Source organism: Leguminivora glycinivorella, chromosome 24, assembly GCF_023078275.1.
Source record: "Leguminivora glycinivorella isolate SPB_JAAS2020 chromosome 24, LegGlyc_1.1, whole genome shotgun sequence".
NCBI lineage: Eukaryota > Metazoa > Arthropoda > Insecta > Lepidoptera > Tortricidae > Leguminivora > Leguminivora glycinivorella.
Genome location: NC_062994.1, coordinates 7,586,938 through 7,695,094, shown reverse-complemented (window position 1 = coordinate 7,695,094; position 108,157 = coordinate 7,586,938). Strand labels below are relative to the sequence as shown.

At 37.6% G+C, this 108,157-nt stretch overlaps 25 protein-coding genes across 25 annotated transcripts; 10 read left to right on the top strand and 15 right to left on the bottom strand.

Annotated features, from left to right (window-relative positions):
* Window positions 1-1,863: 1,863 nt before the first annotated feature.
* LOC125238933 (chorion class CA protein ERA.1-like) lies at window positions 1,864-4,017 on the bottom strand. Its single transcript, XM_048146425.1, has 2 exons — window positions 3,936-4,017; window positions 1,864-2,186 (listed from the first exon to the last, which is right to left on the bottom strand). The coding sequence occupies exons 1-2, from the start codon at window positions 3,984-3,986 to the stop codon at window positions 1,920-1,922; spliced, it is 318 nt and encodes a 105-aa protein (XP_048002382.1). The 5' UTR covers window positions 3,987-4,017; the 3' UTR covers window positions 1,864-1,919.
* A 290-nt stretch (window positions 4,018-4,307) lies between these two features.
* On the top strand, window positions 4,308-5,353 carry LOC125238989 (chorion class CB protein M5H4-like). Its single transcript, XM_048146490.1, has 2 exons — window positions 4,308-4,352; window positions 5,003-5,353. Exons 1-2 carry the CDS (start codon window positions 4,308-4,310, stop codon window positions 5,351-5,353), a joined length of 396 nt encoding a protein of 131 aa, XP_048002447.1.
* A 2,574-nt stretch (window positions 5,354-7,927) lies between these two features.
* On the bottom strand, window positions 7,928-9,701 carry LOC125238920 (chorion class A protein L12-like). Its single transcript, XM_048146411.1, has 2 exons — window positions 9,575-9,701; window positions 7,928-8,296 (listed from the first exon to the last, which is right to left on the bottom strand). Exons 1-2 carry the CDS (start codon window positions 9,698-9,700, stop codon window positions 7,985-7,987), a joined length of 438 nt encoding a protein of 145 aa, XP_048002368.1. The 5' UTR covers window position 9,701; the 3' UTR covers window positions 7,928-7,984.
* A 119-nt stretch (window positions 9,702-9,820) lies between these two features.
* On the top strand, window positions 9,821-11,559 carry LOC125238988 (chorion class B protein PC10-like). The gene is made up of 2 exons (XM_048146489.1): window positions 9,821-9,958; window positions 11,158-11,559. The coding sequence occupies exons 1-2, from the start codon at window positions 9,821-9,823 to the stop codon at window positions 11,557-11,559; spliced, it is 540 nt and encodes a 179-aa protein (XP_048002446.1).
* Window positions 11,560-13,080: 1,521 nt separating this feature from the next.
* LOC125238919 (chorion class B protein M3A5-like) lies at window positions 13,081-14,019 on the bottom strand. Its single transcript, XM_048146410.1, has 2 exons — window positions 13,891-14,019; window positions 13,081-13,742 (listed from the first exon to the last, which is right to left on the bottom strand). The coding sequence occupies exons 1-2, from the start codon at window positions 13,936-13,938 to the stop codon at window positions 13,347-13,349; spliced, it is 444 nt and encodes a 147-aa protein (XP_048002367.1). The 5' UTR covers window positions 13,939-14,019; the 3' UTR covers window positions 13,081-13,346.
* A 3,013-nt stretch (window positions 14,020-17,032) lies between these two features.
* Window positions 17,033-17,862, bottom strand: LOC125238918 (chorion class CB protein M5H4-like). The gene is made up of 2 exons (XM_048146409.1): window positions 17,805-17,862; window positions 17,033-17,478 (listed from the first exon to the last, which is right to left on the bottom strand). Exons 1-2 carry the CDS (start codon window positions 17,850-17,852, stop codon window positions 17,077-17,079), a joined length of 450 nt encoding a protein of 149 aa, XP_048002366.1. The 5' UTR covers window positions 17,853-17,862; the 3' UTR covers window positions 17,033-17,076.
* Window positions 17,863-18,130: 268 nt separating this feature from the next.
* On the top strand, window positions 18,131-19,125 carry LOC125238931 (chorion class high-cysteine HCA protein 12-like). The gene is made up of 2 exons (XM_048146422.1): window positions 18,131-18,181; window positions 18,721-19,125. The coding sequence occupies exons 1-2, from the start codon at window positions 18,137-18,139 to the stop codon at window positions 19,021-19,023; spliced, it is 348 nt and encodes a 115-aa protein (XP_048002379.1). The 5' UTR covers window positions 18,131-18,136; the 3' UTR covers window positions 19,024-19,125.
* A 2,544-nt stretch (window positions 19,126-21,669) lies between these two features.
* Window positions 21,670-22,520, bottom strand: LOC125238915 (chorion class CB protein M5H4-like). Its single transcript, XM_048146407.1, has 2 exons — window positions 22,461-22,520; window positions 21,670-22,138 (listed from the first exon to the last, which is right to left on the bottom strand). Exons 1-2 carry the CDS (start codon window positions 22,506-22,508, stop codon window positions 21,731-21,733), a joined length of 456 nt encoding a protein of 151 aa, XP_048002364.1. The 5' UTR covers window positions 22,509-22,520; the 3' UTR covers window positions 21,670-21,730.
* Window positions 22,521-22,732: 212 nt separating this feature from the next.
* LOC125238930 (chorion class high-cysteine HCA protein 12-like) lies at window positions 22,733-23,696 on the top strand. Its single transcript, XM_048146421.1, has 2 exons — window positions 22,733-22,843; window positions 23,325-23,696. Exons 1-2 carry the CDS (start codon window positions 22,793-22,795, stop codon window positions 23,625-23,627), a joined length of 354 nt encoding a protein of 117 aa, XP_048002378.1. The 5' UTR covers window positions 22,733-22,792; the 3' UTR covers window positions 23,628-23,696.
* A 2,787-nt stretch (window positions 23,697-26,483) lies between these two features.
* Window positions 26,484-27,331, bottom strand: LOC125238916 (chorion class CB protein M5H4-like). The gene is made up of 2 exons (XM_048146408.1): window positions 27,278-27,331; window positions 26,484-26,952 (listed from the first exon to the last, which is right to left on the bottom strand). The coding sequence occupies exons 1-2, from the start codon at window positions 27,323-27,325 to the stop codon at window positions 26,545-26,547; spliced, it is 456 nt and encodes a 151-aa protein (XP_048002365.1). The 5' UTR covers window positions 27,326-27,331; the 3' UTR covers window positions 26,484-26,544.
* Window positions 27,332-27,581: 250 nt separating this feature from the next.
* LOC125238932 (chorion class high-cysteine HCA protein 12-like) lies at window positions 27,582-28,600 on the top strand. Its single transcript, XM_048146424.1, has 2 exons — window positions 27,582-27,654; window positions 28,187-28,600. Exons 1-2 carry the CDS (start codon window positions 27,610-27,612, stop codon window positions 28,487-28,489), a joined length of 348 nt encoding a protein of 115 aa, XP_048002381.1. The 5' UTR covers window positions 27,582-27,609; the 3' UTR covers window positions 28,490-28,600.
* Window positions 28,601-30,519: 1,919 nt separating this feature from the next.
* Window positions 30,520-31,482, bottom strand: LOC125238987 (chorion class A protein Ld5-like). The gene is made up of 3 exons (XM_048146488.1): window positions 31,417-31,482; window positions 31,283-31,322; window positions 30,520-30,849 (listed from the first exon to the last, which is right to left on the bottom strand). Exons 1-3 carry the CDS (start codon window positions 31,465-31,467, stop codon window positions 30,569-30,571), a joined length of 372 nt encoding a protein of 123 aa, XP_048002445.1. The 5' UTR covers window positions 31,468-31,482; the 3' UTR covers window positions 30,520-30,568.
* Window positions 31,483-32,127: 645 nt separating this feature from the next.
* Window positions 32,128-32,645, top strand: LOC125238986 (chorion class CB protein M5H4-like). Its single transcript, XM_048146487.1, has 2 exons — window positions 32,128-32,136; window positions 32,259-32,645. Exons 1-2 carry the CDS (start codon window positions 32,128-32,130, stop codon window positions 32,583-32,585), a joined length of 336 nt encoding a protein of 111 aa, XP_048002444.1. The 3' UTR covers window positions 32,586-32,645.
* Window positions 32,646-33,859: 1,214 nt separating this feature from the next.
* On the bottom strand, window positions 33,860-37,599 carry LOC125238927 (chorion class CA protein ERA.1-like). The gene is made up of 2 exons (XM_048146419.1): window positions 37,544-37,599; window positions 33,860-34,226 (listed from the first exon to the last, which is right to left on the bottom strand). Exons 1-2 carry the CDS (start codon window positions 37,592-37,594, stop codon window positions 33,897-33,899), a joined length of 381 nt encoding a protein of 126 aa, XP_048002376.1. The 5' UTR covers window positions 37,595-37,599; the 3' UTR covers window positions 33,860-33,896.
* A 6,486-nt stretch (window positions 37,600-44,085) lies between these two features.
* LOC125238914 (chorion class CB protein M5H4-like) lies at window positions 44,086-44,933 on the bottom strand. Its single transcript, XM_048146406.1, has 2 exons — window positions 44,878-44,933; window positions 44,086-44,572 (listed from the first exon to the last, which is right to left on the bottom strand). Exons 1-2 carry the CDS (start codon window positions 44,926-44,928, stop codon window positions 44,135-44,137), a joined length of 489 nt encoding a protein of 162 aa, XP_048002363.1. The 5' UTR covers window positions 44,929-44,933; the 3' UTR covers window positions 44,086-44,134.
* A 271-nt stretch (window positions 44,934-45,204) lies between these two features.
* LOC125238926 (chorion class CA protein ERA.1-like) lies at window positions 45,205-47,808 on the top strand. Its single transcript, XM_048146418.1, has 2 exons — window positions 45,205-45,268; window positions 47,466-47,808. The coding sequence occupies exons 1-2, from the start codon at window positions 45,221-45,223 to the stop codon at window positions 47,802-47,804; spliced, it is 387 nt and encodes a 128-aa protein (XP_048002375.1). The 5' UTR covers window positions 45,205-45,220; the 3' UTR covers window positions 47,805-47,808.
* Window positions 47,809-50,171: 2,363 nt separating this feature from the next.
* On the bottom strand, window positions 50,172-50,947 carry LOC125238937 (chorion class CB protein M5H4-like). The gene is made up of 2 exons (XM_048146429.1): window positions 50,903-50,947; window positions 50,172-50,670 (listed from the first exon to the last, which is right to left on the bottom strand). The coding sequence occupies exon 2, from the start codon at window positions 50,498-50,500 to the stop codon at window positions 50,225-50,227; it is 276 nt and encodes a 91-aa protein (XP_048002386.1). The 5' UTR covers window positions 50,501-50,670; window positions 50,903-50,947; the 3' UTR covers window positions 50,172-50,224.
* A 288-nt stretch (window positions 50,948-51,235) lies between these two features.
* On the top strand, window positions 51,236-52,291 carry LOC125238985 (chorion class CA protein ERA.1-like). Its single transcript, XM_048146486.1, has 2 exons — window positions 51,236-51,283; window positions 51,952-52,291. Exons 1-2 carry the CDS (start codon window positions 51,236-51,238, stop codon window positions 52,288-52,290), a joined length of 387 nt encoding a protein of 128 aa, XP_048002443.1. The 3' UTR covers window position 52,291.
* Window positions 52,292-61,678: 9,387 nt separating this feature from the next.
* LOC125238913 lies at window positions 61,679-66,449 on the bottom strand. The gene is made up of 4 exons (XM_048146405.1): window positions 66,399-66,449; window positions 65,262-65,454; window positions 62,649-62,737; window positions 61,679-61,986 (listed from the first exon to the last, which is right to left on the bottom strand). The coding sequence occupies exons 1-4, from the start codon at window positions 66,447-66,449 to the stop codon at window positions 61,699-61,701; spliced, it is 621 nt and encodes a 206-aa protein (XP_048002362.1). The 3' UTR covers window positions 61,679-61,698.
* A 14,239-nt stretch (window positions 66,450-80,688) lies between these two features.
* On the bottom strand, window positions 80,689-81,525 carry LOC125238921 (chorion class CB protein PC404-like). Its single transcript, XM_048146413.1, has 2 exons — window positions 81,458-81,525; window positions 80,689-81,109 (listed from the first exon to the last, which is right to left on the bottom strand). The coding sequence occupies exons 1-2, from the start codon at window positions 81,506-81,508 to the stop codon at window positions 80,741-80,743; spliced, it is 420 nt and encodes a 139-aa protein (XP_048002370.1). The 5' UTR covers window positions 81,509-81,525; the 3' UTR covers window positions 80,689-80,740.
* Window positions 81,526-87,296: 5,771 nt separating this feature from the next.
* LOC125238929 (chorion class CB protein M5H4-like) lies at window positions 87,297-88,243 on the bottom strand. The gene is made up of 2 exons (XM_048146420.1): window positions 88,182-88,243; window positions 87,297-87,655 (listed from the first exon to the last, which is right to left on the bottom strand). The coding sequence occupies exons 1-2, from the start codon at window positions 88,227-88,229 to the stop codon at window positions 87,347-87,349; spliced, it is 357 nt and encodes a 118-aa protein (XP_048002377.1). The 5' UTR covers window positions 88,230-88,243; the 3' UTR covers window positions 87,297-87,346.
* A 241-nt stretch (window positions 88,244-88,484) lies between these two features.
* LOC125238935 (chorion class CA protein ERA.1-like) lies at window positions 88,485-90,329 on the top strand. Its single transcript, XM_048146427.1, has 2 exons — window positions 88,485-88,590; window positions 90,046-90,329. The coding sequence occupies exons 1-2, from the start codon at window positions 88,540-88,542 to the stop codon at window positions 90,286-90,288; spliced, it is 294 nt and encodes a 97-aa protein (XP_048002384.1). The 5' UTR covers window positions 88,485-88,539; the 3' UTR covers window positions 90,289-90,329.
* Window positions 90,330-92,906: 2,577 nt separating this feature from the next.
* LOC125238984 (chorion class CB protein PC404-like) lies at window positions 92,907-93,726 on the bottom strand. The gene is made up of 2 exons (XM_048146485.1): window positions 93,679-93,726; window positions 92,907-93,260 (listed from the first exon to the last, which is right to left on the bottom strand). The coding sequence occupies exons 1-2, from the start codon at window positions 93,724-93,726 to the stop codon at window positions 92,958-92,960; spliced, it is 351 nt and encodes a 116-aa protein (XP_048002442.1). The 3' UTR covers window positions 92,907-92,957.
* Window positions 93,727-93,962: 236 nt separating this feature from the next.
* On the top strand, window positions 93,963-94,583 carry LOC125238936 (chorion class CA protein ERA.1-like). Its single transcript, XM_048146428.1, has 2 exons — window positions 93,963-94,079; window positions 94,297-94,583. Exons 1-2 carry the CDS (start codon window positions 94,029-94,031, stop codon window positions 94,537-94,539), a joined length of 294 nt encoding a protein of 97 aa, XP_048002385.1. The 5' UTR covers window positions 93,963-94,028; the 3' UTR covers window positions 94,540-94,583.
* A 4,647-nt stretch (window positions 94,584-99,230) lies between these two features.
* On the bottom strand, window positions 99,231-107,863 carry LOC125238983. The gene is made up of 5 exons (XM_048146484.1): window positions 107,813-107,863; window positions 106,860-107,301; window positions 105,191-105,345; window positions 104,105-104,164; window positions 99,231-99,473 (listed from the first exon to the last, which is right to left on the bottom strand). Exons 1-5 carry the CDS (start codon window positions 107,861-107,863, stop codon window positions 99,231-99,233), a joined length of 951 nt encoding a protein of 316 aa, XP_048002441.1.
* Window positions 107,864-108,157: the final 294 nt, after the last annotated feature.

The window sequence follows — 108,157 nt, the reverse complement described above, 5'->3', positions numbered from 1 at the left end:
ATCTTAAGTAAGTATAACTTGATAATCTAAGATCATTGTTACCATGTGGATATAGAAAATCATAGTAACATGTGCCTGGTCTTTCATAAGTCCTAGTCATTTCACTCGGCATAAAGATGTATATTTGTACACACCTAACATTTTGGGACTGCCAGAGAAAACTCTTGACATTTACTCGTAAGTATATTCGGATTGACTAATGAGTGCATTACAAGTGCGAAAAAAAGGAAGTTCGAAACGAGTGGCGATAAATTAAAACAATTGCAGGGAACGTTTTATTTCCTTTTCGCACGTGTACTGTGTGTTTTGTGTGTAGGTAGGTGTGAGAATTGAGGGAAGGCATGTATAAATTCGCACACATCCAGCAGGCCTCCGTGGCTCAGTTGGTGAGAGGGACGGCTCTGGCAAAGCCGTTGGTCGCAGGTTCCATTCCTGCCGGAGGTGAGAATTTTTCCATTGTCCCTTTAATAGAACAATATGTATGTATCGCTTGCAAGTCGCAGACGTTTCTAAATGATAAAACACAATTTGAGGATAAAATTAGTTTAACCCAGGGCGCATAGCCAAAGTGCTAATAGCCGCCTTTACACAGACGCTCTATCGCGCGTGATACAGCAATCGCGTGTGAAAGAATGCGCGTATAAAGATGGCGGGAGGGGAAGGGAAAGACCGCGCGTGCGCGCAATCGCGTGGTTGAGGTTGTCTTTACACGTACGTTCATTCGCGCGCATTTCCGTTCTCAAAAACTTCGACGCGCAATCACGCGCGAAAGAACGTGTACCTTAAAAACTAACAACACGCAATCGCGCACAGGCTTAACCGCGCGCTATCCTGTACGCTCCGGGAACGCGCGATAGAGCGACTGTGTAAAGGCTCAATCATCTAAGCTCTGTACAGAACGATAAGTACCTAGACAAGATTCACTTTCGTACTTTTTATTCTGAAAGAGAAATACAAACAATTTCATTATCGTTGTACAAGTCATCGTGACCTTGGTTAGGTTAGCTGGTTATTTCACTTTCGCTAGAAAATAAATGATCAGATAATTAATAATAAGTCAAAAAAGAACATAGAATACATATTTGTAAAAAATATTACATAAACCTGAAGCCTACTAGGCCTAGGCAGGATAACGTACTAAAGTTTTGTTTACCTACTCTACTATTCAAAATGTATAAATGTATGTTGTAAACGAATGTATGACTTGTGTTGTATTTTGTCAAAGTGTGCGATAAAGCCTATTTGTTATATTGTGTTGTATTTTTATTTATTTACGACATTCATGGCACCTTACATTTATTTTATTAATGACAAACAACAAAATAAAATGTCACTGGAACTTTTCAGCGGTCATCGCCACCCATGGAAATAAGCAACATCATAAGATCTACTTACGCGTCTCTTGAGAAACCTAAATACCGACTTCTTGAAGAAACCGTATGCTTGTTTGCCACCGACGTAGTATAAAAAAAACCATGTCGAAGTGCAAAAGAAATACCTCAGGAATATCTACGACCACAACACGTCACTGGTTATTGGAAACGCCAGGTTGACCTAATCCGTACTAATAGTATAAATGGGAAAGTGTGTGTGTCTGTTTGTTTGTCCGTCTTTCACGGCAAAACGGAGCGACGAATTGACGTGATTTCTTATGTGGAGATAGTTGAAGGGATGGAAAGTGCCATAGGCTTCTTTTTGTCTCTTTAGACCCCCTACTTACCTAAAATGGGGGGTGGAAGTTTGTATGGAGGATTTCGCAATTTTCGAATTTAATGCGAGCGAAGCTGCGGGAAAAAGCTAGTATATAATATGCCTGGGTTTTTAGATGTGTAAAAAAATAGATGACAAAAAATACAACAAGAGTTAATTATATCATTTTATTATAAAAAATAGTAAAAATATCTCTTCTTCTTTATCACTTAAGCCTGGCATCCGCATCCGCACTGTCCGGAGATGGACACGGATCCGGCGGCGGCGACCTTGCCGCCGAAGTCGACGGCGCCGAGCACGGGCACGGATCCGACGACGGCGGTCTGACCGCTCGCGCCGATGTCGCCCGACACGCCGACTTGTCCGGTGCCGGACCCGCCGTACGAGGATGCGTAGCTGATGGCGGAGGGTGCGCTCACGGGGACGCTGTACTGGGCGTAGTTTTGAATGCAGCCACACTGCTGGCTGAAGGCAGCCTGTAAAAGAAAAAAAAATGTTACAGAAGACCGCAGCCAAATAGAATAGAATAGAATATTTTTCTCTTTTGTGTGTGTGCGAATAAAATTATTATTCGCACACACACAAAAGAGAAAAATATTACAAAAAGGAACACACAAAAACGAGAAGACTAAGCACTAGACCCTACTCATAGTGTTGTGTTCCTGTCATAGTATGAGTAAGGCTGCCAGAGCTCAACGAAGGTGCGGTGTGCTGACGACGGGAGGACTTACGGAACTAATTTGTTCCGTCTATTGTCCTTTAAGTCGTCGGCAACCCGAACCCTCCTTGGAACCCCTTTTTGCCTTGTACTTAACTTGTACAAGTTTTGGGGTGCTGTGTACTTATACTTAACACAGCAAAAGGGAGTGTACAAGTTTCTAATGGGGTGGCAACGCGCACGTCACTTCAAACATTGTCTAAAATTATATTCTTTTAATTTTCTATATTTTCTGTTACATAAATTATGTTAAATAACGTTATATTTGATTTTGAGGTTACGAATGAGTATTTTGATTAATCGTTGTAAAGTTATTTTGCTGCGTATATCAATCGGCCTAGTCTTAGTGACAATCGTTCACGATACGTGGCGATTGAAATGTAGACTGGCTCTGTCGCACCTACAGAAGAGCGACAGGGATAGCTACGACACGAAGAGTAAGCGATTATAGCGTTGGCTAAGTACTCAGTATAAACAATGCAAGTTAGCACTTATTTAGTATTCAATAAAATCACGTTTAGCTGTTTACAGCATTTGCTTGCAATAATAAAATGCTAATAGGTAGTTATTTGTTATACAAGAGGGCAAAGTTGTATTTTAACGCCGAGTGTGGAATTGAAACACACGAGACGTAAAATACATTTGCACCCGAGTGTAACACACAACTTTTCCCTCACTATAGCGAGGAACCTACAACGCAAAAAATGCGTTTATCACTGCTTCCAGTAGTTCCACAGGTGGTAAATCATCTTTATTACTAGATTCACATTTTATCGATTTTACAGCAGTTAATTTGAATTTATTCAAGGTCAAATTACTCTACCCACTAGTGGATAAAATGCGTTTTTACCCGCTGGTATTAAAAGACAGAACACGTGTTTCCGAGCTAGTGAGAGGAAAATATCTTTCGCATGGCACTTACATTAAATATGAGGCCTTATTAACAGTTTACACTTGATTATTTTTAGGCTGAATTTTTAAAATTTTGATGAGAAAAGATTAAAAATACTGATGATTTAAGTCATTTATAATATTTGACTACACCAGCATTTTTTTTTTTAGTCGGTGGCACAAGCAGCATGTAAAGCGGTCACCGTAACCTATGGACGCCTGCAACTCAAACATTACGAGAGAGTTTTGATGATGATGATGTTTTCCGTGATCATGATGCATTCAACTGCGTCGAAATACCGGGAGCTCGACAAAAATCAAAAAGGTAATCACGGTATATAAGTCTAATGATTACCAGTACTATCTACCTTTATTTTAAATTACATTCATTTTTCAATTGAAATTTGGGTTTGATTTCTGATAAACACAATTTAAAGTAGTACCTATAAGGAAACACGCCGGATAGTCTTTAATACCTACATGTGATTAATGTGTCCAGCAGTGCAATGGGATATTATACTACTCCTAGAATTAATTCTCTGTTTATTTCTGTGAGTTAAGAATGTTTTAGAACAATCATTTTAAAATTAATTAAGTACCTAAATCTTGCACTTACTTGGATCAGGAAAGCCTCAACGCACAAAAGAAGAATAGCAAAGCGAGACATTTTGAATGTGATTTCTTCCGTTACAGAAGCTAGAATGATTATTCCAGTTTTTAGACTCACTTTTATATGTATAATATTGCAAAGACACTATGAAATTAGGTCATAGATAACGCTAAAGGTAGAAATACATCTTTCTAAATGGGTGAGCGACTTGCCCTATAAACAGTCACGTACGTAAAGCTATCGCTTTAAATGGTTTCGCCTAGTTATTGACAATCGATTGTTAAGCAAGAGATATAAACGATGTATAAAAGTTGATGCTGGTATGCTGAGTATTTATAGTTTTTTTACTGACTGTAAAATAACAGTATTGAAACAAAGATGGTTTCCAAGGCTGTGGTGATCTGCACCTTCGCTTTCATTCAGGTAAGTTGGAACGTCCATAGAACGTAAAGCCATAACCGTTTTAACGAACAATGTAGATAATATACCTACGGACTATTAGTTCGGCGGCTGTTACTTTTTGCAAATAACTAACAAGCCTATGTCGTCCGGCTAACTGAGAATCTGTGGGATAAACATTTGTTGTTTCTGTGATTGTGGCAGCGAATAGAAACTAAAATTATGATTTGAAATTGTTTGGACACATAGGTCAGATGGTAGTGAGGGTTAATAATGTGGAAGTGGAAGTAGTCCGGAGTAGTATTTATTTGAAAAAATGAAAATAGTAGGCTCCTTCGTTTTTGTTTCAATCATTATTATAATAACTATGAAAGGTAGTAAGTGTCGCTTAATAATATAATTAACTAACTAATATGGCTCTGCGATCCAAAGAGAATTTTGGCCTCCAAAACGAGAGCACGCCACTTATCATTTTTAAAATGTATCATAATATTAATTAAGTTAGTGAATAAGTAACATTATCCTATATTGTATGCCCTAGCAGGGTATTATGTACCTACTAAGACCTATGTAAGACCTTTGTGCTGATGAACATGATAACAATGGATTAAATGAATATGAATATGAATATCCCGATCCAGCACAAACATTTCGATATAATTTCAGGCTATCAGCGGCCAGACTTGCTACAGAGCTCTCGTTCCTCTAGCGACTGCAAGTCCATCGTGCTCTCCAACAGCGGCGGCGACCTGCTCATCACCGCACTCGGCCCTATCACTCCGTCCGGCATCGCCGTGGCCACGGAGCTCGGCCTGTCCGGCGACCTGGACCTTTCCGGCGCGCTGCCGTACCTGAGCGCCGTGGAGTTCCAGGGCCAGTTCGACACCAGCGGCTCCGCGCCGGTGGCGTACGGCTGCGGGGACTGCATCGCCATCACGAACGAGATCGGCAACCCGACCGGCGTCAACGCCAATGTCAACTCCAACAACAAAGTCGTCAGCGTTTGCGGTTGTGGCAGGAAATAAGATTTACGTATAATTCCTTTTTTACAAATAAAGATTTTGTATACAAACTATGAATTCCTTTCGTTTTTTAAATGGCGTTGTGTTACGCAATTTGATCAACCCAGGAAAAAATAGGTGTGTAATTGTGTATTCATCAGAGATTTTGTTGCTAATCGACATCAATAGGAAAGGATATAATTTTCGGTATGGCCTGTCTTTATTTTCGTATTTTTTATAATTCCAACGTTGGTTACTGTTAGACTCAACAAGTCATTCTTGTTTTTCTTACAGAGAAAGACGTATAGTCTATAATTCTGGGATGCAAGGGATAGTTTTCTCAATCAGAAATACTTAAAGCAATTTTTTTGACCTAACATCCACAGAAGAGATTAAATATCATATGTTTGACCTCTGAACAGATTCAAATTGTCTTAGTGTCACGCTTAATGTGAGTAATTTTATTTAAGATACTCGTAAGTACTTATATAATTATGTGTTTAGAGATAAATAGTATTTACCCAATCACTGGACATACCAAAATCTTTACATTAAGTGGAGCATTAAGACTGGAGCATTAAGACATTGTGCTGGGTGTATACCTCATAAGGCTCGACTACTTATATACAATTCGTTAGCAAAGTCTCATTTACAATACCTTATTAAAGTGTGGGGATGCGCAGCAAAGACCAACCTAAAATATTTACAGACGTCACAAAATAAATTAATAAAAACCCTTTTTCAATATCCTCAGCTAACTAGGACGAAGTCACTTTATTCGAAAACAAAACTATTTAATTTTAAACAACTATACACACACTGCACTTGTATGCTTGTCAACAAATTACTTACACAGAATGTACATTCACAGTTAATATTAACAAAACGGAAATTTAGACATAACTTAAGAAACACTAATAAAATAAAATTATTCAGGCATAGAACTAACTACGGAAAAAAAAAACTATCTTGGCCGAAGGTGCACAAATGTTTAATAACTTACCAGAAGATGTTAAGGAAACCCTTTCAGACACAATGTTTAAAACCAAGTTAAAAGAATATATATGTAATGAAGTATATTAAGATGTTTTGGAATATATTACACCCTTGGGCCTTGGGGCTCAGAGGCTCGCTCCTTTTTCAAAGAGTTAGGGCGTCGTTTGCGGGAGAGGGGCTGCGATTCTCGTTCTGGGTCGTATCTGGTCCAACAGGTCTCCATTGCCGTCCAGCGGGGTAATGCAGCGGGAATAATGGGGACTTTTGAGCCAAGTACGATCCAGGGAGGAATATTTTAGTTTTAGTGTAGGACCTACCTGATTTATTTTGTATTGATTTAATTTATGTTACATTTTATATCATTGACGCCAATAATATTATGTATTGTTAAACGTCTTGTCAGGTTAAATGTACATGGTGATTATTTAATTTTATAGATGAAAATTACAATATTTTTTGTTTTACTTAAAAAGTAGTTGTTTAACCACATATATTACATAATCTTACTGTAATCTCAATATTGAACCGCGTTCTTATGAGTAAATGTCTTTAAAAAAGTGGAATCTTGACTATTAGAGTCGTTTGACAAGGTTAAACAAACTTTGCCACCGAGTGTAACAAAAATTTTTTTGTCAGCTAGAACAATAATTTTAACTATAAAACATCAAATTCAATCAAATCCATCAATTTATTCAATTTTAGATTCAAAATCATCATTTATAGGTAAATTCACCATGGCAGTCTTAAGACATCAAGTTAAAACTAGTGTATGAAATTTTTGGATTAGTTGTCAAAGCAATTTCAGACTATCTGAGCCGTAGCAAATGCCGGGATACACGGTGGGGATAATGATTTTCACTCAAACTCATTCACTAAAATTTAGTAGGAAATAAAGCATGTTGAATATTTTAAAATATCAATGCAAAATGCAAATTAATGTAAAGAGGTACTGAATCTACTGACAAAAATTTGGTCTATAAATTTTAAAACAACATTAATTCATATAACAACAACAATAACAGCTAAGTTATTGATTAAACATTTTTTCACAATTTAAAGTAATTTTTTTTTTAGTCATTCCGTAAATTTTGTGTCTTTACTGCATTGGAATCTCAAATTAAGCGTTTTTAAGTTATTATCAGTCAGGTCACACTGTTAATGTTGGTTTGAATTTACCCAATTTTTATTACAGACTATCTGCATCCAATTGTAAATTATGCTTCGATGATTAAATATTAAGGCAAGTGCGAGTCCATCGTTCTCCAACAACCTATATAAAAGTGACTTGACTTGCGCTTTTTAACGGACTTCTTTTAACTTGCAGCTATGTGAAAAGGGCTACTTATTGGTCCTATGTATTTATTTCAACTTTATTGCACAATTTAAAAAAAAGTACAAATGGCGGACTTCATACCTTAGGGCTTACGTGTGTATGTATTAAATAAGTTATTACGAGTATTTATATCAGTAGCTCCTATTTGTGTTTTAACGGAATTCTATGATCTGTACAATGTCTGCCTAGGAGCATTTAAAACTTCAATATGGGCTAAATACGAGCAAAAAATGTAGGGGCCAATGTAACAAAAATCTAAAAAGAGGAAAGACATATAACTTCAAGCATTTATTATGAAAAAAAATCCTTTCGTTGCCTGTACAGTTTTAGTGAGAATTAGTTTTTGCAACCGCATCCGCACTGTCCGCAGATGGACACGGATCCGCACGCGGGCACGCATCCGCCGAAGCAGACCTCGCCGAGCACGGGCACGATCCCTCCACGCAGGTGTTGCCGCACGCGTCGATGTCGCCGATCACGCCGACGCGCCCGGTGCCCGCGCCGCCGTACGACCCGGAGGACGAGTAGCTCTTGCTTGAGATCGAGCCGCCTGAGATGCCGGATGACTTCAAGCTGATTCCGCCGAGAGAGATACCGGAGCTGCCGCAAGAGCAACCGCACTGCTGGCTAAGGACAGCCTGAAAAAATCAAAATATTGTACTTAATGTACCTACTAATGGAGTATTTCCCTCGTCTTCATTCCTGGTCCTGGGTTCGAATCCCGGTAAGGGCATTTATTTGAGTGATGAGCACACATATTTGTTCCTGAGTCATGGATGTTTTCTATGTATATAAGTATGTATTTATCTATTTAAGTATGTATATCGTCGCTTAGCACCCATAGTACAAGTTTTGCTTAGCTTAGGGCTAAGTTGGTCTGTGTAAGGTGTCCCCAATATTTATTTATTTTTTGTTTATTTATTTATTTATATTTATTCAACTTGTATAAGTAAGATTAATACGGATAAGTGTCGAGTACATTTGGCATTATTAATCAAATATCAGTTTTTATTGAGAGTTCGTATGTTTACCACTAGCTATGAACAACAATAGCAAAAGTATGCACTCAAAAACTGTCTGTCTGTCCGTCCGTCCGTCCGTCCGTCCGTCCGTCCGTCCGCGGATAATCTCAGTAACCGTTAGCACTAGAAAGAAATTTGGTACCAATATGTATATCAATCACGCCAACAAAGTGCAAAAATAAAAAATTGAAAAAAATGTTTTATTAGGGTACCCCCCCTACATGTAAAGTGGGGGCTGATATTTGTTTCATTCCAACCCCAACGTGTGGTATATTGTTGGATAGGTATTTAAAAATGAATAAGGGTTTCCTAAGATCGTTTTTTGGATAATATTAATATTTTCGGAAATAATCGCTCCTAAAGGAAAAAAAAGTGCGTCCCCCCCCTCTAACTTTTGAACCATATGTTTAAAAAATATGAAAAAAATCACAAATGTAGAACATAAAGACTTTCTAGGAAAATTGTTTTGAACTTGATAGGTTCAGTAGTTTTTGAGAAAAATACGGAAAACTACGGAACCCTACACTGAGCGTGGCCCGACACGCTCTTGGCCACATTATCGTTTTTAAATAAAAAAATCGTATTGTTTCTTAAAATCACCTTTGACAATGAGTAAAAAGCTCAGACACACATCCCTTTTTTTATACCACGTCGGTGGTAAACAGTTATACGGTCCGCCTGATGGAAACATTGCCAATTGCCAAAAGGTTCGAAATTCAATTATTAAGAAAGGTAAACTTTCATCAGTTTTTTTTAATGAAGGTATATGTATGATAAAAATGTATGGAAAGCATTTTTAGTTTTATTCATTAATTCCAATTTACGTGCTTAGTCAACCAATAAAATACATACATAGATGTTATTTCTTTACAAGAAATTGGTACAATCATTTACCTGGACCAGGAAAGCCATGGCGCACAACACAACAACAGCAAAACGGGACATCTTGAATGTTCTTTCTTCGGTAATGGAAGTCAGAATGCTTGTCCCACTTTCATTGACACATTTATACGTTTCCATTATCGCAGGAGAAATGTGGAAATGGGTCAAAGATAATGCACATGCAGTTCTAGTTTTGAAATACCTGGTTTACCCTAATCGGAGTCACGTACCTAATTTTGCCTAGTTATTTGCGTTATTATGAAGCAAGCTTTGGAGCTATATAAAAGCGGATGCCAGGTTTTCACATTTATTCTGTGTTTATTGAACAGACTAAGGAATAGATCAAAAATGGTTTCCAAGGCCATCATCATTTGCACCCTCGCCTTCATAGGACAGGTATAATATCTGTGTATATATCATATTACAATATTATGTCTTATACTTTATAATTTATTTTTTGCAATGTGTGCAAAACAAGGGTTCTTATAATAGGGACGAATAAAAAAAACTAATTACTCAGTATTTTTGGACGATCTAACTGACGGACTAAACAGAATGCCATTTTTTTATGTAGTTATCATCCCTATTCAAGGGTCTAGGTTACTACTACTTGTATATATTATGAGTTTTATAAAAAAACATGGCTGAGGATTTAAGAACTAATTATTGCACACAATTTTCACTGTGCACTTTTGTTTATGTTGTGTTTAGTATTACTGCCAGTAATATCCAAATTTAATTTAGGTATCTCCTCTTTTATCAGCCCTCTTATTTTGTCCACAAAATAAATTATTTGCAATAGGAAATATTTATTTGTTTTACAAGGGGCAAAGTAGTTGTTTAACCGCACGTGCCAATATTGATACCCGAGCAAGCGAAAGATTCCAATATTGAACAGCGAGCGTAGCGAGTGGTTCAAAAGTGGAATCTTGAGCATTGCGAGGGTTTCAAGGCACGAAGGTTAAACAGACTTTGCCACCGAATGAAACACAAAATTTTTCACCACACCAACACGAACAAAATACTAACTATAAAACATCAAATTCAATCAAATCCATCAATTTATTCAATATTTATGATTCAAAATCATCATTTATAGGTAAATTCTACCAGGCAGCTTAAGACATCAAGTTAAAATTTGTATGAAATTACTTTGCACTCTTGTGGATAAAATGCAATTTTGCTATCTGTTTTCGAATAGCAAGGTAAGCCTTTAACAGTTGGTGTGGTGAAAAATAATTCCTTCACTCAAACTCTTCACTAAAATTTTGTAGGAAATAAAGCATGTTGAATATTCTAAAATATCAATGCAAAATGCAAATTAATGTAAAGAGGTACTGAATCTACGGACAAAAATTTGGTCGGTACGGAAATAGATAAAACTAACATTAATTTAATATATCAGTATACAGGTAAGTAGGTATAACAGCTAAGCAGTTATTGATTAGCAAGTTATTTTTTCACAGTTTATTTAAAGTGGGTCATATATTTTTTTTGTCATTCCGTAAATTTTTTAAGTTATTATTGATCAGTCAGGTCACACTGTTAATGTTGGTTTGAATTTACCCAATTTTTATAACCAAATCTTATTACAGGCTATCTGCAATCCAACTTGCTGCAAAATTAGCTCCTCGAAGCTGATTAGCTCCCCGATGCTGATTAGCTCTGGCTACTCCTCCGGCAAGTGCGAGTCCATCGTGATCTCCAACAGCGGCGGCGACCTGCTCATCTCCAGCATCGGCCCCATCGCGCCATCCGGCATCGCCGTGGCCACCGAGCTGGGCCTGGCGGGAGACCTGGAGCTGTCCGGCGAGCTGCCGTACCTGAGCGCGGTTGAGTTCGAGGGCACTTTCCCCACCAACGGCTTGGCCGCGGTCTCTTACGGTTGTGGGGACTGCGTCGCCATCACTCAGGAGATCGGCAACCCGACCGGCGTCAACGCCAATATCAACTCTGGCTCCAAAGTCGTCAGCGTCTGTGGTTGTGGCAAATACTAAAGAAAAACACGCTCCTCCACAATCTACAGCTGTGGTTGCGGTTGTGCTTAATTTCAGTTAGATGGACAAACTGATATTTTTATATGAATAAACCATTTTCACGCAAAATTAAGTCTATTATTTGTTAAATATTAAGTAGTCAAAATTTATTCCGTTAGTAATCTCTCCTATATTTACAGTGACCTAATCAAATTATGACACAATATTAATTTCGTTAACAATTCTGCCACGATCTACTTGAAAGTGTAGGTAAATAAACACAAGACAGCTAGTTTGAAACGTACAAGTATTTAAAATATGGTTTGTTGAGTTGTTTTATATAATCACTTATGGTGTATCCATCCATACTCCATACTATACTATACTTACTATACTAATATTATAAATGCGAAAGTAACTCTGTCTGTCTGTCTGTCTGTCTGTCTGTCTGTCTGTCTGTCTGTTACGCTTTCCCGCTTAAACCACGCAGCCGATTTTGATGAAATTTGGAACAGACAATCTTTAGACCCTGAGACAAAACATAGGCTACTTTTTATTTCGAAAAAAAGGGATGAAGGGGTTGAAAAAGAGGTTGAAAGTTTGTATGGGATTTCTTAATTTTAAAAGATAAAACCATGAAACTTTATATTTTAGCACTTGATAAGAAATCATTAAACATATATTTAAAGTCACATACAGGTCGAACGCGATTAATTAACATTATTTTTACCTTTAAAATAAACATGGTGGGAAATAAACATTAACTAAAAGCGGGTAGATTATATTTATTTGTCTACCCCGAACATTTATATAAATTAATATCGGGTAGTTTTGTGTTGTTGTTGATAGCGATAGCGATAGCGATAGCGATAGCGATAGCGATAGCGATAGCGATAGGGATAGGGATACGGATACGGATAATATGGGTATCGTTAGAGGGATACGGATAATCGGTCGGCGGTCTCTTACAATTAATGTGCTCTAAGACGATCGTTGTTTGCTTGCTTGAAGATTGATTACGTTTGCGATAAGTATAAGCAAAATGTAAAAAATTGTAAGGGAGAATAGAAAAAAGTACTTTTTACCCACCGATCATAGTGTCGAAATACGGGCTATGTGGGATGTTTATAAAGGTTTCCCCAGCGTATATAGAATTACCTACGCTGTGGTCGATGTGTAATATTTCTACAATCATTGCAAGCAAAAGTATTATGTGCAATCGAAATAATCGCAGATAAATATACCTACAGAGAAACCTAAGGATCCAAATGAAAATCTTAATGAATACTTTTATTACGCGGGCGAAGCCGCGGGTAAAAGCTAGTTATTTATAACACAAATAAGTATCAATTGGATTATGGGATTTATTAGGAAACTTGATTTAATAAAAATATCAAAAAATTGCTAGGCGTTTATAAACCTTTAGATGAAATTGTCTTCGGTTACCGCGATAGTTACTCATGAAATAAAACTATGGAAACGGATTAAATATTTCTTGTATGTGGGTAGCTTTTGCACATTGTAATTTTTCCTCAGTCACCCGTTGACCACGAATGCTGTAAAGTGTTCGAAACGTCGGGATGAATTGTAAAGTCATTATACGCGATTTAATCCGTTTCCATAAGTAGTTTTATTTCCTTTAGATGAAGAAAAAACACATGTAATGACGGTAAAAAAATATAAACATTTATTATATACCACTATATACATAAGTAACTCATTGGGCTTAATTTGGCTAGAACAGCGCTTGTCTAGACATGTATCACGATGATCGCTCTATAGAATCTTATTACTAGTTACAGTAGTATTTAAGGCAATTTCTTTCTATTTCTAACATGAAGAAGTTCGCATCCACAGGTACCAAAATCGCCAATCTGCTCCATGGTGGCTTGGCGAATTTGGCCATACTTGATGTTACCGTTGGCGCCGCTCAGGTTACCGAGTTCCTGAGTTATAGCGACGCAGTTCCCACAGCCGTACGCCACCGGCGCGGAGCCGCTGGTGTCGAACTGGCCCTGGAACTCCACGGCGCTCAGGTACGGCAGCGCGCCGGACAGCTCAAGGTCACCGGACAGGCCGAGCTCTGTGGCCACGGCGATGCCGGACGGTGCGATAGGGCCTATAGCTTGTATGTTTAAGGCGCCACCATTGTTAGGTATACTTATTGAATTACAGTTACAGCCACAATTTTGTGCAGTGATACTCTGTAATTACAATTATAATAGGTATTTAAATAGGTAGTAAAATATTAATAAAATATATTTAGATTACTTTTAAAATGTTCGTAGTACTGTAAGTATGGACTCTAGTGTTTACTTCTTTGTACTTATTTTGTGTTTTTTTTTTACGTACCTGGAGCAGGGATGCAAAAGCGCTGAAAATAATTACTTTGAATCTCATTCTTACTAAGTACTAGTCTAAGTCTATTGAAATCTAGAAATGAACTATTACTAAGTACTAGTCTAAGTTTATTGAAATCTAGAAATGAACTATCAGGTCTACCTTCGTGTTTTTATACTCTTCTACAGATATCTTGCATCACTTTACGAGAACAGTTTAATAAATTGTATTTTATCGCATATATTTAAGTAACTATGTTTTGACACTCAAAACCTATGAAGTATATTTGATGTTATCACTTAAATATTTCTACATTTTAAATACCAAGTCATTATAAAAGAGTCTGTATAATACAAGTAGGAAAACCATAATTATAATGTTTTTTTTGTTCAATTTTTGCGATAAATTTAATAAATATGTCAATATGTGGTGACCTAAGACCATAACATTGTCTGTTCCTTGTCGTGTTCGACCCAGGCAATAAATAAAACTAATGTAAAACTAACATTCATAAAATCACTTTACCTTTTTAATGTGATGTGGTTTAATTGTAATAATAATTTTGACTTTGTTATTTAGATTATTTTAATCAATATTATTTTACCCTGATTTGATACGATATTGCCACTAAATTTTTAATCCGTTTTTCACGGATTAGACTATTAACGAAATATAGACTATTAAAAAAAAAACGGATCCGTGTCCATCTGCAGACGGTGCGGATGCGGGTGCAGTTAAAACGTCATTGTTAGTTACATACATACATGGATATAATCACGCCTGTATCCCATAGGGGTAGGTAGAGCACATGAAACTACTAAAGCTTCTGTGCCACTCTTGACAAAATAAGGAGTTGAAAGAAAACGAAACGTTGACATTGCAGTGACAGGTTACCAGCCTCTCGCCTATTACGCCACAAATTAACCCATATCCCATAGTCGACTTCTACGATACCCATGGGAAGAAAGGGGGTGGTGAAATGCTTAACCCGTCACCACACACAGGCAATTCATCATCGTCATTGTTTGTTATTTTATTTTAAACGATTTATGTGTAACTATTATTTTAATGAGATGGGACTTGATTGCTTATTTTTATCTAAGGACGTGGTTTTACCTACTTTAGCCGCTGAAGAAAAAAACACGTAGCCAAAGGAATACAACTTCTGTAACAAAAAATACTTCCAAGTATTTAGGCCTACCTAACTTACTATGATTACGTTAAAGATTTGATAGGTACACATTTTATCCATAATTCATTCAATTATTGTATGTCGTAGAAAATAAGTTCATCATTAAGAGAGCGATTTTTCAATCTCGCAACCGGGATTTTGTCACTAAAATACCGGTTGAAAACGGTAACTTGCTTATTATTTTCAGTGACAATTTTCTGAATTCGAACGCGTGAGACTCAAAAGTCGGCCTGTAAAACCTGTTATAATTTAAATAGTAACTGCAGGGTTAGCACATGATTGCCGCGAGAGTATGTCGCCGCGAGATAGACTACCCGTCCTTATGTCATTAATACAGTTAGAAGAAGACGTGTCATCTATCTCGCGGCGATATACTCTCGCGGCCATCATGTGCTAGGCCTACTGCTCACGGCTCTTTTCGTAATTCAGGTCATTTTATCAAACCTTCCCATAACCCTGAGCAAGTACTAAATACAAGGAGCTTTTCTTCAAAACCCATTTTAAACCGAACAAGTAAAGAATGATCATTAGGCTTAGGACTTTTTAGTGCATAGCGTGGTTTTAAAATCCGTGGAGTCGACATATGAATAATTCTCGAAGTCAAAGTCCAACAGTATGATGTTATATTAAATATAAATATTTATACATACTATCACAACGTTACCTAGTTCATTTTAATCGAACGTTACGAATAATGTTATTTATTAGTAAATTTTATCATAATCCTATATAATAATACCAAAAAAATACTATTAGGATAAAATCTACTACGTTCGATTAAAATGAACTCAGTGACGATGTGACAGTGTATATAAATATTTATATTTAATGTGACATCATACTGTTGGACTATGTCTTTGACTTTGAATTTTTTCATATGGCGACTCCACGGATTTTAGAACCACGGTATGCCATAAAAAGTCCTAAGCCTAATGATCATTTTATCTAGTTATATTAACATACAGACTTTCATATCTCCTTATGATATGTATTAGAAATTACGTCACTAACACGTAGTGACACAAATCTGACTAAGCGCGCGATTATTTTTTGTCATAACAATGTATTGTATTGTCATCAGAAAAAATCCAGTACCTAATTCGTACTTTAAGTAGGTAAGTATATTGTTTTACGTTTCACTGGTGCGCGTTTATTTATGTTATTAGCCATAAGGGATTTGGTTGCCACTTGGGAAAAATAGCCTACCTACTTAAATGTTACTTTATTATACTTGTATAGGTGATTTAGTAAGTTCGCGAAAATAATTTGCCTGTTTCATAACTCACTTCTATGGCAATGAAGCCTTACGAATAAATAAAAATTATGACCTCAAAAGTCACTATACAGTTTGATACTTAAAAAATAATCATGTATAAAAATATTAGGTAGGTACACTCAGATATGTACATATAATGATTTTTCAGAATTTTTACAAAACTACCAAGGGATTCAAAAAAGTATCAATGCTACTATTACACCTTACGGCGATACAGACAAAACCCAGATCTCTGGTTATTATTTACTTAAATCTGATCATGATTTCACTATAAAATACAGTGTGCAGCTGTTGTTAGTCAGAAAACAAATATATGTTTCTCCAACAATTTATTTTGAGGCATGAAAAATCTTTTAGTTGTGCTGTTGATCGACTTTGTACTAATACTATAGTACTTCGTACTTCTATTGAGACTGTGTAATATAAGCAGGCTGTAGGTATGATGTAAAAAATGTAAACAATTTTTTTGTATTTACTCCAAACGCAGCGTATGATTTAGTTGTCATTTTATATGGAATTTGACAGATGATCCCACTCCACTAACCCTGAGTTAAGTGTGGTTAAGTGGTTTGTGCAAGTGGGCCTTAGTATTCTAAAACGACTAAAACTCTAGTAAAAGCTAATCATTTAAATTTTTGTTGCTCGTTGTCCTTTGAAATACTAGTTTTACAAAATGATAGAATTCTTTATGCGTGCAAATATTTTATTTGAATCAACATTTATATGTAAATTAAGCACAACCGCACCCACAGCTGTAGATGTTGGAGGATCCAGACCCGAGGTTGCCGCTGTTCGAGTTTCCGATCACCTTCGTGATGGCGATGTTATCTCCGCAGCCACAGCCGTACGAGACCGCGGCCGAGCCTCTGGTGTCGAAGCTGCCATCGAACGCCACGGCGCTCAGGTACGGCAGCTCGCCGGAGAGCTCCAGGTCTCCCGCCAGGTCCAGCTCGGTGGCCACGGCGATGCCGGACGGCGCGATGGGGCCGATGCTGGTGACGAGCAGGTCGCCGCCGCTGTTGGAGATCACGATGGACTCGCACTTGCCGGAGGAGTAGCCAGAGCTAATCAGCTTCGGGGAGCTAATCAGCTTCGAGGAGCTAATTTTGCAGCATGTTGGATTGCAGATGGCCTGTAATTAGACTTAACATTGGAAAATCCTCACCAACTGAAAGCTAAAACTATGATATGAACACCCTTGCACTGAAAGAAAACATGAAAAAAAAACTACGTATGTTAACAATAAAATATTACTTGCGACTCGGTAACCTGCTAGGAAATAAGGGTTGACCCGTTATTATTTCTACATAATATAATATGCACGAGTTATTGTTATACTTTCTCGTAAACTCTGTATAAGCAGGCTTTTACATTTTCCTGGATGACTCGACATTTCATGCCCTATATTCGAAATGAATAATCGTTAAAAATGTTCAAACAAAAGTATAGTTAACATACCTGTCCTATGAAGGCGAGAGCGCAGATGATGACGACCTTAGAAACCATTTTTGATGTATTCCTTAGTATCTTCAACAAACACAGAATAAATGTCAGAACCTGCCATCTGCTTTTATATCCTTCCAAAGCTCTTGTTTCACAATAACGCAAATAACTAGGCAAAACTCATTTGAGCCGATAAAACTATGTACGTGACTCTGCTTGGGGTGCAGCAGGTGCACTATCTTTGACCCATTTCCACATTTTCTCCTGCGATAATGTAGACGTATAAATGTGTCAATGAAAGTGGAACAAGCATTCTGACTTCCATTACCGAAGAACGAACATTCAAAATGTCTCGCTTTGTTGTGTTGTGCGCCATGGCTTTCCTGGTCCAGGTAAATTATTGTATCTATTTCTTGTTTACTGAATATATTTATTGACGACTTTGCACGTAAATAGAAATATACCTATCAAAATATACACGTTCAATATTTTTAACTAAAGAACGGTACAAAAATAGTCAGTTGAATATTTTGAGATTTGTTTATTATGATAGTGACGCAAGATTTAACCTGAAAACTGTAATATATTGAGTACGTAACTTCTATTAGGAAAGTAATGTGAAAAATTTAACTTTCAAAAAATAAATTTCAAACCTTTTCACAGTGTGAAATGTGCCATATCTACGGGGATAAGTCTGACCTTTTTGATCATTGTCAGAGGTGATTTTATTGAGTGCATGCTTTTGCTATTTGCTGCTCAACGTTAATGGTACCTAAACGTACAAACTCTCAAACAGGCGAAATGTAAAGACCAGTACGCATCCGTATTGACCTTACAACTATACATGTTGAATGAAGACGAGGGAGTAGCTCAATTATTAGATTAATTATTTAAAGTATAGCTTATGTTTTTTTTTCTGTATTTTTGACAGGCTGTCCTTAGCCAGCAGTGCGGTTGCTCTTGCGGCAGCTCCGGTATCTCTCTTGGCGGAATCAGCTTGAAGTCATCCGGTATCTCAGGCGGCTCGATCTCAAGCAAGAGCTACTCGTCCTCCGGGTCGTACGGCGGCGCGGGCACCGGGCGCGTCGGCGTGGTCGGTGACATCGACGCGTGCGGCAACACCTGCGTGGAGGGATCCGTGCCCGTGCTCGGCGAAGTCTGCTTCGGTGGATGCGTGCCCGCGTGCGGCTCCGTCTCGATTTGCGGACAGTGCGGATGCGGATGCAAAAATTAATACTCGTTAAAACTACGAGAAATAATTGGAGCAAAAATTATATTTTTGTTCAATAAAAAATAAAATAAATGAATCATATAAATTATTCTTCTTTTTAAGATATTTATAACAATGTGGCTTCAAACCACAATACAAAATACCCTAACGCAGTAGGTATGAAAAAGAAGATCATATTGTAAAAATAAAATTGAAAACTTTTTGTTTCAGGCATATTGGCCAATATATCTACATAATGGATGATCAAAAAATTTTGAAGACATATTTTTCTTTTTTCTCGTAAACGAGAGATATCGACGGTACAGTGCGTTGAACTTTCGCGTGACGTTACATCTATTACTTATAGGTACAATTTTTATTTAAAGTGACGGCACCACCCCCACTAACCGCAACTTTGATGCTCTGTATCTTTTTTTTGTTTTCATTATTAGATAAAGCATAAATATGTGTTCAATGTTTTTGGACGATCTAACTGACGATGACGGACTAAACAGAATGCCATTTTTTTGATGTAGTCGTTATCCCTATTTCCTGCCTGCTAAGTCGCGGTCCCGGGTTCGAATCCCGGTAAGGGCATTTATTTGTGTGATGAGCACAGATATTTGTTCCTGAGTCAAGGATGTTTTCTATATATATAAGTAGTATATCGTCGCCTAGCACCCATAGTGCAAGCTTTGCTTAGTTTGGAGCTAGGTTGATCTGTGTAAGATGTCCCCCAATATATACTTTTTATATATTTTTTTATTTCGAAACCGCCAACTAAGGTGAGAATCGCTTACGTTGCGATTAAGAAAATGTTTTGTGTCTTTTTACATCACACTTCCAGAATAATGAGACAGCGATAGTTGCATTACGTAGGTACAAAACACATACACTGCAGATTCGTAAGCTATGCGCCCTGGGTGTATTAATACAAAAATTGCAATTCGTGTTCGCTCTTTATCCTTCTTCTATATTGGTATGACACAGACAGATAGTTTACGTAATAACCAGTGATCGGGGATTTGGATTGGATGCCACACGGGGTGAATGACCTCATACATTATGCTAGTATGGATATGCCAGGGATTCCAAGCTTCATGTGGTTAGAAAAAGGACAGTTTTTTTATCATAATTTATTTACCCACCTTTATATTATTAACAATTTATTGCTGTTACGGATCAATATTTGAAATAATAAATGCGACATCAAATCATCATTGTTATTACTGCTGAATTTATTTTTCTTGATGAGTTTAGCACAGGCCTATCACTGATAATAAAATATGTGATTTATACATACATTAAAGTGAGAATTCATTTAATTATCGATAAATAATTTAGTGCAAAATTTTCACATATTATTTTCTTAGTGACAAAGAAAGTTTGACTTTTTTATATTACAATTAAAATTATACCTACAGTTCTAATCATTTTTTAAATAAGCAACACTTGCTTGACTAGACTAGCTTTACCTCTATTTGACTAATCATTTGATATAAGCACTTCTTCTTCTTCATGTGCCATTGCCATCTCCGTCCAGGAGGTCGGCGACCATATGTCCATATATTATGTCTCTCTATTTTCAGTCATGCGAATTAGTTGGTCTAATATGCTCTTCACTTTTAACCAGTCTTTTATATTCTTACTCCATGATATGCGCCTTCTACCACGGCCACGTTTCCTTCAATCATCAATTGCATTAGGTTATATTTATTGTTTTTAATATATGTCCGAAATATGCTGCCTTTCTTTAAAGATATAAGCACACTCTAGACAAAAACCCAACCTCAGTGAACGAAAAATAGGAGGGTATAAAATACATAAAATAAACAAACTAATGAATCCAACTTAACTTGTCAGTTTCGTCAACAACGAAACAGTTTTATCTAGCACTTATTTTGTAAATATAGATTTTTACAATCATAAGTGACTATGTATAGGAACGATACAACAAATAAATTTTAGGTTTCAACTTTTTGAGAATATTGTCTTTATTTTTAGTATTAGACTTATGTTCGTTATTTTGCACTTCGCAAGTAGAAATCATTGCAACTACATACATAGCATATTGTAGTTGGTTCTCTCCCTCTAACGCTCTTCCGTATTATGCGACAGCGCCAGTTTTATAACATATTTATATTTATATTTATTTATTCAATTACAATCACATAAGCTTACAGTATGGTACCAAAGCGCCTATAATGTAATGTTATTATGAACATATCGTTCACGAAGAATTGTCTACGATTGTAAGCTTACTCTTTGCTAAATGGTCAAACAACATAATTCCTGACTGCAATTGCTTATTGTTATTTATGCAAAATTCTATACGTACCTCCAAAATCCAAAACCGTTTAGGGATCATCCACATATTACGTCACACCAAATTTCAGGTTTTCCCCTCCCCCCCCCCTATGTCACGCTTTTTTGTATCCCTTTAACAGGGCTTGTCACATTTAGTATGACCCCCCCCTCCCCCTTACACTGTGACGTAATATATGGATGACGCCTTAGCTACAAAACAACTTTTGAAATAATTTTGTGGATTTTCAGCCTGGTTGGTATTTATTTTTGTTTTGTTATAGGTAAAGTCGCTCTAACATACTATAATTGTAGGTAGGTATAGGTATTGTAGGTAAGTAATAGATGGATAGAATTACTACAAAATTCGTTTTACTTGCGATTTGTTTATTTGATTAAAGTTTATGTTTCCATAAATTGACTGAAGTTAAGCACAACCGCACCCGCAGCTGTAGATGTTGGAGGATCCAGACCTGAGGTTGGCGTTGCCGCTGTTCGAGTTGCCGATCACCTTCGTGATGGCGATGTTGTCTCCGCAGCCACAGCCGTACGAGACCGCGGCCGAGCCTCTGGTGTCGAAGCTGCCGTCGAACGCCACGGCGCTCAGGTACGGCAGCTCGCCGGAGAGCTCCAGGTCTCCCGCCAGGTCCAGCTCGGTGGCCACGGCGATGCCGGATGGCGAGATGGGGCCGATGCTGGTGACGAGCAGGTCGCCGCCGCTGTTGGAGATCACGATGGACTCGCACTTGCCAGAGGAGTAGCCAGAGCTAATCAGCTTCGGGGAGCTAATCAGCTTCGAGGAGCCAATTTTGCAGCATGTTGGATTGCAGATGGCCTGTAATTAGACTTTACATTGGAAAATCCTCACCAACTGAAAGCTAAAACTATGATATGAACACCCTTGCACTGAAAGCAAACATGTAAAAAAACTACGTATGTTAACAATAAAATATTACTTGCGACTCGGTAACCTGCTAGGAAATAAGGGTTGACCCGTTATTACTTCTATATAATATAATATGCACTAGTTATTGTTACATTTTCTCGTAAACTCTGTATAAGCAGGCTTTTACATTTTACTTGATGAGACATTGCATGCCCTATATTCGACATGAATAATCGTTAAAAATGTTCAAACAAAAATATAGTTAACATACCTGTCCTATGAAGGCGAGAGCGCAGATGATGACGACCTTAGAAAACATTTTTGATGTATTCCTTAGTATCTTCAACAAACACAGAATAAATGTCAGAACCTGCCATCTGCTTTTATATCCTTCCAAAGCTCTTGTTTCACAATAACGCAAATAACTAGGCAAAACTCATTTGAGTCGATAAAACTATGTACGTGACTCTGCTTGGGGTGGACCAGGTGCACTATCTTTGACCCATTTCCACATTTTCTCCTACGATAATGTAGACGTATAAATGTGTCAATGAAAGTGGAACAAGCATTCTGACTTCCATTACCGAAGAAAGAACATTCAAGATGTCCCGTTTTGCAGTTGTTGTGTTGTGCGCCATGGCTTTCCTGGTCCAGGTAAGTTATTGTTCTTGTTTACTAAATATATTTATTGACGATTTTGCACGTTAATCGAAATATGTATACCTATCGAAATATCAATGTTTTGAACTAAATAACAATACAAAATAACTATTTTGATATGTGTTTATTATATATTGAATACATAACTTCCATTAAGAAAGTAATGTGAAAAGTTTAACTCTCAAAAAACTAAATTTCAAACCTTTTTACAGTGAGAAATGTACCATATCTACGGGAATAAGTCTGACCTTTTTGATCATTGTCAGAGGTGATTTTATTGAGTGCATGCTTTTGCTATTTGCTGCTCAAAGTTAATGGTACCTAAACGTACAAACTCTTAAACAGGCGAAATGTAAAGACCAGTACGCATCCGTATTGATCTTACAATTAAACAAGTTGAATGAAGACGAGGGAGTTGCGCAATTATTAGATTAATTGAAAATATAGCTCATGTTTCTTTTTGTATATTTGACAGGCTGTCCTTAGCCAGCAGTGCGGTTGCTCTTGCGGCAGCTCCGGTATCTCTCTCGGCGGAATCAGCTTGAAGTCATCCGGTATCTCAGGCGGCTCGATCTCAAGCAAGAGCTACTCGTCCTCCGGGTCGTACGGCGGCGCGGGCACCGGGAGCGTCGGCGTGGTGGGCGACATCGACGCGTGCGGCAACACCTGCGTGGAGGGATCCGTGCCCGTAACCGGCTCCGTCTGCTTCGGCGGATGCGTGCCCGCCTGCGGATCCGTGTCCATCTGCGGACAGTGCGGATGCGGATGCAAAAATTGATACTCGTTGAAAGTGCGCAAATTAATGTAACGACACAATTTATTTTGTACAATAAAAGATAAAAAATAATGTATATTTTACTTCTCTTAAAGATCATTATAATTATTCGACTTCTAAATATACGTACCAAAATTTAAAATGCCCATACGCAGTGAGTTAAAGAAGATCAAATTTTAAAAATAAAATTGAAATAGGTACATTTTTTACAAACAAACTGACCAGTACCAAATTTGGCAATTTATCTATAAATAATGTAAAAAAATTGCGAGCGCTACATAATATCTCCTTTTTACATGACCTCAAGTTACTAACCATAGCCATGTCAGATAAAAGTGAGCAAAAATTCACAATTCGAAACCGGTGTTTGACAAAGTGCCTGCCTAAGGTGATAATCGCTTGCCTTGCGATAAGAAAATGTTTTGTGTCTTTTTACATCACTCTCCCAGAATAGTGAGACAGCGATAGTTGCATTACGTAGGTACAAAACACATACACGGCAGATTCGTAAGCTATGCGCCCTGGATGTATTGATACAAAAATTGCAATTCGTGTTCGCTCTTTATCTTTCTTCTATATTGGTATAACACAGACAGATAGTTTACGTAATAACGTATAAATCGTACGCCACGGAGTGTTGGCATGATGACTAGACTAGACTAGCTTTACCTCTATTTGACTAATCATTTGATATTAAGCACTTCTTCTTCTGTATGTGCCATTGCCATCTCCGCCCAGGAGGTCGGCGACCATCCATACTATCCATACTTCCATACTATACTAATATTATAAATGCGAAAGTAACTCTGTCTGTCTGTCTGTCTGTCTGTCTGTCTGTTACGCTTTCCCGCTTAAACCACGCAACCGATTTTGATGAAATTTGGAACAGACAATCTTTAGACCCTGAGACAGAACATAGGCTACTTTTTATTTCGAAAAAAAGGGATGAAGGGGTTGAAAAAGAGGTTGAAAGTTTGTATGGGATTTCTTAATTATAAAAGATAAAACCATGAAACTTTATATTTTAGCACTTGATAAGAAATCATTAAACATATATTTAAAGTCACATACAGGTCGAACGCGATTAATTAACATTATTTTTACCTTTAAAATAAACATGGTGGGAAATAAACATTAACTAAAAGCGGGTAGATTACATTTATTTGTCTACCCCGAACATTTATATAAATTAATATCGGGTAGTTTTGTGTTGTTTACATCTCCGGTGACATTTTGCTGGGACGTCAGTCTTCCGCGACCACGGCCAGTGCAACCTGGCCTAAACGTTGGGAAAAAAGGTAAAAATAATGTTAATTAATCGCGTTCGACCTGTATGTGACTTTAAATATGTGTACAAAGCGCGAGAACTTAAAGTGTTATATCATTAAACATCTTGATAAGGGATAGGGATAGGGATAGGGATAGCGATAGGGATAGCGATAGGGATAGCGATAGGGATAGCGATAGGGATAGCGATAGGGATAGCGATAGGGATAGCGATAGCGATAGCGTTAGCGTTAGCGATAGCGATAGCGATAGCGATAGCGATAGCGATAGCGATAGCGATAGCGATACGGATACGGATACGGATACGGATACGGATAATATGGGTATCGTTAGAGGGATACGGATAATCGGTCGGCGGTCTCTTACAATCAATGTGCTCTAAGACGATCGTTGTTTGCTTGCTTGAAGATTACGTTTGCGATAAGTATAAGCAAAATGTAAAAAATTGTAAGGGATAATTGAAAAAAGTACTTTTTACCCACTGATCATAGTGTCGAAATACGGGCTATGTGGGATGTTTATAAAGGTTTCCCCAGCGTATATAGAATTACCTACGCTGTGGTCTATCTGTAATATTTCTACAATCATTGCAAGCAAAAGTATTATGTGCAATCGAAATAATCGCAGATAAATATACCTACAGAGAAACCTCTAAGGATCCAAATGAAAATCTTAATGAATACTTTTATTACGCGGGCGAAGCCGCGGGTAAAAGCTAGTATGTCCATATGTCTCTCTATTTTCTGTCATGCGAATTAGTTTGTCTATGCTCTTCACTTTTAACCAGTCTTTTATATTCTTACTCCTTGATATGCGCCTTCTACCACGGCCACGTTTCCCTTCAATTATCAATTTCAATAGGTTGTATTTATTATTTTATTATATGTCCGAAATATGCTGCCTTTCTTTTAAGATATAAGCACACTCTAGACAAAAACCTAACCTCAGTGAACGAAAAATAGGAGGGTATACAATACATAAAATAAACAAACTAATAAATCCACCTTAACGTGTCTGTTTCGTCAACAACGAAACAGTTTCCTCTAGAACTTATTTTGTAAATATAGATTTCTACAAATACAAGTGACTATGTATAGGAACGATATAACAAATAAATTTTAGGTTTCAACTTTTTGAGAATATTGTCTTTATTTTTAGTATTAGACCTATGTTCGTTATTTTGCAAGTTGAAATCATTGCAACTGCATACATGGCCTTAATTCGTAGTTGGTTCTCTCCCTCTAACACTCTTCCGTATTATGCGACAGCGCCAGTTTTATAACATACCGTTCACGAAGAATTGTCTACGATTGTAAGCTTACTCTTGGCTAAATGGTCAAACAACATAATTCCTGACTGCAATTGCTTATTGTTATTTATGCAAAATTCTATACGTAGGTACCTCCAAAATCCAAAACCGTTTACCTACAAAACAACTTTTGAAATAATTTTGTGGACTTTCAGCCTGGTTGGTATGTATTTTTGTTTTGTTATAGGTAAAGTCGCTCTAACATACTATAATTGTAGGTAGCTATTGTAGGTAAGTAATAGATGGATAGAATTACTACAAAATTCGTTTTACTTGCGATTTGTTTATTTGATTAAAGTTTATGTTTCCATAAATTGACTGAAGTTAAGCACAACCGCACCCGCAGCTGTAGATGTTGGAGGATCCAGACCTGAGGTTGGCGTTGCCGCTGTTCGAGTTGCCGATCACCTTCGTGATGGCGATGTTGTCTCCGCAGCCACAGCCGTACGAGACCGCGGCCGAGCCTCTGGTGTCGAAGCTGCCGTCGAACGCCACGGCGCTCAGGTACGGCAGCTCGCCGGAGAGCTCCAGGTCTCCCGCCAGGTCCAGCTCGGTGGCCACGGCGATGCCGGACGGCGAGATGGGGCCGATGCTGGTGACGAGCAGGTCGCCGCCGCTGTTGGAGATCACGATGGACTCGCACTTGCCGGAGGAGTAGCCAGAGCTAATCAGCTTCGGGGAGCTAATCAGCTTCGAGGAGCCAATTTTGCAGCATGTTGGATTGCAGATGGCCTGTAATTAGACTTAACATTGGAAAATCCTCACCAACTGAAAGCTAAAACTATGATATGAACACCCTTGCACTGAAAGAAAACATGAAAAAAAACTACGTATGTTAACAATAAAATATTACTTGCGACTCGGTAACCTGCTAGGAAATAAGGGTTGACCCGTTATTATTTCTACATAATATAATATGCACGAGTTATTGTTATACTTTCTCGTAAACTCTGTATAAGCAGGCTTTTACATTTTCCTGGATGACTCGACATTTCATGCCCTATATTCGAAATGAATAATCGTTAAAAATGTTCAAACAAAAGTATAGTTAACATACCTGTCCTATGAAGGCGAGAGCGCAGATGATGACGACCTTAGAAACCATTTTTGATGTATTTCTTAGTATCTTCAACATACACAGAATAAATGTCAGAACCGGCCATCTGCTTTTATATCCTTCCAAAGCCCTTGTTTCACAATAACGCAAATAACTAGGCAAAACTCATTTGAGCCGATAAAACTATGTACGTGACTCTGCTTGGGGTGGACCAGGTGCACTATCTTTGACCCATTTCCACATTTTCTCCTGCGATAATGTAAACGTATAAATGTGTCAATGAAAGTGGAACAAGCATTCTGACTTCCATTACCGAAGAAAGAACATTCAAAATGTCTCGCTTTGTTGTGTTGTGCGCCATGGCTTTCCTGGTCCAGGTAAATTATTGTATCTATTTCTTGTTTACTAAATATATTTATTGACGACTTTGCACGTAATTAGAAATATACCTATCAAAATATACTCGTTCAATGTTTTTAACTTTAACGGTACAAAATAGTCAGTTGAATATTTATAGATTTGTTTATTATGATAATGACGCAAGATTTAACCTGAAAACTGTAATATATAATATTGAGTACGTAACTTCTATTAGGAAAGTAATGTGAAAAATTTAACTTTCAAAAAATAAATTTCAAACCTTTTCACAGTGTAAAATGTGCCATATCTACGGGGATAAGTCTGACCTTTTTGATCATTGAGGTGATTTTATTGAGTGCATGCTTTTGCTATTTGCTGCTCAAAGTTAATGGTACCTAAACGTACAAACTCTTAAACAGGCGAAATGTAAAGACCAGTACGCATCCGTATTGATCTTACAATTAAACAAGTTGAATGAAGACGAGGGAGTTGCGCAATTATTAGATTAATTGAAAATATAGCTCATGTTTCTTTTTGTATATTTGACAGGCTGTCCTTAGCCAGCAGTGCGGTTGCTCTTGCGGCAGCTCCGGTATCTCTCTCGGCGGAATCAGCTTGAAGTCATCTGGCATCTCTGGCGGCTCGATCTCAAGCAAGAGCTACTCGTCCTCCGGGTCGTACGGCGGCGCGGGCACCGGGCGCGTCGGCGTGGTCGGCGACATCGACGCGTGCGGCAACACCTGCGTCCAGGGATCCGTGCCCGTGACCGGCTCCGTCTGCTTTGACGGATGCGTGCCCGCCTGTGGCTCCGTCTCCATCTGCGGACAGTGCGGATGCGGTTGCAAAAATTAATACTCGTTGAAAGTACGCAAAATAATATTTTTGCTTAATAAAAGTTTGAACAACGAATATAACTACTTTATTCTTCTATTTTAAATATTTCTAATAAATTGACTAACCAAAGTATAAACTACTCAAGTACTCAAACACAGTAAGTTACAGGTGATAAAGTATTTTAGTCAAACAATATATTTAAGATAGATAAAAATTAAAAGCAAATGTCCTTTTTAGTATTCTAGATACTTATCTCAAGTTGTCAACTACGGCCATTGATACTGTGTCGGATAAAACTGATTTATTTAGCTGTTATGCCATTTTTATTTCTTCTAAAATCATTTCTCAATCAGTTAATTCAGCTACAGCTTGCGATATAATAATAATACCTAACTTATTGTTTGCCTGTTCAAACGCTAATTTTATTGATAATTGAAACTTTTTTTCACATATTTTAGCTCTATTTTATTTATTTATACAATCTGGCTAACGGAAGTATCTATCATATATCTCATAACTAAACGGTCAATTTGGGTACCGTTTAACATGCGTAGTGCCTACTTACAAAATTTTCCATAGGACCAATTAAAAAGGACACATCATGTATGGTTCCTATGATTAAATTGCTCCGTACACACATTTATGTATCAACCACTGCTGGATGCAGCCACAAGCTGCTACAGCCATTGACTCCTTGCGACGCGTACGTACGATATCATCCATGTACTTCTACGTATCCGAAAATGGTTTGTGATTATTTAGATTTTTCTATCAGAAATTAAATTTTTTGTAGTTATAAGAAGAAAGTGGCAACAAAGCCACATTGAAAATTGAAAAATCATCCAGTATCACGTAAAAAATCGGTTTAGACATTTGCATCGTAGTAAACATGATTTCCCTTTAATATTGGTTGGTAGGCGGATATCATCTCGCTCGAATCTAGAGCAGAGCCCAACTGGGGAAGTACCTCCGCCTTATAAAAGACCGCAGCCAAATAGCACTAGACCCTACTCATAGTGTTGTGTTTCTGCCGGTGAGTAAGGCTGCCAGAGCTCAAAGGGGGTGCGGTGTGCTGGTGACGGAAGGATCTACGAAACTAATTTGTTCCGTCTATTGTTCTTTGAGTCGTCGGAACCCGAACCCTCCTTGGAACTTGTACACTACTTTTTGCAGTGTACTTAACCCAGCAAAAAGGAGTGTACAAGTTTCTTAATGGGTTGGCAACGCAGGATTTTAGGGTCATGTAGTTCGATGGGATCGATCCAGATCGAACTACATGACCCTAAAATCCTTTCCACGGAACGCCATTTCTACAGTAGAAAAGTGCGTGAAGCCATTGAAATAAAAAAACATCGCAATTTCAATCGGGACGAAGGTTTTAGGATCTCATCCACATGGAATCCTGTCATTAATAAGTGTAAGCCGAAAATAATATCGACAGTCGTTAAATCAAATATATAAAAATATATTGTGTTGTATGTCGACAGAGTAACATCCCTAGTGCGCAAACAGTTCAAGTTGATAATCAAAACCAAGTGCGGGTAGTTCGAAAAACTCGCGCGGCTGTCAGAAGGTGTTGATGTCATTTCAAGCCAGTCTTCTCCGAGACCACGGGGACAACGCCGTCCTTGAAACGTTGGAGGTCAGTTTAATATGTAGTTATACGCGATTAAGTTCAAATGACACAACTTGAGTAGTAGGCGTTCATAAGTTACGGTGACCGCTTTCTATCAGGCGGACCGCATGCTTGTTTGCTACCGACGTAGTATAAAAAAGATCATGATCAATAATCACTTTTGCGGAAATTCACGTATAGTCGTATTGTAAAATATGCACACAATACATAAATAAGTAGGTATTATACTTTGATCGCATAGGTATCATCGGTACACGAGTGCACGTATTTATATCTAATACCTACAAGTAGGTATGTAGGTATTATTTTGTTACAGAATCTATATACCTTACAACAATATTTTTTCATGGGATTCAAAATGTATCTTGAATTCGATAAACGTGAACATGTAGGTATAAATGATTAACAAATCTTCGATAAAAAGTATTTTAATGCGAATTCCTTATTATTTAACAATCAAATTAATTGCATCCGCATCCGCACTGTCCGCAGATGGAGACGGATCCGCAGGCGGGCACGCATCCGCCGAAGTCGACAGCGCCGAGCACGGGCACGGATCCCTGCACGCAGGTGTTGCCGCACGCGTCGATGTTGCCGGACACGCCCACCTGTCCGGTGCCGGTGCCGCCGTACGAGCCGCAGCTCTGCGAGCTCAGGCCGGACGAGTATGAGTACTGGTTACAACCGCATATCTGGCTCAGAGCGGCCTGCAATAATAAAATACAAAAGATGTTATAGAATACTTACGTAAGCAGCACGATGCGGAAATGAGTGCGTGACTTTTTTTTAGCTAGGTATGTATAAAGGTAGTTCAGTTATAGGTCAGGAATTAAGTATTGTAGGTACTATCAGATGCAAAAGTGCATGGAGTAATTATATATAATTTTTTTGATAAATTCGCCATGCACTTTTGCAGCTAATAGTACAATCATATTGACGACTTATTACTCGGAGAAAGAATGAAACTTTGTAATGAGAAAAGTTGTTTGTTTTTAATACATACGTACATATTGTATTAAAAAGGAATAGATCTTCATTTTACATAAATTACAATCTCCTAGTAGAAAACATCACTTAGCTAAGGGTTCATATTCATTAAAACAGACTGACGGTTTCTTTATGAAAATTTTGGTACAGAATCCTAATAACACTTATTAAACTTTCACAATCATTACACATAGGTTCACATAGGTGAACCTTTTCAACGAGGCAACGCTGACCTTGAAACATCGGAGGTCAGTTTAAAAACGTAGTTGTAATACTATGCAATGAAGTCTTAACTCTGTTAATAAAATATATTTTTTCTTACCTGAATCAGGAGAGCCTGAATGCAGAGGACGAGGACTGCGAAACGAGACATTTTATGAATATTCTTGGGGTAAAGAAACCAGAATGCTTGAAAAAATCTTATTTTTCTCTTTTATACTGTTATAATGGGCATTTAGAAATAGGTTTGCGATGTGCAACACCCTAGTGTCTTTCAAAATATATAAATGATTTTATATATTGTTCGCCACGTCACGTTCGTCTAAATAATGCAATCATTGACTTACTTAAATGTATAATTAAATGTGTCCCTTATCTTCATTATTTGCTTCATGCAAGACCTGTTAAAGAGTGTATAAAATACGAGGGCTGGTGTTGATAGTTCATTCTCTGTTGAAAAACCAGTGGAATATACCAAAAATGGCATTCAAAGTTGTAGTACTTTGCGCATTCGCTATTTTGTCCAGGTAAATATTTTACAATAACTATTTTTGTAAAAATCGTAAAATAGGCTTAAGTCACAAATAAGTAAAATTGACAAGATTTTCAGTTTCCATAAAAGAGACACTGACTTAATTTTGTCCTGTGCTTTTGTATCATTAGTTGGTATGCCATATAGGCAAAAGAATGTTGGAGATGAAGGTTGATGGATAGAGCGGGAGGGGTAAACCCAAACAACGATGGATGAATTGTGTGAAAGAGGATATAAGAAAGAAAGATGTGAATGTGTTGAGATGACGAAAGATAGAGGAGAATGGAAGAGGTAGACGTGTATACCTACCGACCCCATATAAGGGTAGGAGGAAGAAGAAGAAGAAGAAGAGTTGGTATGTCAAAACTTCAAAATAGCATTGACTCGATCAGCATTGTTCTTTTGTTTTTTAGATCACCGCTGCTCAGAAATATGGCTGCAGCTGCACCTGCCAGTCCGTCGAGGTGTCCAATAATGGTGGAGCGCTGATTGTAAACAGCGCTGGCCCCATCGCGCCGTCCGGCATCGCCGTGGCCACAGACCTCGGCCTGTCCGGCACCCTGGATCTGTCCGGCACGCTGCCGTACTTGAGCGCTGTGGCGTTTGAGGGCAAATTCGACACCAGCGGTACCGCGCCTGTGTGCTACGGCTGTGGGGACAGCGTCGCCATCACACAGCAGATCGGTGGATCCAGCGGTTCCAGCTCTAACCTTTATGGTTGCGGTTGTGGAGGACGTTAATTTTTTCACCCTTTTGTACCTGTTCTACACTTTTATATATAAAAAAAATGTTGTATAAAATTGTCGGTTTATGATTCATATATTCCCCCCGTGGCAATGAGTTCAGAATATCATCACCCCCTTTCCCGTGGGTGTCGTAAAATCGACTAAGATACGTTCACAATCATGGTTTGGGTGATGGGCTTGCAACCTGTTACTGCAATATCACGATTTCGATTTCTATAAGGCTAGAGGCATTGAAATGGGAGCATTTTCATACGCCCTGGCTATCCCTTTTGGAGATACAGACGTGTATTTATGTATGGATGGTTAAATTAGCGATCAAAACTGTACCTTAACCTTGACCGGTCGCGTTTTATCGCATATCATGGCATGTGTTCAGTTTAGTATGTATATACCTACTCGTACACATATTTTGTAGGTAAGAACGTGACTTAGTAACAAGTGATAAAGAATAAGCAATCATCTTGGCCTTGATATGAGTGTAATAGTTTATAACATAAATAAATAAATATTATAGGACATTCTTACACAGAGTCCCACGGTACATAAGGTCAAGATGGCTTGTGTTGTGGGTACTCAGACAACGATAGGTATATAAAATATATATATTACATTACTTATATACATAGAAAACATCCATGACAGGAACAAATACACCCAAATATCTGTGCTCATCACACAAATAAATAGCTCTTACCGATTCGAACCCGGGACCGCGGCGTAGCCGGCAGGGTCACTACGCGCTCGGCCAGACCGGTCGTCAAATATGCATTGAAAATTAGCATCTGTAAGATCGAAGAGTGATATTTTCCTCCCTGTTTATGATATCTATTACAATCCATTTATTTATTTGAAGATGCAATTTTTTTAATGCTGATTTTGCTCTCTGCAGACAGATCAAAGCTTGTCGAGATCATTACAGCTCCCATGGCCACCACCTATTTTCATGGTTATAATTACTGCATCTTCAGATTGGTATGTGATATAGAGAGTAGGCCAATCCGCCAAGATTTGACTTAGGTACAATGATTTGCGAGTAGGTAGGTATAAATGGTATGGGGTATTGGTGCCTTACAACCATGTTCCCGAAACCCCCTCACAAAAGCGCGGTGGAACACCCCAGGGGGTTTAGTCCGTGAGAGTCGGACATACCCACTGGCTTTCTCCCGGGCCAGTGGGATCCATAATGGATTCCCCCTGAGTCAACAAAAAAAGGTATAATAGGTAGGGGTTAGGTAAACTGTGACTGAAATGATGATCTTAAAAAAATATTCAGCTTATTAATTTTATTTTGTTTAATATTAAACCTTAATTTTTGCATCCGCATCCGCACTGTCCGGAAATGGACACGGAGCCGGAGGCAGGCACGGTGCCGCAGAACTCGACCGTGCCGAGCACGGGCACGGAGCCGACGACGGCGGTCTGGCCGCTCGCGCCGATCTCGCCGGTCACGCCGACCGCGCCGGTGCCCGCGCCGCCGTACTGCGCGCCGTAGCTCTGACTGTAGCCGGGCGCGCTCACGCTGATGCTGGGTGAGCTGTAGCCGATGTTGACACTGGGGGCACTGAGGTTTATTTTCTCTACTTCGATGAGGCCGGGGGACCCGTAAGAGCAACCACACTGTTGGCTGAATACCGCCTGCAAAAAGGGAAAAGCTATTATTATTCCAATGTTCGAGTGGATTTCAGTAATTTTTTTAGTTTTAAAAAGCGACATAGGTATAAAAACGTTTTGTGAATCTCAAAATTTACATTAAAACATGCCTCTTTACGTAGAAATCTTTAGAAATTATATATTACTAGCTTTTACCCGTTTCTTCGCCCGCGTAATAAAAGTATTCATTAAGATTTTCATTTGGATCCGTAGGGACCGTAGGTTTCTCTGTAGGTATATTTATCTGCGATTATTTCGATTGCACGTAATACTTTTGCTTGTAATGATTGTAGAAATATTACACATCGACCACAGCGTAGGTAATTCTATATACGCTGGGGAAACCTTTATAAACATCCCACATAGCCCGTATTTCGACACTATGATCGGTAAAAAGTACTTTTTTCTATTATCCCTTACAATTTTTTACATTTTGCTTATACTTATCGCAAACGTAATCTTCAAGCAAGCAAACAACGATCGTCTTAGAGCACATTGATTGTAAGAGACCGCCGACCAATTATCCGTATCCCTCTAACGATACCCATATCCGTATCCGTATCCGTATCCCTATCGCTATCGCTATCGCTATCGCTAACGCTATCGCTATCGCTGTCGCTATCGCTATCCCTATAGCTATCCCTATCGCTATCCCTATAGCTTTCCCTATCGCTATCCCTATCGCTATCCCTATCGCTATCCCTATCGCTATCCTTATCCCTATCCCTATCCCTATCCCTATCCCTATCCCTATCCCTTATCAAGATGTTTAATGATATAACACTTTAAGTTCTCGCGCATTGTACACATATTTAAAGTCACAACATACAGGTCGAACGCGATTAATTAACATTATTTTTACCTTTTCTCCCAACGTTTCGATTTAAAGTCACATACAGGTCGAACGCGATTAATTAACATTATTTTTACCTTTTTTCCCAACGTTTCGGCCAGGTTGCACTGGCCGTGGTCGCGGAAGACTGACGTCCCAGCAAAATGTCACCGGAGATGTAAACAACACAAAACTACCCGATATTAATTTATATAAATGTTCGGGGTAGACAAATAAATATAATCTACCCGCTTTTAGTTAATGTTTATTTCCCACCATGTTTATTTTAAAGGTAATAATCACGTTCGACCTGTATGTGACTTTAAATATATGTTTAATGATTTCTTATCAAGTGCTAAAATATAAAGTTTCATGGTTTTATCTTTTAAAATTAAGAAATACCATACAAACTTTCAACCTATTTTTCAACCCCTTCATCCCTTTTTTTCGAAATAAAAAGTAGCCTATGTTCTGTCTCAGGGTCTAAAGATTGTCTGTTCCAAATTTCATCAAAATCGGTTGCGTGGTTTAAGCGGGAAAGCGTAACAGACAGACAGACAGAGTTACTTTCGCATTTATAATATTACTAGCTTTTACCCGCGGCTTCGCCCGCGTAATAAAAGTATTCATTAAGATTTTCATTTGGATCCGTAGGGACCGTAGGTTTCTCTGTAGGTATATTTATCTGCGATTATTTCGATTGCACATAATACTTTTGCTTGCAATGATTGTAGAAATATTACACATCGACCACAGCGTAGGTAATTCTATATACGCTGGGGAAACCTTTATAAACATCCCACATAGCCCGTATTTCGACACTATGATCGGTGGGTAAAAAGTACTTTTTTCTATTATCCCTTACAATTTTTTACATTTTGCTTATACTTACCTATCGCAAACGTAATCTTCAAGCAAGCAAACAACGATCGTCTTAGAGCACATTGATTGTAAGAGACCGCCGACCGATTATCCGTATCCCTCTAACGATACCCATATTATCCGTATCCGTATCCGTATCGCTATCGCTAACGCTATCGCTATCACTATCGCTACCGCTATCGCTATCGCTATCCCTATCGCTATCCCTATCGCTATCCCTATCCCTATCGCTATCCCTATCCCTATCCCTATCCCTTATCAAGATGTTTAATGATATAACACTTTAAGTTCTCGCGCTTTGTACACATATTTAAAGTCACATACAGGTCGAACGCGATTAATTAACATTATTTTTACCTTTTTCCCAACGTTTCGGCCAGGTTGCACTGGCCGTGGTCGCGGAAGACTGACGTCCCAGCAAAATGTCACCGGAGATGTAAACAACACAAAACTACCCGATATTAATTTATATAAATGTTCGGGGTAGACAAATAAATATAATCTACCCGCTTTTAGTTAATGTTTATTTCCCACCATGTTTATTTTAAAGGTAAAAATAATGTTAATTAATCGCGTTCGACCTGTTTGTGACTTTAAATATATGTTTAATGATTTCTTATCAAGTGCTAAAATATAAAGTTTCATGGTTTTATCATTTAAAATTAAGAAATCCCATACAAACTTTCAACCTCTTTTTCAACCCCTTCATCCCTTTTTTTCGAAATAAAAAGTAGCCTATGTTCTGTCTCAGGGTCTAAAGATTGTCTGTTCCAAATTTCATCAAAATAGGTTGCGTGGTTTAAGCGGGAAAGCGTAACAGACAGACAGACAGAGTTACTTTCGCATTTATAATATTAGTATGGATAAGTATGGATATAGTAATATAGTATATATAGTATATAGTATATATAGTATAATAGTATAATATAGTATATATAGTATAGTATAGTATAGTATGGGCATTTATAATATTAGTATGTAAAAAGTAGCCTATGTTCTGTCTCAGGGTCTAAAGATTGTCTGTTCCAAATTTCATCAAAATCGGTTGCGTGGTTTAAGCGGGAAAGCGTAACAGACAGACAGACAGAGTTACTTTCGCATTTATAATATTAATAATAGTATAATAGTATAGTAGTATAGTATGGATGGATAGTATGGATAGTATGGATTGCGTAAATATGTTATTTAATGCAACTCACAACTTGTGTATGGTTTTATAAGCTGCTTCTCTATGACCATCCCGATAGAATACGGAATAGTGCTTCTCGGAGATAGCTTATAGAAGGTAGGTTGTACATTTGGGATATAAGGCGGGTACGCAAAGTTCAGCTACACAGCTTCACCTCCGTAGGATTGCCTCGTGTCGTAAAAAAGGCATGCAAATAATTTGTGCAAAATCTACATGTGATTGTCAACAAACATGTGTCTGACGCTTTCTTATTTTATTGGTGTAGTTGTGTATTGACTATTTTTCTGCTCAACGGAGCCGGCAAGCGGTAACTTTGTTTAGCGCAGCGACTTAAAATTTGACGCTTTTCGGCCGGAGGAGAGAAAAATGTATTTGAAGATTTATTATTAACTTTCTTACCTGAATCAGGCAAGCCTGGGCACACAGGACGAGGACGGCAAAACGAGACATTCTGATGAGTTACTTTTCCTTGTCAAAAGAAATGTAATGTTTCAACCAAACTTTCTAGTACTTATATACTAGACATTTACATAACATAAAGAAATTGGGTCAGCGATAAGAAGTCCTATTTCTTACAGTGAAAGGCGATATGCACGTGACTAAATTACAAAAATATGGCAAATGAACATTTCACATTTCTTTAGTTAAGTAATAGATAACAAGGGCAAATAAAACTAGGTGGCAGAATTTAAAAGTCACAGTTACTTGCACTATTCTTTTACTTGTAATATCATTAAAAAGGTCACTTACAAGTACCTATTATTCAAAATGGCATTCAAGGCTGTAGTATTCTGTGTATTTGCAGTTTTGGCTCAGCAGGTATTAATTCCTTTTCAACCACAAAATATGTAAAAATAAACTACAACAGAGTGAAATTACGTGGGACGGTCGGCCAATAGTTTATTAATGCAAAATAATTTATACCTATAATTTATTGTTACAAGTTGTAAAAAAAATATACCTAATGTTTGGAAAACTATGTAAATTATAATTTCTGTATAATCTGTCTTACATTGTTTTGCTCTGGATACGTAGCTAGAAATTTTAGTAACTTTTCGTAACTTAACGACGTATTAACATCGTTTTTATTTTTAGCTTGGTTTGAATCTATTAAGAAAAACTAAGTTCTCGTACGTTAGGTATATCACGAACAAAAAATGCCTATATCATACATTTAAAACGCTCACGGCTACCAGTTCACATCCTAAATTATAATTTTTTATAGTAGGTAATCAATATTTTACTCGTAGTTCGTTTATTAATATGTTTTTTTTTGTTGACAGTCTCTTGCTAACTCTTATCTTTCAAAATCGAGCTGCGGCTGCAACTCCGGCAAAGTACTTGTCAAAGAAATCGACACAATCGAAGAGATATCTTCAAACCGATAGCTATTGCCCCGAAAAGCTATTCTAGCAGCTGCGTGTCCATTGATCTCCCTACCAGCGGGGGCGCTATGGCTATTACTAGCCTTGGTCCCATCGCGCCGTCCGGCATCGCCGTGGCCACGGAGCTGGGCCTGGCGGGAGACCTGGAGCTGTCCGGCGAGCTGCCGTACCTGAGCGCCGTGGAGTTCCAGGGCCAGTTCGACACCAGCGGCGCCGCGGGCGTGGCGTACGGCTGTGGGGACTGCATCGCCATCACGAACGAGATCGGCAACCCGACCGGCGTCAACGCCAATATCAACTCCAACAACAAAGTCGTCAGCGTCTGTGGATGTGGGAATTACTAAATCGTTTTAATAAAGTAATAGTTATACATACGAATTTCTTGTTGTTATTTTGTTATCAAGAACGCTAAACAATATTTCAGAATCTGAGCCGTGGTCCTGGGTTCGGTTTATTTGTGTGATGAGCACAGATATTTGTTCCTGATGTTTTCTATGTATATGTATGTATTTGTCTATTTATGTATGTATATATGGTCGCATAGCACTCATAGTACAAGCTTTGCTCCGTTTGAGCTAAGTTGATCTGTGTAAGGTGTCCCCAATATTTATTTTATTTATTTTATTTTATTTTATAGGTACATTAATTAAGTGCATTAAATACAGTCTGACTAAAAGGAGTAGAAATTAAAAAGTGGCATTGTAGTGGCATCCCATCAAATCAATACGTGTGAGTAAACGGGACGACACTGTGATTAGGGTTGCAAATAGATTTTTTCAGACTTGTGAAAAAAAACATGAAAAATAACCTACCATCCTGTTTTTTATTTCAGAATTGTGAAAAACAACATGAAAAATAACCTACCATCATTATGATTTTTTTTCTCGATATATATTTTTTTTAGATGAAAAAATAATACGACAATAACGGTTTTTCGTGAGTTGTAACATTTCAATAACAATAACGTACATTTTAATTTGATAAACATTCAGTATACAAACGTTAATTGGGGAATCCCCGATGCGGCGTGGAGCGCAACTAGGTATAGATTTCGTAAATAAAGTTAATAAATTTTTTAGTAGTAAGTAGTTTTATAAAACCAGAAATTAAAGTTAATAAATTAATTTCGCTTAATAGTTTCATAAAGTCTAAAAACCCTATAAAAGTATTAATTTCTTTGCAAATTTTGAGATTTAGGACTTTGTCAAAAAACATATTCAAAAAAATTGTTTTTTCACTTTTTTTTTCAGAAAAAAAACGTTTTTTGCAATCCTAACTACGATGTTGCCACATTTATTTCTACTCTTTTTGGTCAGAGGGTAAGGTCAGCAGACAAGAAAAAAATTCTCATAGTTATTTTCTTGTCCTATTCCATCACTTGGCGTCGGAGCAGCATGTCTTTTTCTTCCATACTTTTCTGTTGCCCGTCATCGTTCACTTGCAGTCGTTTCGTGTGATCAGTCCATTATTTCCCTTGGTTTTATTTTTAGGTGCCTTGAACATTACGAATGAAAATGAGAGACGTTAGGCGATTTGCTTTTACTTTTTTCTACCAACTATGAGTGCAACTTTTAAGCTTCCTCTTACACATAAACGAGTATGTAGATATACTCATTCCTTAAGCTATCCACTTTCGTCACATAAATTACGATAATATGTTGTCGCTTACCATCAGGCGACCTGTCTGCTCGTTTGCTTCCTATCCCATAAAAAAAAATGAAATGTGTCACGTTCATATAAGGATTAGGACAAGAGGTTCGTACTGAATAACAATAAGTTATTTTTTATATTTGGTGCTATGCGAAATCTCAAAGTTGTCTGGAAGAGATCGCTCTTTAGTGATACCTCTAAAACTGCAAGTACTATTTACTAAATTATACGTTATTAATTGTTGTACTGAATATGCATTGTGCATACTACATTAAGTACCAAAGTTATTTGATATTTAAATATAATAGGGTTATACCTAATGTAAACCTAACACTTATGATTCATCGACATTTCGTTTACCTAATATCGGTTCAACTTTATGAGGCGCTTCGTCATCAACACACCTACATAGTTATTTCGCACAAAATTTACTCATTATGCGGCATTTATGTATTATGATATTTTGATGGCATGGCCACATAAAATTAACATCGTGGAAAAGGTCGTTTGATTTATTTTCCTACTCCCACTGCTGGACAAAAGCCTCTCCAAAATTGACATAAGGTCAACCACAGGCAATCAATTATTAACTATTTAATTAAATTATGGAACATAGTGAATTGGATGCAAATGTTGATGAGACAACTCATGACTCGTGGAATGACTTTGTGTTAAGCATACCAGATAAACAAGAGGAACTAATTTTGCTTCATGTCAATATAAGATCTATGATTAAAAATAGCTCACACCTAGATTACTTAATTACCTGCTGTCCAGTTGTAATTCACTTGATAATTGTCACAGAAGCCAACCTAAATGATGAAATCTCATGTTTGTTTGAATTAAATGACTATGTAATGTCTACTAAATTGCGTGTTAATAGAAAAGGAGGAGGTATAATAGTTTATGCACATAAAAGCATTTCGTTTGTCAGTATACCTGTCAACACATTAATGTTTGAGTGTTTGTATGGAGAAATAATTACCCCAAATGGATACAAAACGCGTTTATATTCTATATATAGGCCCCCTAACTTAAATCCTGTGGGCTTTATAAATGAGTTGACAAATTTGTTATCAGCATACCCTGTATACTCTAACTTTATCATTGCGGGTGACATGAATATAGATATAGCCGACACTAGCAATATTGTTAACTATTACCTTGGTAGCCTGAATGAATTGGGTTTTGATTGCTGCATTTCTCAACACACTAGAGTGGAATCCACCAAAAAGGGCTTGTCCAGCTCTTGCATTGATCACATTTTTGTCCGGCAAGTGTTCCGGGGTGGCTCGACAGCACATTCTATCCGCTCTGCTGTGTGAGAGAGAGCTTTAGCTGATCATTATATAACAGGCCTTGCAATTATCAATGCTAACCACGCAGACTCTTTTAAAAAGTTATGTAAATTAGATAACGAAAAAGTTAAGGAACATTTAGTACAAATTGACTGGACCCCTGTGTTTCAATATAAAGACCCAAATGCAGTAACAGACTTTATTATTGACAAGTTTCATTCTGTTTACAATAAATGTACTTATATGGCAAAAAATAAATTAAACACTAAGTCAAATCACACAAACTGTACCTGGATATCAGACAACTTAATTCAAATGTGTAATAAGAAGAAAGAGTTACTGAACATCTACTTAAGTGATACTAGTAATAAGCATAATGAATACATTTATAAGCAGTACAGGAACAAGACAAATAAAATGATAAGTAAAGCCAAAAACATATCCACAAAAAAAGAAATTTGTGATAATTTTAAAAACCCTAAAAAAATGTGGGCTATTATTAACAGATTGACAGGTAGAATAATTAAAGCAGTTGATGAGCTACTCCTTAAGTCCTTCAGACTAAAGGCAAAGGAATTGTCGGACAAATTTGCTAGCGACTTTGAAAATAATGTTAAGAATGTATTTGTGACTTGTGACAGGCCATTACTTAGTGATCAAACTTACAATAACACCCCTAGGGTAACTTTACGTTTAAAAAAAATTAACGAAGATACACTTTATAAGATCATTTCAAAAATAGATGACAAAAAAAGCCCCGGATATGATAAAGTTAGAGCCAAAGACATTAAATTCATCTCTGAATATATGACTCCAGTACTAATGCACCTTATCAACCTATGCATTTCTCAGTCCAAATACCCAGATAAATTAAAAGTAGGTATTGTAAGACCCATACACAAAAAAGGGAGTTACTCTGATACTAACAATTATAGGCCGATTACCATCCTTTCATGTATAGACAAAATAATAGAAAGATATCTGGGTGACGTAATAAATACCTTTTTATCCAACAATAATATTATCCATGAAAAACAGTTTGGTTTTCAAAGGAATAAAAGTACCTCGATGCTGTTGTCTTCATTCACAGATGAAATTAATGAACACCTAAATAATAGGAAGCATGTTTTAGTGGTATTCATAGATTTCAGTAAAGCGTTTGATACTCTAAATTATGACACACTTTTCAAAAAAATGTGGCAGAATGGCATACAGGGCCCGGCTCTGGACTTACTCAAAAATTACCACAATAATAGATATAATGCAGTTAGTATAGCCGGTGAACTGAGCAATATGAATCCCACAATATATGGCACCGCCCAGGGATCGATACTCGGGCCGACTGAGTATCTGATATATGTCAACGACATGTGTAACATATTCAAGCAGGGCTCTGTGTACCAATTTGCTGATGATACTTGTCTAATAGTGGCCCATAGAGATATACTGACAGCACAAAACATGATGCAGCATAACTTTGACCTATTGTGTAAGTGGGCACATGATGTAGGGTTGTCGATTAACTACAAAAAGACTAAATTAATGCATATCCGATCACCTTACATAAAAACCCCTGTCATCCCAAGTGTAATTGCACACGACCATCATTGCATGCACACGAGTACTACCCATTGCAATTGTGTCTGTCTTGATATAGTAACTGATCACACTTATTTAGGACTTATAATTGATAACAAATTTAATTGGAGCCAACAGGTAAACCATGTAACTAACAAACTAAGATCACTTCTGTCAAAATTATCTATACTAAAGCCAAAGTTGCCCTATAGTACACTTAGAATGCTTTATATGTCGCTTGCAGACTCTATCATAAGTTATGGCCTGTCAAGTTATGGTAGGACATTTAAATCATACCTTGACAATATATATAAAATACAAATAAGATTGTTAAAAACCATTGTACCTTTAAAAATAAAATTCCAGTATAGAAATAAATATGAAAATCTATTCAAATATTGCAGAGTCTTACCTGTCTATGACAAGGTCAACCTAGCTATTGTAAATCAATATATTTGGAAACTTCCTGAATTAACAAAAAGAAGCAGACCAGAAAACCTGAGAAATTTAGCTAATATTCCAACTTTTGTATTACCAACCAGCACAAATGAGTATGGCAAAAGAGTATGGACAAGTGTCTTGCCACGCGCTTTGAATAGATTTCCATATGATTCAATCATAGAAAATAGAACAGATAAGCAAATAGTAAAGTCATATAAAAGTATGTTGCTGAACAATCTACCTAATCTCTGAATTGACATAAATGTAGTTAAAATGTAAGTATATTATTATAATACTAACTTTGAAACTGTAATGTAATGCATGATCTCAATTAGACCTAACTCAATTAGAATCTAAATAATAATAGATTAAGAGTTTTGTTTGTATAAATTCTATAAATGACTGAAATAAACAGTTTAAATTTTAAAATTTTTTTACTTTGCAAATAAAATAAAATAAAATATGCTATTATGTGCGGGTCTCCTATTCTTATAACATACTTATTCTACAATTTTTGACAACATTGCCAACGATCTTTTCAATAATGGTGACAAAATCGCGTCCTAGAAAATAAAATAAAAACAAGAAATTCGTATGTATATCTTTTAATTTAATAAGACTACCTACATAATTTGGCTTCAGTATTTGCCACAACCACAGACGCTGACGACTTTGGAGCCAGAGTTAATATTGGCATTGACGCCGGTCGGGTTGCCGATTTCCTGCGTGATGGCGATGCAGTCTCCGCAGCCGTACGCCACGCCCGCGGCGCCGCTGGTGTCGAACTGGCCCTGGAACTCCACGGCGCTCAGGTACGGCAGCTCGCCGGACAGCTCCAGGTCACCCGCCAGGCCCAGCTCGGTGGCCACGGCGATGCCGGACGGCGCGATGGGACCGAGACTGGTAATAGCCATAGCGCCTCCGCTGGTAGGGATTTCGATGGACACGCAGTTGCTCGAATAGCTATTTGAGGCTATACCTATCGGTTTGTAAGATATCTCTTCGATTTCTTTGACAAGTACTTTGCCGGAGTTGCAGCCGCAGTTCGATTTTGAGACATAAGAGTTAGCAAGAGACTGTGAACGAAAAACATGCAAACATTTTTAAATGAGCTGAATTTAAAACATGTAAAATATACTACTCATTGAGACATTGATCTACTAATTAGCTATAATATAACTTTTTTTTAAATATCTGAATGACTTATTAGAAGACTATTTTAGGTATGTTCATGCCAGATTTCAAAAACTCTTCAAGAATCTTTTTAAAAACAACATTGGAATAAGATTTTTTGTAAACAAATAAAAAAAAAACCTACTCGATCAAGAAAAAGTAGAACAACACATTTTTAACATTTTTTGTCAAAATGGATTCACCATACCTGCTGTACAAAAACTGCAAAAGCACAGAAGACAACAGCCTTGAACGCCATTTTAATGTTACTTTCGTTATAGATAAGTAAATGTGACTTAAGGGATTCTGCTGCCTACTTTTATAACCCTCCTTATCTATTAATGAACTACGCAAACGCTATTTTTTTGTAAAAAGTTGTTATCAATTTATGTTACGTGCATTATCACCTTTCACTAGAGAAAGGCAACATAGATTTCTTTATAATTAACCTAATTTCCTAATGCTTTATGAAATGTTTTTGTATAAATATGGTAAATAAGTTAGTAAAATCATTACATTTCTTTTGACAAGAAAAAGTAACACATTTCACGATGTCTCGCTTTGCTATCGTCGTTCTGGCTCAGGCTTGTCTCATTCAGGTAAAAACTTGCAATCATAAATACAACACATTATACCTTCTTTTAAGACATATTTTTCAATTCCATTCAAAAATTTTATTTCAGGCAAATGACCCATAGATATATACATTCCAATAAACATAAAATCACAGAATTCAAACATTAAAAGGTCGTCTATAAAAACATTAAAAATCCTATCTTTATTTATTTAAAATATAAATAAAGATAGGATTCAGACTAGGGTTGCCAACTTTTTTTTAGGAAAATATAGTATTTTAAAAAATTCCATCAAAAAAATATAGTACACCGAAATAAAATATAGTACGGTACACATAATCGATAACCAAGTCGTAGAGATCGTTCTTTCTGTCCACTCTAAGGGGCTCCATTCGGTTTTCATCGATTTTTGAGAAGTTTTGTGTTGCATTGGTTCTCTTATTTAAGTATCGTCGAAAGTTATATGGCCGAATATCACTTCCCAACTCACGTTTCGCGCAATTTTATTCCGCCGAATGTTCATTTCCCAACTTATTGTTTTATTTGCCAAGCTCACATTTACCAACTTAACATTTGGCCTTTTTTAAAAAAGCAAATTTTCATGTTGTCGCATGTTTTACTTAGCATAATATATAACTAGTTATTTATTGTATGTAATGTACCAAATGTTTTATTGAACACCAACAATATATATGGCGTATTTCGAAAAATATGCAATATTGAGTCTTCTATCACTTTCTAATTTTATTGACAGGTATGCAATTTTTACTTACGTACCTATTAATATTATTTTAATTTCAATAGTTACCTACTTACTTTTTTCACAAGACCCATATTTGAAAAAAATACCCATATTATGAGTACTTATATTTTTTATGAAATTTGACATTGTTTTAAAAACATTTTTACTTCAATGAAATCTAGACTTTTATAAAAATGCAAAAGCGAATTTAATTTTAAACTAATTAAGGCAAAAATTTTGACCAAAGAACCAGTTTCGGTCCTAAAATAGTTCAACTTTGATGCTAAATATCACAGAATCAATAAGCTGTGAAGTAGGTACCTAATCATGGGATGCTAGTTTGTTTAAAGACGATTCTGTAAATATGATAGGCTTTAGAAACTATCGTAATATTCATAATACCAATGGATTGAAATCGAAGCTCATCGTAGTAGAGAATCCCCTTAAGAAATGTCGTTATTTAATATATCATGGAAAAAATACAAATGTTTGCAAACAACGGTGGCTTTATACGTAACTGCAATATTTGCAGGTCAGAACGAAGTAATAAAATGTACAGTGAAGGTCAAATATGAATAAAAGCGCGAGCGGAGCGAGCGCGAAATTTTTTTCATTATCAAAACGCCGCTCCTGGCGGTTTGGCCCTAGTGTAAATTCGCCACTGGCATGGACCCCAAAAATATAGTACTTTTGCGTACTATATATGCTTCATATAGAATATAGTACGCTGGGCCAAAATATAGTACAGTACTATATTATATAGTACGAGTACGATTGGCAACCCTAATTCAGACATTAAATAACATAAGTAATAAAAGTCAAAAAACATAAAAATTTAAATTATTAAATCTATTTCGATATTTACATTAAATTAAACACCACGCCTATATAATAGAACCTATTATGTAAAGAGTTCCAGTGTCTCCCAAATGTACCGGCAGGATTTTTGCTTTACTTGCCTTAGTAATATTATAATGATGTTCAAGTCCCAGTTTTAGTAGATAGGATAAAGTAAGGAAATAATAACAATTTTCGTTGAAAATAAGTAACTGATCACTTTTTTATGTACAAATGATATCACCTATTTAAAAGTAATGGACAGAAGTGAAGTGAAATAATTAAAATGCAACAATAGCATAATTATGAAATGATGCCCTTCGTCCGTGTTAAACATGACATGCTGCTCTAATTTCAAAACGAAACATGTTATTTGTTAAAAAAAAACATGATATGTTTAAAATATTAACTTCTTGTGTGTCTTGAAGGAAATATTAACTAACAATTTTGGGTTTTAAAATAATTATTTATTGTAGAAGTATTACAAAAAAAACAAATCTTATTAGATAACTAAACCTAAAAGCACATTACGACACCAGTACGTAAAGTATGATAATTTTTAAATAATCTAGTGCTTGCTGGAGCGTAGGTATCATTTACGACGGGGTCCTTTCGGAGACTGAGAATTTAATTTTTTTGCAGATGGCTTTGAGCCAACAGTTTGGCTGCAACCAAATCTCCTACGGATCCCCCGGCCTCGTCGAAGTCGAGAAAGTATGTCTCAGTGCTCCCAGCGTCAGCATCGGCTACAGTTCACCCAGCATCAGCGTGAGCGCGCCCGGCTACAGTCAGAGCTACGGCGCGCAGTACGGCGGCGCGGGCACCGGCGCGGTCGGCGTGACCGGCGAGATCGGCGCGAGCGGCCAGACCGCCGTCGTCGGCTCCGTGCCCGTGCTCGGCACGGTCGAGTTCTGCGGCACCGTGCCCGCGTGTGGCTCCGTGTCCATTTCCGGACAGTGCGGATGCGGATGCAAAGCTTAATTTTGTAAAAATATTAAAGTAATAAATTATAACAGTGACATGTTTGTTTATTATTACTCTAATCGATTTTAGTAGATCTTGCCTAATGTGCGTAAAGTGAAGGTTAAGTGAATTTCGTCATTTTTATGAATGTTTGAGGTTTAAAATAATTTGCAAAGTCACTGCCAACTAGTACTATAAGCTTGGTATGACTTTAAAAAATAATTATATGAGAAATAAAAGTAAAATGAGTACAGATATTGCCAATTTGCCACACGCCTTACTTAAAGGCAGATCTTTGCTGGTACCTCTTAGTTTTAGAATGATTTATCTGTAGTTGTAATATGTAATATGTACTAGTAATAATAGTATATATATAGTAAGATAACAAATAAATTATACCTTTGAGTAGATAACCATAACTAAATTTAATTCAAAATTTTGGGTAAGGTAGTATTACGACTTGCAAAATAAGTATAAGAAGGTACTCGGGTTCGAGACCGCTATGGACATATATTTCTAAGCAAATCTTACAAAAATATATATGCAACTGAAAGTCATAAATATTTAGATATTTATTAGTACCTTAGGTACTCATATTAATCAAAATTATTTAACGAGATGAAAATAAAATATTTCAATTTTTATAAGCCTGTAAAAATAACATATCAATAACGTTTTACAATTTTATGTAAACACGTGGTAGGTGGAAGTTCAAAAACATGAAGTCTTTATTTTAGGTACGCGATTTGACAATTATCGAAAAGAGTAGTCTTGTCATCACATTCACCTATCTCACGTTTTTCTCTTCAACCATTTGACAATAGCCGCCTTTACACAGACGCTCTATCGCGCGTGATACAGCAATCGCGTGTGAAAGAATGCGCGTTCAAAGGTGGCGGGAGAGGAAGGGACAGAACGCGCGATTGCGTCTGCCACGCGGGCGCGCAATCGCGTGGCTGAAGTTGTCTTTACACGTACGACATTCGCGCGCGTAAGATGGCTCGTGGTCTAAAGAATTGGTGGTTGAATATTACCTACTTGCTCTTTATAAACCGATACTATTAATAACAATAATAACGCGGTCTATCGCGCACGATTAGACTCTACAGACACGCTCTTTCGATAGAGCGATTGTGTAAAGGCGGCTATTGATTGTAAATTTATGTAAACTGTTTATTTATGAACATAATCGTTGAAGTGTAGCTCGAACGAAGTTTATGTGTAGACTAATTTAGAACTACTTGTGTCTTTGAGGCATAAGTAAGGAAAGAGTTGTAACTCCATACATCAGTAAATACGGGTTATTTGTATAGGCATAGTAAAGTGACATCTAGCGACAATCACGCGTTAACTAGCGTAATTTATCAGTACTGCTACTTGTCAATAAATGTCACGACGAACGAAATTCTAATACTCACCATTTTTTATTAATCAGTACTCTATTTTCGCTGTCGCTATTTGATGCGTGATTGTCTCTAGATGTCACTTAACTATGCCTATATAAATAACCCGCATTTACTGATGTATGGAGTTACAACTCTTCCCTTACGCTTGTGTGTTAAGCCTGGTAAAGCTTCGGCCACAATCGTATGAACTTCAAGTCAGAGATCACGCGTTCAAAATATCGGTCACACACATACATACATAATATGATACATATTACTTACACCTTTATTTGTTTATTTGTACCTGTGACTTTTTTATTTATTGCTGTTTTTTTCAACTCTCATTAGAGCTTTCAAAACTATCAACATTTGAGCATAACATCTCTTTCACTGTTGCCATACGGTAAAAAGTTCAATACATTTATAATGTATCCCATAAACATTGTAGACATCTATAACCCGAACGATTTAGACCACGTATTTATGGGGATAGTACCAGTTAATAATGTTATATTAACAAAGGTCGAATTTTATGTGTCTCAATTAAACAATATGGGTTGTTTCACCGACAAAGTTTTGATCAACAATTCATCGAAAAGTTAATTTCCGAAATAAAATTATTGTATTGTATTGTATTTTAATTTTAGTAAAATGATTAAATTTTTTCAATTTCTCTTTCTTAGAACTAGTGCATAATTCAACGAATAACTATAATTACGTCATCTCTCATTCATATACTAGTAAAAGTACTTTAATTGACAGAATTACTAAACGCCATAATTTACTTCATCGAGGTAATTAACACAGCGAAACAAACAGCGAATGATCACAAAAAAACAAATGTCTTTCAAAATAGGTCAGGTTTGAACTGCGAGCCCGCACAGAATCGAATGGTGATTTTTTATTGTTTTGTCTTTGCACATCACCAAGACTATAGATGCCAGATACAAAAAGCCTTGCGAAGCAATGGAGTTCAAGAAAATAAAATAATAACAAGAAATTCGTATGTAGGTATAACTTTTAATTTAATAAGACTATCTACACAATTTTTCTTTAGTATTTGCCACAACCACAGACGCTGACGACTTTGGAGCCAGAGTTGATATTGGCGTTGACGCCGGTCGGGTTGCCGATCTCCTGCGTGATGGCGATGCAGTCCCCACAGCCGTACGCCACGCCCGCGGCGCCGCTGGTGTCGAACTGGCCCTGGAACTCCACAGCGCTCAGGTACGGCAGCTCGCCGGACAGCTCCAGGTCTCCCGCCAGGCCCAGCTCGGTGGCCACGGCGATGCCGGACGGCGCGATGGGACCGAGACTGGTAATAGCCATAGCGCCTCCGCTGGTAGGGATTTCGATGGACACGCAGTTGCTCGAATAGCTATTTGAGGCAATACCTATCGGTTTGTAAGATATCTCTTCGATTTTTTCGATTTCTTTGACAAGTACTTTGCCGGAGTTGCAGCCGCAGCTCGCTCTTGAGAGATAAGGGTTAGCAAAGACTGTCAACAAAAAACATGCAAAAAAATTAAAATGAGTTTGAATTTAAAAACACGTAAAATATATTACTCATTGACAGATTGATCTGCTAGTTAGCTATATTTTAATTTTAAAACTGAATGACTTCGAATATTTTTTTAAAAGACAACATCGGAATACGATTTTTTGTAAACAAACAAACGAAAACCTACCTACTCTGTCAAGAAAAACAAGACAAAATAGGATTTACCGTACCTGCTGAATAAAAACTGCAAAAGCACAGAAGACTACAGCCTTGAACGCCATTTTTTAATTCGGTAAAAGTAACTGTGACTAAATGATTCTGTTACCTACTTTTATTTAACCCTTCTTATCTATTGCTTAACTACGCAAACACTATTTTTTGTAAAAAGTTGTTAGCAAATTATAATACGTGCATTATCACCTTTCACTAGAGAAAGGCAACATAGTTTTCTTTATCATTAACCTAATTTCCTAATGTTGCATGAAAAGGTTTGTATAAATATGCTAAATAAGTTGGTTAAATCATTACATTTCTTTTGACAAGGATAAGTAACACATTACACGATGTCTCGCTTTGCTGTCGTCGTCTTCGCTCAGGCTTGCCTCATTCAGGTAAAGATTTAAAACTCAAAAGTCATACATACACGGTGAAATAAAAAGGACCCTTCAAATTTTGAATAGTGACTTTTGGGGTCAGAAAACCACTTTTACTCAGCTTTTACCAATGCTGAAATCCCAAAAACAAATTTGGCTGTTTCAATTTCATACATTTCGACTATCATGATGCGACTGCTCATTTATATGCAACAACCAGATTTTTTTTCGCGATTTCAGTATTGGCCCCATAATAAAAGTTGTTCATTATGCCTCAAAAGTAACTATGCAAAGTTTGAACGGTCCTTTTTATTTTATTTCACCCTGTACATACAACACGTTGTAATTCTTTGACAGAATATTTTTCTGCTGAATATTGTCCCTGATAAATGAATAGGTAAATCAAGAGTAATGAATACCTACTAAAAACTTTCGATAAAAATAAGTTAGACCTGAGTAAAGTACCCAACCTTTTCTTTGTAAAATATTATTTAAAAAAAAAAGTAAACTAAACGTAAAATACCGATGTAGGGAACAAATCAAATTATTTTATGAAACAAATTATTTTTATTTTTTTCAGTTTATAAACGTAAAATAGTCAGTGCTTGCTGAAACACATCATTTAGAACAGCCCTCTCTATTCATATTACAATTCAGAGTATGAGAATATTTTTTTTTTTTTGCAGATGGCTTTTAGCCAACAGTTTGGCTGCAACCAAATCTCCTATGGATCCCCCGGCCTCGTCGAAGTCGAGAAAGTAAGCCTGAATGCTCCCAGCGTTAGCATCGGCTACAGCTCTCCCAGCATCAGCGTGAGCGCGCCCGGCTACAGTCAGAGCTACGGCGCGCAGTACGGCGGCGCGGGCACCGGCGCGGTCGGCGTGACCGGCGAGATCGGCGCCAGCGGCCAGACCGCCGTCGTCGGCTCCGTGCCCGTGCTCGGCACGGTCGAGTTCTGCGGCACCGTGCCGGCCTCCGGATCCGTGTCCATTTCCGGACAGTGCGGATGCGGATGCAAAGCTTAATTTTATAATAATTAAAGTAAGATAACAGTGATATATGTTTATTCATTATTAGCTTGCCCTATGTTACAATCAGCTAAGTTGGTAGGTAAAAATTTTTATAACCCCCGACATTGAAAGGTCATAATTTACATTCTAAGTTGAGATGTAAAAAAATATTTTGCACCAGATAACCCTGAATGCAAAACTGCTACCCCCGAATTTTTCGGGATATTTTTCAGTTGTTATTAAATTTGTTATTTACCCACTATAAAATACTAAAAAAAGAATCGGGTTAAATGGGTTAATTTCAGGTGTAAAAAATATTTTGCACCGGTTACTTGACAATCGTCAGTCACTACACGTCACTGCTAAGTTTTCAGTTGTTTCTAAATTTGTTATTTTGGGTCAATACTCAATATAGAGTGAATTTGGGCCAAAATATAGGTTACATTCACCCACTCTTCGTTTGACTTTAAAAAATATGTATTTATAATGGATATCAATGGGGATGATCTGATGATGGAGCACGGAGGTAAGAAGTCGCCACGATTGGTTGATTGATATCAAACATTCATTTCAATTTTCAAACACGTGTATTCACTGTGTTTTTGGCACGCGTTATAAAAACCTTTTACAGTTATTTTAAACTTTAGATTCAGTTCTTAAGTTTGTATTTTTTTGCATACTAGTAAATAATCTTGGAAAATAGTGTGTTAATTCAAAACATATCGCAATACAGTATGTACCTCCACTGTTTATCATGAATTGCACTAATTCTACATTCTGATGACTCAATGCCTGTTGAAGTGTAAAAGTCACACATTACGTGTTTGTAGGTCATCGACGTCATGGTATTTATTGTGGTAAGCACGTTTTATGTGGACGCCTGATAATACTTTTGTCAATACAGGCGGTTACTAGGGGGTACTGTTTCAATATTTTGCCGACAGAGTGCAACACTGAGTTGAATCTTAAACCAAGGTGTGACTTTTGACATATGTTTTAAATGTTATTTGAGAAGATTCCACTATTTAAAATAATATAAGGCCCACTTGCACCAACCACTTAACTCAGGGTTAGTGGGCTGTCAACTGTCAAATTCCATATAAAGTGGAGGGTTAGCCCTCGGGTTAACTCTCCATTGTCATTAGTGCAAGTGGCCCTTAGTATATTAATTATCACATGGCATCATCATCATTGGTTGGCATGTTTATAAAATACCTCTAGATAATAGTGGCAGTAATAGAAAAGTTAAAATGGGGAATCAACCCGGGACAAAGTGATGCACTATCTGAATGTAGTGATATACAAATAACGCAACATTTATGATGCAATGTTCTCTTTGTCCAGCTAATAAAAAAAATAAAAAAAATAAAAGTAAAATAAAATAAAATTCGTTTATTTCAAGCTTCTTGGCTCATTAATATTGTCACATATCCAAAATAATATATATAATAACAATCACAAGCTAAGAGCACTGCAGGAGACCTTATAAAATCTACCCCTCGAGGGTTGGAGGTGACAAGATATTGGCAAAATATTATTTAGTTTAGAACTTATGATCCCTTCACACGATAAGAAGTAATATAGGGAAGCTTTCGTAGGAGGTTGTCTACAGCCCACTGATGATTGTACAAGCCTCTTGACTGTTTAATATCTCATGGAATAATTAAATGTATACAAAACAAACATTTAAGATGTGAACGTTTAATAAAAAATAAACACTATTCAATAGCATCCTTATCTAGTTGCATCCGCATCCGCACTGTCCGCAGATGGATACGGATCCGCAGGCGGGCACGCATCCGCCGAAGTCGACGGCGCCGAGCACGGGCACGGATCCCTGCACGCAGGTGTTGCCGCACGCGCCCGTGCCGTCCGGCGTGCCGCCGTACTGGTTACAGCTTTAGACCTGATTGCTGCCACACTTCTGGCTCATAGCCATCTTAAAAAAAAAAAGTTATTATTTTTTTATGCAAAATGTATAATGTCTAGACCCCGGATACATTATATAAGATAGGTAACTACTTACTATATTCCAAATATAAATTATTGGAATCTAATAATATTATTATTATAACTTATAACTTAACTTTTCGAACTTCCTTTTTTACGCACTTGTATCGTAATGTACTATTATTTTAAATTAAACAACCTACAACATATTATGTACATGGTCGTAGAAATAGTATTATATGGAATGGTTTTTACCTAATTTGAAAAATACTCGTAGCGTCTTTCTCACTCGCTTTTTTGACCTCTCTTATACACCGATTGCAATACCATAATCAGTCAAAATGATGAAATTATAATAAATTACGGAAAAAACACACTTAATAATATACTTTTTGCTTTAAATGTGTAATGTATAATGTATGTACGCTTATTAGATTCCGTCCTCGCTATTCATACTTATTGTTTATGTCATAGGTCATGGCACATTAGGTAAGTTTATTATAATGTATTCAATTATATAATGAATTTTAATACGACCATTTAATATATTTTCATATCTACCTTATCACAATATGCAATTTATTGTTAGTGCAATAATAAAATAATGTCAATAGCATTATTTTATTCTATGGTAGTTAGTAGCTATTCTAAGTAAATACATCATTGTAGAACGGAAATTAATGTTTATTTAGGTATTTTCAAACCATTGAAATACATTATACAGGGTGCAATTTTTTTAACAACGGCAATATTTGCAATAAAATAAAAAAAAAACAGAAAAAAGTGCGAAAAAAAGGATTTTCGAAGGAAGGAAGGAAGTTTAGACTTGACATATAATGAACCACTTCACGCACTAGTGCGTAAAAAAAACACCATGTCAGGTCGAAACTTCGGAAGGTCATCTGTACTGAAAAACGTCGTATGATACACGTGCGAAAAGGAAATTCGTAACTCGTGTCGATTTAAAACACTCCCTTCGGCCGTGTTTTAATTTACCGCCACTCGTTTCGAACTTCCTTTTTTTCGCACTAGTATCGTAATGTACTATTTCATTCAATGTTTTCCTAGTTCTTTAAAGCGCTGGTGGCCTAGCGGTAAGAGCGTGCGACTTTCGATCCGGAGATCGCGGGTTCGAACCCCGGCTCGTACCAATGAGTTTTTCGGAACTTATGTGCGAAATGTCATTTGATATTTACCAGTCGCTTTTCGGTGAAGGAAAACATCGTGAGGAAACCGGATTAATTCCAATAATGCCTAGTTACCCTTCGGGTTGGAAGGTCAGATGGCAGTCGCTTTCGTGAAACTGGTGCCTACGCCAAATCTTGGAATTAGTTGTCAGAGCGGACCCCGGGCTCCCATAATCCGTGGATAATGCCGGGATAACGCAAGGAGGATGATGTTTTCCTAGTTCTTTCATTCAGTCTCAAAAATCGTCCAACGCAAACACCTTCGCTCAGTCAGGCGGCTTTTTCATGGGCAAGGGCGAGTAGACCACGCAATTGGGACGATGTTTAGACGACGACAGGGTGTTATAAATTGGACGTGTCTGTCTGTTTGTCTGTTTGTCTGCATGTCTGTGTGTGTGTCTGTCTGTGGAATCGTAGCTCCCGAACGGATGAACCGATTTAGATTTAGTTTTTTTTGTCTGAAAGCTGAGTTAGTCGGGAGTGTTCTTAGCCATGTTTCAACAAAATCGGTCTACTATGTCGCGGTCGGGGGTTTTTACAAAATTTTAATTTTGTGGTTAGGTTATTAACTTTGATAAACCGCCGCTCGCTTGCTCGTAATAATGGAAATTTTGAAAAATATTACCGTTTATCTGTACCGGAACGGTAGGACGCAAATTAGCCTGGGCAGAGGACGACCAAAGAAGAGATGGCGGGACGACCTCGACGCATTTTGCAGCGACTGGCAAAAGCGGGCATCAAACCGTGAGGACTGGAGAAAGGAAGGGGAGGCCTTTGCCCAACATGGGACACTATTGGCTTGCGTGGGCGACGGTCGCGCGATGGTCGCGCGACGGCGATGTGATGCATATGTCGCAGTAAGATAGATAAAGCCGTTATATAGTTATAACCCTAGGAATATAATTATACGTCGTAACATAGTTAAACGAAAGCGATTAATTGCTATCTTACTAGGAATATAACTATAATACTAAACTAGTTTAGTCATATAGTTATATGACTGGATTCAGTTTAGTGAAATGATTGTAGGCAGGAGTGCGGCGGTGCGGCGGAGGTATAGTTATAACCCTAGGGATATAATTATATGCCGTAACATAGCTAAACGAAAGCGATTCCTTACCATCTTACTAGGAATATAATTATAATACGTTACTAGTTTAGTTATATAATTATATCACTGGATTAAACTTAGTCTAGGGATATAATTATAATACGTCTCTAGTTAAGTAATATAGTTATATAACTGGATTAAGTTCAGTAGTATAATTGTAGCAGTGTAGTGCGGCCACTGTTACGTTTTAACTAATATAGCTTGGATTCGTTTGTTTAGTAACCAAACCTCGTGTACTATGTTCGGATCGATACAAAATAAACTTTGTTCTAACGTCAGTGACGGTGTTGTTATTCCAAATCGTCCCGCTATACGTATTATAAAACACTGATTTAAACTTTCACGATTTTTACACATATTTAAAATTGCAAACGGGACTTAATACATAGTAATACGCGATTAAGTCTCGTTTGCAATTTTAAATACCGTATTATAATTATATTCCTAGTAAGATGGTTCTGAATCGCTCCCTTATATCCCTAGGGTTATAACTATACCTCCGCCGCACCGCTGCACTCCTGCCTACAATCATTTCACTAAACTGAATCCAGTCATATAACTATATAACTAAACTAGTAACGTATTATAGTTATATTCCTAGTAAGATAGCAATTAATCGCTTTCGTTTAACTATGTTACGACGTATAATTATATTCCTAGGGTTATAACTATATAACGGCTTTATCTATCTTACTGCGACACATACAAAATCAAACCTTATCGATATGGAAATAGACGATGCGATGAGACGCGACGGCAACGGTCGCGCGACCGTCGCCCACGCAAGACACGGCGTAATAAAAAAATGACCGTTTATTAAAATTATATCCTGTATACAACATGTCATCATTATACATATATGAGAATAATTTTAAAAATGAAATGAAATTGATATACTAGTACAGAGAACGGACTCATTATAAAATTGATGTTTGTTGATAATAGTGGTGTGTACGAAATATTCAACATATGGGAAACATGCCATACAAACGTTAAGGCGCGGTATCCCTTTGCTGTTTGCCACAATAATGTGCTTTGTAGTTGCTATCTTAGCTGCTAAAAACAGGTATTTTAAAGTGTTAATAATTAAACATCGCAATTTAGGTTTCTGTCAACCCCTTTATTGCTAATAGTGGCACTGAACGTTGAGCAGTTTCTTGTTCTTTAAGCACCCCTTTGCCCGTGACATTTTTCTTAACCCCCGACGCAAAACGACGTGTCTGTCTGTCTGTCTGTCTGTGTGTGTGTCTGTCTGTGGCATCGTAGCTCCCGAACGGATGAACCGATTTTGATTTAGTTTTTTTGTTTGAAAGCTGAGTTAGTCGGGAGTGTTCTCAGCCATGTTTTATGAAAATCGGTCCACTATGTCGCGGTCGGGGGTTTTTTCAAAATTTTAATTTTGGGGTTATTGAAACATGAAATAGGTTGTTCATGAAATAATAGTTATTTGTTATACAAGGGGTCAAAGTTGTATTTTAACGCCGAGTGTGGAATTGAAAAACGAGCAAGTGAAAGGATTCTATAGTTGAACCACGAGCGAAGCGAGTGGTTCGAGAATAGAATCCTGAACTTGCGAGTTTTTTAACACACGAGAAGTAAAATACATTTGCACCCGAGTGTAACACAAAACTTTTCCCCTCATTATAGCGAGGAATAGTTTCCTCCGTTGTAGTCAACGCAAAAATGCGTTTATCACTGCTTCCAGTAGTTCCACAGGTGGTAAATCATCTTTATTACTAGATTCACCTACTTTTATCAATTTTAAAGCAGTTAATTTGACTTTATTCAAGGTCAAATTACTTTACCCACTAGTGGATAAAATGCGTTTTTACCCGCTGGTATTGAAGGACAAAACACGTGTTTCCGAGCTAGTGAGAAGAAAAATATCATAAATTAGTCTACCTATTTTTATTATCACTTTACTTGAAGTTAATTGACTATTATTTAAAACAGTAACTGTTACCTACATCCGTAACTTTAACTCTAATCTTACTTTTCACTCAACTCACTATTTGCAATTCTGAAATTATAATTTTATACTGATTTTTAGATTTACTACGCCGATTTTGAGCACATCGAGGTAACCTACTGGAACCCGAAGTACATATCAAGTTTGAACGCGAGCGCTCGACGGTACAACAGGCGGGACCCTTTACAATATATCAGCATGCATGTAGAAACTCTGGTCCCTATGGGTAATAATATAACAGTAAGTGCGTTTTCAAATTAACCGATCCGATATCGGATGTCGGACCGATATCCCATACATTTCAGGCGCCATCTTGGATTTTTTGTATTGAAATCCTTCCGACATCCGATATCGGATCGGATAATGTGAAAACGGCCTAAGGTGCGGGACGTGGGTGACGTCATTTCCAAACTCAATCGGCGGGGCATGTTGCCAGGCAGAGTGATGGCAGGTGGACCAAAATGTTGACCGAATGGTGGCCGCTATCGGATGTAAGAAGCGCCTGGCATCCGTTGGCTCGTTGGGTGGACGACATTTGAAAAACTGCGGGGCACTTCTGGATGAGATTAGCCCGGGACCGGGATGGGTGGCGTACACGAAGGGAGGCCTATGCTCAGCAGTAGGCGATTAATGACTGAAATGATAATGTCTGATGATGATAACAGTAAGTTATTATTATCTAAATAAAAATCATACTTTCTCACGCTGTTCCTCAAAGTTAAAACGCAGTAAGTCTATATGCATTCCATACATACTTACTACAATTTTCTTTTCATTGACAGACGAAGATACAAGTTTTTTAAAAGTAGTGACGATATGATCTCCTAAATCTTGATATTAGTTGTCAAAGCCAACCACAGGCTCACGTGAGCCGTGGCAAATGCCGGGATAACGCAAGGAGGATGGTCACGATCATTTCTATATATCACTCGTTCAACATGACAAGACAATGAAAATTGATAATAGGAAGCTAAAGATTCTAAAATTGAATAATGAGCTATAGTGACTGGTTCGAAACAAAGAGGATTGAGTATTATAGAGAGTTACTGTCAAAGTAAAATGTTTAATCACAGTGCATAGACTGCCATCTCTCGACACAGGCTTAAAACTTTTGAACCTCAGTTTTGACAATTTGGCCCATATTCTTAGCTTGATATGTGTTAAAATGTCAAATATTTTTGTTAGCGCCATCTAGCCGAGCGTTCCCCAAAGGTCATTTTGGCCACCGTACCTTTTCCTGTATGGTTTTGAGGTACGTTTTTTTCTTAGACTTTATCCGTCTATACGGAGTTACATGTCTTTGTTGGAAATTTTGGCGTCCTGAACGTTGCGGGGATATGACACAAGTTTTACTTATTAGCAATTTTTTTTACTTTACAGTTAAACTGGTATGCATACGAGTTTTTGAGCAACGAGTATCGCCGCAGTTTCGTGGAGGGACATAAGAAGCTTTGCGATTTCATGTTCAAAGATCGTCTTGGTGCGTTTACGAGTGAAAAAATTAATGCTATGCCAAAGGTTAGATTTAATATTAAGGAAGAACAGACCGGTGTTGTTTAATTTTTTAGACCTTTTATCACCAGCGTAGATCGCAATCGGTTGCAAGCTTCCCTCCTGTTAGCTATGTGGCAAAATATGTCGCTCTCGCATAGGTCTCTTTAGTCATCGAAAACGATATTAATCGAATATCGTTTTCGATGACTTTCGGTGACGAAACGATATTAAACGAATACGAAATCTCGGATATTGCACCCTAAATCGTCTGAGATAGACGCTAAGGCCAGTAGTTAGTAGATTCAATTACTGATTTACTTTTATTACAGGCTGCCTACCACATGGAGAATATATATATGCCAAACTTCCCGCTGCTAGCCACATTCCCGTTTCAAAAGGGACGGCTGTTCGTTGATTGGACGCTTGACCAAGAAGACAACGAAAAGGTGTGCAGTGGTCATGTGGATGTGGTCATAAAGATTAAATTTCAATAAGTAAGTAAGTAAATATTCTTTATTGTACCATTTTACATGTTATAAATATACAGAATGTTGAGTGAGACAATAATTATGTGAATGCGTTCAAGTCATCCCGCCATCTCTTTTTTGGTCTGCCTGAACCCCGACCTGGGTCACCCTCTACGGTGTTCCATGGGTCCCACTCGGTAAAAGAAAAGAGATGACGGGATGACTTGAACGCATTCTATCCAAGCTGGCAGAATTACGCACGTGACAGGGTTGAGTGGAAGAAGCGAGGGGAGGCCTTTGCCCAGCAGTGGGTCACTACAGTAGGCTAATAAAAAAAATACGTGAATAAATTACATCGTTTGAGACTTTTATTTAATCTTAGAAGAGTCTATGTTCCTAAGCAATATAGTAATCCATACTAATATTATAAATGGGAAAGTGTGTGTGTGTCTGTTTGTTTGTCCGTCTTTCACGGCCAAACGGAGCGACGAATTGGCTTGATTTTTTAAGTAGAGACAGTTGAAGGGGTGGAGAGTGACATGGGCTACTTTTTGTCTCTTTCTAAGGCGTGTGAAGCCGCGGGAAAAAGCTAGTAAATAATAATTGTTCGATATTGGGTCGATAGTTCACTATCATAAGTTTATCAATATCATAGAAATATGATCATAGGTCTGTATGCCTCTCTTTTCTCCAACGTGAAGAAAAAGGACGGCATGTTGCCTATGATATTTCTATGATAAACATATGATAGTGGACTATCGGCCATATACAGAATTTACTTTGTATAGTCTCCTGCGAAAATTTTCGAAACTGATTCAATAACGGAGTCAGATGAGGGAGATGGGTAACATGTAGGTACCTGGATTTATTTGGGGAACCCATATTGGGTTATACTTAGCTTGAAATTTTGCTGAAGTAGCCACAGCTTAGTTTTATGGATATACCTACACTGGCTCAGTCTGGTATTATGGCTAATGCCACAGTAAGTATCTGAAAATCTGTTCACAGAAAACACAAATGTTTTTTTTTTTTTGTGAGTAGGTACCTAACTTCTCTACACAATTTTTGTGTAGGTATAAAATTCCAGAATCTATTTTAAATTTTTAGGTATTTAATAACAAATATTAAAAAAAAAAGTTCTTAGTCTCATGGGGAATAATTATAATGGAAACAAAAAACACTTATTTTAATTTCAATCTTTTTATTTCAAATAATTTAAAAAAAAATATCAAAAACGTTTCACTCTCAAACTACATCGCAACCGCACGCACACTGCGCATTAATAGTGACACTCCCACTGGTGGGCGAGCAGCCGCTGAAGCCCACAGAGCCTCGCACGGGCACCGCGCCCTCCACACACGTGGATCCGGACGCGACCACCTCCCCGGACGCGGCCACCTGTCCGGATCCGGATCCGCCGTACACCCCGGACAAAGAGTTTAGAGTGTTCACACTGGGGCTTGAAATTTTGCCGCTTGATGTGATAATTTGGCTGTTAATGGCACTTGAGCTTGAAGTTCTGCTGATGGAGCTCTGTAATATGAATGTAATATGTAAATTAATTGATGATTGAACTGGAAGAGATCGCTAAAAGGGTTCGCCTTTGTACTGAAACTTTTATATGTGTTTTATTCTTTTTTCTACTCCCGAACTGTTATTCATCATTTACAGGGTCGTGCATAGACCATTAAAACCCTACATAAAAGTCTGTTCCCAAAGCCAGAGTCCGCCGGCTTTCAGCGCATGCGCGCAGTATCGAAAAAACTGAAAACGAATTGTTTGGCTCTGTAACCATGGCAACGCATTGTTATAACGATACTGCGCGCGTGCGCGGGAAGGTTTCGGGCAGCTGAGCTGAGAGTGCAAACCTTTGCGTCAAAATAAAGGAAACAGTGTGAATTTTACGAAAGTTATTCAAGAAAACTATTAAAAACTAAGTTCATGGTCGTAGAAAAAGTATTGTATGCAACGGTCAAAAAATACTCGTGGCGTCTTAGTAACAATTTTCGGCTTCGCCTCAAATTGTTACCCACGCCACTCGACGTTTTTGTCTTCCTTTAAACGCCTGTTGCATAAAATATTATTCTTGTAAAGTGTTTACTTACTTACTTAAATTGATATGAATACGGATGATTATTAAAAAATGTGGATTTGCTAACAGTTAAGGAAAAAGGGGGGAAGGAAAGGTATTGTACCTGCTGTACTGCTGCAGCATTGCCGATGCTTCTGGCTGACGGGATACTGGTATATGTGGATGCAGGCAATATCTGATCACCATCGCAGCCTGTTTGTCAAAATTTTACAATGAAAAATTATGACACACAAAGAGCCCCACTTTAAAATTGCTGCTGGAAATACGCTGGCTCAAAATAGTGTTTTAAAGACGCAAGTGGTATACACTGTAGATACCGCTAACATAGATTTCATATGAAAATGTGATTACAGTTTGTATGGGATTTTGAATAGCATCAAGCGAGATGTTTTGCAAACACAGCTTGTTTAAAAGAATTAATTTTAAACGTAACATTCTCGAATAAACTCGAACTTTGGGTTTCATAATGAGAGTCAGCTCACAGTTTAAAAACAGATTAGTACCCAAGGTTTTATACAATGCATACGTACGCAGCATATTGGAATACGGGTCCACGGTGTGGGATCCGGATGAAGAAAAGTACACCATAATGTTGGAAAAGATCCAAAGAAAATTTGCAAGATTTCTTTATAAAAGACAGTATGGGTACTATCCGTTTCTCTTTCCCTCTCTGTTTGTGACTGGTATGGTGGGCTTAAATACTCTCCAGTTAAGGCGCAAGATACTACTAGCGGTGCACTTCTACCAATTGCTCAATAATAAGGTTGACAATCCAACTGTCCTTGGACGTATTGGTCTGTTTGTGCCCCAGGCGCGTCTATGTGCGGAAGACGCCAGGGAGGGCGGGGTGCGTAGACGTAGACCTTTGTTCGCGCGCGGTGTGGTTCGTACCCGTCGGGCACAGAACGCTCCCACTTCTAGAGCTCTCTCACTGTTTAATGAGTTTTTAAATTTTAATCATGATGCTGATATATACTACGACAGAATCGGAGTCTTCGTTGGAAAATTCCTAAACTTTATAAATGTTTTTTTTTGGAAAAATTAGAAAATAGTTGATATTAATCGGTATTAATAAAATTTACACTAGGAGCGTGTCAACATAAAAACGTGACGCATAAGTCATGTCAGCGTAAATTTTAATGAGTCAGTGCAGTTTGAGCAGTATCGTGACTTTAATATGAGAGTTATACTATAGTAAAAACATTTCTTGTATGTGAGCATCAAACAAGAATTAAGAAATTAAAAAATATAACCCCATAAGCGGCCATAAGCCCAAAACCGATCATAATGATATTTAATTACCTTCGGTTACAAAGATGCTTAAATGAATTAATGTATGTTTACGATAAAGAACCCTTATCAAAATGTTCACGATCTAATCCATTTACATAGTATTATTTCATCATCATAATGTGGATAAATAATAAAGTATGGAATCTGATCTGGTATGCATTTTCATGCTTATTGAACTAAAAACGTCACGCGAGTTTATAATGCCAATTCAACCGAATTAATGCAATTGTAAGTAACGCTATTTAACATAACTATAGTGATCCATTGAAATCGTACATTCAGCCTTGCATCAAATGAGGTAGTTCTAATTGGTGTTTCATATTGTTGTATATGCAATAGTGATGCGGCATCTAAGTTTTCCACCTCGAAAGCCAATAGGGTCATTATTAAATACACGAGAAACCTTAAAAAATTTCAGCATTTGTGATTTTTTTCAACAAAGTACCCATGGTACGGCAAAAGTTACTATACACAATTTAAAGTGGACAACAATTGTAATTAAATGAAACTAATTTGGTCTTAGTACGCCAACTAGTTTCGAAGATTCGGCTTCTCAAAGGTTCGCAATATGAAGTAGGGTTAGTTGGTGAAATAAGCATAGTTAACGATAAATGAACTAGACTGGACCTTCGAATCCACAGCACTCCGTTAGGAGAAAGCTTACCGAAGTAGTATATCTCTGTCAACTGATCAGGAAGGTCAAAATCGTCATCTGATGGTGGATCATCAACGAGTGGTTTATCAACATTGGTACACACCAGACCTGGTACATTACCGCAAAATTGTCCACTGCAGTAGGTGCAAACAGCTGAGCTGTTGACACTTACTTTCTCGCAACGACGACTGCTGGTACAACCTTCTTTGTAAGTACAGAAAATTGTTCATTTTAAGCAGAACCTGAGGAGTTGGTGGTTCCAGTTTCGGTTGAGAAATGAAGCCTTGTGGACTCCGTAAGAATTCATCTTCAGTATGGATTAAAAAAGATTATACACCTCCGAACAGCTCCAACTACTTTTCCCTTTTATCGAAATTGTGCAAAACTTTGAATGGCCGTATCTTAGTAAATATATGGCTTACTTAGACAAAATTATATTCATAATAACGACAATTTAGTAGACATCAAATTGTTCATAGCCATTTTTGCCGTTAAAAAAGTTCTTGGTGGTAAAATTTAACAAAAGTCAGAAAAAGTCATAAAATTTTACGGATTTTCATGAATTTAATTATGACCCCATGGGCTTTCGAGGTGGAAAACTTGGATTTGACATTACTATTTCATCTCTAATAATATATAATACAAATTAGAACTACCTCATTTTGATACGATTTCAATGGATCATAGTACACCAGGGGTCCAGTTTAATTGATACGATTTCAATGGATCATAATTATATTGGTCAAACTCTAGAGTATAACAGCTCACCGCAAGCACACTGCCCAGTGATGGACACGGATCCGCAGGCGGGCACGCATCCGCCGAAGTCGACGGCGCCGAGCACGGGCACGGATCCCTGCACGCAGGTGTTGCCGCACGCGTCGACGGCGCCGGACACGCCCACCTGTCCGGTGCCCTTGCCGCCGTACTGGTTGCATCCGCACACTTGGCTCATGGCAGTCTGCCAAAATCATTATATTAAATATTATTTTTTAGTCTAGAACATCGAGTATGAGTTACCTACCTGAGATTGTTTTAAATTCGTTTCGAATAACTTGAGAAGGGCTTTTTCGCGAGAACAATCACCAAAAATAGGTATTTTATGTTTTTCCTACTCTGAATCATGAGCCTTTTCGATCTAGAATAAAAAACAAGAGACAAAAAAATGGTCCCAAAATTTGTAACCGCTGAAAAACTTTGTAACCGCTGGACATATATTAGTGTTTGAAAAATGGTAACAAAGTGGAAAAATTAAATTTGAGACGCTTTTTTCTGCCTAGTAGGAACGAAAGGGCTCGTGATGCTGAGTAAGAAAAACATTAAATTTACCTATTTTTGAAAAAAAATTTTTGAACCTTTTTTCGCAAAAATGCCCAGAAATTTTAAGAGTTTTAAATGATTCACGGTTAGTTTCATTAGACTTATACTGACCGGGATAATTTAAAACAAATCGAATCGTCGAAATATCGGGACCTCAATAAAAATCGAAAAGGTAAATCACGGTCTATATCACGGTCAATAGGTATAGGCCATGTATTAAGTAGTACTGTATATTTGAGGGACGTGGTTGTATCTAATTTTTTTTTCCATTTCTTAGTACAAGTAATTTTAATGAATAATAAAATAAAATGGACAGAGTATTACCCCTCATATTATTGGTGTAGTAATAGAACATGGCATCGTAAGTAGGTTAATACACAATTATTTCCTAATAAAGGATAAGGTACATTTTCATAGGTATAGATACATTACAAAACAACATCATTATTCGTACCTACCTATATTATGCTATTATGCTTATATGCTAGTAAGACACGTATTAATAAATCCCACAAAATAAATTAGTAATTTATTAGTTTGCATAGATTTTACATACTAAACTTTAAAAAAATCACTGATAGTTACCTGAATCAGACAAGCCTGAACACTGAAAACCAACACAGCGAATCGAAACATTTTAATATTATAGTATAAAAAATATTACTACCAAAAAAGTAATATGAATGATTTAGGTAAATTTTGGAAACTCTTATATACTAAAACAGTTATGAAAATGAGTAGCCGATTACACAAATTTTACTCTAATTAATTACTTAAATTGTGTTTAGTGTCAACACGTAGTTTCTTAATTGAATGGTTTCGATAAAACCAATTATATAGAGTTTTACTCTTAAGTGACGCAATATTTGAAAATGGGGAAATAAAACACAGACGCCGTGGATACTATTATTTATTATTCAGTTTTGAAGGGATACGTGCACATACGGTATATAAAGTGCATATAATAGGCACGTGTTTGTGATAAAAACTATAGTTTTCTTTCGCAAACTATTTTTATGCAATAGCCATCAAAACGACGAATCGCTTAATGTGAATCAGTCATCGTCTTCCATGGACTTTAGCTACATTATGGCATTGGTCCCACCGTGAGCTGGTAAACTATGAGCTATAAAAACGAACAAAAGATAATCACTACCGTGTAAATAAAAGAGACACGGCGATGTTTATAGTGACTCGCCCAGCGGTGAGCTATCAATATCGCCGTGTCTCTTTTATTTGCACGGGAGTGCTTAGCTTTTGTTCGTTTGTACTAACCATTATAGGCCATTTATTTTGTTGTCTTAAATAATAAATAAATTAAATTAAAATTATAGCCGATAGCTCATAGCTTACTTCGCGGTGGGACCGGTGCCTAAAGGAACCACTTATGAGTAGCCAATCTTTTAGAACTCCATGACCTGATTCTTGAAGAACCGCATTTAATGGGAATTTTTCACCACACCAACTGGTAAATACTATCTTGATTGTTCTAAAACTGACAAGAAAACTGAATTTCACCGACAAGAGTTCAAAGTAATTTCAAACAAAATATTAACTTTAAGTCCCAAGGGTTCGTTCTCAAAAAAGTGGCACCGTCAGGGTAAAGTAAATGGAAAAAAATGAAAATGGTTTTTTGTACCTTTTTGGATTTAAATATGTTTTTGAGTGTATCAATGATACGAAATTTGCGGGAGGGAACGAAATAGTCGTAAAAACGTAGAACTTATGGCGAGTTGAAATTTTAGACATACAGGAGAAAGTGAATAGACAGGGTAGGAGGGAAAACGTGGCAGGATAAAGAGAGTTTGAATAAAAAAAAACAAGTTTACCACTAATAATTCAACGTATATCGACTATTATGATTTTGTTGGGATCAAATTCTTTAAGTAGAAACAAAAGCAAAAAAAAAAGTATTTTTTTAAACAATATCCATTATTTTTTATTCAAAACAGTTGAAGTACAGTAAGTGATATCTGATTATTGTTTTCTGTCACGATGCCTGCTCGTACCAAATGTTTCTTTTTGACCCAGTGTTTGACTGGTAGAGAATGCCTTAAGGGATTATGTACACCATATTGTACTTTTTTATGTGCAATAAAGAATAAATAAATAAGTACCTATAATCACAGTCTTGTAAAACAACAAAGCACATATCATGATTCACAATGTGAGTTGTACTTGTGCGTGTAATGCCTGAAATGGCTTCCCCAGTGGAAGAGTTGGTTCGTCTCCTTGATGTCTCCTTGGTAACAGATGTAAAGATAATGAGGTCAATATTTAAAATGAGGGCCACTCTAGGGCCGGACGGGACGGCGTGCCTTGGCTCTTTAAACATCTTGGAAGTAGATTACGTGGCCACATTGACGACTGCCTCCGAGAGGGTATAAATTTTCGTTGTAAGGTGGGCAGACTGTGCCTTTCGAAAAAAGGGTAGTCCAGCTGACTGTCCCTTAGGATACCGTCCCATTGCCCTCCTAGATGAAACTGGCACGATGTTGAGCGCATCATCGTAAGTCTCATCTACTGCTGTGCACGCATTTTGGAAGACACGTGCCCAAACATCAGAGATCGGGTTCTGGGAGGAGCGATAGACGCAATTGATGCGCTGCATAAATACAGCGGTCTGGTAGCAGAGAAAAGGTAGGGAGCCATCGCAGTATCTCTTGACATTGCCAATAATTTCGGCTCTCTTCCTTATGTGGTATTAGAATAAATAGGCGCATTGCTTCCACGATGCACCTTTATATTTGAAGATCATCATTCACCATAGGGCATTACCTCGCAGATAGAGAAGTGCTCAATGAATCAGGAGGAAGATGCCTAGAAAGACGAATGGAGTGTGGTGTTCCTACCGGCTGCGCCATGTAAACGTATAGGGACAGGTCCATGAGGCTACGTGCTCAAATCAAGACTGACTTCTTTATTCTTCTTCTTACCCACATGCATATTCATAATAATCATAACCTACCCACAGTTTTCCACAGGGGTCGGTATTGGGTGCCTGCTCTGGAGCATTGGCTTTGACTTGGCTATAAGAGTAGACCAACTTCTCCGCATGATCACCATTTGTTATGCCGATGACACAATAGTAGCCGTGAGGGGAAGAAAGTACCAGGATAATAAGGAGAGCCACAGTGGCAACTGAGCTCACAGTTGGGCGCATTAATTTGTTTGGGCTTGCGGTGTTACTTGCCACGACCGATGACGTGGTTTTCGAGGGAAAGGTTGGCTTCTGCCCGATGAAAGTGATTGCTGCCGACCTAGCCAAAATGATAATCGTTGACAATCGAAATGCAATCTGGTTCTGTCGTGCCTATATGCAAGAGCGATAGGGATGTTGCCTGTTGACGGTGAGGCGGTCCCTCTTACGCCCCAAATTAAGTACTTGGGCTTAAATTCAAACCAAAATTGGTACTCCGAGGAACATTTTATCAAATTGGTTCCTAGCCTCGTCGGAACTGCTTCGGCGCTGAGTAGACTATTGCCCACTATCGAAAGACCCAATGCCCCATATCGGCGCTTATATGCGAACGTCATCCGCAGCGTGTATACAAAATTTCAGCTCAGTCGGTTGAACATTTCTGCTTCAAATTGGGTTGCAAGATTTGACCTCAACGTACATACAAACATACATACATACATTGCAAGTTAGTAAAAACCATGTCAAAATAGCTTTTTTTTACTTGTGTTTCTTTATCCTGTCAACAGTCACTTTACCCTGCAGAGTGATGGCAGGATAAAGTTACACAGAGTGTAGTGAAAATCCGATTAACTAGATATTATCTCCGAAACTGTTGATAATACAACTGTCATAATTTTAATATAAATAGTTATACTTCAATACAACATTAAAATGTTATTAGTAAAAAAACTGCCGTATTAATATTTTAAAATAATCATGCCAGAATAAAGTGGACATACCTGTTACAAACTCCGAACGTCACACTTTGAAAACTTCTAACCACAAGACCGCAGCACCTCACACACAAACCTTTACACCAGCGGCTAGAACCATACTGGCTACGTGTTTTACGTATATTAGGGTCTCAATAAGACTTTCTGTGTGTGAGTGAGGTGCAATACCACGGACGCACAGGATATAGAGAAAATATCGCTGGACAAACTTTGAACGTGAAAATTTGTGTTCAAAAGTAATCGAAACATCCCGTGCAACGTATATTTAAGAATATAGTAGCCTATTCTCTACAAAAAACGATATTTTAATATCATACGACTGCAATTCAATAATCTATAGAGCAAAAACTTGAGCAGTGTCGCGTTGTGACAAGGCAGGGTACAGTAGAAAACGGTCTTCTTTATTTTTTTTTACAAAAGTATTATATTTACAGAAAAAATATGTTTTGGCCTCGATGTGTCACGTTAATGTCTACTTATGAAAATTTTAATTATATGTGAAAATTATATATTTCGCATACTTTCTATTTAAAAACGTGATGGCAGGGTACGATGCCACTATTTTGAGAATTACCCCAAGCTGCTGGTAGAATTCCCCATTGAATGACGATTTTGAATCACAAATGATCAATAAATTAGTGGAATTGTATTTGTTAGTTGTAATCAGTTAGTATTAGCCTCGTATTGGTGTGGTGTAAAATTTTGTGTTTCAATCGGTGGTATAATTATTTTAACCTTTGTGCTTTGAAAGCCTTGCAACGCTCGAGATTCCAATTTTTTAATATTGGAATCTTTCGCTTGCTCGGCTGTCAATATTGGAACGTGCGGTAAAACAACAACGTTGCCCCCTTGTAAAGCCAAAACTATTACCTATCTTTTTTTTTCTCTCAAACTCTATGTCATCGTATTTTCGGTGAAATGTTACGAACGTGTCATGCTTAATCTCAGTTGTAACGTAACTGATAATTATTGGCATTGAACACGAACAATTCCCAAAATTACCCTGTAATGGCTTATTACTTTTATCTAATCAAGTTGTATTAAGTCACACATGAAGTATTTTCCAGGCTCCACCAAATTACAAAACTATAAAAAATCCAAACATGCATTGCTCAATTAACCCAGTTTATATATCATATTATACAATAGTAATATATTTTTAACACGCTTTTATTAGGTCGTCGTGTATGTAACTAACTATGTAATGGAATCTGCGGAGGCTAATTTAACCATCTTCCAAGGATCGTAGCGTAATGAAAATTGGCAGCTATATGTAGTTCCGATGACAATACAATAATATGGTACTGTTGAGCTGATCTGATGATGGAGTCGGAAGATATGAACTGGAACTACATGATGGAACATCGTATCATAGCCGTTTTTGGGTTTCTTAGAAAAGTCTTGTTATGAACTTTGACTACAATTAGGTTTCAAGGTCTGATGATGAAGCCGAAAGATATGAACTGGAACTACATGATGGAACATCGTATCATAGCTGTTTTTGGGCTTCTTAGAAAAGTCTTGTAATGAACTTTGACTACGATAAGGTTTCAAGGTCTGATGATGGAGCCGGAAGATATGAACTGGAACTACATGATGGAACATCGTATCATAGCTGTTTTTGGGTTTCATAGAAAAGTCTTGTTATGAACTTTGACTACAATTAGGTTTCAAGGTCTGCTGATGGAGCCGGAAGATATGAACTGGAACTACATGATGGAACATCGTATCATAGCTGTTTTTGGGCTTCTTAGGAAAGTCTTGTAATGAACTTTGACTACAATTAGGTTTCAAGGTCTGATGATGGAGCCGGAAGATATGAGCTGGAACTACATCATGGAACATCGTATCATAGCTGTTTTTAGGCTTCTTAGAGAACTCTTGTAATGAACTTTGACTACGATAAGGTTTCATGGTCTGTTGATGGAGCCGGAGGATATGAACTCGAACTACATGATGGAACATCGTATCATAGCTGTTTTTGGGCTTATTAGAAAAGTCTTGTAATGAACTTTGACTACGATAAGGTTTCAAGGTCTGATGATGGAGCCGGAAGATATGAACTGGAACTACATGATGGAACATAAAGCTTAAAGCCCCCCGCATAAAAGAAAGATTAACGTAGTATTTAAAATAAGTTGGGTTAGCGTTTTCTTGTGACCTTTCAGAGCAAACAAAGGGGGGCTCGGGGGGCGAAGCCCCCGCATAAAACAAAGAATAACGTAGTATTTAAAATAAGTTGGGTTAGCGTTTCCTTGTGACCTTTCAGAGCAAACAAAAGGGGGCTCGGGGGGCGAAGCCCCCCGCATAAAAGAAAGATCAACGTTGTATTTAAAATAAGTTGGGTTAAGGTTTTCTTGTGATCCTTAAGAGTAACGAAAAGGGGGGCTCGGGGGGCGAAGCCCCCCGCATGAAAGAAAGATCAACTTAGTTTGTAAAATACGTTGGGTTAGCGTTTTCTTGTGACCTTTAAGAGCAAACAAAAGGGGGCTCGGGGGGCAAAGCCCCCCACATGAAAGAAAGATCAACGTAGTATTTAAGATAAGTTGGGTTAGCGTTTTCTTGTGACCTTTAAGAGCAAACAAAGGGGGGCTTCGCCCCCCGCATAAAAGAAAGATAAACGTTGTATTTAAAATAAGTTGGGTTAAGGTTTTCTTGTGATCCTTAAGAGTAAAGAAAAGGGGGGCTCGGGGGGCGAAGCCCCCGCATGAAAGAAAGTTCAACGTAGTATTTAGAATAAGTTGGGTTAGCGTTTTCTTGTGACCTTTAAGAGCAAACAAAGGGGCTCGGGGGCGAAGCCCCCGCATGAAAGAAAGATCAACGTAGTATTTAAGATAAGTTGGGTTAGCGTTTTCTTGTGACCTTTAAGAGCAAACAAAGGGGGCTCGGGGGCGAAGCCCCCGCATAAAAGAAAGATCAACGTAGTATTTAAAATAAGTTTGGTTAGGGTTTTCTTGTGACCCTTAAGAGTAACGAAAACCCCGCATAAAAGAAAGATTAACGTAGTATTTAAAATAAGTTGGGTTAGCGTTTTCTTATGACCTTTCAGAGCAAACAAAGGGGGCTCGGGGGCGAAGCCCCCTCATGAAAGAAAGATCAACGTAGTATTTAAGATAAGTTGGGTTAGCGTTTTCTTGTGACCTTTCAGAGCAAACAAAGGGGGCTCGGGGGCGAAGCCCCCGCATGAAAGAAATATCAACGTAGTATTTAAGATAAGTTGGGTTAGCGTTTTCTTGTGACCTTTCAGAGCAAACAAAGGGGGGCTCGGGGGGGTTAGCGTTTTCGAAGCCCCCGCATGAAAGAAAGATCAACGTAGTATTTAAGATAAGTTGGGTAAGCGTTTTCTTGTGACCTTTAAGGGCAAACAAAGGGGGCTCGGGGGCGAAGCCCCCGCATAAAAGAAATATAAACGTTGTATTTAAAATAAGTTGGGTTAAGGTTTTCTTGTGATCCTTAAGAGTAAAGAAAAGGGGGGCTCGGGGGCGAAGCCCCCCGCATGAAAGAAAGGTCAACGTAGTATTTAGAATAAGTTGGGTTAGCGTTTTCTTGTGACCATTAAGAGCAAACAAAGGGGGGCTCGGGGGGCGAAGCCCCCCGCATGAAAGGAAGATCAACGTAGTATTTAAGATAAGTTGGGTTAGCGTTTTCTTGTGACCTTTAAGAGCAAACAAAGGGGGGCTCGGGGGGCGAAGCCCCCCGCATAAAAGAAAGATCAACGTTGTATTTAAAATAAGTTGGATTAAGATTTTCTTGTGATCCTTAAGAGTAAAGAAAAGGGGGGCTCGGGGGCGAAGCCCCCCGCATAAAAGAAAGATTAACGTAGTATTTAAAATAAGTTGGGTTAGCGTTTTCTTGTGACCTTTCAGAGCAAACAAAGGGGGCTCGGGGGGCGAAGCCCCCGGCATAAAAGAAAGATGAACGTTGCATTTAAAATAAGTTGGGTAATGGTTCTCCTGTGACCCTTAAGAGCAAATAAAGGGGGCTCGGCAAAAAAGAAATACTTAAATTTTGTTTGAATTAGTTGAAATGTGACAATATTTTCTAATCGAGTCAAACAAAATCCCACTAGCTGAGAGCTTCAAAACAATGTATGGCGAAAGTATGTCTCTCTAATGTCTTCAAAAAGTCCGCGATGGCACATATCTATATTGTCTATCTTTTACGGATAACTTACTAGGTATAAACATTTTTATGATAATACCGTAATAAGAAGGTAGACTCTATTTATTATTAAGTAGCAATTAGCAATAAGTACACGTTAAGCCACAAATGACATGTAAAATCCGCCTACTTGAAATAAATTTATGTATAAATGTTAAAAGTATTTGATTATTAATGACTAAAAAGTATAAAATAAATTAATAGTTTAAAAAACTATAAAACACGCTTTTATAAATGCACGTAAAAGCCAAAAATAAATTATGGATCGTTCAAGTTGTCTCTATTTGTGAGCTGAAGTTTAAAAACTATGTGCTTTTAATTATAATATTTGATTGTAAAAGCGTGGGGCGCTGGAACAGGAAAGACTTTCTTGTAAACAAATACTAATCCGAACTTCCTAGCGAATGAAGTTGCATAAGAACATAACGTTTACATATGCCGCCTAAGGGTTACCAAAGAGAACCAAAGATATCTCGTCCACGAACAAGAACTCTGCATCCTGTCACTGTAGACACTTTCCCCTTTTTTGATTACCGGGAAAAAGCGGCGTTCTAAGTGTCGGTGACTGTCGACTCTCCTCGCTACTAGCGCATATTTTGTCTGAGTTCGACAAACTGGTACCTACTTTGAACACTGACTTTTAATTGATTTGATTGTTTAATGTAGAACCTACTAGTAATGCTGCAACTCCAGTTAGCGCGTCAATCTGTGTAACCTCCTTCCCGTAACATAGCATAATTTGATTTATCAGCAAGTTATACAAAAAAATTTTCCTGTTCCAGCGCCCCACGCTTTTACAATCAAATATTATAATTAAAAGCACATAGTTTTTAAACTTCAGCTCACAAATAGAGACAACTTGAACGATCCATAATTTATTTTTGGCTTTTACGTGCATTTATAAAAGCGTGTTTTATAGTTTTTTAAACTATTAATTTATTTTAAATCAAACCTTCAAATCAAGAGTGAACAGGCATCTTCTGGGCGAGCTCACTCCATCGTAGGCCACGTCTTTGCCTTTGGCTAGTCTGTGGTCAAGAGTAAGCCCATTTATAATAAAAAAAAAAAAAGACTAGACACATTTCCCGAAAGGTCAATCAATATAGACTGATATCACAGAATATGTATGTATTTATAATTAGTACTAGTGCTTACATAGACCGGTATTATAGAGGAATAAGTAAGGGAAGAGTAGTAACTCCATACATAAGTAAATGCGAGTTATACGCTACTTGTAAATAGATGTCGCGACGAACGAAAAGTCGAATGCTAACCAATTTTTAGCTAATATTATGATATAATACATTCTGTTTTCAATTCCTTCTGCTTGTAATATAAGTTGTAAAATGTTCTAATATTAAATTTTTGGCAGACAAGACACTGTGACACCTAGTATCGAGTTGTGGTACTGATAATTCACCGTATTTGACGCGTGATTGACGCGTAATTGTCGCTAGATGTCACTTAACTATGCCTATACAAATAACTACCGTCACTAGCTTGATGATTTTAGCCGAGTTTCCGATATTTCGACCCAGTTACATGCATCATGATGATCACGGTTTGCCGTGATCATGGTACATGTATTGCATGTAATTGCGTCGAAATATCGGAAGTTGGTCAATATATTATAATCTAATGAAATTAACCATTAATCATTCAAAATTTCATACCAATGCGAGTATAGTATGAATCTTACATAACATCTGAACTTAAATTCTAATGGTGGTACGTGGTCATTAGACGTACGGGCAAAAAAAATTGAGAAAAAAATTGACAATTTGTGATCAGAGATAAGTGATCATTTAGGTGATCATTCTAATATGGCACAAGTTTTAACACCTACGCTAATTATACTTACATACAAAATAAGGACGAGTTTCATAAAACGTACAAAATCAGAACACATAAACTCTGATATTTTTACGCTGATAAAAATCAATTAAACTTAACATCCAAACGTCAAACTTCAGATAGCTAAATTCTTGCATCCGCATCCGCACTGTCCGGAGATGGACACGGATCCGGCGGCGGCGACCTTGCCGCCGAAGTCGACGGCGCCGAGCACGGGCACGGATCCGACGACGCACGTGTTGCCGGACGCGCCGATGTTGCCGGACACGCCGACCTGTCCGGTGCCGGACCCGCCGTACGACCCGGACGCGTAGGTCGGCCCACTTAATATAATCTGGATATAATCTTTGTGGTTTCATAAGATATGGGTTTGTTGAAGATTTGGGTGATGCATTGCTGACTGAGGACGGTCTGTTGAAATAAGTTATAAAGAGGTCTCTATAATAGTTAGATAACATTTTCAGTGTGAATAGACTTAGCCGAATGGCATTTCTGCGACGCGAAACGAAAACGAAACGCCGCGAAAGGTAGTCTGGCTCTGTCGCGCGAATACGCAAGAGGGATAGAGATAGATGTCTACGAGCGATTCGTTTCGTGAGCGTTTCGTGAGCGTTTGTGCCATTCGACTACGCACCCGTCTTAACAAGTCTTGACTCCTGAGACCAAAGTTCATAAAGATTTTCTATGAAATAAAGTTGTACGATAGCACTCTTTATTATACTGTGGTTGTACTATGAACTATTTCTTATAACCCGCTTAAAATATTTCTTATACACTGACATTTGGAGCTTTATTCTAAGCTACTTTGTCAATGAGACAAACCACGAAAAAAATTGATGTTTCTTTGTGTGTGATATTTTTTGTGTAATTTCTGAGCTAGTCCCATGGTAAAAATTAGCTCATTGTGCTCATTGTGACCTTTTTATATTCGCCCCGTAAATTATCATTGTCTTAATAAACGCCATAAAATATGACAATCACTTATTTCTTACCTGGGCCAAAAATTGGCAGCACAGAGCGAGAACAAAAAAGCTAGATATTTTTCTACAATTTATTCTGTCTTACAAAAGAAATGTGTATGATGACATATATTTTTACGTCTAGTTTTATAGTAAAAGTTATAGTGAACATGTCGAAATAGGTTAATATATAAGTAATACGACAATTATTCCGTCATTGCTTTTGAAACTACCTTTATACCTATAATAATCAAGGAAATAAAATTTCTACCACGTTTGAGTAAATTTCCTAATGAAAATTTTTAGCAATATTATTTTTCTGGGCTTTTCATATTATTCGATACCTGTGATGGCTTAAATTAGGAGGCACCTGACATTTTATCCCGCCAGGTGGCGCCTGTGCAAGTGCCTAGGCAGGTCACTGTCATTCATATGTCAGATAAAATAAAATATAATTATCATTATATTCCGTGGGTGTCGTAGAAGTCGACTGTGGGATATGTGTTAAATTGTGGCGTAGGCGAGAGGCTGGCAACCTGTCACTGCAATGTCACAGTTTCGTTTTCTGTCAACCCCTTATATGCCAAGAGTGGCACTGAAACGAGTAGTTTCAGGTGCTCTGCCTACCCCTTCATGGGATACAGGCGTGATTGTATGTATGTATGTATAATTATCATCTTCTCGCTCTCACGTATGAAATTATTTATCTGTGCAATGGACTAATATGGTGGCGCCATTTGTCATAACTTTTGAGTGTGCCTCCTCATTAGGCAAGGCCCAGAATTTTGTTATAAATTATAGATGCAGGATAAATATTAGTCTCACTTTGCCTTTGTGAAAGTGAAAGACATATTTTTATCGTGTCAGGTATCGTCAGGTACCTATCAGGATTTTAATAAATATTTATTACCAAAGAGCGGAATTCTTCATAGCAAAAATCAAACTGTCAAAGGGATTGACCTGACTGTTTTATCGACTTATCGATAAATATTTGTCACTTAACGAAACAAAGTTAAAGTAATGAAATAAAAAATATTTTTGGGAAATTTTTATAAACTGTGGATTGTTCCATGGAATGTTGCACGAAACTAAAAATATGATTAAATCTATATAGAATGTGTCTGGACTCGTACTTTTTGAGCATTGTGCCGAATGAGTTTTACTCACTAAGTGACTTTCAACACAATGTTTCTTTAGCTGATGTAAATGAACATCACATTTAGAGCAATATATTGTGGAAGAATCTTCTTTGAAATTAAGAGAAGAATCTTTCTGTATCCATTTTTTTATTGTTTTTCTTTTAGGATTATTAACCATTTTAGTAACACGGCACGGAAATCACTCATGAAAACTCAAGTGACATAAATGACATATGTAACGCTGGCATGATTTATTTAATATGGAGATAGATGCAAGTTGCTTATCAAAAAGGTCAAATGTTACAGAATAACCTTTTTAGTTGATTATGGATACCTAATGCGATATTATTCCGTAATTTTAATTTTGACATGTAGCAAATTTATAGTGTAATTTTTATCATGAAATTTAATAAAGAAATCTAATCTAATCTAATCTAATCTAACATCGATAAGTCGATAAAACAGTTAGGTCAATCCCTTTGACAGTTAGATTTTTGCTATGAAGAATTCCGCTCTTTGTTTATCACTTAGGCAGGTACTCCAAATACTAAAGTCAATTTTCTCCTTGTGTAAAAAACTTACCGAAGGTGTTCAGTTTTCTAAATAGAATGAGAATAAAATAAGGGCTTAATTTTAAACTAAAAACATCAGGTCAGGTGGCAAGCATGATCGCGCGATAAAGATAAAACATCAGGCCGTCCCTATCGGACTTACAAATAGTTATAACTTTCACTGATATCATTATGACTTCTAAATGTTATTCTGCCGGCGTATCATGCTTCCAATTTTATCACTTATCCACGTGGATAAAGCATCCGTCACCCTTTAGCAAGTATGTCAGTGTGAGAGTGACAGATGTCTTATCCACGTTCCACGTGGATAAGTGATAAAATTGGCAGCATGATACGCCGGCTGATATTTATTGCAAATTTCACTCGAACTTACCCGTAGCCGTACCTATTGGTGCGAGCCGTACCATGACCAAATGTGAGTGTGTTTATTAAAAGGTCCCACTTTCTCGGTTACCATTAAGGCGAGATTTACTTGTATCTTTATATGAATAAACTGAAAAAGCGGTTTTATAGCAATCGACATAGTGGGACATTTTCCAGTGCGCACTCACAAATAATGATGTGCAAGTTGCGGAAACTTTCCAAAAAAATCTTAAGTTTCTTGAAAAATTCACGAAGCTTTCACGAAAAATAAAGGGAATTTAAATTTATGAAATGGAAAGTTTCCATCCATTTAATTGTCCATACAACGTATGGAAAGTTTCCTAAGTTCTCCTATGTGAAAATTTCAGAATTTTGGATTTTCCGTCGGCACATCGGTATGACCAAATGATATCTTTCAAATATTTACATTCTCATTGGCCTGATTTTATCCATACTCGTACAAAACCATTTGTACTTTTTTTATTGTGCAATAAAGTTTAAATAAATAAATAAAACCGAAAAACGGTTTCATCCGTCCGCTTTTATCCCGGTCGTAGGGTAGGGGTAAAAATGTACGACCCAATATCATCGTTATTTCGTTTCTCATACGTGACGCAATAGGCTTAGTTTCCTACTAGTCAAATCAGCTTCTTTTTAAGAACTGTCAAAACGATTTGCTAATATGGAATTACTGTGAAATACTGAGGAGTGACGTCACGGTCAATTAATATACTTTATATCGTTTTCTTTGACTTATTAAATGGAAATCATGTTTAAACAGATTTTTCTTCTAATTATGTGGTGTTTTATTTCGTGCACTGCATAAAATATTTTATTTTAAGCGTAGGAAACTAGCCTATTGCAATTAAATTCTGATCAAAGTACAACATTGCCTTTATAATGAATTCTATGAAATTATTACCACATACCACAGCTAAAATGATTTAATTATTTCATTTTTATACGCTGGTACGCCTACGCATTCTACTCTTAGAGCAAGAGCTTCAGCGCCGCCAGACCTTCCTAATTTTCTCAGGGATGAAACTTTGGGGTAATGTAGAGTTCGTATCGACGTTTATTGTCTGCATATTAGCTAGTTCAGCCCGACGGACTGAAGATAGAGTAGTAGCCATATCAGATAAACGCTAATCCAGACAAGACTTTCGTAGAAGTATAAGCTCTTAGTGATTGATGATTTCTATCCAAATAGGAGTATTTGTTTCAACTTTTTATTATTATTATTATTATTATTCAGAGCCCACTGTGTCCCACTGCTGGGCAAAGGCCTCCCCCCTCTTTTTTTTTCCAATCTTCTCTGTCTAGTGCTATTTCTGGCCAGCCAATCAAAAATGAGTCCAGGTTATCCCGCCATCGCCGGTGTGGTCTGCCGGATCCCCGGTTTGACTCAACTTTTTATGCAAATCAATAAATGTCAAATTATCGGTCAAAAGGTAACTGCGTACACCTATCTATCGTGTAGATAAGAGTGATTTCAAATTGCATTTTATCGTTTTCTTTATCACTAACCCACTGTAACCTTTTAACGGCACACATATTTCTATATCATTTATTTGTTATCAGTTATCATGCAGAAACGTCCTCGAGTTATGCAACATGATTTTAAACTTAAGGAAAAATGGAAACATTAACACCGACAGGACTCGAACTTGCGATCTCTGGTACTCGGGACCAAATGTGTGCGAATCCGTTCTTGCTTTCCCTCAATCTGCAAGCGCCTTATGGTGGCGTATAGCGATATTTATTTGTAAGATTTTGTCTTAACAGGCATTGGAGTCTCAATTAATGTTAAGAATTTGCCACTGACAATGTGCTAACATATGCTAAATTTGTTTTTTATCTCGCAGAATCCTCTGCGAGTATACTATACTACATTTAACAATAAAACAATGAGACCGTTGCCAAAGAGGTTTTTATTTAGAAAGAAAGAATAATGAAAATTGGATTTAGCGGTATCTGCACCCACACTGGGCCAGGTTAGCCAGACTGAGACCATTCTTGGAAGCTGCGTTGCTTCCACTCGGGTTATTATTTTCCTGAACGATCACAATGTTGCCATCACCGCAGCCGTAAGCAACAGTACCACATCCAGAGGTGTCCAGGGTTCCTTCCAAAGCCACAGCGCTTAGGAAAGGCATGCTTCCAGAGACGTCGAGAGAACCTTCCATGGAGAGTTCAGAGAGAAGGGAGAGGCCATTGCTGGAGAGAGGGCCGGAACAGGTCACGGTGACAGGGCCGCCGGTGGAGTAGGTGGCAGTTTTGGAGAAACCGTCAAATTCTCCGCAGGAACAGCCACATCTTTGGGCGGAGATTGACTGGAAAAGAACAAGATTGTTAGAACAAAAGAGGAATAAATACGATAAGTGAGCTCCGAATTGAATGATATAAACGAGCCCCCGCGGGCCGCGGGGCCAAATCTCCTCAAATCGTACCGCATTTTGTGCCTGTTCGTTCGCTTTTTAATAAAATTTGTTTGTCACAACAAGTCGAAATGTTTACGGTTAGGTTTGGCTTGAGTAGGTAAGTATATCTTGACTTAATCTATGAGAAACAATCGCTTTTCAAGTATAAATGCATAAATTTTCTAAATTGTTAAGCTGCTTACCGTATCCTGATGATAAAGATACCTATTAAAAAGTTACAAATAGTATTTCAATAGTTACCTGCAGTAACGCAGCCTGAAGGCACAATACAAGTCCAATTTTTCCGAGCATTATTTCAGCTGCAACACAAAGCAGACTAATATTTAAATACTTACACGCATTTATATGTAGTTTGCGTTGCTTAAATATTATCGCAATTGTTACAAATAAAACTTTAGTAAGCGAACGCGATAATGTTTTCCAAACGCCAATTGTTTCGACATAAATAGTTCAAATTGGATAGGTGCAATAAAAATATGGACATTATTTGTCTAATAGTTGAGTGAATAAGATGGATAAATGTTTTTTCTACTCCCGAACTGTTATTCGTCATTTACAGGGTCGTGCATAGATCTTTAAAACCCTACATAAAAGTCTATTTCTCAAAGCCAGCGTTCGCCGGCATTGCGCGCAAGCACGCAGTAACGAAGAAATTGAAAACGCATTGTTTGGCTCTGTATCCATGGCAACGCATTGTTATAACGATACTGCGCGCGTGCGCGGGATGGCTTTGGGCAGCTGCGCTGACAGTACAACCTTCGTCCAAATACAGGAAACAGTGTGAATTTCACGAAAATTACTCTAGAAAACTATTAAAGACTAAGTGCATGGTCGTAGAAAAAGTATTGTATGCAACGGTGTTTAACTGAGTCAAAAAATACTCGTGGCGTCTTTACATATTAACAATTAGGAACCTACTAGTATCTACTGATACTAGTACCTACTGGGATAGCACATGAGTGGCGCGACATTATCTCGCCGCGCAAACAGCCTTTTCTAATTGTGTTAAAGAGATGAAGACGAGTACATAGTCTGTCTTCCAGCGACATAATCTTGCCAAAATCATGTGCTAGCATTGCTGTATACAGAGTGGGGCCTGTAACGCAGGTGAAGAATTGAACTGTAGGCTATTCTCCTAATACTGATCAACATTTGTTCGGCGACTTTTAAAAATAACTTGTATTTTGATTTTTATTACCCTTGAAAGTTTTTTCTAAGAGGTAATGTATTGCGAATTCTGTTAAGTCTAAAGTGTGACAGACAACGTCAATGACAACAATAATGGCGTACATTGAAGCTAATATTTATTTTGTATGAAAAATTAAAAATTTAAAGACTTTATAATTTTTAAAAGTCACTGAACAAATGTTGATCAGTATAAGGAGAATAGCCTACAGTTCAATTCTTCACCTTGGTTACAGGCCCCACTCTGTAGAAGACTAACGCAGTGTCTTGCGTGGGCGACGGTCGCGCGACCGTTGCCGTCGCGTCTCATCGCATCGTCTACTTCCATATCGATAAGGTTTGATTTCGTATGCGTCGCATCGCCGTCGCGCGACCATCGCGCGGCCGTCGCCCACGCAAGCCACGGCGTGAGAGAGAGGCTATATTATAATACTAGCTTTTGCCCGCGGCTTCGCTCGCGTTAGAAAAAGACAAAAAGTAGCCTAATACAATGGAAACTGGATAAGTGGAACCTGGGTAAGTGGAAAACCTCTTTAAGTGGACCCAAATTCTCGGTCCCAGTCCCTCAGGACCGAATTACTTCTATAAGAGGAATTTTGGGACCTCTATAAGCGGAATCCATTTTTTCGTAAATTTCTTATTTTTACCTCTGCAACTGGAAGCAGTCGTCTCCGAAACCTCTATGAGTGGAAAAGCTTGGCGTTATAAAATTCGTATTTTTAATAAAACACCACAAGGATGTCACTCTCCATCCCTTCAACTATCTCCACTTAAAAAATCACGACAATTTGGAGCAAACAGACACACATACTTTCCCGTTTATAATATTAGTATGGATGTATATAATTAAATGTTTGAATTAAGCGTGTTGCTTATTTCATCAACGTTAAAATGTTCAATGACTCGCCGCGTTAAATTGTTGTATTTGTTATTATTTTTTCAGAATTTTTCGATAGATTATAGGGGTCGCTACCACATATTGGAAATTTTGGTGTCCCATTTTTTTTTGACAAAAAATTTAACGCTATCTACTATGTAATGTAACTTAAGACTATGACAACACCCAATGACCTTGACGCTAGCGTACACTGTCTATTCGAATGGGAGTACGAAAAGTACGGAAAAATATTAAAATAAAACAAAAAGATGCATTATTTGTGCTATACGTTTCGTTAGTGTTTTAGATATGTATATTTTTGCTATTGTAATTTTAATTAAAGACAACTAAGTGAATAATTGAACGATATAGAACCGTTTAATGACGAACTCCAGACCAATCTGTGCAATTTTTTTCTATCGAGCCGATTTCGTTAAATCGTGTGTCGAGTACGGCTATGTTCGTTGAAATATAATGAATAATAACATTTATATTTTACATGCTTTACTAGAACTAATAGTTTGTCTTAAAAAACTGCGTAAGTAACATCAATTTTGCGCAGTTGGTTGCTGGGTTGGGTGGGATGGGTTGTCAGCCCCTTAATTATTAATACCTCACTGTGACGAATGACGTCAAGGTGAGACTGATAATGTTACTCGTCATGTATTTCATTATGTCAAGTCAAGTTCATTACTACTTGAATTATCTGCTGTACGTGTCTAACGACATTACATTACATTTAACTCAAAAATGGCTGAGTCAGAGAAATGATAATACTGCGCACTATACAGGTGGTTTTAAAGAAGGGGTCAATATAGGGTGAAATCGAGGTCATGATCAAATACCGATCCCTTGTAAATGTGTTTACATATTAATGAAACTCTACTGGAAATCATGAACACTTCTGCACCGGTCGGTATGAAATCTGTTAATTTTTTTCGCGATTTTCATATTTGTTCCATGGAAAACCTTGTTCAGAAACACCATCTTAACGCGTTTTTCACAGTTTGGATCATGACCCCGATTTCACCCAGTATAAAATTGTAGCCGGCTACGGAACTAATCCAATTTTTTGTATTTTTCCCCTCAAAGTTCAAAGTTCAAAGTTTTTATTGTATATAAGAATCAGGTTACATTGCAGGTCGAAATATACAATTATACTTTCAGTTACACTGAGACTTTACCTTTTCAGGCATATATACATTTATATCTAAACTTACATATAAACATTATTATGTGTAACTTAAATAATCATTGACTGAATAAAAACATCTTTCGATAAGCCACAGTTTTACTTTTGATTTAAATAATTTTATATTCATGTGTTTGAAGCGATCAGGTAACTTGTTGTAAATTGTGATACACATGATATAGGAGTTTTTTGCGGTGAGTGACAAGTTTACATACGGCTTAGGCAATCTATGTTTATACTTAGGTCTAGTTACTCTGGAGCATACAGTGTTTTGAGCTACAAATAGATATTTATACTTATGGACAAAAATGGATGCTTCATAAATATAGAGGCAGGGGAAAGTAAGTATGTTATATTTTATAAAATATGGACGGCAGGAGTCTAGAGGATGAATGGAAAATATGGCTCTAATGCAGTGCTTTTGTACAATAAATACGTTAAGTTTGTCGGTGCTATTACCCCATATTGGAACCCCATACCTTAAATTTGAACTTACATATCCATTATATGCTATTAAGGCTGCCTGAATAGATACAGTTTGACTCACCCTTCTTAGAGCAAATACAAACCTGTTCATTTTGGTACATAGTGTATCCACATGTTCTCTCCGGTTTAATTCATTGTCTATAAATATACCTAGGAATTTTGCTTCATGTACTTCTTTTATGGAGATGCCGTCATATACGTAAGTATATCATTCCCAAAATACATAACCAGTTAGGCCCCACCGTAGAGGAATGTAATAGTAAGCAATCTTTAAAAAAAAAACTGCATGATAAACTATTAGAGTTATATGATAGTAATATTTGTAACAATTAGTAAGTAAATCTTAGAACAAATTAAGTTATCCTCATAGAAAATAAATTCAGTAAGTAGTAAACGATATACCTATATAGAAATAAATGGCTGCGTAACTACGATACCGCGTACCGGGACGCGATGTGATTAGAGTGCAAACTCGCACACGTAAAGAACGGGCCGAGCCGCGGCGGTGTAGTGGGTGCGCAGCAATGTTCGCTTATAGTTAGGTAGTATGTAAGTTATTTAGTTAAGTGCGTAGAATAAGAAATATACGATATACGAGCGCTATATCCGCCAACAAACTGTCCTCAGTTTGGCGGAATTGTTTCCTGTAAAATAGTTGTAAGTTTCTTGTTATAAATAAATTTAAAAAAAAAAAAAAAATTGTATATCTAAGTGGAGTGGGTTGCCTTTATTAGTATGAAATTGAATGTAATTTGTTTTGTCTAGATTTATTTGCAAGTTATTGTTTTCTAACCATTTAATTGTTTGATTAAGGGTCTTATTTAAATCATCATTATAATTCGTGATATCGTTACATTTTACTATAATTGATATGTCATCTGCGAATAACAGGCTTTCATGTGGCAAGCTTTTGGGCATATCATTAATGTAGAGTATGAATAGAAGAGGACCCAAAATACTACCTTGAGGCACCCCATAATAATTATTGATAAAATTTGACCTATAGTTATTTAGAGATTTTGTTACCGTACAATACCTGACAGTTTCTACACACTGAGTTCTACCACTCGGTCACTCGGTCACTAGCTCGGAAACACGTGTTTTGTCCTTCAATACTATCGGGTAAAAACGCATTTTATCCACTAGTGACCATGAATATAGTATTTTTTTCTGCTTTAATATTGATAAAAGTGAGTGAATCTAGTGTTGACGATGATTTACCACCTGTGGAATAGTGTGGAACTACTAGAAGCAGTGATAAACGCGTTTTTTTGCGTTGTACTTTCCTCGCTATAGTGAGGGGAAAAGTTTTGTGTTACACTCGGGTGCAAATGTATTTCAAATAACTATTGTTAGTGTGATGTGTGGTAAATAAAAGTGACCAATTTAAATTTTGCATTATACAGGGGCCTAGCTGTTACTATAAAGCATAAAATTAAACTGTTTGGCTACTTCTTAAATTGACTAACATTTTGTTCAGTAACTTTTAAAATGTATGATTTATGTTTATTTTTTATTTAAAATAATTATTTGCTTCAATGTACGCCATTATTGTTGTCATCGACTTTGTCTATGTCACACTTCGCAATACATTATCTCTTATTTAAAAAAAAACTAAATACACGTTTCTGTTAAAAGTCGCTGAACAAATATTGGTCAGTATAAGGAGTATAGCTCACAGTTTAATTTTTTTGCTTTTGTTACTGGGCCCACCCTGTATGTCCAGACCATTCGGCTATGGGGCTGGGTGTGTGTAGCTGCACATACCGCTTGACTAGGGACGAGTCCCAACGCTGCGCCAATGTACAGTCAACCAATTGGAACCCTAGGCCACTGTAGGACTATGTCATAGTGACGTTACAAATCAGATTGTAAGAAATCTCTTACTGCTTGTCATTTTGACATGGTTGTAGAATGGCCTAGGGTTTCAATTGGTTGACTGTAGGTACCTACTTAGGATGCTGTTTGTGCTACTTCGATTGCGTGTGAGAAGTGTGCTACGCTTCCTCATGATTGCGTAAAAATATAACTAAGGTTTGAGGAGTTCCCTCGATGCCTGTTTATTTAAAGAAAAAAAAAATATTTTTAGCTAGTTATTTTTTGACATCATTGCTATCAAAATAGATTCTGTTCTGAGAAATAATAAGTAATTGTTATTTTTTTAAATGCTTAATACTCTGAAAGTAGGCGAAATCCAGAAAATTTTATATGACATTTTACTCTTTTAATATGATGAGGATTTGAGGAATACGTAGTTAAAATTATTCGGTTTTCTTATGTTACACCGTGTATATTATACCGTTGGCCATTATACTGATCCTTTCAATAAGAGAAATAGATAAAGATGTTGTTTTTATTCAGCATAATCGTAAAAAATATCATATCAAACTTAGCGACGGCATCCACAACTGCTGTATCCAGAATTGCCGCCGATTTGCTGCGTGATGGCGACACTGTCCCCGCAGCCGTAGCACACCGGCGCGGAGCCGCTGGTGGGGAACTGGCCCTCGAACGCCACGGCGCTCAGGTACGGCAGCGCGCCGGACAGATCCAGGTCGCCGGACAGACTCAGGTCCGTGGCCACGGCGATGCCGGACGGGGTGACGGGGCCGAGCGCGGTGATGAGCAGGTCACCGCCGCTGCTGGGGATGCTGATGGATTGGCACTGGCAGCCGCAGCCTCTCTGAGCAGCGATGCTCTAAAAAAATATGATCATTGTGTTATTGGAATATTTCGACATGTCCGTTGCAAATAAAGAATCTAATTACATGACAATGGTTTGGGAAGTTTTTGACAACGCCAATTGAAAATTATACGTAGAACTTGAAACCAATAAGTAGTTAAATTTTTTCAATAGATTTTATTATCATAATTGTCAAATTTACTATCATTAATCAGATGATTTTGCTGTACGAAATATGATACAAGGGCGGATCCATCTTCGCGTCCAGGGAGGAGGGGTGGGGGGGGGGGGTCACGTGGCGTATTTTACAATTACAACTATTGATATCTGGGGCTTTTAGTCCATAAGGCCTGTGGTCCTAAGAGTCTCAATGTTAAAATTTCAAATGCCAGTTCAAAGTTCATATTTGAAATGTCAGAAAAACTAAATGTAGTTTCTAGTATTATTTCCCCAATTTGATACCAATCCACACCCAATCCATCACAATACCAATCCAACGTGAATGTCAAATATTATATTTTTATTTAATAGTGATATTTACCTGGACCATAAGGGCAACTACACACAGGACAACAGTCTTGAAAGCCATTTTTGATGTTCTCGTTTGCGACCAAACAGAATGACCACTTCGCCGCAACTACCCAGTTTTATACAGCTAGATATCTGTACCATTTCGCAATCGAAATCCATATGGAAAAACAATATAGGTTAATTATTACACAGTCAAAGTGAACGTGATATCACAATGACCAATTATGTATTTTGCAAGATGTTTGAAGCGTTTTCTGAAATAGTTGATTTGTTTCTAAATACTTCTTGTAACTGGACCTATATAAGTGGAAGAAGAATTGGGTCAATCATTATAGTTTCTTTGTACAAAGAAAATAAGTCAATTAAACATGTCTCGTTTCGCGGTTGTGTTTTTCTGCATCCAGGTTCTCCTGATTCAGGTAAGAATATTTTCTGTGTATTTTAGTTGTGAAAGCGGACCCCAGGCTCCCATGAGCCGTGGCAAATGCCGGGATAACGCAAGGAGGACGATGATATATTTTGGCTAATAAATAGTTTAGGAAATAGTGTCCCACTGATGAAGAGAAGACCGGTAAGAGCGTGCGACTTTCGACCCGGAGGTCGCGCGTTCGAACCCCGGGTCGTACCAATGAGTTTTTCGGAACTTATGTTCGACCATTTGATATTTTGTCAGTCGCTTTTAGGTGAAGGAATACATCGTGAGGAATCCGGACTAATTCCAATATGGCCTAGTTACCCTTCGGGTTGGAAGGTCAGATGGCAGTCGCTTTTGTAAAACTAGTGCCTACGCCAAAATCTTGGTATTAGTTATCAAGGCGGACCCCAGGCTCCCATGAGCCGTGGCAAATGCCGGGATAACGCAAGAAGGAGGAGGAGTGTCCCACTGATGGGCGTTTGCCTATTTCACTGACAGCGGAGTAGGGAGGCTTATGACCTCCCCTTGTTTCTTCCACTCAACTTTGTCTTTTGTGTTATGGGCCACCCACCATATTCGATTTATTTAAGAAAAACTAAAAACTGACGTTTTACTCCCCCCGTACTGCGTAAGCTACTTTAGCCTAATCTAAAACTACTCGCGACTATGCTGGGAACAAATCAAATTATTTTAACAAATATTTTGATTTGTGTTTTTTATGTAGTCACACTACTATATATATAAATTAAAAATCGAAATAAGATGTCATATATTAAAGAAAAAATGACGAGCACCACCAGTGGTGAAGGCCGAATATATGACATCTTATTTCGATTTCTAAAACTACTCCTTTTCCTTCGTTTAGTGGCTTAGTATACTGATGTGCCGACAGAAAGTTTCCAAAATTCTGAAATTTTCACATAGGAAATCTTCGGAAACTTTCCATACTTTATATGGACAATTGTATGGATGGAAACTTTCCATTTCATAAATTTAAATTCCCTATATTTTTCGTGAAAGTTTCGTGAAGTTTTCAAGAAATTTAATTTTTTTTTTAAAGTTCCCCGCAACTTGCACATCACTAGCTTAGTAAGTTCCCACCTTGATAGGGGACACTACGTTAAGTTGTCCCAATATCTCCTTTTCACTTTGCAGTTACAGGTCCTTGATATTTTACTCTATCGTAAATAGCTACTATTTATATTTTGCATGATCTTTCATTTTTTTGCCTCGTAGATACAATGTTGACGTAAAAAATGATGACAAATTAAAACAATTATATCTTACAATGCTTTTATCGACTTACCTCAACATAATATACTAAAGTGCAATCAAGTAGGTACGTACTATTAATTTTTTGCCTTGCTTAATTAGTGACATACCTATAACTAAATGTATTACATATTTTTTTCTATTTCTCTCTATTGGAAACTTAACCAAACATTATATATTTTCACAGGCCGCTTTCAGCCAAGTATGCGGTTGTAACCAGTACTACTCATCCGGCCTGAGCTCACAGAGCTGCGGTTCGTACGGCGGCACCGGCACCGGACAGGTGGGCGTGTCCGGCAACATCGACGCGTGCGGCAACACCTGCGTGCAGGGATCCGTGCCCGTGCTCGGCGCCGTCGACTTCGGCGGATGCGTGCCCGCCTGCGGATCCGTGTCCATCTGCGGACAGTGCGGATGCGGATGCCAGTGATTTTTGTATTTGACTCAAATTAATAAAACAAAGGAAATGAATTGACTCGTTTTATTGATCTAAGTAGAATCTGAAGAATTATTATAATACGTAAAATCCTAAAATTAGTATTTAACGCATCCTTTAAATCATAAGAAGATTTACTTGGACTCTTTAACGTGTGAATGTGTATTATTTTAGTAGGTTGAATGTAACAGGCTTAATTATTGGCTATAGATATAATATTATCTTGATGACTGTACAGACAGACGACCTGTTGGAAACGGGAACGTAGATAATAGAAGCATGTCTGGAATAGAAACATACATACGTGGTATGTACGCTGAAACACATAGTGAATTTGGAGAAAAATAAGGTAGGTATCGAGTGAGACTTGAACTCACGCGCCTCTGGCCGGAGTCCATCTAGAATATTTACAATATTATGGAAGCGTCAGTGAGCATGTTCAACTCCCTCTCATCCAGTTTTTTTAATAGGAAAACAAGCACTATGTTTAGTATTGAAAAACCTTTGAAGAAGTCGTTCTCTGTGGTTTTCACAAAACTACGAATACCAATGTATCGTCTCATGTGCCAGGTAAACTGACAAAGCGGCTTTATAGCAATCCCAGCAGACGTTTTTCCGTGCAAACTCACATATTAAAGTTTTATTGAGCAACTAAAAGGCTCAAAGACTGACCAATAAATGATCTTAAATATTCAATAACATCATTTAATGATTTAAAACATAAATTAATTACGTACAAAGCACATATGAGCAGGATAAAATTGTGACTCGCGCCACTCCCAAAGAGTGATAGACCTACGATTACTATACACATACAAACCGTAAACATTCGGACGTTTCAACTTTCATGGTACCCAGAGCCGGAATCGCTCGATATGAGCAGTTTCCGATCACTGACACGTACTAACGTAAAAAACGTTGTTAAACAATGTACACAAACAATATCAGTGATTAGGAGAAAACTCAAGGGTTTAACAGTAGTTTAGAAATTGAGTCACATATAATTATTATGTTTATTTACGCTCTCTGAAAACTCTTTAAAGATAGCTTAAAACACATAATTATATAAATACTAGATTTTGCCCGCGGCTTCGCTCGCGTTAAAATGGAAAATTATGGAATGCTCCATACAAACTTTTACCTCCCATTTTGGGGAAAAAGTGCGGTTAGAAAAAGACAAAAAGTAGCGTATGTCACTCTCCTTCCCTTCAACTATCTCCACTTAAAAAATCTCGTCTATTCGTCACTCCGTTTTGCCGTGAAAGACGGACAAACAGACATACACACACACTTTCCTATTATAATATTAGTACGGATTATGTTAAGTCAGCTTTCTTTGCAGCTGACACCCCACGTTGTAAGGTACATAAATAAATATTAATATATATTGATATACTTTTATTACACACGTCCCATTTGTCCTCGACATTCTCTAAAACACTTACCTAAGTATAATGACGTAAACAAAATAAAAGGAGATGTCAAACATGATATTTATTACACCTAGTGTATTACGTGACGTGATTATTTAGATTTAGATTTAGATTTCTTTATTTCATGATAAAAATTACACTATAAATTTGTTACATGCCAAAGTTATGTTTATCTTCTCATCATGATCATCAAAAATTACATTATGAATTGAAAATAATAAAATGAATAGTTTCTCCCAATAAGGATCGTCATTTACAAAGAGAAATACACAAAGCACAATAAAATTAACAAATGAATTAAAATCCGAAGTCAGTGTAATCAAATGCATGCTATCACAAATTCAATTCCATGTACTCATTTACAGAGTACAGAGGGTTATCTAACAAAAGGTTTCTCAATTTGCGCTTAAATGCTTCGTCACATGGCTCATTCCTAAGATCGGCAGGTAAGTGTTCGAAGTAAGTAGGGCCAATGACACGCGATGATATAGATTATGATATAATAGTATGATTGATGGTAATACTTTAGTTAGAACTTAGAATTAGTATTATCAATTGTAATTTCAGTTCAACTTGTATACTGACGTGTAAAAGTGCCCCTGTGGCCTATTTGCTGCATAAATGATTTGTAATTTGTAAAATTTGTAATCTTCAATCAGTAAATCTAGTTCAGATTTTGTTAAAGGCATCATTTTCATTCCTCCGGCCGCTTCTGGGCTACGTTGCACAGAAAAATAAGTAGCATTGTACAACGGGACAATTTCGATTGGGATACAAGTGCAACTGATCAATTTTTTTATGTTTTACAAAGTTTGCATCCTTAATTTAGAGTGTTCATTGGTATGGCATATGTGTGCAGTGAATACATGTGGAACTCAACTTTATAAAAAATGGATCAGTCGAAATTTGCCCCGCTGTATCTTATGCAAATCTTGGCTAAGCTATGTCTGCTATTGTGACCTTGACGGATTAGTCAGTATCATAACGCAATGATAAATACTTTACTGACGTCTTGCATTGCTCAGATTCAGTTGTAAATTCTAAAACCCTATCCTGTACTCTCCAGATTACATTGTAAAATTTTACTCATTTCCCTAGGTCAGGTTCTTGTAACATAAATCGCAAATTGAAGATTAACAAATAATAGTTACTTAAACTTTTTCAAAGAAAATCATTTATAAGCAATGAGAAATTTATTTAACATTTGCAATTCGTTATAAAAACTGGGTTTCAGCGTCCGCCGCATCCGCATCCGCAGCCGGAGCTGCTACCGATCTGCTTCGTGATGGCCACATTGTCCCCGCAGCCGTAGCACACCGGCGCGGAGCCGCTGGTGGGGAACTGGCCCTCGAACGCCACGGCGCTCAGGTACGGCACCGCGCCGGACAGGTCCAGTTTACCGGACAGATTGAGGTCAGTGGCCACGGCGATGCCGGACGGCGCGATGGGGCTCAGAGAGGTGATCAGGAAGTCACCACCGCTGTTAGGGATGATGATGGATTGGCAGCCGCAGCTTTTCTGAGCAGCGATGTTCTAAATACAAAATTAAATTATAGGTATAATAAATTTGAAGTTTTGCGTTTTGTAGGGACAAAAGGATATAGTTTACGTTTAAAAAATAAAACTTATTTTTAAATTAGATAGTAACTATTTGTCAGTTTAAAACTTTTAGTTTAGACGAAATTATTTAGCTTTATGATTGTTTTAGTTTCGAAGAAAACGAAAGAAGTAATCATTTTCAACCATAAAACTCCCGTGAGACTCAGGCTGACAGGACAATATTTAAAACATTTTTTGGTGCGAAACTTGTGCGAACATTAAATATATTATGTTTTTCTTGTAGATACCTATCCAACTTATTTTTAAAATATTTGCATGCATTAAATTTCTGAAGTACCTAAGCAAGAAAAAAAATTAATAGGTACAGTAAAAGTAAAATAAAAAAACATACCTGAACCAAAAAGGCAAAAGCGCAGATCACAACAGCCTTGAATGCCATTTTACGTTTCTTGTTTCTTTCACAAAAACAGAATGATTATTTAGGTTAAAGCTTCCGTATTTACAGTTCACTTTGCGCCTTGCTTAACATCTAAGAATGTACAAATTTTAATTTAATCACTCATATTTTGGTAACAGTGTGATAACAGTAAACGAACAATTAGGTCTATTTTGTAAGTGTTTAATTGTTTTATTATCACTGACCTATTTCTACATTTAATACTTAATGAAAGTATAAAAGAATCCTCCATCTGTAAGGAGTTCATTCTAATATCTTTGTTAAAAGAATATTAGTGTTTTAAAATGTCTCGCTTCGTGGTACTCGCTATCTTTGTCCAGGTCTGCCTACTCCAGGTAAATATTTTAGATAATTTAAACTTTAACTCAGAATCTGAGTTACCAATATAAAATACATATAATTATATTGTATTATTTTGAGTATAGAGTAAAAAAATTCTCGATCAACTCGCCCCGCGAGTGACTTCCTAGCTCTTCGGCGGCGTGTGCACATGATGTAATGTGTTTTTGAGACAGAATTAAAGAGGGACACTTTCTTTTATTTCTTTCACAGATGGTTCTTAGCCAGCAATGCGGATGTAACCAGTACTACCCGTCCGGCATAAGCTCGCAGAGCTGCGGCTCGTACGGCGGCACCGGCACCGGACAGGTGGGAGTCTCCGGTAACATCGACGCGTGCGGCAACACCTGCGTGCAGGGATCCGTGCCCGTGCTCGGCGACGTTGACTTCTGCGGATGCGTGCCCGCCTGTGGATCCGTGTCCATCTGCGGACAGTGCGGATGTGGATGCCAATGATCTTTGCACTAGACTCAAAAATTAATAAAAGAAAATTAATGGAATAATTAGTTTTATTGACTTATGAATTTATATATGTATATTTACAGTAGCGGCAAACAATATCATATTCCACTAGTACTGTGGCCACACTGTTGAGTAAGGTAGACACTAATAAATCTGCAGGCCCTGATGAGATAACACCGTATTTTATACGAAACACGAGCAAATCACTTAGTATACCTTTGTCGATATTAATTAATCGTTCCTTATCAGAGGGCATATTTCCCGATAAATGGAAGGAAGCCAATGTTGTTCCAATACATAAAAAGTTATCAAAGACTAATATTGAAAACTACCGCCCTATTTCAATTTTAAACACATTTAGTAAGATTTTTGAGAAAATAGTATATGATCATATTTATCCTACAATAATGCAAGGCATCAGTTCGAACCAACATGGTTTTCTTCGGCGTAGATCTACAATTACCAATCTTACAGAATTTACAAATTATGTCCTTAAAAATATGGAAAGAGGCGGACAGGTTGACGTGGTGTACACTGATTTTGAGAAAGCTTTCGACAGAGTAGACCACGTCATCCTGTTAGCCAAACTAGAAAAACTAGGAATACATGGCTCTCTACTCAGATGGATAAGATCCTATCTCTCTAATAGATCGCAATTTGTCACAATTGGTGGTTACAGATCAAATCATATTTATATCCCATCTGGCGTCCCTCAGGGATCACATTTAGGACCTCTCTTCTATAATGCATATATATTTGATATTTACACTTGTATCGAATCACCAGTGCAACATCTGTTATACGCTGATGATAAAAAAGTATTTATCAAAATAAAGGATGCTTCTGACAATCATATTTTACAACGAACATTAGATTCACTATCAGAATATTATAATAAAAACAAAATAACGGTCAATGCTTCTAAATGTCAAGTAATTACTTTTTCAAGAAAACCATCACCGATTCACGCTAGCTATACAATGAACCATATCAGACTAGAAAGAGTGCAAGCAGTAAGAGACCTAGGAGTTTTATTAGATAGTAAAATGTTGATGTCTGATCACATCGATAATATAATAAATAAAGCATACAAAAATTTGGGTTTCGTGATGAGAGTCTGTAAGGCATTCAACGATCCTGATTGTATCAAATTAGTTTATTTTACCTACGTACGTAGTGTCCTTGAATACGCATCCAATATATGGTCTCCTAATTACATTACCTACAAGTCACGAATAGAAAGGCTACAACAGAGGTTCGTACGATATCTGAACTACCGTACTAAACAAACAACCATAAGCTATGATAATAGTTGTAAACGATTTAACATGATGAGTCTGGAGGACAGGAGAGTGTTACTAGATATGGGTTTATTGTTCGATATAGTCAAAGGTGACCTAGATTGCCCCAATCTTATAGCTCAAATCAAATACTTCACACCTAAAGTAAATACTAGGCATCAACGCCTACTTAGTTTACCTAATTATCATACTAATTACGGCAGGAATTCTGTGTTATATAGAATTTCCAAAACTTACAACGATCAGTTCAGTGATATCGACCCATTCGTACATAATAACAAAAAATCGTTTAAAACCGCAATAGCGAATAAAATTGTTAGTGATTAATTGAAGGAGTAAACACACACACACACACACACACACACACACACACACACACACACACACACGCACGCGCACACACACACACACACACACACACACACACACACACACACACACACACACACACACACACACACACACACACACACACACACACACACACACACACACGCACATAAGTTTGTAATGCATACTATATATAATATGTAGTTTTTAATTATCTAGCATCTAAGCCATCCGTATTCTTTCATTTGTAATATATTAGGGAGACCTGTTATTGGCTTCATTTTTGTATCCTAGTCTTAAGCCTATGTTCTTTTGTTAAAGCTGTTGGTCTTCTAATAAAATAAAATAAAAATAAAATAAAATAAAATATTTTGCATTTTTAATTTTTTAAGTCCTTTAAAAATAAATGATCATGATCATGAAATGAATATATTACTGATTCATATTCTATTGATATTTTATCTTGATAATGGCATCTAAATGTATATTTGCCAAACTTTCCTTCTTGCCTTTCTGAGTCAATGTCCAATTGACGTTGTGGAAGGGGAAAGTAGATAAAAGTGGCAAGTTCGGTATAGAAATATTCTCCACGTGATACACAGCCTAAAACAAAAGGAGGTAAATTTTAAAGTGCTTATAGACGTACTAGATCATCATATTTTGACATTACTTAGGAGAATCATTAGATTAATTAGGTTTAACTCACTTTTGGGAACGGGCATTTTCTGAAAGCTTCATCTAGTCTTTCTCTTATGTATACGCCGAAGACCTCATTGTTATTATATAATTTGATATGTACGTCAGTTTTGTTCACTTGTGGTTGCGATAGTGCGCAACTTTAGTACCTATTTTATACAAATTGTCACTACCAGTGAGTTCCTGTAATTGGCTTCCTGTGTCTACTGTGTTTTATATACTTATGTCATAGCTGTTGGATCTCCAAATAAATAAATATAAATATAAATAATATAAATAACATATCGCAAAGGTGATTCTGCGCCTGTACAAAACTGCGGCGATACTCGTTGCTAAGAAACTCATATATATACCAGTTTACCTGTAAAATACAAATATAATAATAGTAGACATTTAATTAAGATACGGTTCACTTCAATAGAATTCGCAGGAGATAGAATTTAGAAAATGACTGCCACAGAACGCAACTGCCAAATTTTCTATAGGTAAGTGATATTGAGGCCTTCTCTGTTTTGCTTCAGCGACATCATTTCTTGGCGTTAAAATCGCTAGGTGCAGTTCAGTTGGGTACTGTGCAGGTTGTGAACCTGCACAGTACCATTTCGAATTAAAAAAAAACATTACAGGTGATTCAGAAGATACTTACGGTGACATTATTCCCAAAAGGGTATAAAGTTTCAAAATGTGCATTGATATAGTGGATAGGGTCGCGCCGTGTGTATCGGCGCGAAACGACTGACACGTTGGCGATGTACTTTGGGTTCCAGTAAATTATCTCGACGTGTTCAAAATCGGAATAGTAAATCTGGAATAGTATTCTTAAATATATTGGAAGTCATAAACAGGTCGAACTAATATTATTTTACCTTTTTTTCAATGTATCCTAGTGTTGTGTTCCTGTCGGTCAGTAAGGTTGCCAGAGCTCAACAACGGAGCATTACGTTAGAAGTGACAACGATCATGTAGCACCTCTAGTATCACAGTCGTCCGTAAGCTACGGTGACTCACCATCAGGCGGGCTGTAGTAAAAATAAAAACATAATATTTAATAGGTGTAGGTATCAGGGTGCGTAGCCGAATGGCACAAACGCTCACGAAACGAAACGCTCGTAGATATCTATCTCTATTGCTCTTGCGTATTGGCGCGACAGAGCCAGACTACCTTTCGCGGCGTTTCGTTTTCGTTTCGCGTCGGAGAAATATATGCCATTCGGCTACGGCACCAGGATACACTAATTAACGTCTAAAGCGCATATGCGCAAAAAAATCAAAGTTGACTGCCGGAAATGAGGAGTATTTCCGCTGAGATCAAATCTATACTGACTCACTGGTATAACACTTTTTTTCTAACATGAGAAATCCAAAAGATTTTACGCATTTTTGAGGCTCAATAAAGGAAAAATATTATGACTTTAGTGAAAACTGAAAACAAAAAAAAACTTGGTACCTACCTTGCTGTTGTGCGATGTAATTGTTGTTGCATTTAATCGTTGTTATAATAACATGGTAGAGTTAGCCAACGATACAATACAATACAATTCTTTATTGCACACCTCACATAGTTTACAAGAAATACACAAGAAACAAAACAAATTAAACAGAGGTAACAACAGGCGGTCTTATCGCTTAAGAGCGATCTCTTCCAGACAACCTTTGGGCACTGGAGTTAATATAATCAGAATATATGGTAGGTGGCTCTAAGAAATATGAGAAGTAGAATTTAAATACAACATACATGCTGAAATAAAAAGGACCGATCAAACTTTGAAAAGTGAATTTGAGGTCATAATAAACAACTTTTGTTATGGGACCAATGCTGAATACACAAAAAAAAATTTACTGTTTCATACAATTTCGACTGTCGGCATCATGACATTTCTATTTAGCAGCTAAATTTCTTTTCGCGATTTCAGCATGGGTTCCGTAATAAAAGTGTTCATTATGACCTCAAAAGTCACTATGCAAAGTTTTAACGGTCCTTTTTATTTTACCGTGTATTATCACCTCCCAATAGCATATTTGCTTTTTTAAAAACTAAAACAAAGTATCTGCATGCGATGCCAGACTTTCTGTTTCAAAATTATAACGTACTAGCTTTTGCCCGCGGCTTCGCTCGCGCTAGAAAGAGCCAAAAAGTAGCCTATGTTACTCTCCATCCTTTCAACTATCTCCACTTAAAAAATCACATCAATTCGTCGCTCCGTTTTGTCGTGAAAGACGGATAAACAAACAGACACACACACTTTCCTATTTATAATATTAGTATGGATAATTGTAACACTACATTTTTGAGTTGAAATTAAACAAAAAGCTTATTTTTTTCTTTTATTTAATTGAACTTAGTGTGACGTTAGTAAATTACTGGCATCCACATCCGCACTGTCCGCAGATGGACACGGATCCGCAGGCGGGCACGCATCCGCCGAAGTCGACGGCGCCGAGCACGGGCACGGATCCCTGCACGCAGGTGTTGCCGCACGCGTCGATGTTACCGGACACGCCCACCTGTCCGGTGCCGGTGCCGCCGTACGAACCGCAGCTCTGGGAGCTTATGCCGGACGGGTAGTACTGGTTACAGCCGCATTGCTGGCTCAGAACCATCTGTGAAAGAAATAAACGGAATGTTTATAAAACAAATGATACTTTCATCTTTTGAATGACAACAACGCGTTACTGTGCTAGTAGATGTCTACGAGCGTTTCGTTTCGTGAGCGTTTGTGCCATTCGGCTACTCACCCTGGGTACATATCTATCTCTATCGCTCTTGCGTATTTGCGCGACAGAGCCAGGCTTACCTTTCGCGGCATTGTGTTTTCGTTTCGCGCCGCAGAAATTCCATTCGGCTACGGCACCTGGCCTTAACATATTCAAAATAAAATGTAGTTACCTACTTAAATATTGACAGCGCAGATTAAAAATTAATGAAACAAACAAAATTGATTCATTTAAGTAACAACCACTAAAAGAAATACAACGTAGTGATATTTAAAACGATGATAATTGAAATAGATATTTATGTAGGTTATTATGTCATCATAATATAAATAAAAGAAGAAACTGACTGACTGACTGAACGACTGACTGACATCGCTCCTTGAAAAACATAGTGTCATTAAATGAAAAACGTCTTTTTTGGGTACAATGGTTTAAAGTTTTGAAATTTTGCAATTGTCAAAAATTGCCATTTTTACAACAAACTTGTAATTTTTTGGCAGATCTTGTTAGTTTTGTGACTAAACCTGATAGATATAATAGTAAATTGTATTTTTTTTATTTTGTTTCTAAGATAATTAAGCTTAAACAAAATGGTAGTGACACTTTTCCATTTATTTTTGTTTAGGGACACATGACAATTTTATATTTTCGTTTTACTTTGTGGAAAAATGACACTATAGCCATTTTTTTATGAAATTTACCTTTTATTTCAATGAATAATTAGCAATCAAACCACCTTTTATGTATATACATTAAAATTTATTGAATTAAATGACATTCGGTCTCAAACCCTGTATCTATTTAGCATTACTGCCCTTAAAAACTAGTGTAAACACTCCTGGCTTGCCCTCTTAAACAATAATATATAACTAAAAATATATTAGAAACAAAAATCACAGTCTTGACATTTTCGTTAGTAATACAACATTTATTTTAATATCCATAAAATTCATGACATTTTATACAAAAAATTAAAATTGTCAGGAAAAAGTAACCAAAGTGCATTCAGGTTAAAATTAAAAAAAAATCAAACGCAATAAAATCAACAAATATCGAAAAAAATGACTTAAAATTAACCTTAAAACCCAGTGTTCCTCCCTCTGGCCCTTCCTGTAGCTTCCATGCGATCAGTTATGGACCTGGGTGGCTAGCCGAATGGCACAATCGCTCACGAAACGCTCACGAAACGAAGCGCTAGTAGATATCTATTTATCGCGCTTGCGTATTGGCGCGACAGAGCCAGCGGCGTATCGCTTTCGTTTGGCGTCGGAGAAATGCCATTCGGCTACGGGGCCTGATCAGTGTTACGATCAGTTTTTGAGGAATATTTTCCCATTCCTCAATAACTACGGCTTCCAACTCGTTGAGGGTGGCTAGAGCAGGATCCCGTGACCAAACAAGCCGTTTTAACTCATCCCAGAGATGTTCGATGGGGTTCAAGTCGGGGCTCGTTGCTGCCACTCCATTACGGTGCATTCCGACCTCATGCATCAGGGAGTCCCACACTATCAAGGCAGTATGGCAACGGGCGTAGACGTGCATGAATTGGAAATCAGGTCCAAAAAACTCAGCGTACGAGACCATACGTTCTTCTAAGATCTCCATAATGTAACTGCCTGCAGTTAAGGATCCGTTTTGCCGTCGATGGAAATGCCGCTCCCGTAACTGACTGTTTCTTCGGTGAAGACTGGTGTAAACTGCTCTCCTTGACTCCTGTACACCCTTTTGCGTCTATAGTTGGTGTAAATGATCTCCTTCGTCTCGTTGGGGAACAAAACATTCCTCTATTGCTGCCACGTCCAATCCTTAAGCCTTATAGCAATTCGATTGGAGTATTGGCTCTGGCTTCAATTGGTAGCCTCTGTCAGCTCTTCGGGGTAACATTTTCTTCTCCCTCAATCTTCTTCTGATCATGGAGACACTCACTACAGTTCTTCGAGCTGTTCTAAGCAGTATCTGCAGTTCAGGAGCGATAAGAAAGCGGTTCCGCAAAGAGGCCGATACAATGTACCGGTCGTCTCTAGCGGTGGTGCAGCGTCTTCTCTCAGATCCTGGCCTCCTGATGTAGCTACTGGTCTCCAGAAACCGCAACAAGACTCGTCGCACCCGGAAACGGATTATGCTTAGGCGTTCAGCAACTTGCTACTGCCGTAGTCCGTTTAGGAGCAGTACCACCACTTGAGCTGCTTTTTCTGGTGTTTTACCCCTATTGCCTTCAAGGTTTTTTTTTCTGCAGGCGTTTATCCTCGGTGACTTTTGGAGTGCAAAAGATCCACATGACACCTTTACAGCTCCTTCTAAAACCGTCTGGGGTAGCACACCTAGAGTCCCATTAAAATCGCATCAATACCTTTTTTTTAAACCACGGCAGATTGGTGATTATTGTTTTTAAGAAAGTTGTACACCTTTTTTTTTCTTAAAGGGCTTTAATTGTACTTTGAAATGATACAAATATTGATAGATTACAGTCAATAAGATTAGAGATATTTTTGCTTGAAACGATTTTGCGCGAGGTGCGATTTTTTTTTGACGACGTGGTATACCCTAACTTATGCGTAATAATTACTCAATGCTTATGCGAAGTTTAGTCGGCCGCTTGAAATGTGCATGCTCGTGGCGATGTAGCAAATAGGTGATCTGTAGATGCTGATGTGTTTATACTATTGATGATTGCTTTGAATTTTTGAGCCTTGAATATCGTTGAGCTATTTTTTACTGTAACAAATATACTTATTTATGGTTAATAATTTAGTTATATTAATGCACAAGAAATTTATCCACTAGCAATCATAGTTTTTATACTGTATCTTAAATTAGTAATTGTATCTTGTAGATCACAAAAATAGCAATTACTTCGTAAAAAATAATTATACAAAAAATAACCTTCATTTTTATTAGCGCTGTTTATAGGTATTTTACAAAAAAATAGAGTAAAAAGTCTTTTTCATAGAATTTCATCAAAATTGTGTAGGTTTATGTGCTAAACTTAAATGGAACAATGGTATTAAACGTAATATGTCTAGAAGGTAATTCATCATTAACTGTTTTGTAATTTTAATTACCGCAAAGCATGACATAAACTTAAAGTGACAATAATCAGTCAACTCGCTTAAAGCTACCATTACCAGTTAAAGTGGCTTTAAACTCATAACAGCGGTATTCCATTTCTTTGCAAGCGTAATTATGGTAATTCATACAATCAAAAATGACACTAAACAGATAATGACGATTCATTCATGCAAATTCTTTTTAGCGAGTTAAGACCATAACGTCATTTTAAGTAAAAGTACAGTACAACTTTATTTTTAACCTGCATTAAGCCTAATAGTTTAAAGCCAAACCGTCATTACGTGCACAGTGTCACTATACCTATCTCAAAATGTTTAGAATTGTTAAAGTACTAGTGTCATTATAGCAAAAATGACACTGTTACTTTAAAATGAAACTCAATATTGAATAGTTTTTACAAGTTCCAAGTGACACTTTAAGGATTGATACAATGTTCCATAAGAAAATTGTCATACTTACCATTCAATCTCGCGGAACACCGTCACTAAACACAAAATGACAACTTTGGTCTTAGAGTTCACTACATTTTGATCGGCGTCCAGGTCATTAATGCAAACATGACATTGTTCCCGTCCGCCACGCGTCTATTCCCACTATTCGCCATAGTGACATTAGCGCCCCCTGTCGCTTCTAAGCGAGCTAAATCGATAGGTGTCTTTGCATTGCGTTCGTTATGAACGCGCGACCTAGATGGCGTTGTTAACTAAAAACCTATGTTTTTTGGATAGTGTCACTATGTTTTTCAAGGAGCGACATATCAACGCACAGCCGAAACTACTGGTCTTAGAGATTACAAAGTCACGTAGATTCCTTATAAGGTGTAGAGGAGCACTTACAAAGCATTTTTCAAAATTCACCTCCTAGGGGTTGAAATAGCTAGGGGTTCAAAGTTTGAATTTTTTAGTACGCGGGCGAAGCCGGGGTAAAAAAGCTAGTTATGTCATTTGTTTATATGCCAGTTGGCAGTATGAGGCCAATAGTCCACTATAACGACCGGTCGATCGGTCTGGCCTAGCGCGTAGTGACCCTGCCTGCAACGCCGCGGTCCCGGGTTCGAATCCCGGTAAGGGCATTTATTTGTATGATGAGCACAGATATTTGTTCCTGAGTCATGGATGTTTTCTAGGTATATAAGTATTTGTATATTATATATATCGTTGTCTGAGTACCCACAACACAAGCCTTCTTGGGCTTACCGTGGGACTCAGTCAATCTGTGTAAGAATGTCCTATAATATTTATTTATTTATTTATTATTATTTATCATAGAAATAATCATGATCATAGGCAACATGCCATCCTTTTTCTTCACGTTGGAGAAAAAGGGAGGCATACAGACCTATGATCATATTTCTATGATAAACAGTGGACTATCTGGCTTGAAAGAAAATATTATACAAAGGTGCAAAAAATGATAGTAGCTATTTAAAATTCAAAATATTTGTTTACCTGGAGCAGGCAAGCCTGAATGAAGATGGCGAGGACTACGAAGCGAGACATGTTATAATACTAATATTCTTTAACCAAAGAACTTAGAATGATATACCTGTATTAAGAAGCCCCTATTTATACTGACATTCAATTAAGAATTAAGAAATTAGGTCCCAGATAACACCGGACTTGGTCTTACTAAATATACTTAATAGTTTTCAATGTCAAAATATTGTTACACAAATATTTGTGATAAAATCGAATTCAATCATGTTTAATTGTTTTCTGAGGCAAGAAGGATATAATTTAAGTATAAAATATGGAAGCTTTACCCTATATATTCATTCTTAGTTTGTTAACAGACTTAGAAAGAAGCTAAAATGGCCTTCAAAGTTGCCGTCATCTGCGCGTTTGCCTTATTGGTACAGGTATGTATATTTCGATTTCATTCTAATAAACAATAAAAATTATATTTAATAATATAAACTCCAGATTGTAAGGAAAGAACTTTGTTAAGTTTTCTTTTGAATAGCAATTTTTGTTGACCCCAGGGCTGGCGCGTACCTCTGCCAACGTATTTCTCTTACAAAGAGGTAACGCCGCCAGTGTCGTGGGGTCCATTCCGCAGGCCGAAGGACGGGGTTTTTTTTTCTTGTAACAGTTTTATTTTTATTTTATTTTATTTTTGTAGTATTGTATTTTTAGATACAATTTTAGTTTTAATGTTATAGTTTTAATTGTTTAGCAATATTATTAATGTAAATTTTTGTCAAGTTTGTGCCATAAGGATGAACAGGCATCTTCTGGTCGAGTTCACTCCATCGTAGGCCACATCTTTGCCTTGGCTAGTCTGTGGCCAAGAATAAGCTTATATTTAAAAAAATGTTCGTATCTGCCATAAAGGGTAAGACACTAGAAAAAAACTGGCTGACCTGAGCATCTCTTTAGCTTAGTAATATTTATTGTTTATGTTTGTTTCAGGGTATTGCGGGACAGTACTGTGGTTGCAGCTGTCAATCGATTAGCATCCCTAGCAGCGGCGGTGACCTGCTCATCACCGCGCTTGGCCCCGTCACCCCGTCCGGCATCGCCGTGGCCACGGACCTGAGTCTGTCCGGCGACCTGGATCTGTCCGGCGCGCTGCCGTACCTGAGCGCCGTGGCGTTCGAGGGCCAGTTCCCCACCAGCGGCTCCGCGCCGGTATGCTACGGCTGTGGGGACAATGTGGCCATCACTCAGCAAATCGGTGGCAGCTCCGGCTGCGGATGTGGATGCGGCAGACGCTAAGATCCATTTTTATACAGTATAAATTTGAAATACATTTCTCTTTGCTTAGAATTTGTTGTCTTTATTTAATTTTTTATTATAAATGGGCTTACTCTTCACAGACTAGCCAAAGGCAAAGACGTGGCCTACGATGGAGTGAGCTCGCCCAGGAGATGCCTGTTCACCCTTGATTTGAAGGTTGCCGGGTTATATATTATGAGCTCGGAAATATAGCCGCCGGCAAGGAATTCCACTCCTTGGCAGTGCGCATAAGTAAAGAAGAAGCAAAGCGCTTCGTGGTACTTAGTAGTTCGTAGTAAGGTCCGACCGAGATCTCGGTCTCGGTCTCGGTCTCGGCATTCTCGGCCGAAAATCGGGCCGAGAACTCGGTCTCGGCTCTCGGCCAAAATGGGCCGAGATTCTCGGTGAAACCGAGACTCAGATTTTGAATTTATTGCGCACTCGCGTCCAATCGGTTTTTAGCTACCCTTTGTTACATCGCCCGTTTGGTATCCCGATTTTAGTGATTTTGGTAGGTTGTTTATCGATATTTCTCTTTAAGCTATGGCGCCTGCTTACCATCAGGCGAGCCGTATACTTGTTTATCACTGATGTAGTCTATTTTGCTACGGTAGATGGGTAAGGGGTGCGGTAGGTTTGGGTAGTTACGGAACCAAACACTAAACACGGCCCGACATGCTCCTGGATTCCTGATTAATAGGCGAATTTCGGTTATGAAAACATTTTTTGCAAAAATTGTATGTTTTTCGCTGTTTTATAAATTCTCGGTCTCGGTCTCGGTCTCGGCCGAGAATCAAATTTAATCTCGGTCTCGGTCTCGTTCTCGGCCGAGACAAAAATATCGTTCTCGGTCGGACCTTAGTTCAGTAGTTTCCTTTTTTCTGTGTATCGAAATGATCACAAGAGCATGATTTTGCTAATAAAAGTTGAATTACCTGTCGTCAGACTGCAGTGATAAGCATTTCGTCACTACTTTTAAAAAAACTTGTATCTTCGTCTGTCAATGAAAAGAAAATTGTAGTAAGTATGTATGGAATGCATATAGACTTACTGCGTTTTAACTTTGTGGAACAGCGTGAGATACGAGGTTTTTTAAAAGTAGTGACGATTTGTCAGACGGATAGCCAGACAGACACTCAAGAGTCACGTACTTATAGTAAATTTTGTCACGTACTACATACAATAAGATAAGTCCTTACGTATGTTCATTTCTAACACTCTGAAAGTTGTTCGCTGTCTATCAGTGAAGCAGGTGGAACGTGATAAAACATACAACAAACCAACCTTATAAATTGAAGCAATATCCGTTTAGGATTTTTCGAACTTATTTCATGTTAAAAACATTACATACTCCGAGGTATACTACGGAACTGCGAGGTACTAAAAAGTAATAGACAACGACACAAAATTGCAGTGTAGTATTTTGTTTTATTTTATTAAATAGCGTCTACTTATCATTACAATCATATTCATCATCAAAGTTTGCATCCACATCCGCACTGTCCCTGAATGGACACGGATCCGCACGCGGGCACGGAGCCACAGAACGTCACGGATCCGAGCACCGGCACGGATCCGGCGACGGCCGTCGTGCCGGACGCGCCGATGATGCCCTCAGCGTTCACCACTCCCGTACCCGCGCCGCCGTACGACGAACCGTAGGCACTGCTGATGCTAGATGAACCCACGCTGATGGGCGCGCTCACAGAGATGCTAGGGGCACTGTAGCTGACACTAGGGGCACTGTAGCTGATGCTAGGGGCATTGTAACTGACGCTAGGGGCACTGTATTCGTATGAATTGATGCTGCAGCTGGGAGCACTGACACTGTACTCCTCAACGATCTTCTCGACGCCAACGACTTCAGCGCAACCACAGGGCTCGTAAGAGATCTGATTGTACCCACATGGTAGTACACACAGAACAGTCTGTGAAAAAAATAACTTGATAATTATCAACAGGTTTACTCTTGTACAAGTCATATTTTTAGTAATGTGCCGTCCTCGGTAACTTACGGCAATTTACCCGAACTGTATGGGGAATATTTCCCGGGAAGTAACTTTTCCTAAACAAATCGGGTAAATTACCGAGAACGGCACATCGCTATATTTTACTCTGAGCTAAGCTTAAGGACAGATAGACAGACAGACGGTACTGACAAAACAAAACGGTCGTCTTAGTTATGGTTAAAGTAGTTATGGCTTTAGAACTGAAAGTTCTTTTTACACCACGTCGGTGACAAACAGGCATACGGTCCGCCTGATGGAAAGCGGTCACCGTAACCTATGGACGCCTGCAACTCAAAGGGCGTTGCCGACCCATTAAAAATTTGTTCACTCCTTTTTTGAAGAATCCCATACCGTAGTTATTGTATGCTGAAACTACGAAAAAGCAACGCTAAATCTAAGAAGTAAGTAACACTAAAAACGAAATTGTTACCTGGATCAGGCAAGCCTGGACACACACGGCAAGGAAAGCAAAGTGAGACATGTTGGAATACCTTTCTTGCTGAAGAAATGATGACTTTACCAAATTTGATACTGCTTTTATACGAGCATTATCAAACTAAATTTGGAAATTAGGTCAAATGTAACACCTTTCGTAACTTTCTTTACCGAAGAAAGGTGATAAAACATGCGTGGCAAAAACGAATAAGTAATATCTGTCTATTTTTTTGAAATATTTATTTGACCTACATTCAGGGGCCTAAATTCATAACAGTGTTTAGGAAAATCAAGTGTTAGTTATTCAATAAATCATAATATGATTAATATTAATATTATT

Excerpts from the sequence above, each read along its gene's own strand:
- LOC125238933 (XM_048146425.1), bottom strand. The coding sequence starts at position 3,986 with ATGTCTCGCTTTGCTATTCTTCTTTTGTGCGTTGAGGCTTTCCTGATC. Across the intron at positions 2,187-3,935 it reads TTGAGGCTTTCCTGATCCAA|GCTGCCTTCAGCCAGCAGTG; the intron begins GTAAGTGCAAGA and ends TTTCTTTTACAG.
- LOC125238989 (XM_048146490.1), top strand. The coding sequence starts at position 4,308 with ATGGTTTCCAAGGCTGTGGTGATCTGCACCTTCGCTTTCATTCAG. Across the intron at positions 4,353-5,002 it reads GCACCTTCGCTTTCATTCAG|CGGCCAGACTTGCTACAGAG; the intron begins GTAAGTTGGAAC and ends TCAGGCTATCAG.
- LOC125238920 (XM_048146411.1), bottom strand. The coding sequence starts at position 9,700 with ATGGAAACGTATAAATGTGTCAATGAAAGTGGGACAAGCATTCTGACT. Across the intron at positions 8,297-9,574 it reads CCATGGCTTTCCTGGTCCAG|GCTGTCCTTAGCCAGCAGTG; the intron begins GTAAATGATTGT and ends TGATTTTTTCAG.
- LOC125238988 (XM_048146489.1), top strand. The coding sequence starts at position 9,821 with ATGAAGCAAGCTTTGGAGCTATATAAAAGCGGATGCCAGGTTTTCACA. Across the intron at positions 9,959-11,157 it reads CCCTCGCCTTCATAGGACAG|GCTATCTGCAATCCAACTTG; the intron begins GTATAATATCTG and ends ATCTTATTACAG.
- LOC125238919 (XM_048146410.1), bottom strand. The coding sequence starts at position 13,938 with ATGAGATTCAAAGTAATTATTTTCAGCGCTTTTGCATCCCTGCTCCAG. Across the intron at positions 13,743-13,890 it reads CTTTTGCATCCCTGCTCCAG|AGTATCACTGCACAAAATTG; the intron begins GTACGTAAAAAA and ends TTGTAATTACAG.
- LOC125238918 (XM_048146409.1), bottom strand. The coding sequence starts at position 17,852 with ATGGTTTCTAAGGTCGTCATCATCTGCGCTCTCGCCTTCATAGGACAG. Across the intron at positions 17,479-17,804 it reads CTCTCGCCTTCATAGGACAG|GCCATCTGCAATCCAACATG; the intron begins GTATGTTAACTA and ends GTCTAATTACAG.
- LOC125238931 (XM_048146422.1), top strand. The coding sequence starts at position 18,137 with ATGTCTCGCTTTGTTGTGTTGTGCGCCATGGCTTTCCTGGTCCAG. Across the intron at positions 18,182-18,720 it reads CCATGGCTTTCCTGGTCCAG|GCTGTCCTTAGCCAGCAGTG; the intron begins GTAAATTATTGT and ends TATTTTTGACAG.
- LOC125238915 (XM_048146407.1), bottom strand. The coding sequence starts at position 22,508 with ATGTTTTCTAAGGTCGTCATCATCTGCGCTCTCGCCTTCATAGGACAG. Across the intron at positions 22,139-22,460 it reads CTCTCGCCTTCATAGGACAG|GCCATCTGCAATCCAACATG; the intron begins GTATGTTAACTA and ends GTCTAATTACAG.
- LOC125238930 (XM_048146421.1), top strand. The coding sequence starts at position 22,793 with ATGTCCCGTTTTGCAGTTGTTGTGTTGTGCGCCATGGCTTTCCTGGTC. Across the intron at positions 22,844-23,324 it reads CCATGGCTTTCCTGGTCCAG|GCTGTCCTTAGCCAGCAGTG; the intron begins GTAAGTTATTGT and ends TATATTTGACAG.
- LOC125238916 (XM_048146408.1), bottom strand. The coding sequence starts at position 27,325 with ATGGTTTCTAAGGTCGTCATCATCTGCGCTCTCGCCTTCATAGGACAG. Across the intron at positions 26,953-27,277 it reads CTCTCGCCTTCATAGGACAG|GCCATCTGCAATCCAACATG; the intron begins GTATGTTAACTA and ends GTCTAATTACAG.
- LOC125238932 (XM_048146424.1), top strand. The coding sequence starts at position 27,610 with ATGTCTCGCTTTGTTGTGTTGTGCGCCATGGCTTTCCTGGTCCAG. Across the intron at positions 27,655-28,186 it reads CCATGGCTTTCCTGGTCCAG|GCTGTCCTTAGCCAGCAGTG; the intron begins GTAAATTATTGT and ends TATATTTGACAG.
- LOC125238987 (XM_048146488.1), bottom strand. The coding sequence starts at position 31,467 with ATGTCTCGTTTCGCAGTCCTCGTCCTCTGCATTCAGGCTCTCCTGATT. Across the intron at positions 31,323-31,416 it reads TTCAGGCTCTCCTGATTCAG|CGTTGCCTCGTTGAAAAGGT; the intron begins GTAAGAAAAAAT and ends TTTCAAGGTCAG. Across the intron at positions 30,850-31,282 it reads TCACCTATGTGAACCTATGT|TATTCTATAACATCTTTTGT; the intron begins GTAATGATTGTG and ends TGCTTACGTAAG.
- LOC125238927 (XM_048146419.1), bottom strand. The coding sequence starts at position 37,594 with ATGTCTCGTTTTGCCGTCCTCGTCCTGTGTGCCCAGGCTTGCCTGATT. Across the intron at positions 34,227-37,543 it reads CCCAGGCTTGCCTGATTCAG|GCGGTATTCAGCCAACAGTG; the intron begins GTAAGAAAGTTA and ends CCCTTTTTGCAG.
- LOC125238914 (XM_048146406.1), bottom strand. The coding sequence starts at position 44,928 with ATGGCGTTCAAGGCTGTTGTCTTCTGTGCTTTTGCAGTTTTTGTACAG. Across the intron at positions 44,573-44,877 it reads TTGCAGTTTTTGTACAGCAG|TCTCTTGCTAACTCTTATGT; the intron begins GTATGGTGAATC and ends TTTCGTTCACAG.
- LOC125238926 (XM_048146418.1), top strand. The coding sequence starts at position 45,221 with ATGTCTCGCTTTGCTATCGTCGTTCTGGCTCAGGCTTGTCTCATTCAG. Across the intron at positions 45,269-47,465 it reads CTCAGGCTTGTCTCATTCAG|ATGGCTTTGAGCCAACAGTT; the intron begins GTAAAAACTTGC and ends ATTTTTTTGCAG.
- LOC125238937 (XM_048146429.1), bottom strand. The coding sequence starts at position 50,500 with ATGGCTATTACCAGTCTCGGTCCCATCGCGCCGTCCGGCATCGCCGTG.
- LOC125238985 (XM_048146486.1), top strand. The coding sequence starts at position 51,236 with ATGTCTCGCTTTGCTGTCGTCGTCTTCGCTCAGGCTTGCCTCATTCAG. Across the intron at positions 51,284-51,951 it reads CTCAGGCTTGCCTCATTCAG|ATGGCTTTTAGCCAACAGTT; the intron begins GTAAAGATTTAA and ends TTTTTTTTGCAG.
- LOC125238913 (XM_048146405.1), bottom strand. The coding sequence starts at position 66,449 with ATGTTTCGATTCGCTGTGTTGGTTTTCAGTGTTCAGGCTTGTCTGATT. Across the intron at positions 65,455-66,398 it reads TTCAGGCTTGTCTGATTCAG|ACTGCCATGAGCCAAGTGTG; the intron begins GTAACTATCAGT and ends TGATTTTGGCAG. Across the intron at positions 61,987-62,648 it reads ATGCTGCAGCAGTACAGCAG|AGCTCCATCAGCAGAACTTC; the intron begins GTACAATACCTT and ends TTCATATTACAG.
- LOC125238921 (XM_048146413.1), bottom strand. The coding sequence starts at position 81,508 with ATGCTCGGAAAAATTGGACTTGTATTGTGCCTTCAGGCTGCGTTACTG. Across the intron at positions 81,110-81,457 it reads TTCAGGCTGCGTTACTGCAG|TCAATCTCCGCCCAAAGATG; the intron begins GTAACTATTGAA and ends GTTCTTTTCCAG.
- LOC125238929 (XM_048146420.1), bottom strand. The coding sequence starts at position 88,229 with ATGGCTTTCAAGACTGTTGTCCTGTGTGTAGTTGCCCTTATGGTCCAG. Across the intron at positions 87,656-88,181 it reads TAGTTGCCCTTATGGTCCAG|AGCATCGCTGCTCAGAGAGG; the intron begins GTAAATATCACT and ends ATATTTTTTTAG.
- LOC125238935 (XM_048146427.1), top strand. The coding sequence starts at position 88,540 with ATGTCTCGTTTCGCGGTTGTGTTTTTCTGCATCCAGGTTCTCCTGATT. Across the intron at positions 88,591-90,045 it reads TCCAGGTTCTCCTGATTCAG|GCCGCTTTCAGCCAAGTATG; the intron begins GTAAGAATATTT and ends ATATTTTCACAG.
- LOC125238984 (XM_048146485.1), bottom strand. The coding sequence starts at position 93,726 with ATGGCATTCAAGGCTGTTGTGATCTGCGCTTTTGCCTTTTTGGTTCAG. Across the intron at positions 93,261-93,678 it reads CTTTTGCCTTTTTGGTTCAG|AACATCGCTGCTCAGAAAAG; the intron begins GTATGTTTTTTT and ends TTTTGTATTTAG.
- LOC125238936 (XM_048146428.1), top strand. The coding sequence starts at position 94,029 with ATGTCTCGCTTCGTGGTACTCGCTATCTTTGTCCAGGTCTGCCTACTC. Across the intron at positions 94,080-94,296 it reads TCCAGGTCTGCCTACTCCAG|ATGGTTCTTAGCCAGCAATG; the intron begins GTAAATATTTTA and ends TTTCTTTCACAG.
- LOC125238983 (XM_048146484.1), bottom strand. The coding sequence starts at position 107,863 with ATGTCTCACTTTGCTTTCCTTGCCGTGTGTGTCCAGGCTTGCCTGATC. Across the intron at positions 107,302-107,812 it reads TCCAGGCTTGCCTGATCCAG|ACTGTTCTGTGTGTACTACC; the intron begins GTAACAATTTCG and ends TTTTTTTCACAG. Across the intron at positions 99,474-104,104 it reads TTCAGGCTTGCCTGCTCCAG|ATGGTTCTGAGCCAGCAATG; the intron begins GTAAACAAATAT and ends TTTCTTTCACAG.